Raw genomic sequence first — 144,179 nt, forward strand, 5'->3', positions numbered from 1 at the left:
GTGAGGCTATGAAACTGAAATTTCGGGTATCAGATAGAATCACTAGCAAGGTAGAAGCATATCGACAATGGGTATGGTTTCTAGGTGTTAATAGGGGGACTACAGACTTGGAAATCTTCTCTAGAAGTTTGGAAGGATATCTTTTGTTCAAACATAGGCCGAAGCGAAGGTTACCGAGAATTCCGTGATTTCCCCATCAGGAAACATCATCAGTCTTTGCTGTGTGAAATTGCGACTGTTTGTGGTCTCAAAACGACTTATTATGTAAGTGTTGAAAAATGTCAGTTTTCTTTATTTGCCAGTAATAAAACGTGTCCATGGCCGAGACAAATCATATTTTAGAAGAAACATGAACAATTTGAGTAGATTCTAGATAATTTAGGATAAATATATGAGAAAATCATTGAAATGTAAACGGAAAATCTCATATACTTTCTTTATAGTTTTGTAAATACACCTAATAACTTCATTATTTTGTATTATGGCCATCCTTGGAAAGAATAGCTCCTTGAATACAGTATTTTAGCACACAAGTGACAGTGGGCCAAATTAAAAAATAAGTGTGTAATAGTAATGTGAATGGTGAGTATCCTATCTATCTTGGGGGTTGAAGTATTGTTTTTTTTACAAATTTAAAATAAACTAAAGTAAAAGTCAAACCTAACTACCCTATTTTCTGAAAGCGTGTTACCAGAAACAAAAATTTCTTTAATCTTATTTTGCCCAATCCAAATATAATACTTGTGAATTTTCATTTAAAAGAAGGGGAATGGGATTTGTTCAAAATTATGAAATTCCACAGTCGCACATGTATGCAGGGACACACACACACACACACACACACGCAGACAGACATGCACACATACACTGACAAACACACATAGTACATGCATGCATGGACACACACACACACACACACACACACACACACACACACACACACACACACACTGCCAAGTACAACAATGTTCTGAGCACTAACAGTTGTACAATAAAACAAAAAACACACAAATAGCACTGTAGATTTGACTTTATTGGTGAAAACTGTCAAATTCAAGCATACAGACACAACTCCATTTATTTCAGAATATTAAATAATAAAGCTGATAATCAGTACACTTAGTATTTGTACTGAAAACAATAATTTGGCACAAACTTACTATCAAACATAATTTGTAAACTAATCACAAATTTTACTCAGCAATTAATGAATGGCTATCAAGACTTCTGCTGCTATATACGCTACATACACTGGGAGCCTAAGGCTTTACCAGACAAATGTACGTTGTTTTGTGTACAAAAAGAGGACTTTTACATCTTCATAGTTTACGTTCAAGGTGTATGGACAACCAATTACATCAATCATAACATTGCCCAGTGTCTATACATTTTGCAATACATTTTGGGTGGTAATATGAACAGCATTTTGTATACTAACTCAAGCCAAAAAAATCAGGTCTCAGTTCCAAAATTGTTGGCTAACTTCCGTTTTATCCATATTCTGCACCCATACCTTAAAATATACTGTATTGAAGATTTTATCAAATCCTCCGTAGTACAACTGCACACTATGTATAGCCGTTGATTGGGGTAGGAGTGGGGTTAGAAGGATTTCCACCAATAGGATTGCCAATCCTCTGAAAGAGGAAGTTTTCTGTAAGCCTGCAGATATTCATTAGTGTATTCGTGATAGAAATAGTGTGAATGATACAACCTTAAATAGTACAACTTTGATAATCTGGACGCCATCATTTCTTAATTTTTTCATGATTCTCAACTTCTTAAAAACATGTATGGCCAGCCAAACTCTTTCTCTTTCACAACTTTTTGTTTTCTCTCTCTATTTTTTTCATTATAGAAATAAGTTATCAATTCATTTAATTTAAAGTCAGCTGTCACGCTTTGTAAATTTTTCCCATATGCTTTTCTCAGCTTTGCCCTTTTTTGTTTGTTCACATACCCAAGTGCTGTAATGTCTATAGTGTGTTTGTATTGATGTTGAGGACTGCAGATAAAATAAAGTCTTTGGAGAAATACACCCACCCCCAAAAATAGATGAAATGGATATTTTTGGAAAAGATTTTGATCAATGATGTAGAGACAATCAATGAAAGGATACACCATATTTAATAAACACACAATACTAATTTTTGAAACCATATCTGTACAAAGAAATGGCATATTTTCAAAACATATCTGAGGTGGTGAAATATGTATTTCTACATTTTTTTTTTTAACTTCCAGGTATTTCGATAATACTGGTCACTAGAGGTGTGGTTTTTTGGGATGCTGCAATGCAGTTATTGCACTGTTTTGAAAATTAAATTCTCAAATTTCCATCCTATCAAATAGCTTACACATCAAATCTGGTTTAAAGAAAGTCACAAATTCCCCAACAATTACTGTAACTCTGAGCATCTTATTTGGTATTTGACAATAGTAAACATACACACATAAAAAACACAGCTGTTGAGGGAGTCCTACATTTTACACTAACTACTAGTATACATCTCATTTTGCTTTATGATTTAAAAGAAAGAATTTATACATGCTACCAAAGAGGGCGCTATCACTCGAATACTTATGGCCACTTGTCTGTAATCAACATAGTATTTACACTCAAAATCTCTTCACAGAGTCATTTGCATAGATTCTATTTACACAATTTAAATCTCGTTTATATTATAAAGCTCAAAATAGATGAATTTTACCTCATGCAAAAATTTACAAATACATTGTACATTCAAACAGTGAAAGGATACTTCAGTCAGTTTACACAAAATATCGGTAAAAGAACAATCAAAGTATTCTTGTACAATTTTGGTTGATATGCACATGATGCACAATGTCAAAAACCTATTTCAAATTTACATCTCTTTTGAAAAAAAATGAAAATTTCCCAAGACTTCTATAAATTTCCCAAATCATTACACTTCAATAAAGACCAGCTTCAACTTTTTTTCTCTTCACTAACCCTTTCCTTTTTTAATAAAGATATGCCAACTTGTCACGTAAAATGCCACTCATATTGCTTTCAAGGTGTACACATCCCAATATTCATTTCATTATTTCAACTGCAATATATTAACAACTGTTGAACACCAACGAATTTTGTTCTAGTGTTCTCACAAGACTTTTGCCACCATATTGTAATTCCCAGAATTCCAAGCAATGTCAAAGGTCAAATTGAAAATATCTCCATATTAACTCATGGGATTGGATATCATGATAATGAAATTTCTACATTCCTAACCAAAGTAGTCAAAATATTCATGCTTTCCAATTGTCAAGTATAAGAAATACATTTCCATCAAAACGTTTATGACTAAAAACACCAACACATGAAAACGAAAACATATACATAGGATGAAACTAAGTACTTTTATCACCTGCTATCTGATCAAGTGGTTTCTAAAGTAATATATAACTTGAAGACATAAAATCGTTTAACTGAATTCACTGAAAATAAGTCTTAGTACAATTTCTTAAATTGTTTTCTAAAAAAAAAAAAGATTTTGAAACAACTATACTAAACAGTTCTGGATATTTGCTTAATACCAGAAAAGTGAAAATACTACTGATGTGTTGAGATACAATTACATGACCTTAACATTGAAAACATCGATAGCAAAAGCTTACATAATGCTACATAAATGAAATACATACAGTTGGGTTCTATAGTTGACCAAAGTCAGAAAAAAGACCTTCAGGAAACCAGCCTGGAGGCATAGCTGTGATAACAATGTACAGTCAACAAGACGTGACAGAGTTTTAATATCTATTCATTTGACAGAAAATCTTGCAATATTTGTAAGTGGAAAATCATCCCAACTAATGATACAAGATAAATCTCACACTCATACAGCAAAAGTTCTTCAATAAAACAAAATTCTCATCAGTTTCATACATTGCTGGATGTGTTATATCCAAGAAATGGCTAGTAGTTCTTTTTATCCCAGCTTTTTCGATGCAACAATTGTCACAAAAATCTTACCACAAGAAACACTGATTTTCAAACGAAATACCCTGTTATGTACTTATTCCTATGGACATGATACTAGAATTTTAGATGTTAATTTTGAGATAAATATTCTGAAAAACTTTCATGGCAACCTAATCAATATCGTTATTGTTTGGAGATTCTGGTAGGTACACCTGTCAAGAAAACATTGAATTCCTACAATAAGAAATCCACAAGCACCAACTCTCAAAATAATTTCAAAACAAGAAGGTATACTGAACTAGCTCTCTCTTCATTTCCCCTCGACCCCCCCATCAAATCTTATTACTGTTAGCATCCAATTTCCCATGTGATCATGAGAGTTTGTTTCATGTCTGTATGAAAATATTTGATTGAAAAAGTGATTAGTAACTCATGCAAGTATTGAAGGTAGGGTAGGTACTGCAAGTTAGGTCTACAGCCATATTGTATTTCCCAGAATTCCAAGCTATGTCAAAGGTCAAAATGTTTCATGTCCATGTTGTCTCATACAAATATTGAAGGAATTGGTAATACACGTAAGTACTTTCAATGGCGTTGTACGAAATATTACTGCAAAGTACAATTAGCTTCCACCACCATATTGCATTTCCCAGAATTCCAAGCCATGTCAAAGGTCACAATGTTCAATCTCCACATTATCTTGTGACTTATGATGGCTAGTAATTACAATAATTAATAATTAAAACCGATACAACAACACCTAATTATCCAGTTATATGTAAATGCTCACATCTAATGACTAATACAAATTGTTATTCACAACTACCATGAAAATGTATCATTACACAGCTTGCGTAAGTACTTTTGGCCGGCACATTAATTTCTATTGTATTTCTGATTTTTTTTTTTGAAAAGAATGATGAACTTCAACATCATAATGATTAACTCTTGTGTTTAAAATGTATGATTATTGCCAAAGACTAAATTCAAGGTTTTAAATTCATCTACATTTTATTAAGTACTCTTTCTTTGGTTCTTTTAAGATTGCTTGGAACATATAAATACTTGGTGCTAGTATTTTGGCTTTTCGTGTAAGCTTTGAAGACATAACCCCCCCCCCCCCCCCAAAAAAAAAAAAAAAAAAAAAAAAGAAAGAAAAGAAAAGAAAAACGGGTCCAGGTGATTTGGATTGAAAGTTTGTGTTTAAAGCTAAGTTTGAGATCTTATTTTCTAGTTATGCAACTTTTGTACGATGCTTTGGTCTCTTAATTATGGATTTTGTGTGTCTGTGTTTTAAACTTTTAGACAATATTAATGTGATAAAACAGATGAACAACAGTGGCTCAGCTGGTTCTTATTGAACACATGATGTAATTTGTACATAATATTTATCTCTATTGATTGAACGAAATTACTACATATATTTTCACGCAATGAAAGGAGAAATATGTAGCTTAATTATACCTCTACTTTTATCAACTAAATATTTAAAAAAACATTAAATGTAGGTGGAATTATAAATCCCTGTTTCTTGGCAGAGTGCCAGATGTACATCATGACCTTAGCCAATCATCGATCAGAATTTAATGGCTTGTTTTTTTTTATCCATGCTTATTGGCTGAGAGTCAGATTATATCACAACCTTAGCCAATCATCCATCAGGTTTTTTTTGAGCGGTTTGGAAATACATTGTGCGATGTGATTGGGTGTTATTTATAATCTTTAACTCAAGCCATATAATAAATGGGGTGAATCTATAGTGATATTATAAGGGTAATAATTTCTCCTCCTAATTATTAACATCAAGGATGTTGGGATTACTCTTAGTACTTAAAACACATTCTTAACACCTGTAATAGAGACACTATGGTGAATTATCGAAGATGATTTCAAATACTCTTGTGAGGCAGTTTTATACAATATTGGTAACGCTAATAGATTACCATATTAGCGATGATAGCACAGGTGTATCTGAACTACACCTGGATTGAAAAGCAATTTTTTAAAGAGTAGCCTCTGGCACATCACTCGCTCAGAGAACTATTTATGTTGTAAGATCATAGCACCATAATGGCTTAGTACAGATTAAGGTTTTTGTACCCTTTTTTTGGTAATTTCTTTTACAAAAAGTTTGCTCGTGTTGATCAAATTACTCTATAATATGAAAAAAAAATCTGTGATTAGATAATTTGGTTCTCTGTAAACGTTGCCTTTGATAAGCAATACAAAGAATTTGAAATGTAAGAATACACATGATCGATATCTGGTCAATTAACCAATAATACTCTTTATCACCTTTAAACTTTGACCTTTAACCTTTGCTATCAATAACATAGCAACATAAGGTCTGCCTATGATTTTGACGAAACAGAAACATAAACGACAATAAATTAATCTCCTACATCATTCTGTAAATTCAAATTGATTGAGATTGCTTGCAGTTTTTTTTTTTGGTAATTTCTAAACTTCATATCGTTCTATCATCTTGATATAGTGAATACCACGATCAAATTTGGGAAACGAATATGCGATAATGGAACAGCAAGGAAATTTGACCAGGTGATGATTTCTAAAAAGAGAACAACCTCTTGCTTTCTAAGCTTACTTTTAAACTTTGATTCAATATTGTGAGACTGTATATAGTTTCTATAGAATGCTTCTCTCAAAAAAAGAGGAAAATTTGGTCACCAGTTTCAATATTTCTAAAAACACTCAATCTACAAGTGTTGACGGAAAAACAAACAAAATCTAGAATTCTCACTCACTATTCATTAAAATTCAAGAACTTCTGTTCTTTTATATACTCACGATAATTTCCAACTTTTAAAATGTCAAGAACAATTTTCCATGAGACTGCGTCTTATGTTTCCAAAAAATGCTGATTGACAAATAATTACAATTCTTCTGCAAGCATTTCGTTGAGTTATTTTTTGCACCTCTCTACTTTCATATTAATAATGCTCTGATAAATATTGAACTTATCATTTCAGGTAGCTAACATTAAGTAGTCCGTCTGCGTTTTATGGCTTTCTCTCCTGAAAACCAGCTACTTTTTGCTTGGGATCAAGGTACGTTTTGTGTTAATTAATAAGTATTTGCCATGTATCTCAGCTATTTTAAGCACAGGCCTTCTAACTATTTGGTGATCAAGTTTTCTAATATATTTTTATAATTAGACTTTTTTGTATTTCCACATTTTCCCAAGGTTAGAAGCAATGTAAATCGCAATGTAAATTTCTCTTTTTTTTGACAATCTATTGCTAATCTTACTTCGGCATTTCAGCTCAAGCTTAACAGTCATCACGGCAACTGTTTGAATCAAGCTTAACAGTTGCCAAGGCAGCCATTTGAATCAAGCTTAACAGTCATCATGGCAACTGTTTGAATCAAACTTAACAGTTGCCAAGGCAGCCATTTGAATCAAGCTTAGCAGTTGCCAAGGCAACCAAGCTTAACCGTCATCAAGGTAACTGTGTAAATCAAGCCAGACAATTGTCAAGGCAACTGTTTTGATTAAATCCAATAATCGTAAAGGCAACTGTTTAGATACGTAAAAGCCTACCCAATAATTGTCGAGGCTACAGTCCAGATCAAACACAACAATTGTCTAGATAATGTAAAATATTGCATTGTAAATGTCACAGGTAGGTTTTGACAATGTCCCCTAGCTGACAAGCAGTAGCATTTCTCCAATCCATCATCTGTGGTAAATACCAAAATTCATTCAGGTAGGTCAGCATAGGTTTTGAGGGGCAGTCAAATCCAGGCACTCATATTAAAAGGACTGAATACAGCATATGTCAGTGTTCAACATGTACTTCATGATGTAAACCTTGTTTCTCTGTTTCCATGGTAACATCAGAACCCTCCTCATCTTCTTTCTTTCGATTGGCCGCTTGTTGTTTCAATGTCTCTAATGATGAATGGACCTACAGAAAGAGTCAGAATTGATATAAATCAGTGTCCTCCTTATCTACAAGACTAATAATTATCAGCAATATTTCTGTACTGAAAGTGTGTAGTTTGACTGTTTTGAAAAACAATGCTTTACCATCATACAACCATTCATACACGACCATTACAATTTGATGAATAGTTCAACCATAAATTCTGCTCATCAAAATATCACAATTTCTAACATTAACATGACAACATGGACAAACTCTTTTGAGTCAACAGCAAGTATATTTGAATGAGCTACATGACAAAACTATCACATATCATACTATTAAACCTGCTAATTTGTAACCATGGTTTTTGACAAATTGTCAACAAGATGTGCAGTTAGTTTAGATAATTATAAAGTATGTTGATAATTTCATTTACTCCTGGTAAATCTTTCCTTATTGGTTGTTCAAACAGGTAGTCATGGCTACTGCTGTAAACTAGCCAATGACAACATGGGTAACTACCAACCTGTGAGAGTGCCTGTAGATTAGCAGCAAGCGTTGCATGTATTTTTTCCACCGCCGCTGTGTGTACCCTATGATTTAGGAGGTATGAATCACTGTATGCCTTGTTTCTGTACAAATAAAATACAAATACAGCAAACAACTATTAGTACGTTATTTCTCATTAAATCAGATAGACTAGGGTTTCATTTTTAACTGCCATAATAAACATTTATCCCCTCCCATGCCACTGTCCAACATATCCCATATACACAAAACTCCTCCAGTCTTTGTTGACATCGGTTCACCAAAATAGTTTTTGTTTGGAACATCTACACAGAGCCATGGTTTGTTAGGTATTCGGATACAAATAACATTTTCTGTGATGTTTTTTTCTCCCCCTCCCCTCCCTTTTCTCCCCCCTCTCTCCACAAGCCCCTCCCCTCCCTTCTCTCCATAACCTTCTATTGTCAGATGTAACTCACAAAAAGTAGAATTATGTAACCTACATGTGGTTGCTGTGTTGTTCTTGTGGTGACCAGAAAGAGTCAGCCTCTATCATTGGCTTCAAGTGGAATATACGATATGACAATAATGCTGATGACGCTAGTAGAAATATTGCTCTGTGTGAAAGAATGAAAATGCAATTAGATACTGTCGATATAACACTTACCCATTGCAAGTAAACATGAAATAATAACAATATCAGTGAAACCAGAAGACTGTCAGTTATTAAGTTACAATACTCCAGACATACAGATGAGTGATGCAATCTAAATGAACATTCATTGAAATCGACCACTTTTTTTTCTCTTTAAAATTTTGTTTCTTTTTTTTAGATTTAAATCTGTAAATTGGGAGTAGAAAGAGAAACATTTCTTTGGAGGATGTCAGGATTGAAACCCCTTGTGATGTGTACAGGCTAACTGTAATATCCTGACCTACACTTTTTTTGTGTGTGTTTTTTTTAAATTTTTTTTTTAAATTTTTTAAATCTTGATACAGTTAAATTTGGAATAGAATTGTAAATTGGTACTTTGTCTCTGTGGTTTTGAGTTGAATGTTGGAAAAACTCAAATTTCAATGTTTTTAAAAAAAAAAATTTTAAATCTAAATTTGTTTTGATTTTTTTATACTTTGGTACGGTGATGACTGTGAAATGTTTGAGAAATCTGGTAGATACTTCTGATAAAAGAGTAAAATTAATATCTATAATTATACTGAATATAAAAGTGATATAACATATCCCTGTATGTTGTCTTTTACTTTGCACTCGTGATTGTCAAAATTTTACTTGAAACACTTTAAAAATGTTTCTTTTCTCTCAATCTGTAAGATGATGGTGCAATAATTCTACACTCCGTATTAAAACCACTCTTGGTAAAAGTGCAGGTTAAACAAATCTTTTTATCGGTCTTTCAATACATTCAACACATTGCTTGAACCTAAACTCTGAGATGGCGGTGCAGTAATTCCACAAATTCTGTTAATACTCAGTGAACAAGTTCATAAGATTGGGTCTTCAATAATATAGTAATGTTCTATGATAGCACAACCAAGTTACTTTCGTTTATGTCTATGTTTCAGCAACGTGCCTGTTACCTTTCTCAGGACAAACTGACCATAACACCACTAGATGGAGGTGAACATTTATTCACCACACCGCCATCTAGTGGTGAACAGTAATCATCCTCAAGTTTGTCCTGAGGAAGGCAAAAGTCATGTCACCGAAACAAAGACATGACCAAAAGTAACTTGGCTGTGTATACATTACTATATTTCTGTTAATACTGTCTGCACAAGTGAACGGTTAGAAATGCGAATGTGAATCTGAATACAGCTATATACTTACAAGACGGATGCAAACATGATAAACATGTGAGTGTGTGGTACTTTCTGTAGAAGGTAGACCGGCCTTAGCACTAAATTACACACTTTGCTAAGCTGTGATGCTGCAAACACACACAGAGCAAAACAGGATTAGTACTGTTGGCATGGTAACATGCAAATATATCAGACCATAAATGGCAAACTGCTTGCTGTACGGTATTAGTTCAAACTATTCGACAATCATCTCAGATACTTTATTCGCTATTAAAAGACATTTTGACATTTACAGAAATTTTACAGACATTTACAAAAACTTCACAATCAACAAACTCTTTATTCTTTTCTCATTGTATCATCACATGGTTATAGTACATGGCAACTTAAAAAACAACAACATATTATCATTTTTTTCACAATAATTCCATTTTCTAGTATTTTTCTTCTTCAAAGAGAAGCACAGAATTGTACAGTTACACGACATTGAAAAGAAAGGACTTAGAAAGTTAATCACAGAGGGACAAACAAACAGACCAACAAACAAAATTGAGGATGCAAAGATAGAAGAAGGTACGAATACTAAAAGACGGTTTTACATAACAAGGAGTACAAAAGAGTCCCATTTTGAATTGAATAGTTTGTCATTATAAATCTTTTGCTCTGTTAACATCGGATTATTAGTCTTCTAAGCAGAAAAGACTTTACAGACAGTTTGGCATCAGTCTAACGATTTACATAAACTTGGTTAATTTCCAATAAAAAATGAGATGGTCTAAAATTGCTAATTCGTGATCATTTTTAACTTTAAATGTGTAGAGTTTTGTATGCAAAAGAAGTAAACAGTCTGTGACAAGAGTTTATGATATCACTCCACAATAGCAGAAATTACAAAAGCTAAAGACAATATGAATATATTTAATACATTCTAATAACCGAGAGAGTTTTGTAAATTATATTCCTGACTCATGCATTTCATTTGTTTTTTGAAATATTTATGCAAATATGATGCGGGGAAACAAATCCTATTAAAGTCATTTCCTCAGTATAGTCTGGGATGTACTACACTGTGACTGCTGTTTACATTTGTATAACATATTGATACTTACACATGCTTGATTTGCCCCTAGCAAGGCTACTCATAAGCCTGCTTTTCCTGGATTCTTTGGGGGTTGGTCCGTCATATTCATGACAGGGTATGTCAGAGATTGGTCTGTCTATAAGTGGTAATGAATCTTCCATGTCTTCTCCTGGAATAAGAAGTGAGTAGTAGTAGTTGGGACAACTTAATACATAGACTGCAACAATGCCTACACTTGATGAGAATAGCACAATAAATTTGTACACTGGTATAACAATACCGACGATTTAATGAGAATTATATAACTTGATGAACTGCCACAATAACGCCAACACTAACTGCCATGTCACAGGTTGGATCCCGGGGGAGAGCTACTCCCCTTATTTGAGTATACTGTACATATATGTGCCACCCTTTGCGATGCGTTTTCTAACCCTTTGGTCTAATATGGGGTCTGTGTTTTTTGAGCCGAAGAGTCCACTTTGCATTATTTTCAATTTTGCTTGGTCTAAAATGTGGTCCATTCATCCTGTACCAAATCATAACTGCCATTAATTGCCCCAAAATGTTGCTTCCTAAGGAAAATGTATTTAGGTCTAAACTTTCATCTTTTAAAAACCTGTAATGGTCTAAAATGGGGTATTGATTTTGGGTTAAGGTGGGTCTAAAAATGGGACCTGGGATTTCAAGCACTGGCCACACAGGTACTGCCCCCCGGGGGCCACACACCCCTATCAGAGCTGGATACTGGTACTGCCCCCGGGGGCCACACACCCCTACCAGAGCTGGATACTGGTACTGCCCCCGGGGGCCACACACCCCTACCAGAGCTGGCCACTGGTACTGCCCCCGGGGCTGGATCCTACTACTTTATATTTTATATAATAAATATTATGTCATTAACAACTAAACCTGTTCTGACTACAAAGTCTATGCTGTCTGCTACAACTCATTCTAAACCCATCATACACTTGTTCTTTGAACACATGATGTATGTTTTTTTTTTTTTTTATGAAGCAGCGTCCTTTGATAAGTCAAATCTTACTTTGACGGTACTACTCTTTCAGAATACATACCTTCATTGCTAGAAAACTCTTCAATGGCTGCCTTGGCTGCATTCTGTGCTGCTTCAGCCAATTCTTTCTGTCTCACCTGTAGGGTACACAATATTGAATCCATTCTAACATAACTACTATATATTCAACACTACTTTCCAAAACAATCTGAAATACTGGGAAGACGCTTAATCTGGCTAGAAATACTGGCTGAGACAGTAACACTACGTTACCAAGTGCATCTTCAAGCAGCAAAAGTAAAAGTGGCACAAGCTGAGTTTTAAAAGTTCTTAGACTCGGGTGAAAATATTAACTAATAAAACCTCAATTAAACTCATCTTGTGTATTAATATCAATGCATGCCCTCAACGGCATTAGAAATTGTCTTCTGGTAATGTCAGCACATTATGTTGATGGTATACAAGTGGTTTCCTCAACATTTTACAACATATACTAAATTATGCTATCAAATCATGTATATTATGCCTAAATATCACATTGGAATTCTGTTTGTTAACAGCATGTGACAATTCACTATACCCCCCCCCCCCCAAAAAAAAAAAAAAAAAAAAAAAAAAAAAAAAGAAAAAAAAGCAAAGAAAAAAAGCAAAAAAAAGCACATATCCCGTTAACATTATGGCTCACTATATATCCCTAAACACAAAATAAAATTGGCAACATAAACTCCAGAGAATATTTAGAATTTCAAGACAACATACAAGTATATCAATCTGATTAAATTCTGATAAGGACACACTGTGGTAGACATAACTGGCTTCATTTACTAAATTCCATGTCTATCTGTGTTAGTCCTAAAATGTCATCATCAAAAGTATACAACAAAAGACACAAACAAGAATTCTAAAAGACGTGAAATGAAGTAAATAAAGCCAATATAATTCTTTTCTGAGCCAAATTTCATCACTCTATGCAGTATGTATGTCAGCATGCATGTTAGTGTGTTAGTAGGGTTTAAAATTCCAGAATGAAGTTTGAAAATGGAGACGAGTCTAATTTTGCCAACTAAATTCTTATTTCTTTTTTTTTTCTATGTTTGTACGTCACATGAATACTTTCACTCCTTATGATTTAGATGTAAAATTTCAAATTTTGCTGTCTCCCAACGATTATGTGATTATCTAGGATGTGTACAGGTCAAATAAATGTAAGTACATGTAGTTGAAATGCTTGAAACAAAAACAAAGATGACAGAAAACAAAAACTGTGCTATCTGAGAGGGTGTGTGTTGTGTTATAGACAAACGTTCCAACGTATGCAGGGGTTAATATGTTATGAACAGGATGAAAACTGCAAAACTGTACAAAGAAACAAAATCTACTATGTTAGTCCTTTTATTCAAAAATGAAATCATGTTAGGTGTAAGAAAATAAAAATGGAATAAATATAACTGGAATGTCAGAATGAACAACTTGAATAAATTTACCTAAAATATGACTAAACTGTTGAATGATGTCATTGTGACTATAAATTTCTCTTTCAATAGTGAGGATGAACTAGTGAAATATTTCAAAAACGATTTGAATGAAAATGACTTTTATGTGTGAGAAAATGATAGCACTATTAGTGAAATTACCGGTGATGATGGTTCAACTTGAGTACTATCTGTGTCACTTTCTACCAAATCTTCATCTTCGTCACGAACACTGGAGTCTTGACTTATGGAGATGTCCTGCATATGAATGGCACACATGGACATTGAGTATGATGTGAACAGTGTACAAATGGTGCATCAAATATCAGTTGCTTAATTGAAATGTTGGAGGAAATTAATGGAGAGGGTGAAGGAAGACATATCTGATCAAAGTACGATGGGCAGGTTTACATAGTTCTGAGAATCACTTCTTTTTTGTCTCTTGTGCAAGATGAGATGAAATGAGATGAGATGAAATGAGATGAGATGAGATGAGAGATGAGATGAGATATGAGATGAGATGAGATGAGATGAGATGAGATGAGAGATGAGACGAGACGAGACGAGATGAGATATGAGATGAGATGAGATGAGATAGACACTCTTACATTTATACAACTGTCACTCCATACATGTACGCATGTACATGTAGACAGTTGTATTTTTCTTACGTAAACAACTAGTAAACTGCTAATAACCATTTTAAAGACTGACACCCTGTTTTGAGGGTGTAATTACTCAGACTTACTAAAAATCAAGTCCATAAAGGGTCAAGTATTTAATGTCTGGGGTGAAAATTGAGGCAATCATCGTGTTTGACAGATGATGACTGTTCCTGTAATTGCTAAAATAGAACTACTTTGTCCAAAAACTTGTCATGTTTGCTGAAGAGTTTGGATTCTTTAGTAATTCTAGAGTGATCAATTTTGATTCCATGACAGTCACTGTAGTGTCAGATTTTGATGGTAAGTACGCATTCAAAGCAACTCAACTAAGAAGTGATTTTATGACATCTTGCACAAAACCGAAATTATATTATCCTGGTAGTTGAGCTTTCGGTTTTCTAAGATAGACACAGACTAAAACTATCGCCGCAACATGTTGATACAACAGTGATAAGCTATTGAATAGATGTTGGTTTAATTATAGTCTCAGTAGGGTGGCATCTCTGAAAACTACTAGTTTATTTAGTGAATGTGCAGTGCTGTTTTGGGACTTCCAATATTTACACTATGTTGATCACACAACAGAGGAACTGCTATCACCCACTTGTGTAATCTACCACATTGAAGAACGATAGATTTTGTTTGCGTCTGTCTTAGTAAACCAAAGGCTGGATTACCAGTGCTGTATCATATTTGGCTCAGGAGTACTAACTTCAAACAAGTCCATGAAAAACTCGAACACAAAACTGTCATGATTGAGTGTATATGACATGTAACTACCATGAAGGTATGTGTGAGAGACACTTTGTAATGTTGACATTATACAGTGAATGGGTTGAATGAAAGGAGCCTAATGGCATGTACATGTTGGTGTATATACATCGCTGCTATTTGTTTACCCTAAATAGGAGAAAAGCAAGCTCTGATAACATAAAAGGAAAGTGGCTGAAAACGAACAAATGGAAAAAATACTTCCTTCATGAAATTTAGGTTATGCGTCCATGATGAACAACACTGAGAATCCACAGGAAGTTGAAACATTGACAAACAACAACACACTGTGATTTTCAACTCATTGACACAAATGATGATAAAATTTATGGTTTTCATTATGATCAGACACACATATAATGTAATTTGTGTTTGGACATTACAAATATAAGATGATCCTACATGAGAATTTCTGTCTCAGGTGTGGACAAATTTTGATTTTATTTTGCAGAAATTATGTTTTTAAAAAAAATTTGTGTTGAAGTGAACGATCCTGATTTTGATAGTTTTGTCAAGGGGTCGACAGAAATATAATTATATATTTCAATTTTACTCACCTCTTCTGCATAATCTCTCAGCACACTTTGCCAAATTGTAACTAGGGTTTTGTAAGTCATCGGCCGTGACAACAGAGACCCGAACACATGCTGTAGAAGGAGACATTAGTCATTCAAAACTTGCATGTGAAAATGTAACATGGTGATACTCACTGATTCCAATCAATGTTGGAATTTACATCATATAACATGAAAATCAAAACAGCTGTAACTTTGGGAAATTCATCCAATGCTATGGTCATGTGAAAACAGCTGTAATTTGGGCAATTCATCAAATGTTATGGTCATGTGAAAACAGGTGTACTTTTGGATAATTCATCAAATGCTATGGTCATGTGAAAACAGCTGTAATTTTTGGGCAATTCATCAAATGCTATGGTCACATGAAAACAGCTGTAATTTTGGGTCTATATGTCCTTACACTGTATAACTTAAGACCTTCAGCCTGTCATAACCTCCCCATAGGAGTTTCTGAAGTTTTTTTTCACAAATAAAAACCACCTGTTTGATAGTTCGAGAGGATTACCTTTTTGTCATCCATAGTTCTAATACCGATTGCATTGGGTACCACTAAAGCTGTTCTTTCTCTTGTAATAGATTTGATTGTTAGTACTGGGATTTTGACCTGCAATGTAAGAAACAATTCCGTTAAAAACCTGTCAAAATCTACTATCATAAAATTCTAAATCCAGCCCATTACTCTGATGTTTGAGATATACTATGAAGATATCATATCTATATAATATAGTGTAATATATTTCTGAAGTTCACAGTAATCTTATCACTTCAACACATAGGTTGATTCATGTTGTGTCTGCATGGCAATACAATTCCCTTTCCCAGGTTATATTTTTAATATGAAAGCAGAAAAAACTGGATCAGAAAAATATACATGCAAGGCATTACTTTTTACTGGGGGATGCTTTAGAGTATACTGACTATATTGTTAGGGATGCTTCATATGATATTAACTATAAAGCTAGGGCTGCTTTATATTATATTGACTGCACTGTTTGTGGAGCTTTTACTATATTGACTACATTGCTAGGGGTGCTTTATATTATATTGATTACATTGCTAGGGGTGCTTTAAATTATATTGACTACATTGCTAGGGGTGCTTTATATTATATTGACAACACTGTTAGGGGTGCTTTATATTATATTGACTACACTGCTAGGGGTGCTCTATATTATATTGACTACACTGCTAGGGGTGCTTTATATTATATTGACTACACTGTTTGGGGTGATTTCATCAACTTCATTGCCAGGAGAATGATAAATTCTTAATATAAATGCAACAGGAGTAATATCCTCAGTCTTAGAGATGAACAAGTATGAGTACAATATTGTCTCATCACATCACATCCCCCTGGAGATAGCAATATACTTTCATGATTGGTCTGTCTCCTATTTGACAACAATAATGACCAATTTTGATTTCTAAATAACAAAATCTCATAACAGAGATGACCAATTTTGATTTCGAAATAATAAAATTTTTATCATCGAGGTAGGTCTGCAGGCATAGATGGGCTTTGATTACCTTGATATTAATGTATGCGATTACATATGTCAATGTTGCCATGGTTACAATTATAATGCTACTATATAATGCACCCACATCTAACTATTACAAAATATGTCTGCTGGAAACATTGCTAGTATATTTCACATTGCATGTTCCCATGGATACACTGAGTGACAAAATTTTTATCAACATTTGACCTCTTTGGTAGACAACACAATCGTAACATATTTTAAATTATTTCGAATAATTCTAAACTTTAACTATCATCTCCTCAACATAAGGGTGTATTATTACAATATACTGTCAATAAAATTTTGGATAAATACTGTGAATCGTAACATTTCATGTTTAACATGCAAATAAGACGACAGGTGCATGAGCGAAGTTTGACCTGTGTATACTGGTAGTTCTAAAATTGCTAGTTCTGTCTCCCCTTTATGAAATTCATTTCACAGTCCATTAAACTGTGTAAGATATCTTGAATTTGTAAACTAGCAAGTTAAATAACATACAGCATGTTTGCTAAACATGTGAACAAAATTATTGCAGTTTCTATCAACAGAATAACAGAAAAGATAATAAAACCTGAGAGTTGGCCATTAAATATACACAGAGAGTGCACCCTGGGGATAAATGTATAATTTTTGCAGCCTTTAAGATATAACCTATAAACAATGCACATACACTTCCATCACGCTGATTAAAACACAAATGGTATACTGTAAAAGGTTTTATATTGTGCTGTGACGTACAACCATGCAGGTAGAGTCTAGATCAATATTCATTTTGAAGAACCGTAAATTGATCATAATCGTACAGAGTACTTGCATGACAGTCACCTTTGTAGTGAACAGCGCCCTCTATCATTAATGACTTACAAACCTCAGAATTAGAACCTGAAACACTTTATTTCTTAAAGAACCAGATTTCACACAATACAACATTTAGCAAAGATCTATTCCTTGTCAGCCATATGCCATCTTTGCTATTGTTACATGTTGCCACTAGAGGGCACCATTCATCAGAAATGTCTATGATTGACCACAAAAACTTGAATAGATTATTAAAGCTTACCTGAGTTTCTTTACCAAATATGTTGGAATGAAAACAGAACCAATTTCTAGCCACATACAGTCTACCTTGGAGTAATATAGTACCTTTCAGTAAAGCACATGTATAACCTGCAAGAGAAAAATTCTTTGTGAGAAAAGTCTAAAAAGATGGCTGACTTCTAAACTCATGTTCAATGAAAGAAAATCAACGTCACAGTCTTTCTTTGTCACTATCTTTATGAATGAATTTTCATGGAAGCAATTTACACTTCTTCATAGAACTGTAATTTTATCATCTTGTGTAGAAACACCCCTCCCCCCCATTTTTTTTAACATTCGATCCTTACCACTCTGTTGTCAGACTTTTCAATACAAAAATAATTCACCCTAAATCTTGCACTAGTGGCCAACTTTATTTAAACCAAGAAGTAAATGAGATGTAAATGAGATGCTTGTATATGAAGATTTTGGTACAGATATTATGAGATTACTACAGTATTCTTTAAGAGGTCAAAGGTTACAACCTACAGCATGGGGTCAAAGGTCACACGCATGTGTATAAGATCCAAAGTTCAAAGTCATGATGTTGTTGTGAATGCTAATGTAAAACTTGAAATTTTTCGATCCACATCCATTCTACCTATCCTCAATCAAATATCGATATTGACCTGACAAAAAGTAATGAAGTTAATTAATTCCACGGTGGTGTAAAATAATTCTTTTTTTTGCGATAGACTCCTTTGAAGTATATCAAGATACAAGGGGTTGTTGTCTGAAAGTAATGAGACACCTTTAAGGGTAAACATTGTCATGATTAAATGCTACACATGGTTTAATATTACCATATACACCCTTGTTATGAAACCTAGACATGTATGCAAGCAGACTGATGCAAGTTTTATGTACTGGATAAATGTAATTACCACGGCAACTACTTTAACGATATTACATGATTGAAAGTGGGGAGAAATGAAAAAAAATCTCACACAGCGGCAAGATTGGTCAATCTAATCTGTCGGCAGTGAAAATTGATTGTGGAAGATTCAAACATGTTCGATTTACAGTTAAAGAGACTTTTTAAAATTAAGATTTAGAAAAATATAGATTTTGTTTTGGATGTAACCTTTGTATTGAATTCATATAGGATTAAATATTCTACAGCTGGTTATAAATTGGAAGAGGTGAATACAGTCATAATTTTTTATTGAGTGGATAACACTTTTTTATACTACCGTACCAGCATCTATAAACTGTAAAGTGTAAGTAAAGGCTGAAAACACAAACACAATCCATAAAAAAAATAAAAAAAAATAAAAAAATAACAACATGGCATATTACAAGTTTGATAGTAGTGTTAAAATACGAGTGTAACAGCCAGCGGGTAAACTTTTTATAAAATACACGTACAGGACAATGAAATGTGACTATTTACTGTCTGTGATCATTCAAGACCTATGGCACACCTGTGCACTCTAGATATATCTACAAAATGGATTTTGATGCATTGAGATAGAGAGAGATAAAATATGAATTATCAGGACCGAAATCTGGAAGTCATCAAAACAAACTAAAAGCAGAGATGTCGGTGATTGCATGAGTATAAGGGAAGAAATTAAATCTCCGGGGAATAACTTAAAAGACAGGAATATATGAACACAGGGTATAAGGCTCATGAAAGTTCTGATGTCGAATTAAACAGTGTTTTTTTCTGATTATTTTTGTATTAAATACTAATATGAATGTACTCTCATTGAAAAATTTTGATTCTGGGTTTATTAACCCATTGCGATACTTTTATCCTACGAAAGAAACTGAAAGAAGAAACTTGTATGACTTGAGTGAAAGTTAATTATTTCTCTGACCCCTGTGGTCTTTATTTCTCTGACCCCTGTGGTCTTTATTTCTCTGACCCCTGTGGTCTTTATTCTCCTTCAGCCATAATTTTCACTGGCAATTAGTATTAATACATACAAACTGATTTCACAAGTGAAAGAAGGTGCACAACTACTGGTACTTACTACTAGCTTGTGAAATAAGCCATAGAGGCAATACTGCCTAGAAGGATATCTTGTAATAGCATTAAAACGTAACTTGTAAATAAATGTGGCTGATATGAACATTGACGTACGTGACACACACCTTGCAATTACGACTACAGCTGTCAGAAATCTACAAAATTGAACGAAATCGAGTTTGCTTTGAGCAATAACATGATGGAGGTAAACATCAATGTTATTATCTATTCTGCGTCATATACAGATTGCGTTTAATTTGTAACGGTGCCAACGATATTGTCTGGGGGGGGGGGGCTACTGTAAGATTAATTTAGAAAATTGCGGCAGTATGTTTAGTGAGATTAGATAAGAAGATGAACGTAATGAATAGATTAAGAATGATTAAACCAAATACTTGTGATAATAAGTCTTTTCCTGCCAGTTTTTCATCTGTGTTAATATTCAAAACATGTATGTAGTATAAAAAAGGAGTAAGGATAATATAATGGCGAGGTACATTTAAACATTCAATGATTTTTCACTTTCAATTTTCCTGTCCATGAACCTAGAGGGGAACTTCTTTGTCAATACAACCTTTGAATACATGTTTGCAGCTATTGAGTGCTTGAATTTCATACAAACTTCGCACTCGGTGGGCTTTCATTACGAGATCCATTCAAATTTGCATACAGGTACATTGTAATTTGTACATGTATCGATTAGTCAGCACACACTAAGAGTTCAATTCAGGTCACTGGTTCCAAAGTTTTTCAAAAAGGTGACTTCTACACTTTCTCCTTGTCAAATGTTTCAAGTACCTTAGTATTTTACAACACTGTACAATGTTATTATTATCATTATTACAAATGGCAAGTTGAAACTTGTGTAAAAGGAATTTCACATTGTATGACTTTGATGTCATTCACTTGTAATATATATTTTTCCAATATTTGAATTCTATTAAAGTTAAATGGGACCAATTGTTTTAGACTCGGATATTCACTAAATAATGTAAAGTGTCAAGCCTAGAGATAAATCATATGTTGGCATTTGAGAGGTGTAACCATTATTTTACACTCGCCGACAGATATTTCACTAAAATATGGCACTTGAAGGGCTGATAAATCATATGACGGCATTTGAAGGATAAACATTATTTTCCAGATATTTCAATAAAGTAACAAGTTCGTATATAAATCACTTGTTGGCATTGAGAACTTGCCATAATAGATATTTCACGTAAGTAACTTGCAGGGCTGGTAAATCACGTGATGGCATTTGAGAAAGAAAAAACCCATTACTTTACAATTACCACTGACAGACATTTCACAAAAGGATAAATTAATCTAGTAGGTAACTCCTAAAAGTTGTCACTTGATGGTTAACCATTTACAGTTTCAGATATTGCACTATTATTTAAGCTAGCAGATAAATGAAACATTTTGCATTTGAGGGGTAAAATTGTTACTTTATACTCCGATATTTCACCTCGTCTACATACATCAGCAGTACATTTATGGCGTCAAGCAACCATGGAGACAAACACACAACATAATCATCTGTGCTCTACAGCTGTCTCCGAAGGATATCATTTGAAACGAGTGAAGACTCAAGACACCAGCCGTGCCCTCAGGCTCCAAGACTATGATAAAACATTTTCAATAGGGATGAGTTTATCTTTGACAAAAGGCAAAAGGAGATAAGCTTGTGAAGGTATTTCGATATCGTTATCTAGTACTCAAGACCCGCAAAGCTGTTCGACAAATGAAATCATTTTCATTGCACAGAGTCAGACAATATGTTGCTATATATGTATTATACTGTACAATTCCATTATAAGGTCTACGAAAGATTTCTGTATGGTGCCACTCACGGCATTTGACATCATAATATCTTCCCCGAGTATCGAAATCCTCTATTGGGAATATTTCATGTGTAATCAACATGATGGATTCTGTCATTTGGAGAGTTTGTTTCATATTTCATTTTGATATTTTCTAGTGAAATAATCTGTTTTGCAGTAGTTAATTACCACAGTTCATCTTGTCCTATTTAATGAATGGAGTTATCATTAATACTGAGTACTTCTATACTTTTTTCAGTTGAATATATTACGACAAAAGTGGCGTTATTTGTTATGAGCACGTACTACATTAAAGATATGAGTCTTGCATTTCATGTTAAATGTCATCTTGTGGAGTCATGATGGGTGAATTGGTTAGATAGGTTGGCTTCCAGTGAAATCTGAAAGTTGCACAGAGGTAGGCTTCCAGTGAAATCTGCAAGTTGCACTGAAGACAACCATGATTCAAATCTTGCCTAAGGAGAGTCCTTGGGCAGGATTTGCACCACGGCTGTGCCCACATCAACCCAGCTGTATATTAAGGGGGATGTGGTAGGACAGAGTCTTCTACGTGAATGTTTTAATCCTGTGTGCTTATAGGGGCTGTGATGGATTGGAAACAGAACACTAATCTAAGTCATGCGTGGTCTGTAATGTGCAAGAAATAACTTCTAGTTTGACATTTGACCTTGGGGTTAAGGTCAAGTTGAATTGCTATATTCAAAATTCAAAGTTCACCCACTATGATATGGATACAGGAATACAACTTGAGTCTTGAGATATAGAAGTTTCAACAAATTAAAATTATGGATACTGTGAAAATTAAAACCCCCTGATTTTACAGCAATTTATGATAGCATTCCTAAACTGTAAAGTACATTGTATTCATCTTTGTGCTAGGTTTTAAATGCAACATTGGCTGATGTATTGCTGGGAAAAAATATGCAAATGTGCTGATAGACACATTCTAAGATAAAGTACACCGAGTCCTTCCTGGCAGTGCCTCTTGTGATGACTACATGGTGAAAGGAAATGAAATGAAATACAGCATATTTTCACATACTTTAATGAGAAAATTGGATTCTTCTTAAACAGGAATGGGTCATTGAAATGTGACTGGGTGTCAATTTCCACACGGTTTTTAACAGGAAACTGATTACCCCTTCAGAAAATGTGATTGATGATTGAAGTCATTATTTTTCTACACATGCAAAAAAGTCATGGACACCTTGCAGGTCAGAAAGGAACTTCAGCTAACTTGCTTCCATGGTAACCTTTCCTGAATAAGGAAAAAAATGCCCATGGAGGAGTGGCAACTTACTTGTTATTGCGTATTCTTCCTGTGGAATTTGTTTGAAGAGCTTGTGAAAATGCCTATTACGGCTATCCTGTGGGATTGAAGTAGAGACATAAGGATGAGAGAAATGTCACACAACTTCTCTTAACAGTTATTTTTATTTTATTTCACAGGGAGGCATAGACATGGAACTAAAACCAATTTTAAGTCTTTCTATACCTCAAATATTATAGTCACTTCAAAAAAAAAATCATTGTTTCATTGAAACTGGGCAGACGACACAAAAAAAACCTACAAAATCATTTACATAATTACAAATGAAAATAACATCACACTATCTCCCAAAAGTTTAAAAATTCTGGTAAGAAAGGGAAAAATATAGCTAAAATTGACGTTTTAAAGTCGTTGCAAAAAAAGTGGCGGCAAACATCTAATAATGAAGATTTTTGGAAAAACATTTTGTGGTTTAAATTTTTGTTTCCAAAGGCTGGTTATTTCTGGTTAGCACTTTTTGAACAAAATATAAGTCTTAGCGTGTAAAAATACAAGACATGGTTTTGAGAGATAATACAAAAATTGTGGATTTAATAAAAAATGTCAAAGTGTTTCCAATTTATATTATGAAGTATTTTAGAAGTTACAAGAGCAGAGTGTTTGTGTGACTATGTCAGTTGTTGGTATCAAACTGAAGGCCATGATCTCTGCATGGTGAACAACATATATTGGCAAAAGTACACAATAAATTATTCATGAATTTAGATATGATTATGGTTTATATAAACGACATGTTCCAAAGTTTTGAAAATGACATTGGTGAAAATGTTCTGAAGCTTGTCAAATTTCATAACAACTGTGTCATATTATTCACAAAACTATCAAGAGTTTCTTACCGTATTTCCAACACTACACGATAAAACAGTCTCACATAGTTTTATGCAAAAATCCATGGTCGTTTTTTTGATTAAAATCTAAACAAGTAGATTTGGCCTCTAAAATGAGTCCTTGAAATGTACACATAAAATTTATGCCTCATGACTTTGAACAACACAAACCGTGTGACTCACACATTCTAAAAATATCAAATTATCCACACACACACACACACACACACAAACACACACACACACACACACACACAGAAAGTGTTTTGTGAGAGCTTTTTCATTTAAAATGAATACAGAAATCCAAACGACTTACATCAATTTTTGATATTGCACCATTTAACATCTCTGTAACACCAGCAAAAGATTTGCTTCTGCTTTTGGAGGAAGGAAAAATAAAATAAAATAAAATATAAATACACAGGTTATTAAGGAAGACTTTTAGTCATCAAAAAGATATGTATCTAAAAAATTTAGACTCATATGAAATTCATTATATTTCTTACAATTTTTTCAATTGGTTATATTTGACAATTTATTTTCAATGGTACTAAAAATCATTACCTGCGAAAAAATATATATTCAAGAAACATCAATTTTAGTCTACTTACAATTTTGAATTCCCTAAAAGGATGACACAGGTTAAGAAGCAAGTGATATAAATATGTGCTAAACAAACAAAGGAAGATTCAGTTCGAGCAATACATCGTTTCCCCCAGAAATTTTCATCTAAAATTATGTTGGTCTATAGCTATACGGTGTCTTGTTTCTAGGTTATTGTAAGACAACACACTCGGGTGTATATTGTGTGTCGTTCTACTCATGCATACATCATGATATTGCATCAATATCTGAGAAGTGTAACAAATCTTACCTGCTGATTTTTTTCCGCCTCTCGGTTTTCTTCATAAGAGTCCGTTTGTCTGGCTCATTGTTATTCTCTTGATTATCATTATTGGCACCTTCAATAGTATCAGTGAAGACATCACCAGCTTTTTCTGATTTGGGGGACTCAACAGCATCGTTACTGTAATGAAATGGATGTCAACCAGTTATGGTTACTCAGCATGAGCAGTCTATGTGTGTGGTTATATTTATCTAAGCAACACCGGATAGACACCTTATCAATTAAATTCTTTGTTTGCTTACCACATGCAGGTAGGTTTGTCGATAGATTTTGAAAAAACACATTTCGTTTTCCTCAAAATTTCCACGCAAGGTCGTATTTCATACTATTGTAAATGAAAAGACTATTCAAATATCTTCAGAAAAAATACACATATATCTATTTTAAGACAATCAAATTTTGAACTTTGACATTTAAAGTTCACCAGGTTTAGTAGTAGATGTAGATACAAACAGAAAATTAATCAACAGAAAAGTGAATTTTACATGACATGCTAACATCATTGTTTTTTTTCTGTATTTTTTTTTTTGCCATATCTGCCTGGTAGATTTTGGGATAATTCAAGGATGGGAAACAAACTATTTAATTGATGAAGCCTAACCTTGTAAGGTCCAGGAACAAAAATAGCATTCAGAATGTCACATCAAATCATTGACATTTTATTTGAAGATATAAAGCTTCTTACACTTCTAATTGTCAATTTTTTATTTTTTTAAAATAAGTATTCTCTTTGTTTCATTTATTTTTGTGTGATACCATTGAGTGAAGTGTGATTCAATGGAAAGACTAGAATGACCTTTACCATTTTGGATTTGCAGATGGCCTTTTCTTTTTAATTATTAAATGGCTTCAGGGGCAGTTTTATTTTGAATTTAACTCAGCATGACCAAGATAATGAAAAGCAGAATGGTTTCAATAATTTTGGATTCTCTGATCAAATGTATAATCTTCAAAATACATGTTACAAATTTGGTGGCCATAAAAAAGTAAATAAAAAAAGGAATACAGGCTAACATAGCTTTGATAATCTTAGGTGTTATGCTCAAAATTTAAAATTTCTGAATAACTGAACATAAAATTAAAAGGGCTATACTTTTTTTCGGTGGTTTTGATATTATGGGTGTAGAGACTACATTGCGCAAATGTAGAATGGCTGTTACGGTCAGATGCACATTACAGTTTCATTGAGAAGTTGTGCATATATATATATGTATAGGAGCAGGAGTGGAACTACTTTGTGATGGCATAAACCTAACATTGCCCAATATGTCACAGTTCAGTCCTTGATATCTACAGATGTGAAATTCATAGCCCACAGACTGAATTGCAATCTGACTCAACATGCTAGCTTGATGAATGACATTTTCGAACCAGATAGCCAAGTCTCTGGGCTATACAATAAAAGACATGACTTTCTCGAAAACATTCCAGAAAACTCTCGATATTGAAACTTCTGTAGTTTACGTAATGTTTGAGTTATAGAAAAAGAGTATCATTTCGTAGCATTCAGTCCTCGTTATAATCAACTGAGAAGGAAATTCTTCCAGATGGTTTTATCAAAACCCTTCATATGATCAATTTATATCACTGGTAAGCTCACAAAATGTCACTAAGATAAATGAACTTGCACGTTTCATTTATTGTGTTTTCAAAATGAAAAACTACGCTTCATACAGTATTTCCATGATCTGTATTGAGTTGTATAAGCTCTTTCGGCCTGCGGCCTTCATTGCAAATATACTATCTATCTTTTACATATATATATTATACTTAACTATATTAAAAAAAAAAATTCTTTATCTACTTCATTCAATCAAAATATCACGAGTAAAATTAATATTTCAAAACTCAAATCTTTCTTCTGCTATCAATTATTCAAAGTGTACATGATTCATAAACAGAAACTGTTATATTTCCTACAGGCTAACGATAATTCATGATTATCATGTCTGGGGATGAGGTGTGACCTATAGAAAAATTTCATTTCAGGTTGGCATGAATCCCAAGTGATGTTGTCTCCAGGGAAACCATGTCACTGTTTAGGCTGACTGTGTGCCGAGATGTTATATCTGATGGCTATGATGAAGTGTCACTTCTGACAGATTTATCTCACTAATGAATAATTTAAAAGTCTGAAAGGTCACATGTATATTAGAATTGCGAAGTCAGTGCTTTTCCTGCAACAAAGTTTGTTTTATCATAATTTTATAATTTTTTAGTTCATTAGATTACAAAAATGTATGTGTCCTACCCCAATGTGTTCTGTGGTACATGTACGCATACTAACGTACATCTAGACCTTTCTACCTATGGATCTCACAATGCTGCAAGGATCTTATACCATATCATTGTTATTTCTGACAATAGGATTGAGTACTACACAAACAGCCATGTTATGATGTCATTTGGTCTTTTTTGTATTATACTGACTATAAGCTAACTTGATAGGCAAGCATTCAACAGACAATCCACAGGTTGAGTTTTTATGGTCAGTCTTAAGTTAACAGCTATAAAGCACATTACTCTGTTTATTGGATTACTCTAAATCATTATTTCAAGTATAATGGTTGCGGCGAACTTCACAGTCATTGTTCAAAATGATGTACAACTGGTTCTAAATGTTATATTATAAAGAAAGATATAACATAACATTGTGATAAAGTTACCTTTTTGGAATCAAGTTTTGAAGAGACTATTTAGCTTTTGTCTGAATCATGCTGACTCGAGGTCACTTGATTCTTGCTGTAAATTTTTAATATACTGTCTAATTTTCTTCATTGAGAGAGGTCAAACTTGATTAGTTGTTTTGTCAACTATTTTTGAACTCATTTCCACGTATGCGCAAGGGTATTTTGTTGTTCACTCATTGTTTTTATAGTTTCAGTTGTACAATTTTGTAGTAGAAATAAAGTATTATTGAGTCAGAAGAAAGCTTCAAAATTAGATTCCAACAAGTCTTCATAGAAGACTTAGATTCTATATCATATACTTAGATTCTATTTGACTGAATGGTGACATAGTGGTTTAAAGGAAATTGTGGCAACACTTAAATACTACAAAGTGTCTGTGATATGCAGGAAATGGCTGGATTTTTCCTAGCTCTGGATGTATATGCTGTGGGGTTTCGACTCGTCTCGTCCACTAGATCTGGATTGTAATAACATCAGCCATCATGCTCCAAACCTTGAGGGTGCCATTTTTTGGTTTTTGAAGAGTATACCTGGTTTATTAGGAGAACTGTTGTGTATGAGGAGGTACATGTACATGTATCTGCCTTAATGGGTGCTATTTTTTGATGATCAGTTTAATTCAATGCTTACATACATAGGTACTTGAATCAATCTATGATTTAAAAAAAAAATATGTATAGTAAATAAGACTTATTTACTATACATATTTTTTTTTAAATCATACAGATTGATTCGAGTACCTGTGCTTACATACATACTGGTTGTATATGAAATGATGTCATTTTAACACTGTAATAATAGTGCGCAAACAATTTGATTACAATGGTTAATTAGTATGTAGACATACTGTGGGTGTGTGAAAGTGTACCAATACCAACAGTTGGAAACACAGACTGAACAATGGGGGGGATCAATGAAAAAGTAATATTCTGTCAGAATCACCAAGAACTAATTAAGTCAAACTGAATGACAGTCCCCTTACATGTACATGAATATGCCAAATTTAATGAAACCCAGACAGGGCTTGAACTGTGTTACGGTACCCTGGCCACAGTGGTAAGCAGAACATCATGCTTTAAACCATTTGACCATGGACATCACATCTGTATTCATGTAAAAGCTGAGTTGTAAATATATAGTGAATATACAGTCAAAATTATGTGAATGTACAATATGTCTGCCTACGAGTAAAAGATAACAATTATTTACCTTGATCCACTTCTCTCTGATGATGACACAGACGCTCGTTTACTTTTATTACTGAAGGCCCCCGTAACCCTGTGTGTAAAAAAAAAGAGAATAAAATAAAATTAAATATACATGATTACAGTAGTCAAGGACTCATCATACTAGCTTGGTGAGAGAAGTCAAACTTGTCCTCTTTGTAGTAAATATGACATTTATGATTTCAAAAAAATATAAAAATTCATAAAATCAACTCAGAGACGCCATACCAGATCATTATTATAGTAACCGTGCTGCAATAGCAAAAAGAGATACATACATGTATTCTCCTGGGTAGTAATATTAATAATCATCTTGCTGCCAACAACAAAATGATGGTAAAATTTCTCATGTACATTTGCATACGATAATTTTACCCAGGTAAGCTTTCCAAATACCATCTGTTTACATCTATACCTATTTTGTCGCCATGTTCCCCATGATACATTCATTATACAGGTTATTATGCAACAGACAGGGAACGCCAACATGTGATGGCAATTAATGCAATGCAGTACATTGCCTATCATTTGCTAGTTGAATGACTGCCAAGCCGAGGGTCGATGTGGGCGACATGATGTCTTGATGTATTTACCACATCCAACCTGAGGCACACTACACACATGTAATAACTAAATAATATCTTTTATTGCCAGAATTTATAGGCTTACAAAATACTCTAAACTTATTTACAAATGTATAAAATATCAAAATTAACAAGTCAAATGACAAAACTAATTTCTGGCTAGGGCCACAAAATAGTTCTTAGGAACTAGTCGAGCTTGTGGCCCCAAAGAAGAACTCAGTGTGATTATGTGATGAGTTGTGTCAGACTGACAGCTTGGAAATTAATAAGAATTCATTTGACAAAAGGAAAATAAAGTGAGAACTGAAATAATAAACAAATCAATTTGAAAAAAGGTGTCTTTCAAATGCAGTTTAAAGTGGGCTCTTTTACTAGTTTTTTCAAAGAGTCAGGCAGAGAGTTTCGATAATATAGCTCTATATCTCAGCAAATATTACACACTCAGGTATTTGAGTACATTTTCTGCTGAGTGTAATATTTTACATGATTGATACAAAAATATAGTACATGTTTACCATGCAGTGTCTGTTAAATATAATATTTATAAATTTCTACAAATGCTAATCAGTGAAAGGGGAGGGGAGGGGTAATAGAGATACAGTCACCAGGGGCAGGTGTAAATTGCATGTATGTATGTATGTATGTATGTATGTATGTATGTATGTATGTATGTATGTATGTATGTATGTACATATGTTATGTATCTATGTATGTATGTATGTATATATGTATGTATGTATGTATGTATGTGTGTGCGTGCGTGCATGCATGCATGTATGTGTGTGTGTGCGTGTGTGTGTGTGTGTGTGTGTGTGTGTGTGTGTGCATGCATGCATGTATGTATGTATTCATACAAAAAATAAGATGAAAGTGGGATTTAACTGTAACTTAAAAGTATCCCATTTATATATTTACATACATATACATGTTGACACACAAGATATATTAATAAAAATAGAGATCGTTTATCCTCATAGTATTAAACACAAAGTGTGGACAATCATGTAATAATTATGCAGAATAGTAAAAGATAAAGCTTAGTGTAAGGGTCCAGATGTTACAACAATATTAACTTATATATTAAGATTCAGACAACACCAAGTAACAAAAAGGACACACAGCAACACCACTCTCATTAATTCAACCCTTTTGAAATGCTTAAATATGAATATATAAAACAGGCCTTTAGGGCAAACAAATACGTCTGCCTTCATTTGTATATATTGCAATGAATCAAGGTAACAGCTGCATTGCGTTTCTGAAATATTCTAATGGGTAAAACATCATCACGCTGACATTAACTCACAGTGGATGACTAGACTATATACAGTATACATCATTTTTTTAACAAAGGTGGAGCAATTATTCATGTACAGCTGATCAATAAACTCTGAATGGATTACGCTTCTGTACACGCAATACTGATTGCGCACATCAAAACATACATATATATATTAATAAATATGGTGCCTAGACAGACAACACTTTCAATATAGCCATTTGCCTTTTGTTGTTAAATTTTTTTTTTAAGTACACAGAATGAAACATCATTCAAATATAGCATAATAGAATGATATTTATATCTGTGTTATGTCACTATTAGTAACCATTGCATAACACAATAATTTAGGCCTAAATTACTGTGACAATGTAACACAATAAGTCTAATGCTATTATCTAAGAAATATATGTAGTAACATATGTCAGAAAATATACACGCCAAAACAACAATATGGAAATTTTCACTATTATTTTCCCTGGAACTGAAAATTACCAAAACATGTCTAGGGATATTATCAGTTGTGCAACATATACAAAACACTAGTACACACATATAAGTGTTGACGGGTTTATGGGGTACAAGCTTCAAGTATAGTATTTATTGCATAATAGAATCTTTATAGCCTCCGTCAAGAAAACTACATTTCTACATAGGATTTTCTGCAATAAGTGTTTGGTGCTAAAACAAACTAGTAAATATATTGACTAGAGTAATTTAGTTAACAAAAAATAAAAAAATAAGGTTGATATGAAAGTATAAACTGCAGGTTAGATAAATGTATAATTTTGAACTCTGTAGAATGTCTTTCCTTTTGATAAGCGCTGATTTTATGAAAGTTGTCAGTGCCATAAGTATGTGTCTTTGATTAGAGTTAAACAAAGTAATTAATTTTGTTTCATTATCTAGTTCTTTGAAATTGCCTAGAACCACTGATTGCACTTAGTCTGGTATACATTTGTTGTCTCTCAATGTTATAGTTGTTGCATGTAGTGATGAAATATATTTCGTCTTCTGTCATATAGCAGGTGTTGCATAGCCTCACATTTCAAAGGTACATTTGTATACTCACAGTATTGTACTTACTGCAGCATACCACTTGCAATTGACTGAACTCAAACCTGGTATTACAGATATAACTCATAAATGATCCGATGACGTAATTTATCGTATGTGTCAAAAAAATATTCAGGAAGTACCTACTTAGCAATCAACAGTTCTAACAATGCCAGAAGACAATAGTAATGTTATAGAAGACGTGCATCGACATGAACATTATACTGGGATGTTGTTCTATTTAATTATGTCACTGAGTAAAAAGCTCATAAACTCAGTTTGTGCCATTTTAAAATTGTTCTCATTCATCAACAAGACTTATGTGACACTTTACGAGGTATTATTAACTGTCATTTGACTCACTACAATTTTTCTGCTTTCGGAAGGGCATCATGACAAAAAAGACTTTGTTGCCATGGTTACCAAACTCATAGTGAACATATTTTTTTCTCAGCAACAGCAGCAGCTGATACAGAAGAAGTATATTCAAAACATGAAAATCTCCAACAGGTATACGTGGCAATATCAAAGAAATAACATATAACTATTTCATATCTAGCATTTTGAAGATACACAATACATTTTACAGTTATTTATCTGATCTTTCCATCAGCTAGGAGCTGTAACGACATACTAGCTGACCCAGTAAATGGCAAGAAGAAGTGCATTGATGTATAATGGTCGTACATACTTGATGTAGCGTTGATGGGACACGTGGGTACAATATAGCATAGCTGATTTACTACCAAAACAATACATTAACAAAACTACTGCCATGCAAAAGAGGTATAACTAATTTATTAAAGCGGAAAGTATATGTCTCATGGTAGTTGGCCTTTGCTGTGTCCTGACTTAAAAATTGCGGCCTGACTGTAAAAATTTGTACGAATACAGAGCCTGAATTTACCATCAAAACATGACATAACCTTACAACACTACTGTCACACTAATTAAACAGCCAATTTATCTTAATTTATTAAAAACAGAAAGTACATGAGAGTTGGATTTGCTGTGTCCTGACTTACGAATTGCAATGACTGTAACCTTACAAACAGACTTTGAATTTACATCAAAACAAAATGTCAACTTTAACAAAACTGCATGCGCAGCAGCACCCGGGCAGCAGCTGCAGTATGAAGGTGACATTTGTCGCAAAGTAGAGGGCATATAGTTGTCCTGGTGTTAGTTTTAACATCATGTGGTGTTAACTTTAACACAATAGTCTGACTGTAATACTGAACAAACACACAGTTTGTCAGTTTTTATTGAAAAATAACAAGTTATGTATGACAATGCTCTGTAAATTTACACAGAATGTTTAGACAATCGATAAGTCCTTTATCAAAGTCTGAAAGTCCCTGCAGCATTTCAACAAACTCTGTGATAGTCATGTATTGATCACAGTGTATTCAACTACAGGCACTGAAGAAAACAACACTGCAGAATAATCTCTCCTCATAAATCTGTTTTTGTAATAATTTACATGGACAATACATAAGTTGTAATCCATAAAGTTGGAACAGCAAAGTAAACATGCATGTGTCTGGCATTATTACATTCATATTGACTCAAATCTTGCCATTACTAACATAGGTAAGTCCTAATTTTGTAGTTATACAAGTTGGCATATGTACCACACGCAAGCCAAGTTGAACATATTCGCACAAAATATTTGGGATTTATATTCTGGTTGACATTATGCATGTCTATGTCATTTTCATTGTGGAGCTCGAAATATGAGTCAAAATGTTGCCATTTCTATTCCAAATTTTTTATAAACCATGTTTTCGCAGATATATATAATGCTATTATTCCTCAATATTTTTCTTCATTCAGCTAGAAAATACTTTGTAATGTAAGGGATTTGTCACTTCCTAAAAAATGGGTAATAGCCCACTCTGTCACTTGACAATGTATTTTCCTATGGTGAACGAAGAGAGATATTGGAGAATAATAACATTACTTTTGAAATCCTATAAATATAACATAGCTAAAATTTTCAAGTGATGGTATTTTGGAAATTTCACTGAAAATAATGGTAACTTACGACTGTAAGAAATGATAAATTTAGTGCTATTTTTTTCTTTTGTAAATTTTTGGTAAATTGATTCTCGGAATTCATAAAACGTACTGGATGGATTAGATTGCTGATGACAATCATCAAGTCGTGAGAGAATCACAGACTTTTTAACGATACAAATGATGTACACAAATAATGAACAAAACTAACACTTCAAGTGTAATCAGAATGAACGGTGTCTGGGGCATGAGAAGACATCTAAATCATAACATGGCGCCACAAAGTACACCATTTACTCGTAATTGAAAGTCTTGTCTTCAAATGACTGCAAAGCCGTACTTTCTTTTTTTATACACTTCATTCACAACACATCAGAATAATCTCTTTTAACTTCACTACTATTGATAAAATAATCAAGTCTTTTTTGACATAGATTAAACTAATGATGACTGGGGCATCATTTAGACACAGAATAAAACTCCCTGGCCCACCCAAGTAGCAGACGACAACACCAACAGTCACTGCTATTTATGAGAATCATCTTCCAGTATGTTTTTGACACTGAGTAGAAATGTGCAGTCATACTGATGAGCCCATATGTGTCCACGAACATTTATTTTCGTAAATTGCAACACCAACAGTCACTGCTATTTATGAGAATCATCTTCCAGTATGTTTTTGACACTGAGTAGAAACGTTCAGTCATACTGATGAGCCTATATGTGGCCATGAACATTTATTTTTGTAAATTGCACTTCTATGTTTTTATTCAGTGGCATACCATCAATGATTTGTAACCACATAATTCAGCTAATATTATAAGAATAGATTGCTATTTAAGGAAACAAACATTTACAAACAAAGTTGGAAAGGTTACAGCTACTGGAACCTGCAAGAGAAAAAGCATACCATAAAGTAGTTCTGTAGTAAAAACACGACAGATGCGGGACCAGTTGTGATGATTTAGGAAAATAAGGAACATCATTTCTAAATTCTAAATGTGTCCTGAGAAACATACAAATCATCTCACTGTATCTTACTTAGAGATTAATGTCAACGTTCTTCACTATTTCACCTGTACACATTATTCATTAATGACATGATGATACAACAAATATTAGACACAGCTGCATCATTTTTCACTATCATAATGAAAAAAATACCAGGTCTGTCAGAATACAAAACACCAGGTCTGTCAGAATACAAACTACCAGGCCTGTCAGAATACAAAACACCATGCCTGTCAGAATACAAAACACCATGCCTGTCAGAATACAAAACACCAGGTCTGTCAGAATACAAAACACCAGGCCTGTCAGAATACAAAATACCTGAGGCCTGTCAGAATACAAAACACCGGGCCTGTCAGAATACAAAACACCAGGCCTGTCAGAATACAAAATACCTGAGACCTGTCAGAATACAAAATACCTGAGGCCTGTCAGAATACAAAACACCATGCCTGTCAGAATACAAAACACCGGGCCTGTCAGAATACAAATTTGGGATGAGTGAATTTTCTAGACTTTCATTGATCAAGTAAGATGAAATCATTGCTTGTACGTCACAACTATGATCCTGGAGTCTCTCCTTAAATTAAATCTGAGTCCATTAACTGATCCTATCATGGATTAACCTTTAAGACTACTTCATTGGTCAACACAGTCACTAATTTTTATAACACTCTCATCTTGCCATGACAACTGATTCAAGTAATACTTGAGAGATAGCGGATTGTGTTTATTGCCATGGACTTTTAATAGAAAACCACTCTGGGGCCACAGTAATCAGTTTGCAGCAATGACTTGCTGTCTTATCAAAGTATTTTTAAATGAAATTCTTGAAAGTACACTTGTTATGAATGTGTGTTACAGCCTGTCTGCTCAACACACTAAAAATACATGTCTTATATCATATACAAGCAGAGTTATTGTCTTTGAACAGAAAATATGCATTATATACCATGGTTGTTCTACGTCAACCCTTGTCTATGTCACTGGATTTGTGGTGCTCAAAATATGAATCAAAATGTTCCAAATCACTTATTTTTCCTGATTTTTTCATAAATTATGCTTGAGGAGATACTCTTGGAACACAAAGGAGATGAGAATCAGAGAAAGAGTAGAGTTGTCTTTGTGGATCAGTGTCAGTATATCGATGAAGAAGGTCAGAGAAATATTGTGGTCCAGCACCCACAACTGAATTGAAGCAGACAGATGAAACCATTCTTACTATATTCCTTGTTTCCAGAGTACTAGCTTGTGTTATAATCCCCCAGGGGTCAGCTTACAATATATACCTGTGGATATCATGTTGCTATGAAGATACAGTTATTAATGTATTTGAGAAGTGAAGATGTAAACAGCTCTAGTCCTGAATTAGAGACTCTGTCACAGTCCTCGGAGCATCGCATTGCTAAAAGGGCTGTTTTGTATGTACCGATATCTACTGCATAATTGTACTGTGGGCCCTCATCGACTACATAGGGCTAATCATTTGTTGATGTGTTACTGTGTCGCAATAACACAGAGTCGCAATAACATGTCAACAAATGATTAGCCCAGGATGTAGTCAATGCATAGGGATCACAGAACTAGGATATTCTAGTACAATTATACGGTAGATATTGCTACATACAAAACAGCTAGTAGCGATGCTTCCAAGGACTGGTGAGAGAGTCTAATACTGAATTACAACCTGCAGTAGATGACTGGTATCTTTGCTTACTATGGTAACCAGTAATGTAGTCTGGATGCCAACGTGGTTTCTAACTGAACCATGGATGTGTAAATCATAACGATACGGTAAAAGGAACTAGACTACCAGGAATGAGACTAGTCTAGTCCCTTTATGATATCTTTGCGATTTACACCTCCACCTATATAGTTACAGACCATGTTGGCATCCAGACTAGAATAAGACAGGCGTCATTTCACACAAAGATATTTGTAATTGGGGACATGGATTTTGTTCAGATTCAATTTGGTTAACCATACATAGAAATAAAGTGACAATCTGTCAGATGCATGAGGTACAACAGAACTTGTATTAAACAATGAAAACTTTAGGAGAAATGATGCATGTTCAGATGACTGAACAATTCGGATAACAGGAGTTCGGATAATCAAAGTTTCACTTTGTAGTACTTTTTTTCATAAAATACTACGAAGCTCCCCTTGTCCACCATTGATATAACCTGAAGCTAACAATTTTTATTGTTGGTAATCCTTGTAGAAAAATCTACAGACATATTGTTCAATCTTTTCTTCTTTATTCTATTCTATTCTACTCATACACCATAGATTTCCTACACATTCAGTAGTAAGATGATTAAGCTCATAGAGGAGTTATTTCTGAAATGTCAACTATTTTCAACTTTATCAATGTAAGTCTAAATTTTTCAATTTCCAACACAAAACAGTTTTAGAAAGCTGTGTCTATTAGGCTTTCATCCTTTCACTATAAGTACTTCATCTTGCAGACTTTAACTTTTGTTGGACCGAGAACATTTTATCTTTAACGAGTAGGAAACTCTAAAGTTGACATGAAAAGGTTTGATATAAAAAAAAACGATGCAGCTATACAGAGTGTCTCCATATTGGTTGATGACGAGATTGTATATTGATGGTTTTAATATTTTTACAACAATGACCACTGACAGGCTCATGAATCTTATCGTAATTAACTCCTACCGGAATAAATAAAACATAAAACAGGATAGATAACATATCTGGCAGCTCTTGGGACAGGATAGTTTATACCGAATGTACTCCCACATGTTGGCATGAAAATAACACAAACACGGAAGTGCCGTGGGTGGCATATATTTTATGTTCGATATGTTATTCGTAATGACTTTCAAACAGATGAAAAGTGAGAGTAGACTTTTTTAATGACATATGGTGAACATCCTGAGGGTTGATTATTCTTTCTCAAATTTCTCTCTCTGAAAACCTTCCATAAAAGCTTTCACCTGGTAGATTTGAAGTAATATGAGCTATGCTGACAACTTTCAAATTATCAGCCTTAGAGCTATACATGTACATTGTACAGTAGTTTGCTTTTTCTAATAGAAAATCCCCTGGAGTCAAACCTTTTACATTCATTGCATCTACTTTCAGTATACAGGTAATATTATGACATCATTTCAGAGAGGGTCAAATTCTACTTTTTAAAACAAATTATGAATATTGAATGCCGTGTATATTTTAATATTGTTATTTTATGTGATAATGTGATCAACAGGTGGTTGTGTCTTTGTCAATGTTGGACAATTTGACACAAAAAATTATTGCACCATCACAGACTAATGTACTTTCCATTATACCATTCAGGAGTCAGGTTCAACAATAAATACAGAATATGTACTTCGTTCGTTCTACGTCATGATAACGAGCGTGTATGTCATGACAACGTGTTGACGTAACTGGTTCTGCTATGTTCGAAATATGAGTCAAAACGTTCAAAATTGTCATTACTTCCCCAGATTTTACAGGCAGAGGTGCTGGTACTATATTAAATTCTCCAATATTTTTCTTCATTCAGCCAGAAAATACTCATAACCTAAAGGGTTTTGTCACTACTTGTCTAGCAAACTCAGAGTGACAAAGCCCCCTTAGGTCACTCGTATTTTCCTTGGTTGAACGAAGAAAAAATATTGGGGGATAACATCTAATTATATGCACAGCTTATTTTTAGTTTCCAAGACCTAAATCTTGATTTACATGTACAGTAAATTCAAAATATACTAACACTGCTGTTCACTAAAAATTTATGACTCTGACAGCCTCGTCATGTGAAGGTCAATCTATAAACAATATATTAATACCATCATAATTTGATATTCAATGACATTATTATATTGATATATTAATATTTCAATGAAAGTTCATTTGGTGTCATGAACTTGTGTCTTTATACCAGTCTCAAGAGGGCGCTCTTCATTGGAAGTGTCTATTGAACCATTGCACTCACTTTAATCATTAATTGAAATTTACGTTGTCTATCCTTCACTGAGGACAGTTTTTAGAATAATTGAAACTATAAAAATAAATGATGGTGTAATGAAAATATCAATAACAGACATTCATTTGCATATAACAATTAGTGGATCCATGTACAGGTGTTAATACACTTACATGTAAAATTTACAGAAATGTGTACATTCTTAGACCTTTCTGAACATGCCCTTATGCTACAGACACCTATCTCTCAGCGCTGCGTCCACACAAACATTCGTAACTTAGGAACCACGTTCATCATGACTTTATACTCAGTGAGGATGCCAAGACATTATGGGACGGTTGTCTGAAACCATTATCACAATCCAACACCATTTCACAAAATCACCTGAAACCATCTGCATCCAAAAAAACACATCTCAGATACTCCATCTAAGTGTGTATTAAAGTATACACAACCTGTCGTGTGAGTATGAAAAGATACTCATCGGCAGTATATTACGACAGGAACTCCTATGTCCTGTCTATGAAGAAAACGGCATCATATTGTAATGGCTACAGAATACACTACCTTTTCTCATCTGTATGAAATTTCACCTTCACTTTAAAAAAGAGAATTTGGGGACATATTACTACATTTGGCCAATACATTGATGCATTTTGAAATATCACTGGTATAGTAAGTTTTTAGTCAAACACAAAATATATGTGAACACAGCAGAGTACTGTCACTTGAAAAGAGACTTTGGTGAATATCGTTACAGCAGACATTTTGAAATTTACATGGTTACAATGAACTTACATGTATGGCCAACACAATTTATTAGTTAACACAGCCAAGCACTAGACAGTCAAGCAGTCTCGGAGAAATTGACTAAATTCAGTTCTGTTTCAAATTTCTCTCCTGGTTATCTTTACATTTTGCAGAAGATATCACAGTATTTTGAAATTATACTTACAATGAACGTATAGCCAACACAGAATGCTAACACAAGCATAATACGTGTACGTCCATGCATATTACAGCTGATGAGTTACTGAATAAACCACATATTATATATATATATATATATATATATATATATATATATATATATATATATATATATATATATATATATATATATATATATATATATATAATATATATATATATAATACACACACACACACACACACACACACACACAAACACACACATAGTTGAAGACATTACTAGTACCCATCTGTGCACAGGTCTTGTAGAACTATGACATGACAAGCTCTGTCATGAAACCCATTACAAACACAATAGCATAGACTGTTAAAAATCCATACATCTATCATGCTATCTTTTTGTCTAAAAATGACTAACAGAGTTCATGTAAGTCTAAAATCTAGTCAGGAATATTTGAAGATGAATATTAAAATCTGTTATCATTAAATTAAAATGAATACAGATGGTGAATTCGTATCGTCTATGTCACTGCTGGCGAGTGTCTCCGTAATACAGGCATTTCAATTTTGTGTGTAAAATATCCATGGAGACAGAAACAAAAGGAACATGGATGTCTGCATGTACACTGAAATACACTGCCTGTAGGGACGTCTATATATTCACCTGTTGAAAACAGACATGCGAAACAAAATGGACAATTACAAGAAAACTTTGATATAAAAACAGATACCATACTCACAGAACTCTTGATTTCTTGCTTGCGAAAAACAATACCTTAGCGCGATATTTTTTAACCATTTTAGTCACAAACCTAATCCTTAGTGGATTTATATCTTAAAATGAGCTATGACCAGTTGAAAATAAGCTTGCGAATAAAACCAGTCCTTGGTGAATACAATTGACAAATGTCCTTTGTATAAAGTAATAAATTCTATCTAGATCTGTGTATAGTAGCTTCTACGTCATCACTTAGACTTAAGTGAAAAATGAATTTTTAATGAATTTTACGGTGAAATATTAATATCTATCAAACAACGATATTGTGTATGGACAAATATCATCATAAGCATTCATTATCCTTAGCACATATTTTATGCATGACCTGCACACACATTCTATGGCTAGATTTCTTCAGTTCAATTCGACGTAATTAAAAAACCAAGAATATAAAATATGCTTGCTGCAGTACTAAGCAGGCTTTTAAACTAATTACTTTGTAATTGCTTTAGAGGTCTCAGGGAGGAACGGAACGGAACAAAAGTATTGTTGATTATTACCATGGAGAAAGATGCACAGAGCATCGGTGGTTGTCTATCAGGAGGCGGTGGCCATGTCAACAGGAGTATACTCAGACTTGATTATTACATCTCGTATATCATTACATTTATCCTAACATGTCACCATCAAAAGAAGAGAGAAAACAACGACAAACATGCACATTTTTGCCTTGAATGGTTGAAAAACCATTTTCCTTACACACACACGTACCGCAGTGTCAATATAGAGATCCGGTATAGTTTAGCATCAGTGAGCCATTTTCAATGGAATGGCTTCAAATGTAACTGGCTGAGCATTGAGCTTTACACAGTGTATGAAACCATGATGAATATTTATCAGCTGTGTGCAGTGACATTGATTTGCATGATACTCATTTGCATCTAGTATGACCCACATTGCAAGTGACAAAACTGTCATTCTCTCTGTACTTTTACCTGTGGAATCCGTGCCTTTTTCTCGGATATCAAGTGATGAAAAGATGAAGAAGTATGTATCTTTCAGTCTCTGTACTTGAACTGACAGAAGGTTTAAGTTGCAGTAAATGAAATGATATATTTATCTTAGATGCTGTCAAAGTGTGGATATCTTTCTTGATTATTTTAGGTTTGCACATCCCAAGCTAATAATCTCACAGGCTGTTTTATTTTTTATTATTTACTTTGTTCATGTGACTAAATAATTGGATTGTTGTTTTGTCAACCTAAGTTAATTTTGGATTCACATTAAGATATACACATTTTACAATTTTCACTTCATTTTTCACTTATAATTTCCAGTACAGAGTATATGTATTTTTAGAAAGGATTTTATGACCGCCCAGGCTTTTTTTTTTTCAATACTGTGCAGATGTCATATATGTACTCATCTAAGATATGTCACTGTGGTACATCTATATACTTGTTTGTGATCATGTTTGTTTGTTTGTTTGTTTGTGTGTGTGTGTGTTTGTGTTGTACATGAATGCATACAATAGTGCACAACACATACATGTACATCCATCCATCTATCTATCCATCCATCCATACATACATTGTACACACACACACACACACACACACACACACACACATACATACATACATACATACACAGATGTACGTACATACATACATGTACATACATACATGTACAAACATACATACATATGTACATACATACATACATACATACATACATACATACATACATACATACATACAGACAGACTGAGAGAATGACAAAAGTATTTTTCACGTAAATAACGAAAATGAAGTGACTGTTATCAGTGAAATCTAATTAAAATTAAGAATGTAAAAATGGGACGCATACAATATTTGGAAATTCTATTTCAGGATATATAAGGTGATACAATTTTCCATCCATATTCGTGATATTACCCAATTCTGAATAAAATAATGAATATTAGATTGAATGATCCTGTTTTACCACAGCATGTAGTTGTTACCATGGCAACTGTTGCTGTCGGTACCAAGGTACTCAGATATAGCCATTATATTTGCAGTAATCTGATTATAGTCATTTCTGGTCCAATGGAATCAATGATTTCAGCATTCAGGATTTTTTGTGACATGATTTCTCAGAATTTTTATGAAATTTTGTTGTCTCAGTTTGGGAGTTCGAAATGTTATTTAATAGCTAACTACAATGGTATACTTATATTTGACTATGAATATGACGAAACTAAAAAATTCCAGTTTTCAAGTATAGTAAATTATTTGCTTTATGATAGCGAATATTTTTCCAGATTCTCCACTCTGTTGAAAATATAATCATGCAACAATTACATGACTACATATTTGTACTGCAGGGGGAATATAGGTAATGGACTATTTTATCCCCAAACAAAAAACGATATGAAAGCAAATTACATGATGGCTGGAACTCAGTGATTATTAAATCAGTTGTTCCGCTATGTATGAAAATTGTGCCAATAATTTCCAATAAAGTATAATATGAAGGCATGGAATTCAATTTTAAACCACTGTCTGATTAACTTTTTCCCCATTACATGTAGCTTTGGCTGTTTAGGTAATAAACAATAAGTATACCCCTGATGATGCTAGCAAGATGTCGGCAAACATTTGAGTTTCGCTTCCAAGTTCCTATTTGATCGTTGTGGATCCATTGATAAGATAATAGTAATTCAAGACCATAGGATTCAAACGTTGGGGTTTAAACTCATCACAGTTCTGGATAATGGTTTAAATTCTCAATGACAACTTCTGACCTGTGGTGTAATTTATCATAAAGATTTTAAACCAGTTTATATGTATGTATGTATGTATGTATGTATGTATGTGTGTGTGTGTGTGTGTGTGTGTGTGTGTGTGTGTGTGTGTGTGTGTGTATGTATGTATGTGTGTGTGTATATATATATATATGTATATATGTATACACACACACACACACACACACACACACACACACACACACACACACATACATACATACACATAACTGACTTAGGATGGGGATGGGTTTTCAAAAAATGACACAACATTGATATGATCATGATAATCGTAAAGCAAATTTAGAGAGGGTATCCTTGCAAATATTCAATAGATTCTACATTGACATGCATACATTTGTATGTGCATGATATGCCAAATCGGTCACTGTTGATATGTAGGTCTCTGAGATACATCAGGTGAACTTTGACTACTTTTCATGGCTTACACTGCTAACGACCTTTTTCAAGATCATAGTTACCCAACTATGCAATCCTATCAGTACTGCAGCAGTGTCATATCAAGATAACACATCCGAATAAAAACAGATATGTTAGCCCACTAGAGTGAACATACCATAGACTATATGCGGTTAGCCTATTGATGAATGACTGACAAGCTACATGCTAATTTTACAGGTGTGATCTACTAGTAAAATACTACCAGGTGAACACCTATGTCATGATGTAGTAAGATCGCAGACCTGTACTTGAAAGGTTGAACAAAAGCCAAGGATAATAGTACCGCTGGTGTGCAGTCCCAGCACTGTGCGACAGGTGGTTGCTTTGAAAGTTAGCAGAATTTTCCAAGGGTCTGGCAGCTAGACTAGTAAACACCTTATTGATGCATACATAATACATGAGTTGGAGGGGGTGGGGATGGGGGGTGGGGGTGAGAAGTGCTATATTAATTGGCTGAAATGCTATAATTATATATTTAATATATGCATGTATTAGTTACTGGTAGTACTATATATATCAAAACTGATCGATACATAATACATAATAGCTCTTTGTGTTTGCCTTTGTGAAATATATGGAGTGGTGTGTTTTTTTGTGATTATCTTGGCAGGAAGAGTTTTATGTCAAATTGTAGGAATGATTCTGTGTGTTTTGTTGAAGACTGCAGTGAGTCTTGCTGTAACCCGTCTGTCCTAGAGACTTATCTTGTCTTAATTCTACTGTACTAAATGCCAAATGTGGCTATGAACGTACAGTCCATTATGCATCAAGACTAAAAAATCTTCTTATTTTAATTTCAAAGTTTAGCAATGATTTAAAATTATATTTTGCCACTTTTGTACTTGGTGGTCACGAGTTTCTGAGTGGTATAGCAGTGGATAGAGTGACTTAAGCGATAACAGTCTTTGTTGGAGAGGATACTATGATAGTTGTTGTACTTTAGCTTCTGTCCCTTGAACAGTGGGCGGCTTGGTTACAATTCTCAAAGGACACGGATAAACTGAGATAGACTGAATTAATTGCTTTTCTCCATGAGCTGATAACAGTGCTGCTCTTTCTTTTGCAAAAAGGGGAACCACTTACAAAAATTTTTCTATCAAACATCAATAACGTTTTACTTATACATTTTAATCACTTCATCTGCACGAGCTTTATGTCTGTTTAGAAGAAATATTGATTTCATTTGTGGCAACATATTTTTAAAGTATGTATCTGACTGATCACGACTTAGCCCACAGACTTGGCTTATCTGGTTTGAAATGGTGTTCACCACAAATGACTAGCCAGTATGTCCAGTCAGATCTAATTATATTTCTCAAGGTGATATCTAAATATTAAAGATGGCAGAGTTGCAAAGCAAAAAGGGAACCTTGATTGTGTTGTTACATAGATTGTTACAATGTACTATATTTGTTTTACTGTAACCAAACAACTACATAACTTCTATAACAGACAGGACATGACCTTGTACAGATTACACATCAGACTTGTGTGTCAATTCACACCCGTCTGGAAGATCAATGGATGTTTGGCAATACAAAGTTATATAAATAACACACCAGGGTGCTATAGTATCTAAATAGGTCTTTCCAAAATTTGCCATGGTGGTATTCTACTTCCTGTCTGTGTGTACTTTTTGGGGATATACATGGTAATATAGGTAAACTCGGTTCATCAAAGAGCACTGCTGCTTTCGCCGATATCTGAACAATACGAAAAACATCCCTGATGTACACTTCTACAGAATACCAATGGACATAGCTTGAACGTACTATGAGGTAATGATACCCCCAATTTGAGCGAGGGCACTGTATTCTCAATTTCCTGTTTGCAGGAATGGCCTATTCTCTGATTTGTACAGTTCATTGTACATTTGTATAACGTTACTTGAATGACTTTGATGATGGTATCTCGTGAAAATAAATACACACGTATATTTATTGGTATTACAAATAAATACAACTTTTGGAGTGCACCCAATATGTTAAAATAATTCCCAGCTTTCAATCAAAATCACCAGGTCTTCTTCTATGCAATCGTTTTAGTGCAATGTAAATTTTGATTATTAATAACTACACCACTGATAAAAAAAAGTTCCTGATCACAGGAATATCTAATCAATGGCTATAATTAGATAGTACTCCCCAATATTTTTCTTTACTCAGCCGAGGAAATTACAAGTAACTTAAGGGCCCTTGTTAATACGAGTCACTAATCTGAGTATATTAACAACTCCTTAGGACACAGTTAATTTTTATTCTACTAATGTGAAGACAACATTTTGTGGTCAGTGATTGGAAATTATGCAATGAATACAACAGCTGATTCAAAATGATAACAGCATATCACACTAAAAACATGTTGCATGTATAATAGATATTTTCACTACTACAAAATTGTAGTGGGTTCAACATAACACAAAGTTTCTTCCACCTAACTACAGATGATGGGTTTGTTCATCATGAAAATATTATTTTTCAATCATACATTATACATACATACATACCTACATACGTACATACGTACATACGTACATACGTACATACGTACATACATACATACATACATATGTATGTACATACATACATTTGTACATACATACATACATACATACATACATAAATACATACATACATACATACATACATACATACATACATACATGTACATACATACATACATACATACATACATACATATAGAAATTTATGGGCATACCTGTACCATTCAAAAATTAAAACATGTCACATACATGAGTCATGGTCTGAGACATTTCCCAACTGAATCTCAACATCCTGAAATGTTTGCTAATTTACTCTGTTCTGGAGTGGAAATTATCGCAGACAAAGAACAACATAGTGACAGTACTATAAAACAACAAAGTGACAGAACTATAGAGCGACAGACTTTTAATAGATGGCATGTATATCATTACTGTATTCTGGGTACCAATGCGGTTTCTTGTGAATGAAGGTGTAAATCGTAATAATACCGTATAGCAACTGGACTAATCATAGATCTAGATAAACTATTGCGTTATAAACTCACCTGGTGATACTAAAGCCACGAGAAGGCATACTGGATAGTCGTCAGTTCGTAGGTTAGAGAGATCCACGGCATGTGACTAATATAAAGTGATCACTCATCTAGCTCACCCTGGTGATATTAAAGCCATAGGCAGGCATACTTTGTACGCGACTGTTTCCATGCAGTTTTGTAGGTTAGAGAGGTCCTAGGCATGTGACTTACAATGTTCACTCAGTGTCAACATTCACAGTTATACAGTGTATGTGTTACATCACAGACCACAAAGTCAATAAAACTATTTACACTTGTAGAGTGGACTGCTTTAACACTCTAGAATGACATTTAGGGCACAGTATACATGTACATGGTATTGGTACATGTAGTGTCAACAGACATAATAAACAGCTCAGTATCTGTCATTTTTTGATTGATATTCTTATTTAGGTTCAGTTCATACTCATAGTACATTCACATTATAGTAGAACACTAAATATGCATGACGTGCAGTTCTTTTAGTGACTGGAAATGTAGGAGGGCCCCCCTCCTCCAGGGAAACCCTTACCCCTTACCCCATACCACCCCCCTCCAACCCCTCCCCAAATCTGTTTATATAATAATTCATACAAATCTGACTAGTTTTGATTTTTTTTTCAATATTTTTTTAAGCACACGCTAAGAATCCAATTTCCAATATTACAATTATAATAACATAATATTTTGTACATATTATTAATATCTCTATAAACATTATGTACTTGTAAAAAAAGTAATTATTTCCCCAAGTACATACAGACAGCCCACAGAAGTCATGATGCATCCCTTTTTTTTCCTTTATTCTAGTAGAAAATTACATATTGATGGAGGCCAATCAAGAAGTTAAATCCCTGATATGCTACACCATTGTTGTGCAACTGATGAGATAAGCTGCCTCTGGGTCTTTGATAAAGATATAAACCGAAATCTTTGGCGATATATAATCAAACAAACTTCAAGGGGCTTTCCACATTTTGATAACATTTCCTAATTTCTTAACATTAACACAATGATAATAATCTGCATAGTGTTAAGCATACAAATATATATTTACTTATTAATATTGATTTAGATGTTTAGAGCTGTTTGCCGGGCTAATCAATTCTATACAGGATCCTTGAAGCATCTTTTACTCAAAATTTCCTTACAAAATTATACTTCAGATGTACATGTAAAGCTGGCAAAGTTTTCCCCTTCTTGATTATAAAGGTTTGGATGTCATTAGTAGAAAAACAGAAAACACATACACATATGTATTTCTTGATTCATGATCACCCCTACTCATAAAAACAGAATCACTACTAAAAACCTTTTCAAAACTCAAAACTTGTTTGTACCAACAACTCTACACATACAAGGGCATGCACACATACAAAATGTACACACACACACATTCGTTGTCTGTCTGTCTATCTGTCTGTCTGTCTGTCTGTCTGTCTGTCTGTCTCTGTCTGTCTCTGTCTGTCCTCTCTCTCTTTCTCTCTCTTTCTCTCTCTCTCTCTCTCTCTCTCTCTCTCTCTCTCTCTCTCTCTCTCATCCTTCTCAAAGTCTAATCTGACTGTGCACTCTTTTCAATCCAATTTCACAAACTAAATATTGGTAATGGTAGTTGTCAGCAGTAAGTCAACATGGACTAAAATTAATTTCCTAATGGCAAAATTTAGCCATTATCATTAAGTTGTTTCTGTTTGCTTGTGTTTACATTGTGTACTTTATACCAATGACATTTGTATGTGGTTATAAGATTGTATATTTGCTGTATTAAGTTATGTAATTGAGCTGAACCTGCAAAACAGGTAAATTTAGCATGAACTATGGTCCTCAATATATTGTTCAATATGTAATAATAATCTTTATTTATACTGGATAGTTCTTTAAGTATATAAACACTTGTCTCCCAAGAAGTCCAGTGAGGGCCATCCCTCATGGGGTTCAGTGTTAATGCAAGAGGAACCCGTTGTTTGGTAGAGTCAAACTGAATGACACTCTTTTACTTACACTAATACAGCATGGTAAATTTCATCATACCCTGAATGGGTTCGAACCCCAACTGCAGTGGTAAGAGACAAGTGGTTTAACCACGCGGCGACCGACAAGTTCACTCTAATGTACATGTAAATAAGTTAGTAAAAGTATAGAAAATTGCCTGGAACATAATTTCTTTCCAAGAAATACAATGTCATTAAATGACATTTCAATTATTATTTCAATTATTGTAACACAATACTAAAAATGGCTGATTGATAACTGTGTGGGCAGCAATATGTGCTGAGTAAGCCCGATTGGTAATTATGGGAGAGCATACAATTTGTTACATGCATGTGTAGAGAAGCTAATTAACCGAACATCTTCATCTGTACTCGTGCAACTTTGAGCAGCCATTTGACCATAGGCCAAAAAAAAGAAGAATTATTTCTGGTCAGCGTGCGCATCACTGAAAAACCACTTATATCCAGTCTGAATTGCAGCAACATTAAGCTCTAGCATAGTCACCGATACAGAAAACATAGACAGGTTATTTGGCAGTAAAGGTCTCATGACAATAATGCATAAACTGATTAGTACATGTAACTGTAATATGAATTCAGCAGCTATTTTCAAGATTTTTATAACCTCGTAAAAAAGGTGATTTCTGCACACATGACTACAGAGTAGTCTAGATCTTGTGACATTATAATACAAACTGACAAGTAATCATATACTACAAGATCAACTATTTAAACTTTAGTCATGATATATATATATAACAGCTACTTCTAATGTTTGGGTTGCCCAGTACCAACATAATCTACCCTCTCAATTCTGACATCACACTTGTGGTGCTTGGTGTGTGTACGTGCCATATGTTTCAAATCTCTGACAGGTTGCATTCTCATGAGGTCATACAATAACTTGTGCTCTAGTAACCCTGCCAAAATACTTGGGAATATGCCGATAAAATTTTATAATGTTTTATTTTGGTTCTACTTATTTCCTGAACAGAACTGCTAGCTTTGATTGTAAGTGTGATTGGCCATACAAATTTTGCTATGTAATACTGCACACATTTAGTGACATTTTTCAGAACATTGTCACAGTTACATAGCCCTTTGTTGATAAAGTTTACTATCTGAGGTGCTCTGAACTCCTACATGTACCCTTAGTATATGACAGGTTTGAGTTTAAACTTGAACGTCTGCCAGGATGGGATATACTTGGGGTACGTGTCACATGCAAAACAAATGCAGGACAGCCTTGGACACCTGGGTTTCAGGTAACTTTTTAATATATTGCAAATTCTATGTGAAGGTGTCCTACTAGTTCAGGTTTAATATTAAAGAATGCTTTGGCACGTCCAGTGTGTCCTCACTAGGCTCGGTGGGTATCAGGAGAACTGTAACAGATTGGACCGGATGTCCATAAGTAAAGATTCCTGTGTCCACAGTCAGTAACGATTCAACAATGCCTCAAATTTTGTGTTTACACCTGTATGGCCTCTTATAAAAGACAATTGTTATGTTTAAATTATAAAATAAGTTTTCTTGTGAATCACCCATAGGAAGGAGGGAGCATCCAATTTTTCCTGCGTCATGTTGAAATCACTGTGCGTCACACGTGGTGTGGCACGTACGTCAGACATAGCTTATTAGACTAGAGGTTTACATTGTCAGCAAAACATCTAATATATCTTAAAGGTGGGAGTTTGCAGACTAGACACGTTTATTCCTGTGTAAACAGGATTTGAATGTTGTTTGCATGACAGATGTAATGTTTGATAAATGTGAGTTTGAATATATTATACCCGTAATAGTAATACATGCAAATTCTTACTGAAGATAGAAAGAAGCCTAGTGAACAAAGCATGCACTGTGTTAGCAAAATATCATTTGTTTAATCACGACACCTGCCATCTGTAGTTTGAAATTCTCATTTTGAAATAATTTTTGATGTCAAAATTCGATAATGGGATGTACTTTGCCTACACATATCAAAATTAAAACATACCTTAGCAAAATAACAAAAATATGATATTTTATTCTACAAAATATTTGTAATCCAAAATTGTTAATTTCACTTCTCAATGTTCATAGATAAAGTAACCAACAGCTATATCTGACAGAACAAAGTCCAAATGACCTTTCACCTTTCATTTCATTGGTTACCTCATTTCAATGGATTGTAAGATCATCTGTCAAATAATGTCATATTATATCTTCAAATTTAACCTTTAACCTTTTCCTTTGAATACATGTATATCATAACATACATTCTACAATTTTTTCACTTTTTTTTTTTTTTTTAGGGGGGGGGGGGGGGTTAATTTGGCTTACAGATAAAAACAGCGTCAGTCCAACTGTAGCTAGCATAGCCTAGCGACTTGGCTATCTGATTTGACATACATGGGCTTGTTCTTACATATGTATAAATTGTCATCAGGCCAGATTTTTAAATTTTAAATGGTGCCAGTGAAGCAACCACACATCAAATCTACAAGTTAATCTCCTGGAAGTGAATAGTTAAGTTTCTTAGAGAATGATGGTTTGATTGATCTGGACCAATTATTTTTCTACAATAGCTCTATCAGACAACTGTTTTTGACACTCTAATTTTATTGCTAATCCTAATCCTCCACTAGTCTTTAACTACAATTTTCTCTTTGAGAGAGAACAAATTTTTTAAAAAATATCTAGCCAAGAGTCAAGTTGTGTTAGGATTTTGGCTATATCGTCACGGCATACTTTGGCAATAGTCAAAATCGCCACATGACTTGAATCTAGGCTAGGAAGTATCCTAAGAACTGAATTCACAGACAGTGATGAGAAATGTAGTCTAGTGCTATCCTAGTCTGTGTAAGGTACACCTTGATGGGGTGCCGTCACGCATCGATGATGGAGTGCCCTCAGGCATCGGTTAACCCTTTCCGCGGTGAAGGTGTAGTGACACGGCATATCTTACAGTCTAGTGCTATCCATGCATCGAATCTCAAAGAGATGATTCGATACCATGGATCGCATCTAGACTATAAGAAATGGTATTCTCTTGTACAATTTATTACAACATTAGCAGATCAAGAAAGGTGCAGAAAACTGGATACTGAAGTGTAATTTTAATAATGCATGGTTTATACATTATTAGAGATACAATTACCATGTCAAGTAAACACAGGATTGTATAATTCATATATATACAAACATCCATTAGGCTCCTGATGTGACAGGGTGTCACTTGGACATGTACCAATACTACAAGTTCATGATGATAATGTCAAATACATGTGTTAATACTTTCAAAGCCTTTGATGCAGACATGATCTTGTGAGTATAGTTACATGTCTAATAGTAATGATTCAACAGGTGGTTGACAATAAATGATACTTTCTTAACACTGGGAACTTTGAAAACAGGTATCTTTATTCCTAAAAGTATACATACAATAGACATTGTTGGAAAGATAAACAATGAGGCGTAAACAACTCGGCTGTGCCTCATTTGTTTATCTTTCCAGTGGTGTCTATTGTACTTATGCTGATTGAGGGTCCCTTCCAAGATCTACATGTATGCTGCATCCTATGCAAACGTTTAGTAGGGTCTATGGTTTCACTCCAACTACAAAGGTAAAACCGATTCACACCTTCTAAATCTGTGCTTGTCTAAATGACCTTATCCATAAGCGATATAACTCAGAAGCAAGTAGCACACAACCTTTCAAGATCAAAAGGAGAGGATGGCTAATCCCATACATGTCAAACACTGTGTCAACAGTTTGACAGTTAAAGGGTATAATTTCTACTACAAGATGTTGGCTAAAGTTTAGTTCAGAAATACAAACATGCATGAGCCATGATATTTTATACAAACATTTATCACAGACTAATCTAAATATAACTGTAAATGGAGACAGGAGACAGGTAAATAAATACACTGTGTAAACTTAGTAGAGGTTTAATTTTTACTAAAAAGTGTAGGTAATTATCCTAAAAAGTTAATAATAACAGAACACATATTTTATCCACTTTGCATTGTCAGAATACCAAGGGTATTTTTGTATATTAAAGATTCATAACTTGCACAGCGGTCTAGTGCTATCCTGCATTGAATCTCTAGATCTCTCTTTAAGGTTAGAGATATGATTCGATACTGAATTAGCATCACGACTACTTGCATAGTGATCATCAAAATTTAATAACTTTATGTTATGACAAAAATCATGACAATTTTACTAAGTAAGGCGGCTTTCACAAAAATGGTTGGGGGGGGGGGGAGACTTTAGAGGGGGGGGGGGGATACTTGACCAAATCAACAGCCTTAAACCCCATCGTTTAAATCCTATGGTCTTGGATTATAACTACATGTATAGTGCAGCCATAAGATAAAATAGGACGATTTTTTTAATTCATCACAAACTTTTTCATTAAAGCTCTGCCAGACACCTGTTTTATATATACATTGAAATTCTCATCCTAGTCAGACATTGGTCATTAAAGTTTCCTTTGAGTAGAATACTAGATTAAAGTGGCATCAATGAAAACATACACTGGTATATGTCTAACATGTACCCCACTATATAAAACAAAACATACACTTCTCTAGTGTGAATTTTGGAGGGAAAAATTGGTTGAATTACTATGTGTTGCCTGGTAATTAACACATCAATTATTTGAAAAACAGAACACCATCACATTTTGATGAATCACTGTTATGTTACTAAGGCTATCAGTCATCAGGTGACACTGATCATGTGACACATTCATTTTACAATGTAAACAATTTCCATGACAATGCTAACAACTTATACTTACTCTAACAATGACAAGAGTATATTTGAGATCTATTGTCTAGTTTCTGTGTTATAACTGTTAGAATGTTGTTATTTTGATAACCGTTACACTGTCCATTGTCTGGTGTCAAAGGTCACATGGCACAAAAGACTCAAATTTGTACATCAAATGACAAGAACTGACACCGCTGAAGACAGTGACGTGAATACTATGTCATTTCTGTTTTGTCTTTGGTTTCACTGTATATGTAGTCCTACTTTTCTGAAAACAAAATTGTCTTAATTTCACAATCTCTTATATATGTGCTTATCAACATCCAATATGTACATTTCTAAACCCCCCCCCCCCCCCCATCCTATCCTTTCTCCCCTTGTCGGTATGATTAAGATTTGCTAGCAAAAAAAAAGAAATATACGGACTCAAAAATCCTACCTGTTGAATTGATAAACCATTCTTTTCATAAATAACAGACCATTCGATGAGTAGTAGAAAGATCTGGACCAAATATGTACAGACACGTGGATGTCATTTTTATGTGGCAGGTGCAATGCCCTCTTTTCGTTTCGTTACGATTGCCATTACAGATGAAAGTACATCAGTGCCAGTGAGGAATGACGTAAGCAACGTTCCTTCTATATCCTAGCAAAGTCTAAAATTAGAACAATGGCATGATGTATTGTTTCTTAGCGCCCTAATGGTAAACAGAAACAAGCCTAAGTTCACAATCAATATGTCACAATACACAACAATGTCATATTTGCATATCAAAGGAACAGTTTGACATGAACTTAAACAGATGACGTCAACGTCTTCTAAGACACAGAGACCATGCTGCCTGAACGTGATACTTCCAATTTGAATACAGTAAAATTCTTCCAGCAAAATAATGTACACAAACTCTGTTTAAAAGTGGCCATATGGATGAGGATTGGGTATTTATTTGGGATTTTTATTTTATAAAAACGATTCTTATCATGGCTTCCTTCTTGAAAAATCAATGTGATACAACATTGACCAAGTCCATGTTTGTAACTCAATACATTGCAAAAAAGCTAAAAAATAGTGTAAAAAGTTTGTTATTGATTTTACACATTGATGTGTATAGCTAAGGCATTCATTATGCTTTTTTCAATTTATTGAGTTATGAAAAAAGGACTTGGAATATGTTCTTTCAAACTGATTTTTCAAGTAGGAAGCCATGATAAAATTGTTTCATAAATCCAAAATCCAAAATAAATATACAATGCTCATCCATATGGCCACTTTAAGTCTATGAAACAAAATCTCGTCCAACATACACAAAAATAAAAGTACAAATTTAGAACAAAAATGACATAGTGCTTGCACTATGTAAAACATGTATTGTAAGTAAATACCCATGGTTATTGTTGGGCGAATTTTTCTTCTCCCCTCTGTCACTCTTCAGGGTGGAATGTTCCACAATCAACTGGAGGCTATAGCCATTGTTTATGATTACCAAGTCTCCAAGAGAAAACATTAGTATGTATATTTTGTAACTTTGATAAACTACGGTGTCATGGCAACACATTTGTTGTTTGAGCTACTGTATATAGTGTCATGGTAACAGGTTTGCTGATGTTTTTGTTTATCCCTGTCTAGTTACCTATAATACCTGAAGAATCTACACTGTGCATGTACTTCCCATTTGAAAAAAATAAACTAAAAACCAAATGTTTGAATCCCATTCTGATGTTTGTGATATCTTAAAGTGGGGCCCATAAAATATCAGATGGGGTATAATTCTTTCAGGACCAACTTTCCAAGCGCTCTGCCAAACAACCCAAGCTTTACTTTCATTCTAACATGGATCTGTAACTTCACTGAAAAGTGTACTCGAACCTTTAATCTTTCAACAAAGTCACCAAACTATTGGAAATTTAATGCAAAGTTGAGGCACCTCCAAAAGTGCAAGCATCCAATTTTTTTTAGCTCAATACAGAGTGCATATACATGCAGTCTCTAAACTGATTTGTAGCTACAGTGGAAAACTAAACTTGTATTAAAATCCATATATACATGTACATATACATGCACATGTACAAGGTATTCAAAAACTGACAATACACGTACATTCACAATATTCATTCACTGGGAACATTCTCCTCATCATCAAAGACATGAAATTTGAAACTTTCTGTAGCACAGTCACCTTCAGCTACATATTATCTCCTGCAACTATTTAAAGCTTGCCAATTATCCATGGCATACACATGATGTGCATAGCTAAGGCAATTATAGACTCTTGCTTTCACTTGTCATCACTTGCAATACCCAGAAGAGGAAATGAAACCTGTAAGTCTCAGGTGATCAGGTCATGGAGGTCACTCAGATGAGAACATTCCATTGTGATGATAGGGGTGCATGGGGGAGGGGTTTCTTGGCGATATTGTGGCCCTAGCATGATCAGGCACTTATGTGCATCATTTTAGCTTTTCTAAACTGTTCCGACAATAAACAAAACTGGATTTTATTTTGGTTGATGTGTGAAGGAAGAGCATTCAGTTTAGAGTTTTAAAAGAACAAATTTATACTTTTTATAGGAATTTTTTAAGAAGTGAAAAAGGAGGCCTGAACAGAAATTTGACAAGGCTTGAATAAGATTTTAATCAACATAAGGTTTGCTCCAAACGAGTGCTTTGGGATAGCCCTCTCTTCAAAGTTTATGTATATTCACTTTAATAACAGTCATAATGTATCACATGTGTATCTGTCTCTTTTCTGATCAAAGAAAAAAAAGAAATACTTATTCAATACACTGTCAACTATTACATTTATTACTTGTTATTTGAATTTGTAAGAAAAAAAATGGATACAGACTACTTTGACCAAAAAAAAAATGCATTTGATGGAAAGATTTGTTACATTCTCACCACTCATCATACAGGCTTTAATCAGTTTTGTCATTTTTTTTTATAGAGCAACGAAATTACATCATGACAGTTATTGGATCCTCAATCAATCAATTATTGATGAAGTGATACATACATATCGTAATGAAATGAGTTACACAGGATGTACACATAAGCCTGTGAATGATAGAGTTATGAGTTGAATGAACACAAAATGAACTGACTACGACATGTCGACAGAGATATGAAAGACAAACAATAAAATCAAGAAACAGTTGATAAATTGAAAGAAAAGAATATATGATTATGAATATATTATCCATCCATCCATCAATCCATCCATCCATCCGTCCACCCACCCATCCACCCACCCAGGCCTCATCTTATAAAAATATCACTATTATAAGTTTCATTGCTGTAAAAAAAAATAGCCAAAGATGAAACATCAGAACCAATATCAAATGATAATTTCCTTCTGACTATACATTTGTACCTGTATATAAATATTTAATCCACCTAGTAAATCTCTTGGAAGAAGAAAACATACCATCCATTTTCCGAAGCAATTCTTACCCCCCCCCCCCCCACACACACACATACAAACACACACATTTTTGATAGGTGGTGAAACTGAAAGATTAGTTAAATTAATTCAAAGTTTCTTTCATCTACAAACATAGACAAATTACTAAAAGGTCAGATGTCTGCTTCGTGTACAAATTTGCACTGCAATAACAGTTGATGCAGAGACCATTACAAGTATGTTGTCTTAGCAACAGATAAACAAAATGACATCAATTTTTTCGATTATGCAATCACATTGTATAACAAACTGGTAGCCATTAAACTATTTGAATTTTATTAGTTTTTGGTAACCATAGAAACAGACTATTCATTCACAAATGGAAATCTGAATGTGATACCTGTTCAGCTCTCACTGACTTTGTTGATGAAGATGATGAAGGACATTGTCTGGGAAGAGATCCTGGAGGGGAATCAACTGTTCAAAACAGACCATTAATGATGAATAAAAAACACATTTACACTGTGATTCAATTTTTATTTACATTTACTAATAGACGCAAAGTTGTAAGAGCAATAAAGGCTGAAACCGGACATACTGTCAAAACCTATAACTGGCTTCTGCAAGTATCGAAACCATTCATGTATTAAAACCATCACAGCAATATAAAGCAAGCTATCAAATGTATATTTAGAGAAGTGAACTTAGTCATGATGGAAAGAGTAGGTTTCTTTGACAGCTTTATACAGTGTAAACACAAGTGAAATTCCCTGAGGTCATCAAAGCTAAACAGCAGATGTGTGCTGTTAGCGAGATATATGTTTCCATTTTTTTTTCTCATTTCTTTGAGTCGACAACTTTCAAAGCAAGCTGAAAGTTTAACAACAGCAAACTGACATGATTTAAGTATTCTCAAGGACTTTGCCTTGCAGGATGAAATTATAAATTTATATCTTATCATCTAGGATTTCATAGTTGGAAATTAGGTAATATCATTTCTAAAACATATTATCTTCAAATTAGAATCTGTAGTCATGGTAACAGTTCATACTCAGATGGAGTGTTTTTGTTAAATGTGGTAAGTAGCTAAAGGTAAAATCTACTAATAAGATTTCTCCTATCATTTTACCAGGATTCCCAACCATTTTTGCAGTGTCCATCACATCCAAAAATATAATGTGGATATACAGAAATCCCATCTTTAGTTTGTATTTCATGTAGCCAGTTTTTATGATTTTCTTTTTGAGGTACTCTGATTGTATCATTAATATGAATTATGCAAATATAGAATGAATATTAATTAGTGACCAGGACTACTCTCAAGCTTGGCAGAACCCTGGATGGGGGAATTAATTCAAATTTTGTCACCAGAGTTTCAGTAGTTATAAACTAAATTTGCACAAGTACATGTATAGCAGTTGATAATTATTTGCACTCTACACATGATGTGTGGTGATACTTGTATATTCTGAATGGAGAAGTGTAGAGCCACGGTCTATTAGCTTCCTGTACTGTTTATGCAAAGACAGTGTTCATACGGTGAAAACAAACCATACTACGATGAATGTAAACAGAACCCAATATCTATACATTTAAAAAAAAAAAAAAAAAAAAAACTTTTCGCAAGAATCTTCAAAGAGCACTGTTTTGACAGTTCCCAATACTGACATTTGATACATATATATAGTTAATTTTCAAATTTCTATCATAGAGATGTTTTGAGGACGAACATGTTTTTCACAAAATTCAAACCATCCTGTGATGTCCTGTGGTCACCTTGAAATCTTTACACAATCATTTTCAAGTGAGAGTTTTGTCACAAATACAATAGTCAAATAGATAACGGAACTGAACTTGTAAATATACATTGCTTTATGATAGCAATGACAGCCATCTGATATGATACTACCAGTAACACTTTTTCTATATTGTTTCCATTTTTTTACTGGTCATATAAAACAGTTTTGAAAATAACAGTTATTGTTAATAATATTTTCAGTTATTTTTTTACTGGCAAAATAAAATAGTTTTGAAAATAACAGTAATCTATAACATTGGCATTTACATAATACAGGTCAGGGCAGACCCAAAACAACCAGGATGTAAATCATACAGAAAGATCTAAATGACATCAGCATAGGCATAAAACTAAACCTATCAAAAGCTAATGCAAACACTCACACGCAACTACAGTGCACTTGACACACATGAAAAAGACAGCTGGTGTTACATGGTGAAACACATTGAGCAGGACTAACTGCGTGTGACATCATAGAAGAATAAAGCAAAGAGCAAATGAAATGTTTTATAAATTATACTTTCAATGTTTTGTCTTTGTAGCAAAGAAGAAGAAATTTAGAACTTACTTTCACTTCCTATAAAATACATGTACATTGTATACTACAAATTCATTACAGGTAAATCATATAATGGCGACTACGCTTTCTGTATGTTTGTTTTTTTTCAAATTTTTTATCCAAAATGATGACAATAATGAGACCATGGACAAGAAATACATGTCTGTATATTTCCAAATTTGTGACTACGTGAATCCTATTTTAAAATCTGATTTTAACAAATTTGGTCTGCTTTGTTTACCACATTTGGAGTCTTCTGTGTTTGTCCTTTGCGGATGTTATTAATGTTACCCTTTCCACGGAAATGACCTCGAGTCGTCATCCAGAGGAAACAACAAAAGATTATGAAAAGTCATAAATTCTTCAAAGCAGTCCCTTCTTTCATCAGATTTGAATCAGCTTGAAAGAAGATAACGAGTTAATCCAATGATATAGACTAATTAATGGATTCATCCAGTCAAAATTTATCAAGATTATCATCTGTATGTATGTTTCGACACAAAATACCACATGTACCTGACTGATAACAATAAACAAGTCAGTTATAAATATATCATGATCATAACTTAAGGCCTTGGTGATATGACGCAAACAGTAGGTATGTTTCCACTGAAGAGTTCCGACTCATACAAATTCCTTGATAATACCTCATGTATCACTTACATAAAGGAATTAAAGGTTTGGTGGCCTGCACAGTTAGTATTAAAATGGATGTGTTGTCATTTTACCTTGTCAACCATTTGTCCTGAGATTGTAGGGGTTCATACACTCAAAGTCAAATAAAATTTCAGGACTTTCCTGGAGTTTGTCATTAGTTTTCCCCGGAATATTCTAATCAACTTTGGTTAATTCCCAGGAATGGTTAATGACATATTTCTCACCTACTTTATAACAGTATCAAACTTCAATCATTGAAATGATCGCATTTTTTAAAGAGTTTCCAGAAGTTCTTTGAAATTCCAGGACTTACCAGGTCTTTTCAGGAACATACAAACCCTGTTAGCAGTTAGCTATATATATATATGTTACTTATATATGGTTGTAGTTGAAATGTGTACTCTCATTGCTTTCAACTATCCATTGTAACCCCCACCCCCACCCCCACCCCCCACACATTTACTTCTACTATTGATGGTTTCCAATGCCTCTTGTAACCGACCCGTAAACCCTCTCCCTTTACATTAAATTGCCAAAAGCCATATAATGAATGGAAGTTAGGAGTTTTTAGTATGCACATGCTACTGTACTTGTATTGTGATTAATATTGCAACCACCTGTTGGATCTAAGCATGTCTTTGAACAGAAAATATGGATGTATACCATTCATTACATCACTGGTTGTGCGATGCTCAAAATATGAGTCCAAACATTCCAAATCGCCATGTTTTTTTTATCTGATCTTTCAGGTATTTTGCTTGAGGAGAGACATGTATAATTATATAATTATCATCCCTCAAATATTTTCTTCATTTGAATAATACTCATGACCTAAGGGGTTTGCCACTACTCATCTACTAGCGACTCGTAGTGACAAGGCACCTTAGGTCACTCATATTTTCTTTGGGCGAACGAAGAAAACTATTGGGAAATAATATCTAAATTTATTATATTCCTACAGGAAATACATAATTCTGCAAGCACATAGGATTGAATCCTTGATGTAGCAATCTCTATCCTACTGGGTTCCCATTAATGCAGCTGGGTTGACTGGAGCAAAAACGGTATTCAAACCTTTCCCCAGAAGAATGTAGCTATTGATAATGAAATGGAGATGGCAAGGTTTTAGACTGACAAAGTGCATTATTGGAACAACGCAACCTCTCTGACCATGACTTCACATTAGGAGAATTATGGGTTTTTTTATATAATAAAAGGTTACTGGTATGAATAATCTCATTTTATGGCTATTTTCATCTACTCTAGTGCATTTCACCATTATCGCTTTCCTGTTATTTTCATCAAATATAAATGATGGATAAAAACTCATGAATAAAACACCCTTAGCAGTCTTCCTATCGGATTTTGCTGTAGTGATAAACATATTGGATTTTAAAATGTTGTGAAAAACATGCATTAATAAAATTTCCATTAGGAATCAAATTAACCTTAATGTGCAGGTGGGCAGTTTTCTTTTCTGTTAGGCCCAATAAAGAAAATTGTGTGGCTCCGATTACGCTCAATTTTAGAACAGGTGGGGTAGCACAGTGTAGATTTTTAATTTTATTTTAGGCCTGTTCAAAAAAATTGTGTGGTTCTGATTATGCTCAATGAGGTAGGTAGATTTTTTATTTTTTTTTATTTTTATTTTTTTTTCATGTGTGATTGTGTCTACTTCAGGTAGTTATGTTTTCTGTTGTTTTCCAAATGGTCTCTGTGTGATTGGTTTCTTCCCATCAGATGTACAGTCATTACCTGAGATTGGGAAAACAGTTTTATATTGTCTTTTTAAGTTGAACACAGTTTTCGCATCCACACTTTCTGGCTAGACTTCACAAGTTTCACAATTTTTATTATATTTTTCTCAAATATGTAAAAAAAGTTTAGGGTCAGCAGTGAAAACTAGGTGGGGTCCAGAAACCGGAACCAAACTATTTTTTTTAGGCTTTACAATAAAATCCCGGGAAAAACATTTATCAAATTTGGGTTCAGACAAAACTAAACATTTCTATTTAGGGTGAAAAAGAAACCCCTGAAAAACATATATGATATTCCACAGTATTGCGATAGATGGTATACAATCTGGCCACCATTTTTTGTATGTGCATAATTTTTCATTTTGATGAAAATCAAATTGGAAATTTTCAGATAACTGAACAGTTAAGTGTATCGCTGTCCCTATGTCTATACATGTATATGTTACCAAGCACATAAAATCTGCTTACTGTGTGACAAAAATTGTTCAGATATACCCCACAATTGGAATACACAATATCAACATACGGTGTCGTTATTCGATCACTTGATAGATGGTACACTAACAATTGATGATCAGCTGTAGGCACAGTACATATTACAGAAAAGTAAACACCGTTTAATCAAACTTAACTGCATACACAAAGTTCCTATGGTGATTAATCACAGCAATAAATAACCAAGCGTATACACTTAAAGAGTTTGTATATTGTTAGCAATATAATACTATACTTTTTATTAATAGACCACTACTTCAAGAAAAAATGCAGTCTCCATAGAGACAAATTATATCCTTTTTTGTTACTTGATCACAAGTTATAATAATAATAATAATGATATAATAATACTAATGATAATAATAATCTTTATTATTATTATTACAAAGTATGATTGGAAATGCATTTTGACGTCCATAGGAATACATAAAAATACAAGCAGTACAGGAACCACGGAATGACATACAAATACAGCTAATGACATAACATTAAAACGAATATTATACAATGCTGTTCATTATACCATGCATGACCACGAGCCATGCCGAAAGAAAAAATATAATCTGGCCGTTCTACGTCATACGCGTCTATGTCGCTGTGTTTGAAATATGAGTCAAAAAGTTCAAAATTAATATTACTTTCCCTGATTTTTCTTTGCTGTTACTGGCGCTGGTATAATTATGTTATTCTCCAATATTTTTCTTCACTCACCTGGAAAATACTTGTGACCTAAGGGGCTTTATCACTATGAGTCACTAGCGCTAGAGGAGTAGAAACAAAGCCCCTTAGGTCACTCGTATTTTCCTTGACTGAACAAAGAAAAATATTGGGGAATAACATCTAAATGTATGTGATATTTGATACCACTATTTATCTTTATATGGTGTAATATTCTTGTAGAATAACAATATCAATTTATACCCCAGTGATATAAGACGGCAATGCAGAGTTCTTTCTCCTAACATATGATTTTTTTGTTCAGCGGTTAAATTCTTGTAACTAACGTACATATTTATCAGTACAAACACGTGATAATTTACAATCAAACTATGATATATAATTCATCTAAAATCCTTACACAGATAAAAGGATTAAACTCATCAATATTATTTACTATTTATGATTGACATATATTATTCTAATATAATCTATTTTATGAGGAAAGATAACATTTTATTAAATATGAGGCATCATTAATTAATATCAAATTCGGTCGAAATATCAGTCGATTATACTAAATTCAGTACAATATTAGGATTGTTCAATTAATACTAAATTCGGTACAAATATTAGGACTTCAATTAATACTAAATTCATTACAAATATTAGGATGTTTAATTAATACTACATTCAGTACAATATTAGGATTGTTCAATTAATACTAAATTCATTTAAAACTAAGGCTTGATCAATTACAGCGATATACAACTGGTCAATTAATACTAAATTCAATACACATGAGGACTGCTTACTACTAAATTCAGTAACAAATATTAGGACATCAATTAATATTAAATTCTGTGCAAACATTAGGACTGACCAATTAATACTAAATTAAGTACAACTATGAGGACTGATCAATTAATATCAAATTCAGTAACAAATATTTGGACAGATCAATTAATACTAAATTAAGTACAAATATTACTAGGACAGATCGATTAATACTAAATTCAGTACAAATGGAAGAGATCCTGAAATAACTCTATTTTTACTTCCATAATTAATACAAGCTGTTAGACATGGAGATAATCATAAGAATTGGGTTAACATACCAATTTATTTTGTTTAGATTTCATCTAAGTACAAAATGTACATATGGTGCCCCACTATAATACAATGTGCACATATTGGACATTTTGTTAATAATGCTCTGATGCAGGATCTTTGACAACAAGTTTTATAATATCAAAATATCATTTTCTGTTCTGAAGAAAGTGCATTTGTCTGTCAACGGTACAACTAAGGCTGTGTTTACACATTTTCAAATAAAAAACCTAACATTATTTTTCATTTTAACGCATTTTCATGATGTGTTTTAATACACAATAGACGACAAATGTTTCTGTGGTACAACTAAGTATCAGTCCAACTCACAGTGATATGGTACGATAAACTTTTCAACACTTTTCAATTGTTTCTGACCATTTACATGGCAACACTGAAGACAACGAATTGCAAACAATGCTGTTGCACATGTGCAAACATAACAAGATGTCTGTATTATGTCTGTGAGTACATGTATGTCATCGATGGGTCATTCACAAGGTCAAATACGCGCATTTTCGAATTGGTTATTTTAAATACACGACTGTTTTTGAGTCTTTCGCTTTTCACGCATTTACACGGACTGCTTTGAAAACGATCCACTATTGGCAGAATTTTCAAATCATTGCGTTTTTATGCCCATTTTTAGCTTTCCACTTAAACGGTAGTTGCAAACACAACTTACAAAATAGTCGCACATTTTCATAAAACACAGAATTGTGTACAATTGGGGATTAACATTTGAAAAAATATTAAAATGTGCCCAAATTATTGATATTTAAACAACAACTTTCACATGATTCTGAAGTTAGTAGGGGAGAAAATTTGACTTCTCTATTCCTTTCTGGAGAATACATCAGTGTGAAATTAGTAATAATTATCTTCACAAATTTGTCAAATATCAAAGTTTACATTTCTATATTATATATGTCAGTAGAGTGAAGGATTGGTTACACTGTGGCAACAGGTTGAAGCTTTTAATCCTACACATTCTAGGCAGTCCCTGGTAAGTGTAAAGTGATTAAAGGCAGCTTTAAAATGACACAGTGTGTGTAATAGCATCTGACACTATTAGTAAGGGACAATACACTGCATGTGCACAGCAGTTCGCTGTAAAAATCTCCTCAAAAAACCACAAAGTAGTGCAATGTGAAGCTGAAAAATCCAACCTCCATGATATGGTTCTATTAGAGAATAAGTAACCAACTAAAAAAAGGCACAATTTAAAAGATTTGTAACTTAATTAAAACAATTTGACAGAAAACATGATAGATCCATACTCTGCACAGACTTCAATGATTCATTCACATATCTCACTTTATAATAACATAACATTTCTGAATCGTATTTTCATTTTACAAACATTGTGAATTAATTGCTAACTTGGAAGAAAACTCAGACCGGCCTAATCCAGTGCTAAATCTGTGAGACTGCTACACTCAGGAATAGTGAACAAGTTAAAGAAGAATCACAGATTCAGTCAGTGAATGAGTGTACGCAGTGGAGTCACAGATTCAGTCAGTAGACAGGCTATGATGAATGAGTGTAGCGGAGTCACAGGTACAGTCAGTAGACAGGCTATAGTGAATGAGTGTAGTGGAGTCACAGATTCAGTCAGTAGACAGGCTATAGTGAGTGAGTGAGTGTAGTGGAGTCACAGATTCAGTCAGTGGACAGGCTGTAGTGAATGAGTGTAGTGGAGTCACAGATTCAGTCAGTAGACAGGCTATAGTGAGTGAGTGAGTGTAGCGGAGTCACAGGTACAGTCAGTAGACAGGCTATAGTGAATGAGTGTAGTGGAGTCACAGATTCAGTCAGTAGACAGGCTATAGTGAGTGAGTGAGTGAGTGTAGTGGAGTCACAGATTCAGTCAGTAGACAGACTATAGTGAATGAGTGTAGTGGAGTCACAGATTCAGTCAGTAGACAGGCTATAGTGAATGAGTGTAGTGGAGTCACAGATTCAATCAGTAGACAGGCTATAGTGAATGAGTGTAGTAGATAATAGAGTCACAGATTCAGTCAGTAGACAGGCTATAGTGAATGAGTGTAATAGTGGAGTCACAGATTCAGTCAGTAGACAGGCTATAGTGAATGAGTGTAGTGGAGTCACAGATTCAATCAGTAGACAGGCTATAGTGAATGAGTGTAGTGGAGTCACAGATTCAGTCAGTAGACAGGCTATAGTGAATGAGTGTAGTGGAGTCACAGATTCAGTCAGTAGACAGACTATAGTGAATGAGTGTAGTGGAGTCACAGATTCAGTCAGTAGACAGGCTATAGTGAATGAGTGTAGTGGAGTCACAGATTCAGTCAGTAGACAGGTTATAGTGAATGAGTGTAGTGGAGTCAAAGATTCAGTCAGTAGACAGGCTATAGTGAATGAGTGTAGTGGAGTCACAGATTCAGTCAGTAGACAGGCTATAGTGGATGAGTGTAGCGGAGTCACAGATTCAGTCAGTAGACAGGCTATAGTGAATGAGTGTAGTAGAGTCACAGATTCAGTCAGTAGACAGGCTATAGTGAATGAGTGTAGTGGAGTCACAGATTCAGTCAGTAGCCAGGCTATAGTGAATGAGTGTAGTGGAGTCACAGATTCAGTCAGTAGACAGGCTATAGTGAATGAGTGTAGCGGAGTCACAGATTCAGTCAGTAGCCAGGCTATAGAATTTACTATGGGTACATGCTGTACATGTATGTTTTTATAAAAGGTTGCATGCCCTTCACCTAAACCAAAACTTGACCTCATATAGCTCCTAAATCTACAAATTTTCCACTACAACCCTTAATCATTACAATGTGATGAAGAGTACAAGAAACAATTTGATGATCAAACAACAATAACAACAACAACAACAACTTCTCATATATAACCTATCAACTTTACAATCAGTCTGTAACAGATTGTTTTTACAGTAGCTACTGATCTGAGTCCACTGTTATTCACTGTATTGCAACAGTCATGTGGGAAATTCCAATCATTGATGAAAGAATTCTAAGGTCAAACGATTCATTGTATTTGGTCATGACCTAGAGTGGATTTCACTGATATACTAGTGTCATAACAGGGAGTGTTCATGAATGTTTGAATAGGTAGGGTACATGTATAAACCACACAGTCCTGCCCTTGTGTGTAAACAGTGGAATTTACAATAGACAACTATAACATTAGAAGATGTACAGCAGTACAGTGTCCATTACAGACAAATCATTTATGGGTCAAAATGATGTTACCGTGGCAATCGAACTCTCTGTTTTACTAAAAACAGTTAAACTATAACTTAGTAATTGTTGTTCGATGTGGTACATGTAGATTACACAAGTGGGTGATAGTGGCGCCTCTGTTGTGTGATTCTAATCACCCTGTGGTCAAGATAGTGTAAAACACAGTGGAAGCCCCAAAAATGTACTGTAACACTGCAAGATAATGGAATTAAGTCATCAGAAATATGCCACCCTACAATGTGTACATGATTGTGTATCAGAGTAATAGCCTAGAATCCTGGCGAATGGGGATTTCATATTTTGATTTTTTGATGAGGGGAAATAATGAATTCAAAATCCCAACATCCATATATCTGCACTGAATTCGAGGCTAGGAGATTGATGATTTTTTTAAATAATTCAATAGCTGAAGTATTATATTAGCATGGAATCCATGCGGATTGCATATTTTACATTCGTTTTTCCAATCAGACGAATGTAATATATCCAGTCCACATGGACTCCAGGCTAAGTATTACATAAACATGTTGCAACTATAGTTTTAGTTTGTGCCTGTAAACCGAGACCTCAATTGCCAGAGTAATGATTAACGGTACTGGGGTTTCTTGTCGGGACATCATGTACACATGTACATGTATAGCAAGAGATTGGGGCCAGCATCAGATTTCGGTTTACCACAAGAAATTACTGATTGGATCAAAAGGGAACTTGCAAACCCGCCATCTTGAATGGTGCATCATGGGAAATGTGATAATAAATACTAATCAATTAGCATTGTAAACAATATTGTTACATTGTTTATAACCAGGAATGATCAATTCATAGTCACCCTGATCTTTGTGGGAGGTTAATTTTATCAGTAGCTCCAGATTAGGTATTACGATAACCACATATAATCCCATAGTCCTTTGCATCTGAGCATGCTCAGTTTGGATTGCAAGTTCTCTATCTGGCTATAGATGGCATACCGATGTATATACATTTGTACATATACAGTGTTCATTTTCTGTACATATTTTTTTTTGTATGTGCATGGGGTGTTATTTTTTCAATCAGGCAACCAACAAAATTTTCACTAAAAATTGTTAAAATACTAAAACTAGACATTGTAAATGTTAATTAGAGGTCTATTTTATCTATAAGTAGTTATAATAAGTAATAAGTTGAAATTATGATTCATTGGGGTGCTGGTTTTTGGGTGTAAAGCCAAACATCAAATTGATTAGATAATATTACACCATACTTCGTGTCCTGATACACAAATTTGTTTAAGTTTCAAGTTTCCAGTAAGTTTCGAAATATGTTCCAGTAGCTGCTAGTGTAGCTGTAATCATGGCAAAATTGTAAAGAGATATATTTCAGAATCTAATATTTTTTATAATTTTTTTGTGTGTGCAAGAATGTATAGTTTCTTAGTAAATATGTTTTTGATTACTCCCATCAAATATTATGAATGCAGGTGTTTTAAAAGGAAGTGATTTTGGAGATATTTCCACATATATAGAATCCTAGGTAATAATACATAACTGTACTGTGTACATCAATCTTCAAATTCACCAGACAAAGAACACCTGGTCCCCAACACCATTACAGTATTGTATTGATGTAAATTTTTAATTCATTAGGGTGCAATTTTAATACGGTTATAAATATTACAAGATTATTTGTCAAACACACTTTAATAAAATATGGAATTACTACATGAAAATTTATAATTCAATACAAATTTCAAACCTGTCACAGCTAATGGTCTTTACTTTTAATACATAAATTACACTGCCAATTCAGGATGGGGGGTACCAGATAATCATGAGTTTCTACATTTAAATCATTCTCTGGTAGTAGTCTGGTTACCTTTGAAATATAGGTTTATGTCAATATCTATGGATCGGACATACAGCTTGTATAAGTAAATAGTTGTACAAAGGTGATGATGTCCAAAAACCATGACTAAAGTAAACACGAGAAGGTAAAATTCAGTCATGCCTAAACTATCCAATTCAGTACACATGTACATGTACTACTCCCATGCTACTAAGATTCCATACTAAGTATACAACTGTGTACCTGTCAAGTAATCTCAATGGAAAGAAATATAGCTATGATAGTGTACTTGACCTGAACTATTGCTATTGGCTATATGGTATCAATGGTCCGATGTTGGCATATCTACGACATTTATACTTCAATAAAGGAAATGATGTATGAGGTTGTCATTGTTGGTCTGTCATAGGCGGAATGCTGTCGCGCTGGCTTGTACCGTTCAATAGTGCATGAGCATGGTAATATTAAAGATACCTGCTGAGGTACTTGGGGACAGCCTTAGTCACGAATAAGAGAGTCACCAGTGTATATTATACATCACTCAATAGCCATGCATGCACATACATGTAACTGGTTCTTTAGGCAATGCTATAGAGCAGAGCAGAGCACTAATATATATCAGATACTTGGGGACGGTTACATGTACATGTACTTTTTTTTGTTATTATTATTTGTTATTGTTACCATTTACACCTCCAATTCCAGATGCCATGTTGGCATCCAGACTAGAGTGAGACAGTCTCCAGTGTGTAATCTATACCACTACCAATGAATAGCCATGCAAGCACCAAACACAAGGTGGTTCTAAGGCAAAGGTCATAAATACTGTAACAGCAGAACAGTAATACCAGATACTAGGGGACAGTTACATGTACTTTTTTGTATAGTCAAAAGTGAGAAAGTCTCCAGTGGCAGTGTGTATGCAAATCAATAACCATGCATGCACAGTAACGCAGCTAGGGTGACTATAGTTCTTTGGCACAGCTATACAGCAAAACATTATATGCAGTGAATAATGTATTTGAGTGTTTGTATAATAACGGAAATACTCTCAATTTCCCTGTAAAGAATTCATCATTGCACTACTTTATGATTCTAAGAATTTAATTCACCAGAAACAGAATGGAGCAATTGAAAGGGCTTTTTATTTTGTAGCATACATGCAGACAGTTACTTCACAATGGTCTCTGCAGTTTTATAGAAATGAGAACGTATGATGTGAATGCCAGTTTTTGTACAACATGATATTTACATGAACATTTCAGTTCAATTTTTCATTTTCACCACAGGATGACACATCAAAAATAAAATATTATTTTAATGTCACATATGATATATATATACTCTAGTGTATTCTAGCTTATGTTTACAAGCAGTCTGGATGCAATGTGGTATAGAATCACTTCAAATGTAAAAAAAAGATCTTGATATTCGATGTAGGATATTAGAGCACTAGGATAGATAACTGTTACAGCCTAGAGACTTGGACAACTAGCTTTTAATTTTTTAATTAAGCCAGATATAGCCAAGTCTCTGAGCTAGCTGATGATTGAAATTTGTTTTCTATGAGCTATCTATCAATATCATTTTAGCCAAGTCTCTGCGCTAGCTGATGATTGAAATTACCATATTGCAAGGTATCATTTCCGATTTTTCATCAGTTTGTATTTTCAAACTTATTAGTAAAGCGTTATTAAGTGTTTCTAAAGACCAATTTAGTAAATGAGTCTAATTACTGTACATTCATTTCCTGTACACAGTAGCAAATTGAAATTACAATGTAGTTCTATGATACAGGTTGATTATGGCATTAGCGTTTGGTTAGATTTAGCAAAATTCCCTTTCCTAATTCCCCAAATACATGTACACATGTACCGGTAATATGTATAATATATCACTCCTCCAAAATTACAATTCTATGATGTGAACATATGCAATTACGAAATCGTCAAAATTTCATTTTTATTATGAAATGTCACATTAATGTAATATCGATTGTGATGATTAATTAAGCTTCTTGGATGGTGTTTACATATAATTCAACATCCTCACACAATTTCAAATTAAAAACTAATTACCATCACCACAGCTATGATAATTTTGCACAAAAATGGAAAATTAAGTCAAGCAATAATACTCCAAGTCAGTTTTTATTATAATTAATCAGTTGTCTAATCCTCATTTCTTTATTAAAATCATTGAAAAAAATGTGTTATTTAGGATCCAAATGATCTGTTCATTTCATCAATATCATAAGCAATTTGGAAACATACATGCACAACCAATAAATATGATATGTACGAGATGCTATAAATGAATATGTATCTATTATACCATGCTTTCAATATAGCATGTTGGTAAGAGTAATATTATATTATTATTATCAAAATCTATTAATATCGAGTGACCATTTCTAAATACTTACCGCTATGTCTTACATGTCATCATTTATGGTCTTAGCTAACATGTCATCATTTATTCATATCTGGTGACCATTTTTAAACACTTACCCCTATGTCTCCCATGTCATCATTTTAATATACCAGGTATAACACAGAATGAGATACTAGTACCGGTAGGGTTTTTTTGTTTTCTTCAATGTTTGTTTCATACTTTTACCGTAAAAGTTAAACTGATATACATATTTCTTCTCGGTATCATCTCCATAAAAGATATTAATTCAGTTAGTTTTATACGACTTGTCTCACAGTAACCCTTGCTAGCTATACACATAGTAATATGATGATAAAATTCACGCTTGAAGGCCATCAATTTTTGCATAGATGGAAAAAAAGGCGACACAAAAAGGAGATTTCCAGTTCACTCTAATTCGTGATTGAATCAGCCTTCACGTATCTGAAAACAAAACTTTTCATGGGAAGGCAATACATGTGTTACCAAACGTTAAAGACTCAGTTTGAAAAAGGATTAAAATTTAGGTGTGAAAAACAAGTTGTCGGATCTACTGGAGATTTAGATAAAGTTGGACTAGAAAAAATGAAATATCCTATGTTCCTGTAATCCTAAATGGCAACATTAATGTGAGAATCTGGGATTGAGACCTTGGCCTTTAAGCTCTACCACTGGTACTTCACTACATTTCAAACATAAATAAATAAATAGAGTAAAAGGTTATTGCCCATAATTGTAGTATTAGTTCAAAACTAGTATTTGTTTTATTACTGGTGATTTCCTCTTTTTTAAGTAGCTTTAGGTCTTGTGGTTGTGAGTCACGATTTTGCCTTTCACACGTAATCTAGGCTACGGTACCCTCTAGACCCAGGATGGACTGTTGCCGCCAATAGTCATTCTGCAGTCTATGATAACCCTTACCTGCGATCACATGAAAGGCCATAAATATGCCTTGGAATGTTACATGCACGGGTTTTAGTCTGCCAGACTGAGCCTTTAGCACCATAAAATTATGATCTTCCCAAGTACCCATAAAATGTGGTTAAATCCTTGTTGAAATGCCGAGTAGACGAATTCTGATCCCATACTGTATGGATCATTGACAGGCTTATTTTGTAGCTACTTTCTGTGATATGTTGCAACAACCGTACGGTACTCAAGGAGACCATTTAAATGACCATTTTCTATATGTGTGAAGGTTTTGTGAATTTACGAATGTACATGTAAAGCCCATGATTTTACGAATGTTTTGTGAGACTGATCATAAATAACAGTTTTACTACAAGTTTTATGGTTTAGAAAGCTCTCAAATAAAGGCATATACTTCAATTGATATGTTTCTTTTAATAGTAGAATGTGTGTAGGTAACTAACTATAAATCTACATATTACTACCTGTGGTACTAAAAGACACTGAAAATGTCAAAAAATATTTGACGTAAATTTCCAGCATTGTGGAACTTTCAGTAAATTGTATTCAAAAAGAAGCTTTTGGGGCTCATTCCAAATTGTTTTCAATACTACCTGTGGCAAATTCCATGCTAAAAAAGATAAATTTTTATTTTATTTATTTATTGAGGGGGACAAAAATATTCGAAATACATTTCTATTACTGCCGAGTTTTAAAATGTAGTCCTGAATATATCTTTCAGAAAATTTAATACATGCAAAATAATTTGTTTCTGGGCTCATTTCAAATTATTTTGAAACACTACTTTTGTTACTAACATTGCCAAATGTCATGCATATTCAAAAAGTATTTTGGCAGTACAAATTTGAAACATTTGAGTACGGCTGTAATATGTCGTGTGTAGAACTTAAATGTACAAACAAAATACCCCCTTGGGAGATAAGGATGAATCCTCTTTCCCCCTAGGGGGTATTTGTTGGTAAACAACTAAGTACAAGTTGGGAGAAAAAGGAAGTGCCAGCGTTCTCTTCTTTTTCAATAATGATTCATGGTGTGGTTTTTTTTTTACATTTTGTTAAATCTCACTTCACTCAGACCCTTTCATCTCATTATATATGTCTTATAATTTAATATAAATGCTGTTATCAATTTACAAAGAGTAACAATTCAAACTGAAAATCAATAATTCGTTTTTATAACATGACATGTTAATAAAAGTAGCCATATATGGATGAGTATTTATTTTGGATTTTTAATTTATAAAACAACTTTACCATGTTTTTCCTACTTTAAACTAAACATGCATCGATAAAGTCCATGTTTGTCATTCGATAAATTGCAAAAAGCTAAAAAAAAAGTGTTGGAAAATGTTGTTATTGTATGTACAATAACAGCATTTGACAGACATTAAATTTCATTTCCTATTATTGAGTTCCAAACAAGAGCTTGGTATATGTTCCTTCTCATTTTTTTTTCAAGTAGAAAAACTTAGTCAAGTTTGTTTTATAAATTAAAATTCCAAAATAAATATCTAATTCTCATCCATACGGCCATTTTAATAAAGCAATGGTAAATTTTGATTCAGCTGAAGCAAATTTTTAATATTTTCATTGTTTTAGGTTACTAAATAAATTGAATCTGCAGTAATAATTACATAAATTATGATTATAAGTTATGTTATAAATACATGCTAATTTTTTTCAGTATTCACCTCTGATTACATAATAATGATCCCCTCACTAAGACATTACCGGTCCCTTGCATCCTTGAAGTTGGGTCTACTGTATTTGCATGATTGATGAACTTCCATAAATAATTAATATTTTAATATTCTCTTTCTTCAGGATGTTTTCGTTTTCGTTTTCATTTTTTAATACACCTGTCTGAATAATTCTTAGCTGACTACATCAACATGTCTACTTCTTTCACAAAAAAAAAAAGTTTAAAAAAATTCTGCATATAAAAGTGATTATCTCTTTGAAATAAATATATTTTCTGCAAATGACAAGTACAAAATATTGCTGACTCACATTCCATATTGACCAGTGACCTGCTAGTCTTGCATCATAATCCCTTGCCATCATCTCAGTTACATAACAACTCCTTCTTCTAACCACTAATCTATTATGCATTGTAGTGGTTCTCCTATCATTTGTCAAGGAGATCTTTGCATAGATTACAGACCCCAAGTCCATGAATGAAACGAGAAAGATGGACAAACTGAGAGAAAGCCTACCATTTTTACAGTCACAGCGCTAATGCAAGAGCGTGAGGGGTAGTCTAGCTAGAGCTCAGGCTTTCTCCTGAAAGGTGCAATTGAGGATGCACACCATTTGGGCTATCACCCTCACTAGCATTGTAGCAACCTTTGGTAGCCTTCACAGTGAGCAGAATAGCCCGAGGGCCGGGTCTTAGCATCATGACTAGGGGAGGGGTTGAGGGGTTGGGAGGGGGAATGGTTTGAGGAAACAAATTCCCTGTTAGTGCATTGCCCACGACAGTGCAGAATGTACCAGAAAAAGTTACAGTTACAACGTATTATCAATCCTTTTATTTGACAGTTAATTTCAAATATAATACTTCTGGGTTAATTCTAATCCTATTTTCAAGACCTTTTTACTAGCAACTTACTCTTCTAATCTCGTTACTATTCCTACTTTGTATTAAAGTAAAAATTCCTTTCTTCTGCCACCAACTTGGAGACGTTTCCAGAACGGCAAAACAAAATGTTATAGCATAAGTCGTTACAATCTCATGGTAAGTATATACTTCCAGTACACAAATACAGTACAAAAAGGTGGCAAGATTTATGGCTTGTACCACTCAGCTTGAAGTTGGATGGATGCTAACTTAAAGTACTAGTACATATCTCTCAGTATATATTATGTACATTCCCCTGCAGGTACAGTTGTTATCAGTATATACTAAGTATACTTTCAGGAGGCCGTCAACAAGCATATTGCTTACAACTTTGCAAGACAAGTATTGCCCCAGAGGACATCACCTGATACACACTATATAAAAACAAGGTACACTCAAGTGAAATAAATATTCTCAATCGTAAAAGTGAAACTGAAGATCTGCACAGAGTCTCGTCAATTCTTCTACTAACTATACAAACAAAATTATCATCCTGCAGCATCTTTTGTCAGATACCTGTGTTCTAATACATCATACACAGTTTTCCTTATAAATAGAACTAAAGCTAGGACGACTAACACATTAGCGGAGATCCCAATTTTGCATGATTTCACAATCTACGCAGCCATGCATGTTGGTTTTTATCTTGACTTGATGGATAGTGAAATGTTGAAGACAGCATTTGTAATTAATGTACTACACAGCTGCAATCTATATTCTTTAAAAGCATACCTGTGTAATACCTACAGACATATGATGTACTACAGAATGATAACTACATCCATCTCTATGCACTGCAGTGATAAAATTTGACATTTAGAATTCTAGAAATGTCTCTATATATAGAGAGATGGTAAAACTGAGCAAACAGGACAATGTCTCCATACACTTCAAAGTGAAAAAAAAAGAGCTTGCGGACCTCCAGTAATGGATCAATAATACTGCAAAGCAAATAAAATGAGCTAAGCTTGCAGAACTCTGGACAGATACCATATACTGCAGTCTGCAGAGCAAAAATAATGAGCTTGCAAAACTCTAGTAATGTCTTGATCATATACATGTACTACCGCGTGATAAAACCTACGCTTGTAAAAATGCCACTAAAATTGTCTCCTACTAATCTAATCTGATCTCATTTTCTCACTATATTTTTGCACTTAAAATCTCTATTCAAATACAGTTTATTGCCACTCTACTTTACAACATTGGTGACAACTTTCCATCCATGTAATAAACATTGATGTGCTGATATTAATCAGAAAATGTGTTTTTTTGTCAGTATGAATGTTTCAGTTTGTAATCTCCAACTCACTATAAATCATATTTGGATGTTTAGTAATTAATGTACATTGTAATTCACATCAAATTTCCACCCAATAATGTCACTCCTTATCGTCATTATGATTCAGACAGTGGGACATCCGGGTATTTATAAATTTTTGTCTCAAAAACACTTCTCAGATGTTTGGAAACTAACCGCATCACCAGTCACTGACTCAGCCTAAGAGCAATTTTCTATGATGACAGTCTGGATACCAAGGTGGTATGGAAGCATCTCTAGCCACTCTAGAGATTTGATGAAGGAGATAGCACAAGATTATGATGATCTACTGATGCAAAAAACTTCACTGCAAAATGCAGATATCAGTGTTTTGTTGAGTTGCACTGCACTAGGGTTTGTTTTCACCACACTTGATTTGCCTTGTACACACTGCAAGTGTATGGAGAGCTACCTAAAGATGGCATCACTCCATGGTACATTGTAGTGTTGATCATGCCGAGCTTTTGCACCTTTGCTTGGTTAATTTCAATTATGTTGAGGTCCTACGTATTAAAGCTTCTTTGTATTCCATTTCAGTAGACAGTTCATGAGATTCAGTTTGATCAGATAGTTTTAGAGATGATTTGATACCATGTTTGCATTCAGACTAGTACATGTAGTGGACAGAGGGAGAGGGGAGAAAACCAACCCAGAGACTTGTCTTGGTATTACTATCTCCAGAAGATCGAGAAACTATGCGTTCTTGAGATACGCAGTATACTTTATAAGACAGTTAATTCTCTGGCCTAGGAGAATGCTAAGATAGATTCTGTTCACTTTGAACAAAGGTTAATGAGTGATATGTTTATTTTTTTGCCATGGAGCTTATCAATATCATGATGGCCGTATCATGATTATTTTGGACAACATGCATGCAACTGGTATGGCGTCACAAATGGCTATTAAAACTTGGCAGATAGTACACAGGATATGACATTTGTTACCTGGCCCTGTGTACGTGTGTGCTATAGTAAGACAGACATCAACAGTTGACCATAATTTACAATATACTGGACATTCCTTAGACATTCCAAAATGTTCATTCATGTGACAATTCTTGTGCAGTAAAATTGGCTCACTTAGGGTTCAAAGTACAATGTACAAAATGAGGTGACAGTCAGATTCATGACTTTTCACAAAAGAAGTTGACATTTTCACTACAGGTGTACTCAGTAAAACTTAAAAATGAGGACACTGGAATCACCTGACATAAGTAACTCATAAACCAGATGTAGTGATAAATCTCTATTGTCCCTAGTATGACAGGTACAATGTCATAGCCTTATACTAGTGTAACGGGTATTACAACATCATCATGTGTGTTATTAGCTAGTTTGTGTTATAATCTGGTGTGACAGAGGTATACCAAACTGTGTATAACCAATGTCACCTCAGTTGGGGGAAGGGGTAACTGTCCCTTAGGCCTAATAAAAAAAGTTGTTTGGTTCCAGTTACCCGACACCCCTACCTAGTTTTTCACACCGACCCTACATTTTTTTACGTATTCGAGAAAGAAGAAAAAAGAAAACTGTGTAAATTGTTAAGTCTCGCAAGAAATAGCGGATGCGGAAACTGGCATCAACTTAAAAAGACAATATAAAACTGTTCTTCCAATCTGTAATGGCTGTACATAACACAGATACCATATGGAAAACAACAGAAAACATAACTACCTGAACTAGACACTCACATATGAAACATTTTTTTTTTTAAATCTACCTACCCCACCTATTCTAAAATTGAATGTATTCGGAACCACACAACTTTTTTTTTTTACACCTTATGATGTGATGTTATAACTTTATACAGGGGAAGTCTAGATGCTATTTGTGGCATCAAATCTCAAGATCTCTCTTTACAGGTGGTAAAAGAGATGATTGGGCAGTATCTAGACTAAGACAGAGCTGACATTAGCTATTATACCATAGTAGTGGACATTTAGCTAATAAAAATACACGATTCCAAGTCACCCACTTTTTCTCATTACACATGAACAAATAATCCTATATACTATCCTATTATCTACAAATACTTCTGCAACCTTTTCACCGACAGAAAAAAGGAACTGTTTTCAGACTTTCTGATCAATTGATCTTTCAAAAACCTTTCAGTGAATGGATTGAGGAAGTCATGTAGATATCATATTCTTACTGCCATTATAGCAACTTTTTCTTCTAAAACACCATCATCTTTACCAGATAATAACGACCATTGACAATAATTTGTGTGGGTTTTTGTACACACATTCATGGCTCCAAGCAGTTTTATTTGATATAAGGGAATTATTTGGACTATGACAACCAGTTCAAAGTTGACTACTTCAAATCTAACGGCCAAAATTTTCAAGATTTCGAAATCATTCTACGAAAGTAAACCATTATAAATTATAAGTTGTAAAACTGTCTATATATTATTTCTCTATAGCTTTGATACTAAAATTACACTACCAGTGACATATCCCATCATACATCATTTATACGTGAATGACTATGTTCAGCCAAGTTGCCCCCTTTGCAAAGCATGCATGTATGTGTATTCTTTCATATATTAACAGAACAGTTAATGGTACTAGTCTAGTCATCATCGTAAGGTTATCGTACACATGCTGTCACATTTTGCCAAACCATTGTTCGACATGCACAACACAAAATATATAAACATATATATACATCACCTTATTTTACGTGTATTTTCAAAAAATCCTGGACACCTTACCCACCTTTCAAATTCTGCTAATTTCGTCGGATCAATATCAATATTATTTTCCAGTAATATTTCCTTTTTCTTTTGAGATTTCTCAGATTTGCCTTTTGTTGACAACCAGTGTGGCATGATGATTCTCCTTGGAATGGCCGATCTACTAGCCCTTGTTAATACTTCAGTAACTTATCAAAAACTGTAACTCGTTAACTCCACATACAAGTATTGTTCATTGCATACGCAGTGAAACGACATTGCCTGCAGTCGTTTCACCTACCTGCCTAGCAATGACAAGATACGTGTAACATCTCAACAGATACCCTGTATCAGATAGGAACTCTGGTTATACATTGACAGAGTTTCCAGCTGTACCTCTGTTAGTAATTGTTCAACTACATAATTAATACAAGGGCCACACAAAGGTCAGAGTTTACAACGATTAGATCCACTATAGGTTAAAATACGATGAGTTGTTATACTAAACCCAGTATCACTGACCGGCAGTGTGTGTGTTAAAATTTCTGACTGCCACTGTAGACTGAGGGTAAAATAGGAACATACCTGCGTTGACTTGGCACTGTAAACAAACTCCGGCTCATGTCAATTCATACAGTTGTTTCATATCCTCATTAGAACTTTGCAATACAGTGTACCTATATAGTCTTATTCCCAGAAATGCACAGTCGTGGCTAAATGCGACATACCGAGGCTCATCTCAACTTTCTTTTTCAATAACCTAACAGAGTCCAGTCGTGTCTGACAGCTGTAGAGCATTCCTCACGCCACCTATGCCTTTTTTTTTATTATGCAGAACAGCTAGCCTCTATTGATTCACCTAAGCAATACCTCAATACATACAAATACATGTACACTCAGTGACAGGTAAATGCAAATTTTGGCACACACTATTATGTTATGGGGGTGGCGCTACATCACACAGCTAAGCATCAGTGAAAGGGCACTACAGACATTATATCCCCAGTGACAATGTATATTTTGATTTGTGACATGTCAGTTCACTATGTAGGCTTCAGACTTATTGTCAAAGTTATTTTACTACAAGTACATTCCATCCAGAAGCCTGTAAACTTGTTTTTCTTCCTTTTCCAAAAAAAAAATGTTTCATTTCCTTCATTACTGTATTCTGATTATCAAATTTTGTGTCATCTTTATTTATCCCTTCTCAACAATTTTACACCTTTCTCTTAATTGACTTATGCATTGTCAATATACTATAAAAAAATACCCCTAGGTACAAAAATATGATTGACAACAACAAATGAACGACAAACAAAACTAGACCTGACACCCCTGCTACACAATGGTTGCATCTAACATCAACATCAATGAGTAATGTTCAAACGTTAGCTTTGGTTACCATAGTATCCTTTTCACCAGGTTTTCATGGTTGTGAATTTGAAATGGCGAAAAAAGATGTTCTCTCCACATTTAGTCACTTGCATTAAAAGCATAATGTAGCATTATTACAATTATTCCAAGGTTAGACTGCACTCTGTACCGACTGACCTGTGACTGACCTCTAACAAATATGTATGTTTTTTTCCCTTTATAATATACACAATGGTGCTCATTGATACCTCCCCTAAATAAACAAAGATAACATCCTAAACCACAAACAATACCCTTGTTTCTTTGTTTCTATCTGACAGCATAATTACAGACATGCTTTTAAAAAAACTGATGTGTCCTGGACACTTCGGAATGGTTGCAAAATTTAAACCTGGCCATGTCTGCAAATTATTCCCTCCCCGCACATTGTATTGTAGAAATCTGTTATGGCCATGTCCTGTTTTCAGGGACAATTTCAATACATGTACTTTATTGCATGCAATTAAGTATTGTCACAATAGTTTATCACAAAAAAGGCGCAAACAACAGCATATTTCTGCATAATAGAGCCTCAGACCCTCCAGGGTCTATGATTTCTGATACTCCATGGGGGGCAATTTGTGTATTCTTTGATGGTTTGTCAATGAGATGAGAGATATGCATTGTTCATACATGATTTACATAACAATAGTTAAGTTCACTCTCTATTGTCTAACTTCAAGATTACACAATACTGTACTCTGCCTAAAATTCTAGATCATTCTGCTATTGTATACTACATAAACAATTGTTAAGTTCACTCTTCACTTCTAAGATTACACAATACTGTACTCTGTCTTTCTAGATCACTCTACTGTTGTATACTACGTAACAATTTATCACTGTTACCTTCATGCACCGACAGTCAATGTTTATTCAAGAGTGGACACAGTATAGTTTTTATTGCACTTCATTGTGTCAAGGCTTCTTTGATCTAGTTTATTTATCTCATGTTTTTATGTTGTTATGTACACTATACTGAAATGATAGGATGACTGTGGATTGAGGGTAGACTGTCGACAGTCGCTCGCGCCTTTTTTCCATACGTTTTATCTAAACTCCGGTCCGGCGCAACACTAGTAATAGTATAATCGCAAACTGATTTCGAGGGCCGTATTGCAAAGGCCCAAGCTCGGGCCTTCGGCCCTCGACCTCGGGCCTTCGGCCCTCAATTTGCGATTAGACTAGTGTTGCGCGGGATCGGAGTTTAGATAAAACTTTGGGCAAAAAAGGCGCGAGCGACTGTCGACAGTCTAGATTGAGGGCAGTAATAGGCAGAATCAATTCAGCTAGTTCTCAAAAAGACTAACTTTTACCATAGACCCTGCACTGGTGTAGGGTCTATGCTTTTACTAATTACTAGACTGGTACCATTGTGTCCATGTACAATTTAGTCACTGCTTAATTTTGTGTTTTTGTTTCCCAACAGCCCCCCAAAAAATGTGAAAATAAGTCTTTAGCGAAAATTTCCAGGTTTCAAGCATTAGGCCACAATAGATTTACTTTATCTCTCATTTATTGACCTGATGATGCTCTGTTAACAGCTAGTCAGTACTTTTGGAAACCCTTTGAATTGAGTTGAGTTGGTGGAGCCCATCTAGTTTTCATTCGTATTACTCCATAATATATACCTCCAGTATACTGCTATGGTAAAATCTACCTGGGTTCTCCATTGATCGAAAACTAGTCGTCTGCCTACTAATCTAGTTCAACCCCATCAATATGGGGGTCCAAATGGTACACAAAAGGAAAATCTATGCAAATTTTACTTAACTCCCCCTCCTTTCCTCTGATACCAGGGTTCCCAAAGCTTAGCAAAAACACTCACCATCTATGCTGTTATATATATACATGTACATCGTACTAAGTCACATTAACACAAATTGTATTTTCCCATTGTAACTTCACACAAAGGTGGAACACTGACTATGGGTAGATGAGTTGTCATTGACACATTTTTGTAATCACCTTTGTTATATGCACTTCAAGCCCCAGAGTATTATAAATCACCTGAATTATTCACAATATGAAAAGTACAGCCACTTCAATTAATGTGTTCATGTTTATAATGAGGAAAGTACAGCAATTACAATTAATGTGTTCATGTTTATAATGAGAAAAGTACAGGGATTACAATTAATGTCCGGTTTATAATGGGGAAAGTATAGGGATTGTGTTGATGTTTATAAGTGGGAAGAGTACCGTGATTGCAATTAATGTGTTGTCATTTCATAATAGGAAAGTAAAGAAATTTCAATTACAGTATTGTATTGCTAAGATTAAGAGACATGTTGTTTGAAAACTCAGTTGTATGTAAATTTATTTTTAGTATCATGGTTTACCAAATGGACTAAACAGAGAATATTAATAATCCCTGTACTGCAAAAACTTAAGAAAGGCATCATCACCTGATACTAGTGATCGGATTCATTCTCTCAGAAATTTTTGTTGTTGTTGTGATTTTAATTTGTAGGGTGTTAACGGTATACTTGTCTTTGTAGCATTCACCTTATTTATGTTTTTGTATTTTATGTGCAGCGCTTTTGAATATTTTAAATAGAAAAGGCGCTTTAGAAAATAAATAAACTTAAACTTAAACTTATCACAAGAATGAGTATTATACCTTTTCAATGAAGTATGCAAAATTGCGTAATTTCAATTATCACTCAAATAAGCAATGCACTTTAAAATGTTGGGAAAATACAGAATAGTACAAATCAGTTTATTGCCATACCAACTCCTCAAACGTGAAATTTCAACAGTATGAACACAGAGGGCGCTATACGCAGCAAACTATCAAGACATAATGAACATTGATTGTGTTGATCGGTAGGGAATTTTCATGCTTGGATATAACACAGACTGGCAGTCACTAAATTCCTTTCCCTCTGCACATCAGGACAATGAACAAAGTATTCCAGTATTCTTTACCCCATCCATTCAATGGAGACATAGTCAACATTTCAATAAACTTGCGAACAAATGCATAAAAAAAGTCACAAGCATACCTGTCTGAACTTCAAATGACAACAAATACGACAATACATTAAAGTGGCCATATGGATGAGAATTTGGTATTCATTTTGGATTTTTATTTGATAAAACAGCTTCACTATGTTTTTCTACTTGAAAAAATAAAGAGAAAGAACATATACCAAGTTCATGTTCGCAAATCAATACATTGCAAAAAGATGCAAATATTGTAAAATGTTTGTTATTGTACGTACAATAACAAACATTTTACACGTTGTTTAATGTTTTGCCGTTTATTGAGATGTGGACATGAACTTGGTATATGTTATTTCACATTATTTTTTCAAGTAGAAAAACATAGCGAAGCTGTTTTATCAAATAAAAATCCAAAATAAATACCATATGGCCACTTTAACACAGTACAAGAATCAAGTACAAAATATGTGTCACATCAAAAATGCACATAGTCATGTGTTTAAGTATATGGCATCAATCGCTACCAATGTTCCGATAATCTAGTTTTATTTTGTTTTACTTCTAAAACTCTTGTTTTATCTCCTTGCCGTATTGGTTTTGACATATTTTATTCAAATACATTTGCATGCAATGAATTTATGAAATAAATAAATAAATAAATAAATAAATAAACAAATAAATATACAAATAAAAAATAAAAATAAATGAATAAATAAGTAAAATTTCCAAATGTCACTCCTGAGTGTAACAAATGAATTGCTGTATGGTAATTCATGTCGTCGGTTTTTGTATCACCCCTTTGTTAATTGAGGTATTTCACAAACAACCTACACACATGCACACACACACAAACACACACACACACACACAAATGAATAGCAACATATACAAACACACTTGACAACACATTTCATGAAAACACACACAAATACAAACTTAAACCAATAAATGATCACACCATGCACAAATACCCACACGAGCACCCCCAGATCTCTACAAATCAACATCTAACCAATTCACACACCCCAACCTCCCAATGAACAGATGCACACAGAGTCACAATGATCATCCATATATAACCTTCAAACATAGCACTGGTATAACACCGCCATTGAAATTTCCCAAGAAATGGAATTCATGAAAACTACTTACATTTTGTGGTCAATAGTAAGCAGCAGTGCACATGTATTGTTAGCTAGCACTCTGGCCACATGTGTCAAATCGTAAGTGCAGTCTCCTCCAAATGAGCCACCACTGACCGTGAAGTTGTCGTTGTCTGATGAAAACTCGTCCTGGTAAAAGAGAGCTGCAGAGTCTGATCTATGATGAACTGAGAAATTATGGCTATGTGGAAGATGAAACGTACTGTTATTGTCTGTTGGTGACCACATTTCATCATCAAGGTCAAGGTCCTCTTCTAAATCTTGCCTCTGGTCTACAACTTCAACCGTTTTCATATTACCGGTACATGTATTAAATGTTACGTATAGCTCCTCTGTTGTGGTTTGGTCAAGAACAAATTTTTCAGTCTCAATTAAAGTGTACAGATGAAATAAGAGTAACAACAACACACAACACTTTCTTGAAAATTACGGCGATTCCACTAACGAGTTATCCTGTTGTTTTGTTTTCTTTCTTTCAAAATGTTGTCAAATGTGTGCAGATATTTCTGACTGCCTGTTGGTCCGTTAACCTCAATATAGAAATTGTTTGCTTAATGTTCAATCCATAATTATGATGGCTGTGGGATCACTGCAATCATTACACAGTTATAAAGACTGCTCATTAGATTAATAAACGTGTCTGATTAGTTTTCCCACACCTTTAAATTACTCTTTTCACAATCAAGTGGCCATAATGTCTCATTCATTGACTATACACCATGTAAATGTTACTTGCTTTTATGAATATGTAACTTCACTGATATCTGGTAGGGGTAAACCTGCCATTGGCGAGATTCGTGGCAACTAATTTCAAGGCCCAGGAGAGGATGAACTATCTGTAATTTCAAAATAATTTCGGACAGTAACTGTTACAACATAGTGCATCTGTAGTTGTTGCGAAAGTATAGCACTAGAAGTTGAGATCAAGTTTGCATGAGAACAGCTAATTGCAGTACTAATAGTTGCGATCCAAGATCATGTTACAGATTGCAGTTACTTTAATAGTAGCTAACATGAAAGTTCACTCAGCACATTGCAGCACTAGCAATTATCCAAGTTCAAAAACAGCCAATTGTAGCACTAACAATTGGGATCTAAGTTCAAACACATCTGATTGCAGCACTAGTTCACTCAGTAGTTTGCAGCTGTGACAGTTGACATCCAAATTCAAGAACAGCAGGTTGCACCGCTAATAAGCGAGATCCAAGTTCAAGTAGTGAGTTGCAGCACTAGTAGCTGAGATGATCAAAGTTCAAGAGCATTTGGTTGTACACCAGCAATGGACATTCAAGTTCAAGAACAGCCAATTAAAGCAGCACTACGCATTGAAATCCAAGTTCACTGTACATGTACATGTATTACTTTTCACGTAGTACGAAAAGTTGTGATCCAAGTTCAAGAACAGCCAATTGCAGCAGCACTAAGCATTGAGATCCAAGTTCACTGTTACATACTTTAGTAGGTAGGTGAAAAAGCTCAGTTTTTTTCCATAGAATTCACCAATTAATAAAGTGTACCCAACTTCACTGACCTAAAGGGCATCTGACTCCTTAACCTGTTTTAAAAAATTAAAAAATAAATCAACAAATTATAAAATTAGATTTGAACAAATCATTCTTCAAAGAAAACATTGGTGTTCATCTTGCACTGATTTACACTGTATATTCCTAACTATGTGATATGAATACTGCCCTCAACTGTAGGTCTTTGAATCATTGCATTTGAAAATGAAAACATTCAAAGTAATTTTATCGTGGTGGTTTATCAAGGCATCAGAGCCTGCTTTGAACACTTAGTTTATTACACATTGACTTGTATATACAATGCAGTCTTGCAACAAAACATTCCACACATTCCATCACTCAGCTTAGAGGAGGAGGAGAGTGGGGGAAGAGTGGGACACTGGGAAGATTGGAATAAGCATAGCACACACACTTTTAAAAATTTATTTAGTTTAGTTATTTCATTAATTACAGAATACCAGTCATAGACTTTAGAACATAAAGGGAAGACAATTAGATATCATTCCCCTAATATTTTTCTTTGTTCAGCCAGGTAAAATGCTCTTGTCACTGTGAGTTGCTAGAAATCGGGGAAAGTAATGGCAATTTTGAGAATTTTGACTCAAATTTCGAACACAGTAGAAAAACGCAATGATGTAAGCATTGTCATGACAGAGATACATGTTATTGTGATGTACAATGACCAGAGTATATATTCCATATTTTTTGTTGAACCTGGCTCGTGCATGGTATAACATCTTCCATTCATTACATGAATCAAATGTTAAACATAAAGCATCTATACTCTCACTGTAGAGGCAACTACTAAATTATGACATAGATGAATAAATAACAAATTTTTCTTATTCCAGTCCAACTTTAAAGTGGCACATGCTGTGTCTATAAGCTCTTTATTCAAGTATAATGATAATGTTGATGCATGTCTTCCATAACATTACCATTGTCTTTTAGTGTCTTTTAGTGTTTTTAGAACAGTTGATTACATGGTATAATAGAGGTTTACTGAACATTTTTTGATATGTATGATAAATTACATAATCGGATTACTTATGGGTTATAACCTAACACAAGGTTTGAGTTCAGTGAATTGCAAGTGATGGTTAAGTATGCTTCAGTGGGTACAATAAATGTGAGTACCTTTTAAATAAGCAGCAAAACGTTCGTCCAAACTCAGCTTGTGCCCTTTCGTTGAAATAGTGCTGCTCCTAACAATCTTAGTGAGCCCCTGATACAAAAGGGATGCAATAAATAAATGAATAGGAAAAATATTTAAAAAAAAAAAAAAAAAAATTTCATCACATTTTGGCGGGAAAAGAGAATACGACAAGTTATGATAACTTCTGATTTGCAAAAATGATTCAGGTACACATAATTAGACTTTGAGGAAAAGATTAGCACTGATTTATTTCATTAGCTTGACAGCGATGCTGGAAAAAGCCTTCTAAGTGGTTTAGATTTGTGTGCCCGCATGTTTTTCCACTTTCTAAAGTAATCATTTATATGTATTGACCCATGAGGAAATCACTTTCACCTGATTACTTGTATTCACGTCAGTATTACGTCTTTGTTCACTGATTGGTTCAAATCAATCATGTGACCAAGCCAATAATGATGACATTGACACAGCTTGGTTTCTCGGAGTCAATAAGTCATGTTGCAAATATCAGATACAAACTTGTGCAATGTAGTCAAAATTTAGTTTGAAAGTATTAGATACGTCTAAAATGACCTGAATTAGTGATCTTGATATTGTCTTGTTAATTAAAAGCTGCACTAGCTGAAACTGGAACATTTTTTGTAACTGTTGTGTTCGATATACTGACTTACTCATAATATCGTACACCCTGAATAGTATTGAAGCACCTATGGGTAAATGTATTTGTGTAGTTGTACACATGCAATCAAATTGATTTTTGGGTCCGCACCCAATAATCAGTACCCCGATGAACCATGATTTGAACTTATTACTATACTGCTTATAGATAAAGTAGACCTCTAATTGACATGTACAATGTCTAATTATTGGTATTTTACCAGTTTTCAGTGAATATATTTAGATATCATTACCCAATATTTTTCTTTGTTCAGTCAAAGAAAATACGAGTTAACTAAGCGGGATTTGGCAATACATGTATGAGTCAATAACTAGATGAATAGTGACAAAGCCCATTTAGGGTTATGAGTATTTTCCAGCTGAATGAAAAATATCTTGGAGAATAACATAATTATACCAGCGCTAGTAAGAAAGAAAAATCAGTAAAAGTAATGTAAATTTTGAATATTTTGACTCCTATTTCAATCACAGCAGAACCAGTGACATAGACATGCATAGTCGTGACTTAGAACGACCAGGGTATAAATTCCATATTTTTTTTTTTTCAACTTGGCTTGTGCATGGTAAATTGTCTAAAACTGGTATTTTACCAGTTTTTAGTGAACATTATATTAATCGTTGTCTGATCGAAAAAATAATATGTCAGTTACAGCTAGCGCAGATTTAAATAAGGGTCTATTAAAGCCAACAAGATGATGTTCTACTCTTGCATAAAGACAGTTCCACAGATATCAAATTTATAATCTCAATAAATGTCCTATAAAACATGTCTAGTGTCAAAACCTTTTCAATTTCCTTCAAGTATTAATTATTACGGTAATTAGCAGCAACTCTTGTCTGAAAAATTCCCACATTCAAACACTAAACAGGAAGCGAACCTTACATTGAATGACAGTGAACGTGTTTAATATGTGACATTACCAGTACAATTACTTGATACTAAACACTACAGTAGGAGCCGATTGATAACAGTAACTGCAAGTTGATCTATATCACCATGGTAACGACCTGAGGCAGACTGAACCAATGACCTGAACTAAATAGCTATGGAGATATTGCAATATGGGCTCCACATGTTCATTCTCTCATGATCATGCATTCGAAGTGATAATACTTTTATATTATATGAACATGTATCAACTATTTACAATTAATAGCTGACATTTTACAAAGAAAAACTTCAACAAAAACTGTTTTTTTTATTGTAAAATCATGAAAGAAGTCTTCTCTTTAAACTCTTTATAACAAAGGATACACATATTACTTTCATTTTCCTTCTGTTTGCACAATTTCATTGAAATCATGATGAGACAATGCCAATGTTCTAAAACACAAATCGGTATGAACACCTTTACCTGTTCTGTATTTTCCTCTATTTTCAAATTTTCCTTTCCAGTCAAATGTCTCAAAATTTACAGTTTCATTCAAATTCTAATGTTTGCACAATTTTATTGGAATACAATGAAATATCGCTACCGTTAATATTTAATATCAAACACAAATTGGTGTCACTGAACATTCTCACCTGTTTTTTTTTTCTATTTGCCAATTTTCTTTTAGTCAAGCACTTGTTTATTTTCTGTCACAAATAATTTAAGCATTTTATTAAAATAAATTTTATTTGTTTTGTGTCTAAAAACTACCTAATTATCTTTTGTGTGTTTCCATCCTTCATCATAACTAGAACTAAAATATGTTGCATAAATCTAAAATTAAAAATCTCCCATAAAAGAATTTGTACATTTACCCAACATGTCCAATGAAAGCAATATCATATATTCATATTATTTGTTTTCATATAAAAAATATTACTTCTACAATCTATTTAATTTTACTATTCTATTCATCCCACATACATGGCCTAATCACCATGGCGATAATATCTGTCCGTAGTGGAATCCAATTCATTTAAGTATTCTATCACAGTATCTCCCAAGAGATGAATGTCATGTATTCCAGAGATGATTTTAGGTAATAGAAAATATCGCCAATGGCAATGAAGCACAACTACATACTACACACTGCCTTAGCTGGTGGATTTGATAATAAAATGGGGCAATATTTAGCTGAGGTGTGTTGATGACTTCACAGCATTCTTGATACAAACTCAAGTAACTTAAAGCTGCACTAAGCTACAACTGGACAATTTGTTAAAAACAGTGACTTACTTCTCAATTCTTGATACAAAGGCAAGTAACTTAAAGCTTAGCTTCACTAGTTACAACTGAACCATTTAAAAAAAAAAAAACCAGTTTTGTTAAATATACTGACTTAGTATACTCAATTTTGTACACCATGAAATATATTATATCATCCAATGGTAACCTTGTGTGTGTGTAGCTGTACACATCAAAAAGTAAGAAAACACAATGCATTACGTCAGTGCTTCCACTTTGCACACAAAATGTAATAATATGACAGACCCCCCCCCCCCCCCCCCCCCCCCCCCCCCCAATACAAATGTGTATCATTTGCATGCAGGTATGCAATGTTTTCGGTATAGCACTGCAGTGAAAATACCAGAAGTAAGCGTGCACCAGTGCAAGTAATCTCTCAGCTGGTACATATATAATAAATTCATGAGACTCATGAAATGTGAAATATTGAGTTTTGATATGTAAATATTAATAGCTTAATTGAATTACAACATACACATATATGCATGTGACTGTATACAACATACTCATCATAATAAAACTCTCAGAATAAAAGCTACAACGAGAGCCGGTCTACATACCCTGTGATTTTGTCATTTTCCCATTCTCACTATGTATGCCAAATGAATAGTACATACATTGTAGTATCATGGTGACTGCAGCAATAGATAACATATCATTTGATTTGAATGCATACTAGCACTAAATTGAAATTCTACCAATATAAAAACAGACTATTCATATTTTTATTACATGTTTGTTCGACAAATTTATATGTCACAATAGCAACTTCCGTACTAACACAGGGTTTCACAAGTCTTTTCATATCACCATGGCGCTTACAGTCTCCGTAATATAATTTGTAAATGGCAACAAATACACAAAAACAGATTTGTATGAATATTATATACAAAAAGATGTTGAGATTGTACCAATTTTTAATAACGTAAATATCATATTTATCAATCTAAAAATAACATGTACTTGTAAGTATTATTTTTTTCCTACTTCGATGTACAATGTACTTGACAACTGCCGATTGGCAAACATCCCTTGAGGCAATTTCAGTTTTCATTATTTCTGTATACTTCAAGGCTATTTCATGATAATTTCGCACTCATCAAATCTCACAAAGGAAGTCTATTAATTATCTTAAAATCAAATCATAGGAAATGTTATTAGAGAAAATTGTGCAGACTTGAGCAAGTCTAAACATAATGGGTAGTTTGTAAAACAACATACCTTATTATTTGTTATCAAATTATTATAAAAATCATAAAGTTGGGGGATTGGGACTATCAGAAATGAAATTATTTTGAAGGGTTTAGGACTATTTACCATGTTTTGCTCGATTTTCATTTTTTGACATGATTTCATATTGTTGTACTGTGTAATAATTTTCTAGGACACATCTGGAGTATAATGGAAACATACTTCACAATAAGTGTTTACGCTAGCATGATTCTTTTATTTATGTCAAAAATATACTATATTAAAATCAAAATTAACCTACAGCAATATAATGTATTGTACAACAATTGTATTTTTTTCAATCTGACAAATTTGAAGAACAAATTATTGACATCTGATTGAGTGAGATACTCTGCTTCCACTCAATTATTTAACACTGCTACAAGCATGAAACAAAGGTCAAGACATCAATCATCTAAATAAAACATTTTGACATAGGGAACGGACTACTGACATATTGGTTGCAATTTCCTGTAAAAGGGAGGTCATACAAAAGACATTATGCCTTATCTGATAAGCATTCCAGAATGACAGATAGCCAAGAGGAAGTGGGAATGTTTCCAAATCCAATTTTTCAGTCATGAGATTCATATCTAATGAGTTAGATGAGTTGATATGTTGTTTACGAACAGAACAATTTGTTAAACTTATGGTACAGTATGTGTCTATTCAGTGGGGTAGATGAGTTGATGTATAGTTTAGGAATAGAACGATTTGTTATGGTATATGTCTATCTAGTGGGTTAGATGTGTTGATGTGTAGTTTACAAATAGAACAATTTGTTACACTTATGGTATGTGTCTATCCAGTGGGGTAATGAGTTGATATATAGTTCATGAATAGAACAATTTGTCACACTTATGGTATGTGTCTACCTAGTGGGTTAGATGAGTTGATATGTAGTTTACGAATAGAACAATTTGTTATACTTATGGTATGTGTCTATCTCGTGGATTAGATGTGTTGATGTGTAGTTTACAAATAGAACAATTTGTTACACTTATGGTATGTGTTGATGGGTTAGATGAGTTGATGCGTAGTTTACTAGAATAATTTTTTACTTTTACACTTATGGTATATGTCAGTAGCAAGGGAATGAAACACAATGTGGGTTACATCTGTAGGTGCACTTTTACTACAGAACACTATTATTTCATGTCCTTGATTAATGGTATCAGCTGGTCATTAACAATTATAACATATTGCATCTGTGTACCAACCTAATTCTTTCCTTTATAGTTAATTTAAAATTTACATGTACATGCAACTACATGTAAATAGTAAAGCTGATGATATAAAATTGTGATAAGTTTATTGATGTTATGGGGGTTGCATTTGTAAGTATGTCTTTTGTGTCAGTTCATGGAGAGAATTTTAACGCTGAATAATCTGTTAGATGGTTCAAAACTTCACATACATTTCTAATTTACCATTCCAAACTAACTATGTTTTACTGACTTATGTCTTGTCTGCAATACAAATATAGTATACCAAATCACAGTAGCACTGTAAGGATTGAATAAAACATGCTGCCTCAGTAACTTCCACAAGGTTTGAACACTTTCTTTACTACATGAACTGTAAATAATGACTGGGATAATAAAAGTCATGGTAATTGATAAATTCAGAGGTGAAGAACCGATAAGATACACTGATATACTTGTACAGGTCATTGACATGGGCAAGAACATAAAGTAGTAATTATATAGTTATTGCGGCCCATTATGGATGACGGTGTATTAGATGGTAATCTGTCCGACGTGAGGAGGATGAGCAAATTCTTAACCAGCACAAATGCCAATCTTGGGATGTTATATTTGCATTAATTACTTTTTATTACATATTGAATGAGGATTTTTATGGCAGGAATGTATATGTATTTGTGTAGTTATATCATTCACCTGGTTAGATTGCTAAAATTTGATAGCATCTTGTTAAAAATTGCTTCTTGGTAAACGTTAAAAATTGTTTCAGATAGCACAATCAGCCAGTATGTAGTGGGAAAAACAGCCCTTTAATTGACACCTTGCTGTACTTTATCAATGTAATAGTGTCATGCATTTACTATAGCAACAATTCTTCCATTTCTCAATGATGACATTTTAAAGAAATACTTGCATTTAGGGGTACAAATCAGATAAGTAAAATATTTTTTGAGGGTGAGAATTAAAATGGTTTAAAAACTCAACTATCAAACTTAGAATTAAGTTATTTTATCCTACATTGAACTATTGATCTAGCCCCTAGTATTATACACTTGGACACTGTGTGAAGAATTTTAACATTGTATGAATTAAATAAACAATTTGTGATACGCGTATGAGATTCTGATATCATCATTTAGGTATACTATAAAGTGAACATTATAAACACAATAATTCTTTCTAGTCTTAAGTTCAAATGATTGAAAAGAGAAAAACACATTTTTCAAATCATAGTACTTTTTAAAGAAGAGAATTGTAGTTACATTAATAGAATTAATAGTATATATGTATATTTGAATTCATGTAATTTTTACTTACTTCTTTTTAAGAGAGCCCATGGAAAACCAATTCCCAATGCATTTTATGCCGATGGCAATAAAATATATACAAATGTATTATGGCATTAATTACAAATGGCTATAGTATTAGGCAAATCGCTTTCATGTCCTTCATAATTTATATTCAGGATGAAGATCTCATGCTAGGACATACTAATGTTTTTATGCAAGAGCACTGTCTGCTAAAGTGTGCAATTTAGTATTTGTATCACTACAGAACCAATTCATCACATGTAGGTCCTCTTTCTTAAACTTTTAATAAAAATACAAAAAAAAAATGTAAAATTACAAATGCATTATTTTGTAAATTTGTATAAATGTAGATTTAAATTTACATTTAAGATCTGAGTGAACTAAGTGATAAAAATACAAATTTCAAATTGGCATTACATACAAAATTTTAAACTACTTTACCACAAGTAGTTTCCTAATAGAAAATAAATAATTCAGTTCACAATGTACATGTATGGTACAATTGTATTTTATATGTATACAGATGGTTTGACACAGTGACAATATACAGAACACATATAAAGGCATACAAAATCATTCACCCATTTTTCTTGGATCACAAAACTTCTATGAGTGATTTAAACTATACACCTTCCAAAGTACATTGTGAAGCAGGTCGCTAAAGTGGCATAAAACAGAGTTTACACATTTTGAGAGATGATTTTTGCTACACATACTGTAATTCTTACTGAAGCATAGCACTGAATTATCACTTTCTATTGGTGAAAATCAAACCTGGTATTCAGGCATAATGTTTAAATGTTTCAATTATATAATCCAGTATACAAGGATAACATATCAATCAACTGTGCTAACAATGCTAGAAGATAATTTTTAATGCCATCATAGACATCAATCATCATTACACCAGACTAGTTTAATCATGGTTTATGTGTTAGAAAAGCTTGTAAACATGTGTGTGTGCCACTAAAAGATTTGCATGATTTTTATCTTTTAATTCCCAAATATAGCAGTAACCAGGCTTCCTACAGTAGGCAATCAACTAACAGATTCTTATAGACATAGAATTCCTTGACAATTTACGAATTATTTCCATCTCTCATATTTCATTTAGAAATCATTTTTAAGTCTCTGTTGACTGATTAGGTATAAATGAATGACATTAAAATTTCTGAATCATATATGTATACCTTTTTTTTTTATTGTTCCTAATAAAGGGAAAGAAACACAAACACATGAAGGTTGAAACATTACAGATCAAATTTGGATTTGTTTGTGATAAATGTCTCATTTGTACAATCTCAGTGTAGGTCAAAATACCTCCTTTCCCTTTATTACAAGATATATGATTTCAAACCTATCAGTTACGTATGCATGACTGCTTTGTTGTGTATTGGGTTACTCAGTTGTTTAGGTCACCTTTCTCCATCAATATCATAAGTTTAGTTCACGCATAATTACGTATATAAGTGACAGCGCTTTCAAAATTCATATTTACATGTACTCCGTAAGTTTTAAACTGGCCATATGGATGGCAAATGGGTATTTTTTTGGGATTTTTAATTCTTTAAAACAATTCTACTATGTTTTTGTACTTTTTTTGTACAATGTCAAACAACAAGTACTAAATCCTTCTTTGTAACTCAAAAAAAATTGCTAATCATTAAAAAATGTTTAAAATATTTGTTATCGTACATACAGTAACAATCTTTGTACATACTTCTTAGCTTTTTGTAATTTATTGCAGTTTAATACAAACACTGATTTGATCGCTGGTTTTCCGAATTGCTTTTTTAAGTAGGAAAACATAATAAAAACCCTTTGTTATCCATATGGCTCCTTAACAAATTTGTTCATATTACTATCATTTTTTTTTGACATTCTCCCAAAATAGCAAATAAGAAACATTTACATTATTTTCTTTATTGTTGTCATTATTACATTATCTTCATTAATAATAATTGCATTATCATTACTAATACACATCATGCATCACTACATTGTCATAATCACTGGAACCAAAAGCATAGATTCTAGTTTATGTTTTTACAAATGGCAAAAAAAAAATGTAGTCTAATCTGCTTATTTTAACTCTGTGAAAATGGGACCTGCCTGATTATAAATTCAATTGGCACATATGAATTCATAAAACTGCAACTCAATGTATTTGTTATATTGTATATCGAATTTCCACACTTCCTTTCAGGCAAAAATAACACCACATCCGATGCAGTGCCTCTTCATTATTTATTTACATTTTTACTACTCCATCACTAGTTTCATTAGTTTATGAAAGCTGCACAAAATATGGTTCATTTATACAATTACATGTACAGGATACATCAAAATATGTTTTTTGAAAATTCAAAGAAAATAAAAAAATATTCAGTAAAATGAATAATAAATGACCTACCTCAGTGTAGCTAAGGTGAATAAAGCAGACTCGTATCACAGTTCAATGATGACAAATCAATGCTATAATTTTACGTATCATAGCTGAGGCTTTGCTCCGGTCGACTGTATACAAATCACACACCGTATGGCCTCAGCTGCCTACTTATACCTGAGTTGTTAGTGTTAAGTTTGTGGATTCTCCTCTCCACTTCAAAAGATAAACACAGCGCTCACTTTTCACTATGAAGTACACTTGTGACAACGAGGGCTCCCTCTACACTGCATTTGTAAACATTACATTGATTAAGGTTAAGTGCATCAAAATATACGTTTCAAATTCAATTTGACATCAAGATATGATTTAGTTTGTGACCTAAAACGCAATTTTGATTTGACATTCTTCCATGTTGTCTCATCGTCCTAAAACCACATGTCTCTTTACAGTTTGCATAGCATATACAATTTTTTGGAAGAATATACACTGCCTTGAGAGAATTAATGTGTTGTATGGACAAGTACCAATATATGATAACATTTAGAGATAATACATAATGATTACTTGTACAAATTTTTATCATTAGGAACAAAATAATAAAAAACACAAAAAAATCATTGAGGTGGGGGTTGAAATTTTGGCATCTTTAAGATTGACCTTAATTCCTACATCAATTTCGTTTTTCACTTTTATACCATCAAATTATTGCTCATTTTATGGTTACATCATAATCATAGAGATCACCTCAGGTGATATAATTTTTTTTTAGAGTATGTTATATACTGCAGTATATAAATCAAATTAGATTTCAAACAGGCGCAAAAAATTTTCAGTAAAAGTTGTAAAACATGTATTTTTAATGCTTATAATGATATAAAATCAATTTAAAACTTCCACTTCAACACTTGAACTTCTAGTCCATCATACATAATGGATATTTATTTGTTTATTTTTGTAATATTTTCATATTACATGTGTATTTTTAAAATTTGTCTTTGAAAGGAAATCCTGTCTTTTGAATTGGAAAAATATACCATATGGTCAAACGGAAACCTGCAAGTTTTGTTTTCAATGTACCATAATTTTTTTTTCAGACAAAGGACTCAAACATTATTCTCTAACAATATGTTGTCTATTAAGTTATTTTTGGCATAACCAAAATATGACTGAAACTCTCTGGACGATTCTCTAAATTAGGGATGTTTGTTTGTTTGAAACTCTCTGGGTGATTGGTTCTTTAAATTTTTAAAATTACACATGCTTAATTGCACAATTGTATGTGTACAAACGTGATGAAACTGTAAGTGTAAGCTTAAATTTACCATGGGTTATACTTCCATGAATTTACCAACAAAAAAATAAAATATGAAATTTTATATTTAAAAATCCAGATTAATTCACGCGTAATATTTATGTATGGATGCACGAGTGACGTCGCTCATAAAATGTCACCATTCCTCTTGCGGACGATGCAGGTGGAAGGGGCCAAAATACATTACGTGTATGGAAGTATCAATCTATGTACATGTATTACATTAGTCGATGAGTCACTGATAACATTATAGTAACGTAATATAGTGTGTTTACACTGTGCAGTTACATTGTAAATACACTTTGATACATGCATTTCTACACTTACGTATTATGTGAAGACACTGGGCCGCGTTTCATGTAAGCAATACGTCTCTTCCATTACAACCATGCTTGAATTCCATAGCAAACGACGTTTAATATAGCGACTATGCATGTAGTGATTCAATCAGTGTGTCTCGCAGGTATCGAGTTCATGAACCCTTTCACTTTCGCAAGTCCGAAGGGCGCCCCGTCAGGTGATATCCTCACTCGGAGCATTTTTATTATTGCCTTATAAAAACTTAAATATTTCTTTTATACTTTGATTCTTTATATTATGACTAGATATAAAATATGATTTAGGATAGATTGAATTAGAAACTTCAATCATTATGAATGCGTTGAGAGGTACATTTAGTAATGTTAACTTCAGCTTGAACGAGGTGTCATTTGCCTGGTCAGAAAACTTTTAATAACAATAGTGCACAGTGCAGTGGCTAGTGGGTGACCTCGCGTTTCGACAGGCTTTGACCCAAAGTCACCCCGGTTAGTGAAGCTATGATCACATGCTCACTCAGCTGACCTGGTCTCGGTCTTGTGATTTTAATAAAGGAACACAGTCGCCCATTGCCCAAAGTACACCCACTTTTTAATACCAAATCATGAACAAGTATCGGGGTTTGTCGTTTGTGTTTCCGATTTTAGTAACTTTCCTATGGAGCTGTGGTTGTGCAAATGCAGATTCAGGTAACGTTACCGTTACGTATAGATACAATCTGATTAAAATCCGATGTAGATGTCGGCTAATCGTTCATTGCTATTTTACCTTCGTTATTTTGCCTGAATTGATCTCTGGAGGAGGCGACAGGATAAAAACGTAAACATGTACCACGAAGGTCGATTCAGGCAAAATAACGAAGGTAAAATAGCAATGAACGCCGGATTAGCCGACATCTACATCGGATTTTAATCAGATAATGTACAGATAATGTATATAGATTTCCATTACATTATGTCACTTTTATTTCTGTTGATTTTATTTAATTTTACTTTCGATTTGATTTGATTTAATTTTAGCTTTGATTTTCTTCGTATTTGAAAGATTAAAATGGTTTTGAAAAATAAACAAATTCATTTGTAAAAAAAATAAATAAACCAAAACAAATTCATTTGTTCGTTTTGCAAGTTTCGCCAGAAAATGTTAACGATTACTATGATTTTCATCATTGGCAGCCTTAGGTCTCCATACACTAGTACACTAGCTGCAATAAATAGTAACATTATTTTTTTTTTTTTAAATTTCAAACTTTTCATTGTTCCGGGTTTGGAGCGCAGAGACAAAAAATAACATATTACTCTTTTAAAGTGTAATCCTTGGAATGATAAAAAGTACACACACACACACACACACACACACACACACACACACACACACACACACACACACACACACACCACACACACACACACACATACACAGACACGCTCGCACACACTTATTAATGAGTCAATTGAGAACTATTTCCTAAAAACCATTCAAAACTAATTCAGGAATTTTATTTCTGCAGCTAAACTGGAGTTTGATCAATGGATGCAGAAGGTAGATATATATGCATGTATTTGTGTCAAATAGACTGAGATAAAAGTGATATTTCTCATGTCACCCTATTTTATCTACAAATGTTAGACAAAATAACACATGATCTACAGAAAACCCCAACAATTTCATAAAGAATTGTATTAAACTGCAACAGAGACTCATTTCTGTTTACGTACTTTCAACATTTCTGAATTATTTTTTGTGGCAATTGTTTTTTTCGAAATTTTACTTAGTATTCTTTTTTCTTTTCTCATTTTGCAGCATGATAAAGTGTATGCAACTGAAGAGGAATATGGCTCTAGGTTGAGTGTGTGGAAGAAGAACGCACAACTAATAAAAAACCACAATGCAGGCAATCACACCTATACAAGTAAGTAAATTTCTCGAACCAGATTTGTGCAACAATAGACTATCACTTGCATAAATACATGCAAACACACACACACACACACACACACACACACACACACACACACACACACACACACACGCGCGCGCGCGCACGCACATGCATGCACATACATACATACATACATACATACATACATACATACATACATACATACATACATACATACATACAATAAACAAACTAGTAATTTAAAAGCAGGATGGAATTGAAAGCAAATCTCACACTCAATACATTCGTTCCTTCTTTGCAGTGGCTATCAATAAGTTTGCTGACTTAGAGGCAGAAGAATTCAGAAAACAGTATCTCTTCACTTTACCACAGGTAAATATTGTTATCATGTAAGAACAATTCTACCAGACAGACAGACAGACAGACAGACAGACTGACTGACTGACTGACTGACTGACTGACTGACTGACGGATTGATTGATTGATTGATTGATTGTATGTATGAGTGAGTGAGTGAGTGAGTGAATGAATGCAACTAGTCATTGAAACTAGTAGCAATGTCAGTTTCAACAATTTAGTATATTATGTTTAACATTTTAAACTTATATTTTAACTAAAATGTAAAATGTTAAAATATCTTTTCAGAACTGTTCAGCAACAAAGGGAAACCATGTTTATCGTGGTGGAGATATACCTAAAGCATTTGACTGGAATAAATGGGTCAGAAAAGTTATCACTGATGTCAAAAATCAGGTAAAGGAATGAATATATTTCAGTGTAATCATAAGCTCTAAATTGACTCCTGAATGTTTATTTCCTTCCGTTTTTGCTGACTCCCATGATGCAATGTTCCACAGCAAAGATACCTTATAATGGCACAAGATCAACTTGATGCTAATGTCTAAAATTGCAATCAATTGTATGAGATGTAAAATCATTGAAATGAGTCCAGAAACCATAATGTAATTGTCATTCTGTGGTCTTCTTTCCTTTTGTTTTCAGGGAGCATGTGGTAGTTGCTGGACATTCTCTACGACTGGTTGTTTGGAAGCAGTCACAGCAATAGCATACTCTACTTTGATCTCCTTGTCAGAACAACAACTTGTAGACTGTGCTCAGGCTTTTGACAACCATGGCTGTGAAGGGTAACTCAACATTATTCTATTCATACTCAAGAAATATATTTGGATGAAATACAGTCCCAACCTGCTTATCCTTGCTTTTGATGATAAAAATAATTAAAAATTTACAAACCTTCAATATTTCAAGTAATACCGCGGTATTGCTCAGAGGCACTGTACAATACTAAAAACAAAAACAAAAAGGGGGGTGGGGGGGGGGGGGGTGGATGGGGGTTAAACATGCAAACATACATATTGATGAAAAGTGATAACATCAAACTGTGGGAAAGGACTATTATAAAAACTGTTTACTGGATGGATGAATTTTTGAAATAACATAACTGCTTGAAATATTTGATGTAAAATTTATTTCATCCACTTTCATTTTACATGTCAACAGTGGTCTACCGTCCCAAGCATTTGAGTATATCAGATATAACCAAGGAATTGAATCTGAATCAGACTATCCATACACACAAAAGGTAAAGTAATTGATATGCACATTGAATATTCATGAGCTAATTGATTGGTTTTCATTGGTTCATTTTTGATCTTATGAAACACTTCATGTTACACTCGGCTTAAGACTTAGAAACAGCATTATTTCTTCTTTGTACTTACATTTCAGACATTAACCTTCTCCATTTGTTCAACATATTTTACATAAACCTCCCACTGGTGTCTTTTATTGGTAATGTTTGTAAGGTACGCCATGACGGGGCACCCTCACACATCGGTAAACCCTTCTCGTGACTGGTGAGGGCAGAACAAGGCCGGCAATGTATCTTACAGTGTATAAGCCATAATACTGCAAGCTACTAATGGATTTTAAACTCTTTCTTCACAGGATGGTAAATGTCACTTCGATCCATCTAAGACAGTAGCCTATGTTGCTGATGTGGTCAACATAACCAAGGTAACATTACAAATATATGTAAACCAAAAGTATTAATGAGCTTGAAGTTGTCACACACACGCACACACACGCACACACACACACACACAAACACACACACGCACACACACACACACACACACACATTATGTACATGTTCATATTTGCAACAAGTGTATTAGATAAGATAAGATAAGATAAGATAAGATAACACTTTATTTTAGCCGTTTAGAAAATTTTACATTTCTAATTTGGTATTTAAACAAAATAAAGTTAATAATGATCTATGAAATATAAATATTAAAGTATACAGTAGTTCTAGTGTGTGTCTATTGACTACATGTATCATCCAGGTATATGTAGAGAGCGGTTATAATATCCTTATGTTTTGATTGTAGTATATATCTAAATTGCTCTCCTCTATCTAAGTTTATAAAGTTTGAGTTGAGGGTAGTGATAATACTAAACATTTTTTCTCTTTGTTTTGTATATAATTTACAATGAATTAGATGATGTCTTTCATCTTCTATTTCTTTACAATGTGTACATAGTCTGTCTTCTACTGGTGTTTTTGGTTTTGTATATCTACCCTTCTCAATGGCAAGTTGATGGCAACTTAATCTAAATTTGGCTATTGTTTTGATGTGTTGTTTATTGTTCATTACTTTAATGTATTCTTCTTGTTCCAGGGAATTTTTGAAGTTGTTGTATGTACGTAACTTAGAGTTTTCCCTTTTGTTATTTTCATTCCATTGATTGATATAATATTGTCTAATTGAGTTGTATAGTTCTTGTTTTGTTAAATTGTTGATATTCTTGCTGTTATATAATTGTATATTGTGTTCAAAGGTAGTTAGCCATGAACCTGTGTAATCATTGTTCTCCATGTCATTCATTGCATAATAGGCTAAGTTGTTATTGTCTAATGTCTTGAGGTATTTGTAATAGTTTATTGCTGAGTAGTATATTCTACTAATCAGTGGTTCTCTCCCAAGTTCCATTCTGCATCCTATTTTGCTCACTCTGTTGCTGACATTTAATATTTGGCGACAAAAACGTAGATGGAATTTTTCTGTCTCTGTTTTGTCCCAAGTTGTTTGATTTTGGAGAACACCCCATATTTCGCCAGCATATGTCAGGATAGGTAGCTGTGTTGTATTCATGAGTTTTTCCTTTATCTTAGTACTGTTTATCTTTGTCGAATATATCTGTGACTGGATTCTTGCAGCTTTGCTGGCTTTGTCTGACAATCTGGTTGCTGTGGAGCTCATAGAGCCATTTGTCTTGAATGTTACACCGAGATATGTGTATTGTTCTGTAGTTTTTATTTCTTCCAAGCCACATTTGAATTGTCTTGTATCTTGTTTGCATCCTGATTTTCTAAATACCATTATTTGTGTTTTGTTTGTGTTTACTTGCAATCGCCAGTCTGTTGTGTATCGATGAAGGTAGTCCAGTGCATTCTGTATTCCTTCATAGGATATGTGAAACAAATGTTTATGATGAAAATTACAATTTTATTACACATGAAAGTGAATGTCATTACTGAAGTAAGCAGCATGTACCTCTGGCTACCTAATTAACATCTATGTAATGTTACGTCACCATGCATGCCTTTGTGCTTTGAGATACATCATTTCAGATCCTGCATGGATGTAAAATATACAAACCATAATACTCCATATTCTGGTCAGTTTGCTTTACAGTCATTTTGAAAGGTTGCCCCATGTTAGAGAACAAGAGGCCAATCAGATGGCAATACCATATTTAAAATGGCCAATATATGTGGATATGAAGGTTTGCCAGAGCAGCTTGGAAACAGCGCCACCTACCGGTCGAACTTTAAAATATTTTGTCTTTTTATTATTTCTTTGAGATAAATAAAATAAGACATATATAGTTACTTTGCTACACAGATGTGTGAGTGAAAATTATATATATATATGTATGTGTGTGTGTGTGTGTGTATTCATTGTAATTTTTATATATTGTCAAATTAATTATGCATTTCACTGTTGCCAGATTTTCACCCAATTTGATTTCCTAAATTATTCAGGAAGATGAAGATAGTCTGTTGGATGCTGTGTACAATTACAATCCTGTTAGTATAGCATTTGATGTTGCCTCAGATTTTCAGTTCTACAAGGATGGTGTGTATAGCAGGTAAAATTAATGCCATGCAGTTTTTTCAAAGATAATGTGCAGGGGGGAGGGGGTTCCACTCATCGGTTCTATTATGGTGTGTGTGTGTGTGTGGCAATGTTTGAATATGTGATATAGTGTTTTGTTCATTTGAGTTGTTGCTATCATAGTTTGGGATTGCTATGGTGAGATATTGTTGGTTGTGGGTATTATGATATTTATCATAAAATGGGCAATTTTATGATAATTGTGAAATCTGAGTTCAGATTCCTTCATCAGTAGCTTTTTAGCACAACTGAACTGATAAGGTTCAGTAGATCTATAAGCATGGAGAAGTGTCTGTGTGTGTGTGTGTGTGTGTGTGTGTGTGTGTGTGTGTGTGTGTGTCCGACTGTCTGTCTGTGTGTGTGTGAGATGCTTCTAGAAGTAGGAATGTTATTCTGCAGATTTTCTTCAAAACATTTTGACACAATTGGATCTAGCAACCATGACCAAGCCCTTAGCAACAACCAAATGCAGTATATTTTGGTTAAATTACAAAATCATCTGCTAGGCAAGTGAGTAAACATTCAAAAAATGTATGCAAATATCCCTAGCAACCATGACCATGCCCATACAAACAGTGGTGTATTTCACAAAGATAACAACAGGGATTCTTAGGCAAGTGAACAAACATTCAAAAAGTGAATGCAAATATGCCTAGCAACAAGACCACGCCCATAGCAACTGCCAAATGATCACATATATTGCAAAAATAACAGGGATTAATAGAAAAATGACTAAACTTAAAAAAAATATGTAAATGTGCCTAGCAACAAGACCACGCCCATAGCAACAGCCAAATGATCACGTATATTGCAAAGATAACAACATGGATTAATAGACAAATGAATAGTATTCAAAAAATGTATGTATATGTGCCTAGCAACAGGACCACACCCATAGCAACAGCCAAACGATCATGTATATTGCAACAATAACATCAGGGATTCATAGACAAGTGAACGAACATTCAAAAACTGTATGCAAATATGTCTAACAACATGACTATGCCCATAACAACAGCCAAATGACCACGTCTATTTTAAAGATAACAGCAGGGTTGGATAGGCAACTGGATAAATCATTCAGCAAATGAACACCTATACCTAGCATGTAGGTGAACAATTTTTAAAAACTACAGTTGTGCTACAACGCCATTGGCGCTATTTTTTAATTCGTGCAAGCATTTCAATGACTAGATCTGTTAGTTTTGTTCCTTCCATAGATCCCGTTAAAGTGGCACAAGCTGAGTTTATAAACTTTTTACTCGAGTGAAAATACTTATTAAAAAAAACACTTTCCAGTATAATGTTCATGTCGATGCATGTCTTCTATAACATTACAATTGTCTTTTAGCATTGTGAGAACATTTCATTGCATAGTAGGATTTTCCTGATCATTTTTTGATATGTGTTACAATTACAAATGGTGGTTTAAGTATGCTTCAGTAAGTACAATACTGTGAGTATCTTTTAAGATAAACTACACCCAAAGATGTATAAACTCAACTTGTGCCCCTTTTTTGTTTATTTTTATAGCCATCTCTGATGTTTCTTTTAGTTGTTTTTTTTAGGTTTCCGCTGTACACTATTTTATTGTTTGCTTGCAAACAATTGAGTGAACATTCTTTCACTTTTGTATTATGTCCTAATTTGTTGATAGTCTACTAGTTCTGATATGTAGTGTGTTAAGTGGACTGGGGCAACCATTAGTTATTGAGCTGTCAACAAATTGTGTTGCAGTGAATTTTGAATTTGTGTGATTTTTTTTGCTAACAGGTATACCGTTTTGGTGTCTGCAATGCTTTATTTGACTGGTCTAGATTTTGCCATGTTATAGTTGCTATTCATCATAGTTGGTATTCATTATGGTTATTTCTATAGATTTCTTTGATAATTCTGTTGAAGTTTTAGTTCCCCAAAGTGCAGTACATAAAACATTTCTTGCATAGCTGCATGCAAATTATATGCAAATTAGAGCACAGTCATTCCATGTATGTGATGTGACATCGCACAATTGCATTGCTTGATTTTTATGAAAATTTCCTGATTCAGATAAACATATGTAATACCTGTACTAACAACACCATACTGCACAAGTGCCAGCCGGTTTGAGGACACTTGGGCATTTGCGCTCGTGAGTGTGTTGTTTTCTGCTGCTACCATATTGAATACTGCAAGCACTTGTGCAAATACCCCCTGAGTACACCACACTTGCACTCACATGTCATAAGGTTCCTTCATAGTATTGAATGTGAATCTGTTAATATATGAATGTTCAACTTCCTAGAATTAAAGAAAAATCTCTCCCAGCGATAATAGACTTGTCATCAATTATTTGCTTTGCAGTAAATTATGTAAAAGTGACCCCCAACATGTCAACCATGCTGTACTAGTCACAGGCTACAATGTTACTGAAGATGGAATGCCATATTGGATGGTTAAGAATTCCTGGGGTCCAGATTGGGGCCTAAAAGGGTGAGTGTGTCAGGGAAGCCGAGTTTTTCTAAAGTACAGGACAGGGGAAGGGAGCACAATTACTGGAGAAAATAAGAAAGAATGTACACACACAGATGTCACAGGTTTAACTTGAACTGGTCTAGTTGCTATCTAAATAAAAAAACTACATCACTTTGTACAGCAAAATTGCTTGTACAAGGAGAATATGTTTATCAAAAACATCTATCAACTTAGAATACTCTTGAAAGTTATTGATGGCTGGTTGTGGCAAATAAAGTGCAGACTTAGGGGGACACACTGTGGATACAGCAATACACACAGATTGTAGATGGAAGTGATGATTGTCCACTGAAAAACTTGCATTGGTTCCATACAGTGTAGTATTCACAGTCCTGGCAAACATTGAGTTTCCAAGCAATGATTCAGTTCAGAACTTCCCCATACAGGAATCAAACAGCATACTACCGCATTGTTGTAGGTTTCATCTCAGATCCCCCAAATCTGATGTTCATCTCCCAGAACTGTCAAACATTGTCCCTCTTAAACTAGTATTATAACAACTCTCTTGCCACACAGGATTGGATGGTCATAATTGCCACCAGGTGTCCATTATAGTATGTGCAAATTTAAAAAAAAAAAGTTGTGTATCTACTTTCCAGCCATCTGTCAAAATACATTATGCTAATTTACTACCTAACTGATACTATATGCGAGTAAACATGCTTTTGATATCCATATCTTGTCAACAACCCATGCCAGTCAACCAAATATCGTTGTTCCTGTCAAGCCAATGAACTTTTACGTCACCACATTTTGACATAGTGATGCCATAGCTTATTGTCTTTTGTAATGCAAAAATTGCGCTATTGAATTGATTTAAATCAAATTGAATTGAATTAAATTGAATTGAATTGCAATTTATTGCACCAGAAAATTAAAACAAAATATAGATTCTTTGAATGTAATACAAAACAGAATTCTGGTCAGGGCCATAGAAATAGTTCCCGGGGAACTAATTAAAGTGAATGGACCAGGTATACATGGAAATCGCAGTGGTCCTCTAGTTCTCATAGGCAAATGTGCATATTTGAGCTTTGATATCCCATGGACATATATTGTCTGTGGCAAGGACAAGTAAGAAACTTGTCTGTGTCTGGATATATTGTCTGTTGCAGACTGGTAATGGTGAATATTATTTTCTTTTGTGCTGTTCTTTTGTGCTTTACTTTTGTTTCCAAATTAGCATATTATGTTAATTTGTAGTATCTTTCCTAAATCACTATGACTTCTCAAAGAGAAATCTTACAGTCTACTTTTTTATATCTACAGGTATTTTTGGATTGAACGAGGACAGAACATGTGTGGTTTGTCAGACTGTGCATCCTATCCCATCGTCCATGACAACAACGTATAATTATCGAAATCCATCAGTAATTAAATAACAATTTATTTACCCCCAATAAATATAACAGTGGGTAAATGGGGAGTCAGGAAATAGCTTGCAAATAGTCTGGGTCTGTCCCTCAGATATCCAGTTTATATTCATTGTACAGAAATTCACAGCAATGATTCAAAATATATAATGTATTATGTACATGCAGTTAAAATTACAAATATATAGTTGATCTACTGCACCAGTAGATGTTGCTTGGAGATCTGTTTCAAATGGTATATAGGGTTAATACCTTATATGTTGGCAGGGGGGTGTCATTTGGAATTTGTGCACCAGAAAAATGAAAATTGAAATTACATATACAGGAAGTTTACTGAGATACATATGATTTTATTCTGTATACACAGTACTGTAATTTTTTGGTAACTGCATGATGTCTTTACCAATGCTTCAAAAGAATGTATTGACCCAATCCAGCCTGTCTTATGTTATAATTACACCAAATAAAACAATTTACAGTGGATTTCCAAGAAGCGTGTGGTAGTCATCTAATGAGATATGCAGTTTAATGAGGCTGACTACAAGGTTTTGTGTTAAGATAAACACAATACAGATAGCAGAGATTGACCCCTTACTGTGAATGAGAGAGAGAGAGAGAGAGAGAGAGAGAGAGAGAGAGAGAGAGAGAGAGAGAGAGCGAGAGAGAGAGAGACTGTTTACATCATTAACAGAGAGAGAGACTGTTTACATCATTAAGAAAAAAAAACAGACAGTGTAGGTATGTTATAGATTGGCACACAATATCACAGTGACTCTATCACAGTACAACGTGATATCTTCGACTAATCGATCACCCCCCCCCCCCCCGCAAAACTTTTGCAAGCCAATTATGCATTTCTCGTACTGTATGATACTATAAAGCAAATTGAACTGAAGGCGACCTGGAAAATATTTTAAGAGTTCAGAGCTTGTAAGGTAGCGGTAAAAGCTATTTTCCCCCCATTTCTTTGTTGTATTAAAAATCATGAAAAATATCAGAATAAAGATATTGCAACCAAACTTGCAGCAAACATCCTTTTTGATTATTATTTTGCTTTCCTTTATGATTAATGAAATATGACACCAGTAAATATGAAAAATAAATATTTTTTAAAAATATTTTCATTTCGATCTTGGAAACTACTGGTCCTGCTTGCATACAGAGTAATCCGGGACTCGATTCTGACAATTGCCCCTCCTATTTAGAGTCAAGTCAGTAATATAGACTCGTGCACCGTCTGTAAGCAGGACTAGGAAACTACATGTTCTTTTAAAATCGGACTAGATTTGACTCTGGTCCCGTAAATATGTGCATACTGATTCCGATTCCCTTGTTTATGTCAGAAGCAACCGTATTTTCAGTTTAACAATGGCTTTAGAGTGCCAAACCCAGTACATAATTTGACGTAACAAATACGGGTCATTGAGTAAAAACATTCATGGCATGTGTTCATTTTGAATTGTAAATAAAGCACTTGTGGACGAGAGTGTTGTTAAGTGATTCAATGAGATTGTACGTAGAGAAATAGCCAGCAAGGTGCAAAAGCTACTTGGATCAAGAACCTATGGGAACTTGCTAAGATCCATAGAGCTGTTAACCTTTAAATCCGAGGCATTATTTGCGTTGATCGCTCACTGCAGTGCTATGGTAACGCGATTACCGGAAGTCAAAATAAGAAGAAGAAAAAAGAATTCCAAAAATAATTTCAAATTGATTTTTTTATGGAAACGTTTCCTTAGGAACTCCTCTTCAGGAAGAAAGAAAACACCCCTCTTAAAAAATAAATAACAAAAATAAATTATATAATTTTGAATAATTGTACATTTTACAATGCGAATTTATAAGAGTTATCATGAAATAGCACTCTGGATTCAAACGAAATAAAGTCAATGAATGGATTGGAAAATGTAAAAGATATGGTTAGAAAAAGAATAGCATGAAGAATTTCTCAATTGATAAATTCTTTAGTTACAACATAGACCCTACACCCTGGTGTAGGGTCTATGGTTACAAGTGACTGCCTCATCTCAATGCCCCATCCATTTAAGTCGGATCTAAGCTACTAAAGAACATATGATAAATTGAACTGAAGGCGACCTGGAATTGAGAGTTGAGAGCTCTTAAAATCGGACCAGAGTCGACTCTGGTCCCGTAAATATGTGCATACTGATTTTGATTCCATTGTAAACTTCTGTCAAAAGCAACTGCATGTTCAGTTTAACAATGGCTTTAGAGTGCCAAACACAGTACATAATTTGACGTAACAAATACGGGTCATTGAACCGCATGAGTAAAACATTCATGGCATGTGTTTATTTTTATTGAAAAATAGACAAACAAATATGAAAAAATGTAAGCCATTGTTTTTAAGGCTTTACAATAATTTACGAAAAAATGTAACATTATTCAAAAATGCATATCATGCATTACCGCGGGTAATCCTATAGAAAGGTGTACGGTTACACGGGTACTTTTCATCTGAAAATTCCCTAATCATGAGTTGATAACTTGGGAAATGCCCCAATGTTTTAGAAAAAATCTTCACAGCAACAGAATAAAGGTAAATAACTGGAAGATTTTCCACAAGATTTTCTTTTCACGACAATTCGTGATATGTATGATGCGATGCAACCTGCCATACTTTTGCATGAATTTTGTAGTGGGCCACTGACTTTGTGAGTGGCAATCCTTAACAATGAGTCTATTTTTGGATTGTATACAGGTAGATGTTTTCAACTTGAGCATCCCCGGGGTCCTATATATGCTACTATCATTACAGGTTGTCATAAAAGGCCATATATATAACAAGTAGCCGCATTCGTTCCATCACAGTGCTACGTACGTACGTGACGTGGTGTTCTCGGAGATCTTCGGCCAAAAGTCGCCCTGGCAAAACTTTTGATATTACCATTCGTCACTGTACACGACTATTCTAGAACTTTGCAGTATGGTGAGTAACTCTTTTTTTTTTTCACTGAAATGACATTTATCAAATATGTTTACCCCAGTTAAGCAGTGTGCACTAGAATTATATCACAAAAGAAAAAAAAATATGGTTGCATGAAAAAAAGAGAAAATAACAAAGTGGAGAGAGGTGGGGGGGGGAGCGACAAACAGACAGACACAGACAGAGACAAGAAAGAGAGATACAGACATACAGGCAGACAGACAGAGGAAGGCATACACAAATATATCGCAAGTTCTGAAGTATCAAATGACTATGCAAAGTATTTTCGCCAGATTTTGTCTATTTGGGAACTTATATCTATGCAAATTAGTCGCTTACCTATCACATTACCTATGCCTATCAGTTAGGTACATTCACTGCAAACAACACTTCAACTACTTTCCGTATGTAACCATAATCGTTCTTGATGTTTACTAATGTAATGTATCGAAGGTATCTGGCATTTTAAACGTTCCCACTGGATAGGTATACACTTCTATGAAGCATTTAAAAAGTAAATTCGTTCGTGTACGTCATTTTAAACTGATATCCGACCAGCAAAAGGAAGATTCGTCAACTGACAACGGCAGCTTACAGTGCCACATATTTGTGTCAGCTGCCTTCGAACCGGACACAAACGCCACCGCTATTGATATTGGTTAAAAAATAAAGGATACAATAATGAAACTATTAGTGCTACTAAACAACTAAGAAGTGTACCTTCCAGTTGGTTTTCAGAGGATTTGGCGTGTTAATTCAGATCTATGCACGTTAGGCTGGGGTCAGAATTTACGGCGGGGTGGGGTTGGGTGGGGGAGAAATGGGGTGGGGGGGCATGAAAAAATGAGAGTTCAAAGGGGGGGGGGGCTGCGAAGATTCTGATGGTTTAAAAATTCTATGTTTAACATACAAGGTTTTAAGTAATATGTCCCCTGTTTATCTCAGAGAACTGCTAGAAATCCGTTCTTCTGGTCGCACCCTTCGTTCCTCTACCGAAGGTGCTCATACACTTCGCCAGCCAATTGCCAACACGGTTTTTTATGGAGACAGGGCTTTTTCGGTGTGTGCTCCGCGTCTCTGGAATCGGCTACCAGTTTCACTCCGTCCTAGCGTAAATATTGATGTTTTTAAATCAAATCTTAAGACACACCTTTTTATTGAATGAAAGTATTTTATTGATGGTTTTTTAATTCTTTTTACAAAGTTGTGTGAAGCGCTTTGAGATGTTTTGTTTTACATGTAAAGCGTTTTTAAAGAAATAAATATTATTATTATTATTATTATTGAAAGGGGGCATGACATATTTTTCTCATGATTTGAACCAAATTAAACCTCAGGAGCCAAATATAGGTTACAGCCCAATGTGAAGCTTTTTCCGCAAAGCCCACGTCTATTTGTATAGAAATCTCTCATTGTTGTGTATGGAAGCTGAAGTTGATTTCCACCTTTGAAGTGGAAGGGGGGGGGGGGGGGTTGTACTGTACAATTATACATTAAAATATAAGTGGCCTGGAAGGGGGGGGGCTACGACAATTCTTGGGTTCATTTCGTGGGGGGGGGGGGGTGTGCATGAAATATTTTGAGAGCGCGAAGGGGGGGGGGGGGGCTGCGAAATGTTTTTTTTTTACCAACATAATCCCCCCCCCGCCTTAAATTCTGATCCCAGCCTTATTCTCTGACAATCATCGACGAACTTACTTTTTGGGTAACCTAAATCATTAAGCAATGATGTTCATCCTTTTCTGAATTATTACGTTATCGCTCGCTATCGCTCGTGAAAATACGGCGGCACAATAAACCGACTCACTCGTGAAAATATCTTCTGTATGTCCATTGTGAGGCCGTGGGGATCTGTCATAATACCGCTAAAATGACGGGAAATGCCAACTTCATATCACTTTCTGCAAATCTAACGTTGATATGACAACCGCCTCCAAACCAGTTTCGGCATTACATTCATCTGATCTTTATGACACTATGGATGCATCCATGATGACACCAACATTTTAATGATAATGTATGCATTTTATAATTTGTTAACATTTCTTTCCTATCCCCTCTCCCACAACTAGGCATCGACAGATCCCAAGCGTGATGCCGAAAGTAAGTATACTGTTTCTATTATATCAAATTTGAATGCTTTTATTTTTTTGATGACATGCACCAGTTGTCTTCGCTATGTTTAAACACACGTACACTTGATATAGAATGAAAGATAATTTTTGGATAGGAATGACGTTTGCATACAGTCCTAAACATCGCAACAAACGGACGAGGGTGCGGATAGAACACCAAAATCTTTGTAAGAGCGCACGGGTATATATACATTGTTCTAAGGTAAAAACGTTAACGCAGTTTCTCACACAAAGTGTTCAAGGTGAAGACTCCAGATCTTCAAGGCGAACTGTCAAAACATTTCACTAAAAGAGCCAAAGTTAATTTATCATTTTGCTTTTACAAAATTTAGATTTGTTTCCATTTTTACAGTATGTAACCCCCATACAGAAACCTTCTATATATAGATGTCACATATCTGACATTTCACCAATATTTATTGTATATGTGAGAAATCAGTTTACTTTCTCGCATAACAAGAGTTGAACTTAGTCTTGGTTCCACTGAATATAATCTAAGAAATATCAAATAAGAACGTGTCATGATTGTGATTTAGCCATTTAGTACAATTAAAAAGTGATCAAGTACAATAGAAAAATAGTTAATGAAGAGAAATACTTTCAAAAGAGCCATTCGGTGACTTGTAAAAGCAAAAGAGAACTTGGGTGGGGTTTGAATATCGGTTATTCATAACTGCAAAAAAATCGCCTTTGTGTTGATACTAGTACATCATTGTTCGTACTGAATATAAGCAAGATAGCATTTGTATTGGAACAATAATGCATGCATATTGCAATAGGGTCGATTCCGTTGACGTGGCCAGGGACCTGCAATGTACATTGTCATCTTTATTTATGATATATGTAAATTTATAACGTCATCCAGAACTTCCATCCAATCAAATGTCTTTCAGAGCAATGGTGAATAAGAGAGTCTCATTTAGTTAACAATATATATAAGTATTTTACATATGCCTGTCACGCTATCAGATGACAGTACAAGTTGTTAGGATAAGCAAAAGGAGCAGAGCGCGTGTAACTCATTCATTATTTGATTGATTGATTGATTGATTGATTGATTGATTGATTGATTGATTGATTGATTTTTGTTGTGAAATAAAATTTATTTTATGTGTGATATTGATCCATTGACAGATTGATTTTTGTGATGATATAAAACTTCTTAAACTTCATTCACTTGCTATGGTTCTCTCTTTATTGAAGAAATAAAGACATATTGCGTCTCCATTCTTCTCTTCTTATCTAATTTAAAACACCCCTAATCTTATAATTCACAGGTTACAACGACGATGTTTTATCTGTTATTTACTGGGTGATTATCAAAACTAACAAACACTCAGTCATGCACAAACAAGTATAAAAGAGAGCTCTCTTTTATACTGAAATTTGCATATGTTTTGTACCCAGACTCTAGTTAATCAATGTCTGTCCATGATGGCACTGTACGATATCTATTAGTCCAATTTCAATGGAATTTAGTATATGTGTGACATGATACCAGTCAATCACTGAAATGATTATGAAAAATAATCATCAAGCACGGTGCCCCAGTTTACAATCATTTAGCCTTTAATAATGGTCTATGGGGGAAAATGAGAGTGAGTTATTGACACTATCTAAATTATGTCTACAGGACTGAGAATGGTACACGTATTCAAAATGGTCGACAAAGATGGGAATGGACAAGTCGACTCAAAGGAAATTGGGAATGTGTTGAAGTTACTTGGCCAAAATCCCACTAAGGGTGCTGTGGAGGGAATACTGAAGAAGTTTGATGCTGATGGTGAGAATTTGTATTTTGTTATTATTACTATAGACTTGTCAATTACTTATCTATGGCTTTCTTTCCTGACTATCTCTATATTGCGAATTGGAATGTTTTTATTACAATCATTAAAGGTATACACCCACTACTATATATGTTAACTCTAGTCCGAAATGATGTGAACATTTGTAGAATGAGAACAAGGTCGTGTTCTGAGATTTTATTAGAAAAATCTTTTAGCACTTTCATTTCCGTTAGTTATCATTTCGTTGGAACAGAAAGTGGAACAGTTGACGTGGAAGAATTTATAAAGTTCATGGAACCTTTGTTGAAAATACCCACCTCAGAAGAAGATATCCGTGCAGCTTTTAATGTGATTGATATTGATGGCAGCGGCTATATCACGGCTAACGAGTTACGTAATTCGTATAAGATCCTTGGTACACCATGGTCAGATGAAAAAGTTGAAAGTTTTATAGCGACTGCAGATAAAAATGGCGATGGGAAAATCCAGTACGAAGGTAAGTTATACCCCAATCTGATTAAAATCCGATGTAGTGAAAACTTCGAGATTTGTTTTCTGATGTTATGTTCACTGTTGTTTGTTCTTTTGTGAGCGATCGTATGTAACTAAATCACAAATCACGAAGTGTTTACTAAATTGGATTTTAATTAGATTGGTTATACCCTAGCGGTGTGTGATTTACAAGTGACCTGTGTTGGTGAAACTATATCTGTGTACATGTACATATACATGTGTGTGTTTGTGTTTGTGTTTGTCGATGACGAATAGGATATTAAAATAATTACGGCATCAACTCTTATGAAAGTTGATACACATCTGGTTTATGAGAACCGGAAAAAATAAATAGATTTTGGTAAGCATCCTAATATTAGCCTAAGGTTTAATTTGCATAAGTGTGTATGGCCTACAAAGCTTTGTAATTTATTTTCCAAATTTTGATGACCAATTTATAGGCTTAACGAATTTTCTTGGCAATTAGGCAATACCCCAAAGAATGCAATCTTCAAATTTCATTAAATTTGAGAAATACTTCGATGATAAGATAGCACACATGTTGTACACCACCCCCTTATTGTATCAACAATTTGAATAATTCATTTGCCTAATTGATGTTTTATTATATTGATAACAAAGCGTATGTGTCCAATGTAGTTTGATTGATGCAGCTTTTCTTTATACTTACGTCCTCTACATAATTAATGAAATTTATTAATCAAAGGATATGTATATAGGCTTACATGGAATAATAAATCTACTTTTCTGTACATATTTTCACAGAGTTCGTAAGGTTGATGAGTGCTACCCAAAGTAAGTATTGCTACTATAATTGTAAATGTGCATAAATTGTAATGACATAGAAGAAATGCATTCAGTATATTAACAGTACGTGAAACATTCTTATTTCTCCTTATATATATATATATATATATATATATATATATATATATATATATATATAAAGTGTTTGTATTTGTAATATATAATATTATATTTTACATAAACTCTAGTTAATCGTTGGCTGTTAATGAGCGCACACTGTTAATCGAAGGGTAATTGAACATTGTGTACCAAGGATAATTGTACATGACAGTTTCAGTCTATGGACAATATTGTTGACATTGTTGACAATATCGACATTATGTCCACAGGATTGAGAAAGGTATTCGAAATGGTGGATAAAGATGGAAATGGACAGGTCAACTCAAAGGAATTAAGGAAGGCTTTGAAGATACTTGGCCAAAATCCCACTACGGGTGCTGTGGAGGGAATACTGAAGAAGTTTGATACTGATGGTGAGAACGTTTTTTGCATGTATTTTGTTATTTACTATAGACTTGTCAATCACTTATCTCTGGCTTTCTTTTCTGAATATCTGTATATTGTAAATTGGACTTTTTTAATACCAACATTAAAGCTATACACCGACTACTGTACATGTTGACTCAAGTCCAAAATGATGTGAACATTTGTAGAATGAGAACAAGGTCGTGTTCTGAGATTTTTAAAGGAAAATCTTTTTAGCACTTTCATTTCCGTTAGTTATCATTTCGTTGGAACAGGAAGTGGAACAGTTGACGTGGAAGAATTTATAAAGTTCATGGAACCTTTGTTGAAAATACCCACCTCAGAAGAAGATATCCGTGCAGCTTTTAATGTGATTGACATTGATGGCAGCGGCTATATCACGACTAATGAGTTACGTAATTCGTATAAAATCCTTGGTACACCATGGTCAGATGAAAAAGTTGAAAGTTTTATAGCAACTGCAGATAAAAATGGCGATGGGAAAATCCAGTACGAAGGTACGTTATACCACAATGTGATTAAAATCCGATGTAGTGAAAACTTCGAGATTTGTTTTTGGTGTTATGTTTACTGTTGTTTGTTCTTTTGTGAGCGATCGTATATAACGAGCGCTCACAAAAGAACAAATGACAGTAAACACAACTGTCAAAAACAAACCAGGAAGTGTTCACTAGATCGGATTTTAATTAGATTGGTTATACCCTAGCGGTGTGTGATTTACAAGTGACCTGTGTTGGTGAAACTATATCTGTGTACATGTACATATACATGTGTGTGTTTGTGTTTGTGTTTGTATTTGTCGATGACGAATAGGATATTAAAATAATTACGGCATCAACTCTTATGAAAGTTGATACACATCTGGTTTATGAGAACCGGAAAAAATAAATAGATTTTGGTAAGCATCCTAATATTAGCCTAAGGTTTAATTTGCATAAGTGCGTATGGCCTACAAAGCTTTGTAATTTATTTTCCAAATTTTGATGACCAATTTATAGGCTTAACGAATTTTCTTGGCAATTAGGCAATACCCCAAAGAATGCAATCTTCACATTTTTTTAAATTTGAGAAATACTTCGATGATAAGATAGCACACATGTTGTACACCACCCCCTTATTGTATCAACAATTTGAATAATTCATTTGCCTAATTGATGTTTTATTATATTGATAACAAAGCGTATGTGTCCAATGTAGTTTGATTGATGCAGCTTTTCTTTATACTTACGTCCTCTACATAATTAATGAAATTTATTAATTAAAGGATATGTATATAGGCTTACATGGAATAATAAATCTACTTTTCTGTACATATTTTCACAGAGTTCGTAAGGTTGATGAGTGCTACCCAAAGTAAGTATTGCTACTATAATTGTAAATGTGCATAAATTGTAATGACATAGAAGAAATGCATTCAGTATATTAACAGTACGTGAAACATTCTTATTTCTTCTTATATATATATATATATATATATATATATATATATATATATATATATATATATATATATATATATATATATATATATATATATATATATATATATATATATCTATTCATTAAGTGTTTGTATTTGTAATATATAATATTATATTTTACATAAACTCTAGTTAATCGTTGGCTGTTAATGATCGCACACTGTTAATCGAAGGGTAATTGATCATTTGTACATGACAGTTTCAGTCTATGGACAATATTGTTGACATTGTTGACAATATCGACATTATGTCCACAGGATTGAGAAAGGTATTCGAAATGGTGGATAAAGATGGAAATGGACAGGTCGACTCAAAGGAATTAAGGAAGGCTTTGAAGATACTTGGCCAAAATCCCACTAAGGGTGCTGTGGAGGGAATACTGAAGAAGTTTGATACTGATGGTGAGAATTTTTTTTGCATGTATTTAGTTATTTACTATAGACTTGTCAATCACTTATCTCTGGCTTTCTTTTCTGAATATCTGTATATTGTAAATTGGACTTTTTTAATACCAGACTTTTTTAAAGGTATACACCGACTACTGTATATGTTGACTCAAGTCCGAAATGATGTGAACATTTGTAGAATTAGAACGAGGTCGTGTTCTGAGATTTTTAAAGGAAAATCTTTTTAGCACTTTCATTTCCGTTAGTTATCATTTCGTTGGAACAGGAAGTGGAACAGTTGACGTGGAAGAATTTATAAAGTTCATGGAACCTTTGTTGAAAATACCCACCTCAGAAGAAGATATCCGTGCAGCTTTTAATGTGATTGACATTGATGGCAGCGGCTATATCACGGCTAATGAGTTACGTAATTCGTATAAAATCCTTGGTACACCATGGTCAGATGAAAAAGTTGAAAGTTTTATAGCAACTGCAGATGTTAATGGCGATGGGAAAATCCAGTACGAAGGTACGTTATACCCCAATCTGATTAAAATCCGATGTAGTGAAAACTTCGAGATTTGTTTTTGATGTTATGTTCACTGTTGTTTGTTCTTTTGTGAGCGCGATCGTATGTAACGAGCGCTCACAAAAGAACAAACGATAGTAAACATACATAACTGTCAAAAACAAATCACGAAGTGTTTACTAAATTGGATTTTAATTAGATTGGTTATACACTAGCGGTGTGTGATTCACAAGTGACCTGTGTTGGTGAAACTATATATGTGTACATGTATATATACATGTGTGTGTTTGTGTTTGTCGATGACGAATATGATATTAAAATAACTACGGCATCAACTCTTATGAAACTTGACACACATCTGGTTTATGGGAACCGGAAGAAATGATTTTGGTAAGCATGCTAATATTAACCTAAGGTTTAATTTGCATAAGTGTGTATGGCCTACAAAGCTTTGTAATTTATTTTCCAAATTTTGATGACCAATTTATCGGCTTAACGAATTTTCCTGGTAATTAGGCAATACCCCAAAGAATGCAAGCTTCAAATTTCATTAAATTTGAGAAATACTTCGATGATAAGATAGCACACATGTTGTACACCACCCCCTTATTGTATCAACAATTTGAATAATTCATTTGCCTAATTGATGTTTTATTATATTGATAACAAAGCGTATGTGTCCAATGTAGTTTGATTGATGCAGCTTTTATTAATTCTTACGTCCTCTACATAATTAATGAAATTTATTAATTAAAGGATATGTATGGTGGCAGATGTGAATTCTGCATTCAATGTAGAAGCAGCAATCTAAGATCTAGACTTTGCACATTTTATGCGGAAATCATTTAGTTGACAATATTGATTATAAACTAAACTAAACTAAACTAACGAAAGCCCATTTTGTCTGTAAACTGTACAATTTGTGTATTATATGGTATCTATAAATCATTAGTGAAAGTCGTATATGTACATTTCTACGTATAGGCTTACATGGAATAATAAATCTACTTTTATGTACATATTTTCACAGAGTTCGTAAGGTTGATGAGTGCTACCCAAAGTAAGTATTGCTACTATAATTGTAAATGTGCATAAATTGTAATGACATAGAAGAAATGCATTCAGTTTGTTAACAGTACGTAAAAATCCTATATATATATATATTTATTCATAAAGTGTTTGTATTTATAATAATACATAATGTTATATTTTACATAAACACTAGTTATTCATTGGCTTGTAATGAGCGCACTATGATAGTCGAAGGGTAATAGAACATTTGTACATGACAGTTTCAGTCTATGGACAATATTACGGTACATTGTTGACAATATCGAAATTATGTCCACAGGATTGAGAAAGGTATTCGAAATGGTGGATAAAGATGGAAATGGACAAGTCGACTCAAAGGAAGTTAGGAATGTGTTAAAGTTACTTGGCCAAAATCCCACTAAGGGTGCTGTGGAGGGAATACTGAAGAAGATTGATGCTGATGGTGAGAACTTTTTTTGCATGTATTTTCTCATTCATCATGAACTTGTCATTTATTTATCTATGGGCCTCTTTCCTGAATATCTCCATATTGTGAATTGGAATGCTTTTATTACCAGCATTAAAACTGTCCACCCACTGCTTCATAAGTTGGCGCTAGTCCGAAATGACGTACACATTTGTAGAGGTGAGAACGAGGTTGTGTTCCGTGAATTCCTAAAGTAAAATCTTTAGCACTTTCATTTTTATTAGTTGGTTATCATTTCGTTGCAACAGGAAGTGGAACAGTTGACGTCGAAGAATTTATAAACTTTATGGAACCATTGTTGAAAAAGCCTAGCTCAGTAAAAGATATTCGTGCAGCCTTCAGCGTGATTGACATTGATGGCAGCGGTGCAATCACACCAAAAGAGTTACATAACACGAACAAAATCCTTGGTATGCCATTGTCACATGAAGAGGTTGAGAGTTTTTTGACAAATGCGGACACTGACGGCGACGGGAAAATCCAGTACGAAGGTATGATATAAGTCAGTGTGGTATATGGCATGATTTGGCGGCAATGTACTTAGCTGTCATTATGTTTACCTTCCATTGATTAAATGCTACAACCTTGTTTCTGTGTGCTAATAGACATGTGTATGTGTGCCTGTGTGTATGTGCAAGATATCTAAACCAACTATTGCGTGCATTTCTAAGGACGCTTGATATATTCCGACATGACAAAATGATAATCTCACTCTTGTTTGTCAAGAATTTGACAAATTTCTCAAGAAGTGATTAAGTTCTGTTAAACACCTTATGAAGAGTTTGAGATTTGCATATATAATGATGAACGAGTTTTTTTTGCATATATTATATTGTTCTGTAATTAGGATATTTTAAATAAAGAATTCAAGATTCAAACCAAAATATCATTTGGTATATGCATTTGTGCTAAATATCCTGCAAAGACTGTTAGTTCAACTACAAACTGTTTACAGCCATTTGCATAATAAGTGTTTTTCTATTGTAATTAGGCAATATCTTGAGAACGCTAGCTTGAAATATCATATAATTTGGTACTTGCAATATCTATGATTTCATCTGTAAAACTTCATTTCATTTGGTACTCTCATTGATGAAAACAAAACGCGCATGTCTCATATAAATTGTTGATGTTCGTGTTAGCTTCTATATGTCATCTGCATAATTAATGAAATTTAGAAAATGGAGAGGTATGGTAGCTGGCTGAGAAATTTGCATTCCTACATAAATGGTTTGCTTGACTCTTAAAAAGGATCATATCTATAGAATTTTTCACAATTGTATTAACAAGCATATGTTCTAAAATAACGAAAGCTATCCTCAATCTGTACGCTATTTATTGCATTGTATCAATAAGTAATCAGTCCAATATGTAATCTTATATCAACCCCTCAGTCTATTTGTAATATCGAAAAAATGCACTTGTTAGTCGAAAGTCAAGTCAGAACAGCGACTGGAAAAATACATCCACTTTTCTTGACACGTTTTCACAGAATTCCAAAAGATGATGATGAAATCTCTCGGACGATTTGAGAAGGATATTTCCAGTACCGAGAGTAAGTATATTTAGTATACATGTTATATTATATCAATGTTATAAATTTTCAATGACATGCGTCAGTATATCAGTAACCTTACAGCCTTTGATGTTGTTGCAACAGCTAAAGTGTGTGGAACAACCGGTAGAACTTTCGCCAGGTTTTCATATATTATAATGATATAATAAACTTTATTCAAACTCGATGGTTTCACAAGTAAAAACCATTTTCGTGAGGATCGAGAACATACGATATAAACATATCAATTGTCGCATTAGCAACTGTTTGATACCAAAGTAGATCACTCTCCAGTTTGCAAACTTATTTACTCTTGGCCAATTACTTACTAGACTTTCACACTGTATGAATTCTTATCTGCTCCTAAATAAAGTGTGTAAAAATGCATAATTATAAATTAGTAAACACACTCTAGTGAATTTATGCTTGGCAGTGTGATTACTATTTTCTATAATGATGTCTTTTAGTCAGATTGCAATTCAATTTCCAATTAGTATATTCCACGTGGAAAGGCCTAAACCAAGTATATATTAACTGGAGTCTCAGTGTAAAATCAGTCTACGACTCTCACACTTTCACGGTCTATGGGCACCATGAGTGTAAATGAATGACCATATCTAAATGATGTCTACAGGATTGAGAATGGTATTCCAAAGGTTCGATAAAGATGGAAATGGAGAGATCGATAGAAAAGAAGTGGCAGATGCTTTGAAGTTACTTGGTCAGAATCCGATCGAAGCCACTGTACAGGGAATACTGAAAAAGTTTGACGCTGATGGTTAGAATTTCAACTTTATTTCATATTAATTCTGACTTTCAAATGGATCTAGCCTCATAAACTATTTATTTACTATAGTTTTCATGTGCACCTGCGTTTCGTGAAATGTTTGTCTTTTCTTACAAACACTAAAACCATAAGAGTTCACACCTACTAAGTTGACCCTAGTCCAAAATGAACTACACATTTTTAAAGTGAGAAGAAGGAACTTTTCTATACTTTCCTATGAAGTTTAAAACAAAATCCACTGTACATCGTACTTTCGTTTGTGGCAGTTATTGTTGGTTATCATGTTTAACAGGAAGCGGAACAATTGACATCGCAGAATTTATCAAATTCATGGAACCATTGTTGAAAACTCCCAGCTCAGAAGAAGATATCCGTGCAGCCTTCAAGGTGATTGATATTGATGGCAGCGGCTATATTACGGCTAATGAGTTACGTAATTCGTATAAGATCCTTGGTACACCATGGTCAGATGAAAAGGTTGAAAGTTTTATTGCAAAGGCGGACACTAATGACGACGGGAAAATCCAGTACGAAGGTACGTTATAGCTCAGATTTTTATACTGTGTTTGTATTCGGATAATACATAATTGTATATTGTACACCAACCCTAGTTAATCGAGCGCAGTATGTTAGTCCAAGGATAATTGAAACTTTTTACCTATCAGTATTACGGTACATTGTTGAGGTAATGAGTTACGAAATTCGTATGAGATCCTTGGTACACTATGGTCAGATGAAAATGTTGAAAGTTTTATTGCAAATGCGGATGTTAATAGCGATGGAAAAATCCAGTATGAAGGTACGATATACCACAATGTGATTAAAATCCGATGTGGTTTACCCTTTGCGATTTCTTATTGGCTGTTTTCTTTGCTGTTGTGTGTTCCTTTGTGAGCGATCGTATGTAAGTTTCAAATGTCATAAACATTTGAGAAATGCACATTTTATGCGGAAAACATTCAGTTGACAACATTGGTTATAAACTAAACTAATGAAAGCCCATTTTGTCAGTACACTGGGCACTGTATTGTACCTATAAATCATTAGTGAAAAGTCATGCATGTATATTTGTACGTAAAGGCTTACATGGAATAATAAATATACTTTTCTGTACATATTTTCACAGAGTTCGTAAGGTTGATGAGTGCTACCCAAAGTAAGTATTGTTACTGTAATTGTAAATGTGCATAAATTGTAAGGACATAGAAGAAATGCATTCAGTATGTTAACAGTACGGGAATCATTGTTATTCCTTCGATTATATATATATATATATATATATATATATATATATATATATATATATATATATATATATATATATATATATATATGAATATATACATACAAACAGTAACTGTATGTATCGACCTTGACAATCCCAATGTAGTTGTTTGAAGATCGCTCGAAGTTTTAAACTCCGAGTAACGACTTATTACATCCATATTCTTTCGAATTAAGTCTACACACACACACACACACATATATATATATATATATATATATATATATATATATATTCATACTGTGTTTGTATTTAGATAATGCATGGTTTTATATACACGCAAGTTATTCTTTGCCTGGTAATGAGGGCACTTTGTTACGCCAAGGGTAATTGAACATTTGTACCTAAACGTTTAAGTCTATGGACAAAATTAGGGTAAATTGTTGACAATATCCACATGATGTCCACAGGATTGAGAATGGTATTCGAAATGGTCGACGAAGATGGAAATGGACAAGTCGAAAGAAAGGAATTAAGGAAGGTTTTAAAGTTACTTGGCCGAAATCCCACTAAGGGTTCTGTGCAGGAAATACTGGAGAAGATTGATGCTGATGGTGAGAAGTGTTTTTTGAATGTATTTTTACCTCCCGTAAGGGTACGGGAGGTATTAAAAGGGGAAGGTGTGTCTGTGTGTCTGTCCGTCTGTCTGTCTGTCTGTCTGTCTGTCTGTCTGTCTGTCTGTCTGTCTGTCTGTCTGTCTGTCTGTCTGTCTTTCTGTCTGTGTGTCTGTGTCATCATTTTCTAAAAATCGGCTGGCTCAATTGTAATGAAATTTGGGATATATAATCTTTAGCGTAATAGCTAGACCTGATTAGGTTTTGAGCCAGATCTGTTAATGTTTAATTAGAGAAATTTGCATATTAATGAAATCAACTAATTACGCAATATCTTAAGACTGCATACTTCAATTTCAATATAATTCGTTGATGTATCTTACGGCGTTAATGAATAATTTGCATAATTAATTATTTTTGGTAATTAGGCTATATCTTAAGAATACATACTTCAAATTCAACATAATTTAGTACATACGTTAACCATAAGAAAACACATATGTCCTATCAAGTTTGTTGATGCACCGTTCAGTGTTAATGAATAATTTGCATAATTAATGATTTTCGGTAATTAGGCTATATCTTAAGAATACATACTTCAATTCCAATATAATTCAGTACATACATTAACCATAACAAATTGTGTATGTCATATAAAGTTAGTTGATGTACCTTACAGTGTTAATGAATAATTTGCATAACTAATGATTTTCGGTAATTAGGCTATATCTTAAGACTGCATACTTCAATTTCAATACAATTTAGTACATACGTTAACCATAACAAAGCGGATATGTCCTATAAAATATTTTATATAGCTTAGTTTTAATGAAAAATTTGCATAATCAATGATTTTAGGTAACTAGGTTGTATCTTAAAAATGCAAGCTTCAAATTTCGCATAATGTGATACGTACATCATAATAATACGCACCTGTCCTATGAAGTTTGTTGCTACAACTTTTTCCTTTAATGAGTATTTTGAATAATGAATGATATTTAGTAATTAAGCAGTATCATAGACTCTTACATACATTAACCTAAGAAAGCACGCTTGTCCAAAAAACAAAGCCTGTTACCATAGTTCTTTAGTTTAATTTATTTACATAATTAGTGATTCCCTTACGGGAGGCATTCAGTTTAAATCTGGTCTTATTTACTATAGACTTGTCAATTGTTTATCTATGGCGCTCTTTCGTGAATATCTCTATATTGTGAATTGGAATGTTTGTATTACCAGTATTAAAACTATACACCCACTACTGTACAAATTAATCCTATTGCGAAATGACGTACACATTTATTTGTAGGGTGAGAACGAGGTCGTGTTCTGTGAATTCTTAAAGGAACACATTGAGCACTTCCAGTTCTGTGAGTTAGTTATCATTTCGTTTGAACAGGAAGTGGAACAGTTGACGTCGAAGAATTTATAAACTTCATGGAACCATTGTTGAAAACACCCAGCTCAGAAGAAGATATCCGTGCAGCCTTCAAGGTGATTGATATTGATGGCAGCGGCTATATTACGGCTAATGAGTTACGTAATTCGTATAAGATACTTGGTACACCATGGTCAGATGAAAAGGTTGAAAGTTTTATTGCAAAGGCGGACACTAATGACGACGGGAAAATCCAGTACGAAGGTACGTTATAGCTCAGATTTTTATACTGTGTTTGTATTCGGATAATACATAATTGTATATTGTACACCAACCCTAGTTAATCGAGCGCAGTATGTTAGTCCAAGGATAATTGAAACTTTTTACCTATCAGTATTACGGTACATTGTTGAGGTAATGAGTTACGAAATTCGTATGAGATCCTTGGTACACTATGGTCAGATGAAAATGTTGAAAGTTTTATTGCAAATGCGGATGTTAATAGCGATGGAAAAATCCAGTATGAAGGTACGATATACCACAATGTGATTAAAATCCGATGTGGTTTACCCTTTGCGATTTCTTATTGGCTGTTTTCTTTGCTGTTGTGTGTTCCTTTGTGAGCGATCGTATGTAAGTTTCAAATGTCATAAACATTTGAGAAATGCACATTTTATGCGGAAAACATTCAGTTGACAACATTGGTTATAAACTAAACTAATGAAAGCCCATTTTGTCAGTACACTGGGCACTGTATTGTACCTATAAATCATTAGTGAAAAGTCATGCATGTATATTTGTACGTAAAGGCTTACATGGAATAATAAATCTACTTTTCTGTACATATTTTCACAGAGTTCGTAAGGTTGATGAGTGCTACCCAAAGTAAGTATTGCTACTATAATTGTAAATGTGCATAAATTGTAATGACATAGAAGAAATGCATTCAGTTTGTTAACAGTACGTAAAAATCCTATATATATATATTTATTCATAAAGTGTTTGTATTTATAATAATACATAATGTTATATTTTACATAAACACTAGTTATTCATTGGCTTGTAATGAGCGCACTATGATAGTCGAAGGGTAATAGAACATTTGTACATGACAGTTTCAGTCTATGGACAATATTACGGTACATTGTTGACAATATCGAAATTATGTCCACAGGATTGAGAAAGGTATTCGAAATGGTGGATAAAGATGGAAATGGACAAGTCGACTCAAAGGAAGTTAGGAATGTGTTAAAGTTACTTGGCCAAAATCCCACTAAGGGTGCTGTGGAGGGAATACTGAAGAAGATTGATGCTGATGGTGAGAACTTTTTTTGCATGTATTTTCTCATTCATCATGAACTTGTCATTTATTTATCTATGGGCCTCTTTCCTGAATATCTCCATATTGTGAATTGGAATGCTTTTATTACCAGCATTAAAACTGTCCACCCACTGCTTCATAAGTTGGCGCTAGTCCGAAATGACGTACACATTTGTAGAGGTGAGAACGAGGTTGTGTTCCGTGAATTCCTAAAGTAAAATCTTTAGCACTTTCATTTTTATTAGTTGGTTATCATTTCGTTGCAACAGGAAGTGGAACAGTTGACGTCGAAGAATTTATAAACTTTATGGAACCATTGTTGAAAAAGCCTAGCTCAGTAAAAGATATTCGTGCAGCCTTCAGCGTGATTGACATTGATGGCAGCGGTGCAATCACACCAAAAGAGTTACATAACACGAACAAAATCCTTGGTATGCCATTGTCACATGAAGAGGTTGAGAGTTTTTTGACAAATGCGGACACTGACGGCGACGGGAAAATCCAGTACGAAGGTATGATATAAGTCAGTGTGGTATATGGCATGATTTGGCGGCAATGTACTTAGCTGTCATTATGTTTACCTTCCATTGATTAAATGCTACAACCTTGTTTCTGTGTGCTAATAGACATGTGTATGTGTGCCTGTGTGTATGTGCAAGATATCTAAACCAACTATTGCGTGCATTTCTAAGGACGCTTGATATATTCCGACATGACAAAATGATAATCTCACTCTTGTTTGTCAAGAATTTGACAAATTTCTCAAGAAGTGATTAAGTTCTGTTAAACACCTTATGAAGAGTTTGAGATTTGCATATATAATGATGAACGAGTTTTTTTTGCATATATTATATTGTTCTGTAATTAGGATATTTTAAATAAAGAATTCAAGATTCAAACCAAAATATCATTTGGTATATGCATTTGTGCTAAATATCCTGCAAAGACTGTTAGTTCAACTACAAACTGTTTACAGCCATTTGCATAATAAGTGTTTTTCTATTGTAATTAGGCAATATCTTGAGAACGCTAGCTTGAAATATCATATAATTTGGTACTTGCAATATCTATGATTTCATCTGTAAAACTTCATTTCATTTGGTACTCTCATTGATGAAAACAAAACGCGCATGTCTCATATAAATTGTTGATGTTCGTGTTAGCTTCTATATGTCATCTGCATAATTAATGAAATTTAGAAAATGGAGAGGTATGGTAGCTGGCTGAGAAATTTGCATTCCTACATAAATGGTTTGCTTGACTCTTAAAAAGGATCATATCTATAGAATTTTTCACAATTGTATTAACAAGCATATGTTCTAAAATAACGAAAGCTATCCTCAATCTGTACGCTATTTATTGCATTGTATCAATAAGTAATCAGTCCAATATGTAATCTTATATCAACCCCTCAGTCTATTTGTAATATCGAAAAAATGCACTTGTTAGTCGAAAGTCAAGTCAGAACAGCGACTGGAAAAATACATCCACTTTTCTTGACACGTTTTCACAGAATTCCAAAAGATGATGATGAAATCTCTCGGACGATTTGAGAAGGATATTTCCAGTACCGAGAGTAAGTATATTTAGTATACATGTTATATTATATCAATGTTATAAATTTTCAATGACATGCGTCAGTATATCAGTAACCTTACAGCCTTTGATGTTGTTGCAACAGCTAAAGTGTGTGGAACAACCGGTAGAACTTTCGCCAGGTTTTCATATATTATAATGATATAATAAACTTTATTCAAACTCGATGGTTTCACAAGTAAAAACCATTTTCGTGAGGATCGAGAACATACGATATAAACATATCAATTGTCGCATTAGCAACTGTTTGATACCAAAGTAGATCACTCTCCAGTTTGCAAACTTATTTACTCTTGGCCAATTACTTACTAGACTTTCACACTGTATGAATTCTTATCTGCTCCTAAATAAAGTGTGTAAAAATGCATAATTATAAATTTAGTAAACACACTCTAGTGAATTTATGCTTGGCAGTGTGATTACTATTTTCTATAAAGATGTCTTTTAGTCAGATTGCAATTCAATTTCCAATTAGTATATTCCACGTGGAAAGGCCTAAACCAAGTATATATTAACTGGAGTCTCAGTGTAAAATCAGTCTACGACTCTCACACTTTCACGGTCTATGGGCACCATGAGTGTAAATGAATGACCATATCTAAATGATGTCTACAGGATTGAGAATGGTATTCCAAAGGTTCGATAAAGATGGAAATGGAGAAATCGATAGAAAAGAAATGGCAGATGCTTTGAAGTTACTTGGTCAGAATCCGACCGAAGCCACTGTACAGGGAATACTGAAAAAGTTTGACGCTGATGGTTAGAATTTCAACTTTATTTCATATTAATTCTGACTTCCAAATGGATCTAGCCTCATAAACTATTTATTTACTATAGTTTTCATGTGCACCTGCGTTTCGTGAAATGTTTGTCTTTTCTTACAAACACTAAAACCATAAGAGTTCACACCTACTAAGTTGACCCTAGTCCAAAATGAACTACACATTTTTAAAGTGAGAAGGAGGAACTTTTCTATACTTTCCTATGAAGTTTAAAACAAAATCCACTGTACATCGTACTTTCGTTTGTGGCAGTTATTGTTGGTTATCATGTTTAACAGGAAGCGGAACAATTGACATCGCAGAATTTATCAAATTCATGGAACCATTGTTGAAAACTCCCAGCTCAGAAGAAGATATCCGTGCAGCCTTCAAGGTGATTGATATTGATGGCAGCGGCTATATTACGGCTAATGAGTTACGTAATTCGTATAAGATCCTTGGTACACCATGGTCAGATGAAAAGGTTGAAAGTTTTATTGCAAAGGCGGACACTAATGACGACGGGAAAATCCAGTACGAAGGTACGTTATAGATCAGATTTTTATACTGTGTTTGTATTCGGATAATACATAATTGTATATTGTACACCAACCCTAGTTAATCGAGCGCAGTATGTTAGTCCAAGGATAATTGAAACTTTTTACCTATCAGTATTACGGTACATTGTTGAGGTAATGAGTTACGAAATTCGTATGAGATCCTTGGTACACTATGGTCAGATGAAAATGTTGAAAGTTTTATTGCAAATGCGGATGTTAATAGCGATGGAAAAATCCAGTATGAAGGTACGATATACCACAATGTGATTAAAATCCGATGTGGTTTACCCTTTGCGATTTCTTATTGGCTGTTTTCTTTGCTGTTGTGTGTTCCTTTGTGAGCGATCGTATGTAAGTTTCAAATGTCATAAACATTTGAGAAATGCACATTTTATGCGGAAAACATTCAGTTGACAACATTGGTTATAAACTAAACTAATGAAAGCCCATTTTGTCAGTACACTGGGCACTGTATTGTACCTATAAATCATTAGTGAAAAGTCATGCATGTATATTTGTACGTAAAGGCTTACATGGAATAATAAATCTACTTTTCTGTACATATTTTCACAGAGTTCGTAAGGTTGATGAGTGCTACCCAAAGTAAGTATTGTTACTGTAATTGTAAATGTGCATAAATTGTAAGGACATAGAAGAAATGCATTCAGTATGTTAACAGTACGGGAATCATTGTTATTCCTTCGATTATATATATATATTGTAAATGTGCATAAATTGTAAGGACATAGAAGAAATGCATTATATATATATATATATATATATATATATATATATATATATATATATATATATATATATATATATATATATATATATATATTATATATATATATGAATATATACATACAAACAGTAACTGTATGTATCGACCTTGACAATCCCAATGTAGTTGTTTGAAGATCGCTCGAAGTTTTAAACTCCGAGTAACGACTTATTACATCCTTATTCTTTCGAATTAAGTCCACACACACACACACACACACACACACACACACACACACACACACACACACACACACACACACACACATATATATATATATATATATATATATATATATATATATATATATATATATATATATATATATATATATATATTCATACTGTGTTTGTATTTAGATAATGCATGGTTTTATATACACACAAGTTATTCTTTGCCTGGTAATGAGGGCACTTTGTTACGCCAAGGGTAATTGAACATTTGTACCTAAACGTTTAAGTCTATGGACAAAATTAGGGTAAATTGTTGACAATATCCACATGATGTCCACAGGATTGAGAATGGTATTCGAAATGGTCGACGAAGATGGAAATGGACAAGTCGAAAGAAAGGAATTAAGGAAGGTTTTAAAGTTACTTGGCCGAAATCCCACTAAGGGTTCTGTGCAGGAAATACTGGAGAAGATTGATGCTGATGGTGAGAAGTGTTTTTTGAATGTATTTTTACCTCCCGTAAGGGTACGGGAGGTATTAAAAGGGGAAGGTGTGTCTGTGTGTCTGTCCGTCTGTCTGTCTGTCTGTCTGTCTGTCTGTCTTTCTGTCTGTGTGTCTGTGTCATCATTTTCTAAAAATCGGCTGGCTCAATTGTAATGAAATTTGGGATATATAATCTTTAGCGTAATAGCTAGACCTGATTAGGTTTTGAGCCAGATCTGTTAATGTTTAATTAGAGAAATTTGCATATTAATGAAATCAACTAATTACGCAATATCTTAAGACTGCATACTTCAATTTCAATATAATTTAGTAGATTCGTTCAACATTACTATATACATTTGTCCTATAAAATTCGTTGATGTATCTTACGGCGTTAATGAAGAATTTGCATAATTAATTATTTTTGGTAATTAGGCTATATCTTAAGAATACATACTTCAAATTCAACATAATTTAGTACATACGTTAACCATAAGAAAACACATATGTCCTATCAAGTTTGTTGATGCACCGTTCAGTGTTAATGAATAATTTGCATAATTAATGATTTTCGGTAATTAGGCTATATCTTAAGAATACATACTTCAATTCCAATATAATTCAGTACATACATTAACCATAACAAATTGTGTATGTCATATAAAGTTAGTTGATGTACCTTACAGTGTTAATGAATAATTTGCATAATTAATGATTTTCGGTAATTAGGCTATATCTTAAGACTGCATACTTCAATTTCAATACAATTTAGTACATACGTTAACCATAACAAAGCGGATATGTCCTATAAAATATTTTATATAGCTTAGTTTTAATGAAAAATTTGCATAATCAATGATTTTAGGTAACTAGGTTGTATCTTAAAAATGCAAGCTTCAAATTTCGCATAATGTGATACGTACATCATAATAATACGCACCTGTCCTATGAAGTTTGTTGCTACAACTTTTTCCTTTAATGAGTATTTTGAATAATGAATGATATTTAGTAATTAAGCAGTATCATAGACTCTTACATACATTAACCTAAGAAAGCACGCTTGTCCAAAAAACAAAGCCTGTTACCATAGTTCTTTAGTTTAATTTATTTACATAATTAGTGATTCCGTTACGGGAGGCATTCAGTTTAAATCTGGTCTTATTTACTATAGACTTGTCAATTGTTTATCTATGGCGCTCTTTCGTGAATATCTCTATATTGTGAATTGGAATGTTTGTATTACCAGTATTAAAACTATACACCCACTACTGTACAAATTTATCCTATTGCGAAATGACGTACACATTTATTTGTAGGGTGAGAACGAGGTCGTGTTCTGTGAATTCTTAAAGGAACACATTGAGCACTTCCAGTTCTGTGAGTTAGTTATCATTTCGTTTGAACAGGAAGTGGAACAGTTGACGTCGAAGAATTTATAAACTTCATGGAACCATTGTTGAAAACACCCAGCTCAGAAGAAGATATCCGTGCAGCCTTCAACGTGATTGATATTGATGGCAGCGGCTATATTACGGCTAATGAGTTACGTAATTCGTATAAGATCCTTGGTACACCATGGTCAGATGCAAAAGTTGAAAGTTTTATATCAAATGCGGATGTTAATGGCGACGGGAAAATCCAGTACGAAGGTACGTTATACCCAATCTGATTAAAATCCCATGTAGTGAACACTGCGATTACCTTTTGGCTGTTATGTTTACTGTATTTTGTTCTTTTGTGGGCGATCGTATGTAGGCTTCAAATTTCATAAAATTTGAGACATACTCCGATGTTAAGAACGCACACATGTCGCACAACACCCCTTAATGTGTCCTGCATTTTGAATAAGTTGTTTGCATAATTGATATTTATGATATTGGTAACAAAGCGTATGGGTTCAATGTAGTTTGCTTGATTTAGCTGTTATTAATTCTTACATGTCCTCTACATAATTAATGAAATTTATTAATTAAAGGATATGTATGGTGGCAATTATGAATTCTGCATTCAATGTAGAAGCAGCAATCTAAGGGCTAAACATTGAGCATGTTATACGGAAAGCATTCAGTGTACAACATCGGTTATAAACTAAACTAACGAATTTAAAGCCCATTTTGTCTGTACACTGTGTACTGTATTGTATCTATACTCCAAAGTAATCTAATGTCAATCTCTCTATCAGTAAATTCATCCAAGTGGAAATTTAGTGCAAAGTCATGTATGTATATTAAATATGTACGTATTGGCTTACATGGAATAATAAATCTACTTTTCTTGATATATTTTCACAGAGTTCGTAAGGTTGATGAGTGCCACTCAAAGTAAGTATCCCTCTTATTATAAATGTACACAACTGGTAATGACATACAAGCGATGCATTTGGTATGGTAAAAGCACGTGAAACATCCTTATTCCTTGGGTTAATTGTGTGTGTGTGTGTGTGTGTGTGTGTGTGTGTGTGTGTGTGTGTGTGTGTGTGTGTGTGTCTTTCGCATTTTAAATACCTGTAGATATTCATACTCACTTTGCACTTGGATCGCTTTTAAATGAAATTTAGTGTGTATAATGCATAATTATATATTGTACACCAATATCGTTGCCTGGTAATGAGCGCACTTTATCAGTCCATTGACAATTTGTACATAACAGTTTCAGTCTGTGGTCAATATCATAGTAAACTGTTGACAACATGTTCACAGGATTGAGAATGGTATTCAAAATGGTGGATAAAGATGGAAATGGACAGGTCGACTCAAGTGAAGTGGGAAATGTTTTGAAGTTACTTGGCCAGAATCCGACCGAAGCTGATGTGCAGGATTTACTGAGGAAGATTGACGCTGATGGTGAGAACTTTAATTTTATTGCAGATTGTTGCTTACTTTCATTGACTTTAGTCTTCTGAGTCAATTGTTTATTTCTCTTTCATGAATATCTCCATATTGTGCATTGTGAGTCTTTTATTACCAATACAAAAAGTAAAGATTTCACATACCCATGTATTCCGAATTGACGTACAAATTTGAGGAGACCTTTATGGGGAAAAAAATTACAACTATTGTATTTTGTTTTTGGCAGTTATTAATTATATATCTTTTTAACAGGCAATGGGGTCGTTGACGTCGAAGAATTTATCAAATTCATGGAACCATTATTGAAAAAGCCTAGCTCAGAAGAAGATATTCGTGCAGCCTTCAGCGTGATTGACAATGATGGCAGCGGTGCAATCACACCAAAAGAGTTACATAACACGAATAAAATCCTTGGTATGCCAGTGTCTGATGAAAAACTTCAGAAGTTTTTGGCAAATGCGGACACTGATGGCGATGGGAAAATCCAGTACGAAGGTATGATATAAGTCAGTTTGTTATATGGCATGATTTGGTGGCAATGTATATAGCTTTCATTATGTCTATTTTCCATTGATGTAATGTAAGAACTTTGAATGTTCAAATGTATTGAACATTTCATAATTGTTAAAAAAACCAACTTGTTCCAAAATAATGAAAGTTACGTTTATCTGTACACTATTTATTGCATTGTATCAATAAGTCACCAGTCTAATGTGTAATCTTATATCAACCCCTCAATCTACTCATAATGTCGCCAAAATGCATTTGATAGTCAAATATCATGTGAGAACAGCTGTATGCGCGACTGGAAAAATATATCAACTTTTCTTCACACGTTTTCACAGAATTCCAAAAGATGATGATGAAATCTCTCGGATCTTTCGGGAAGTGTACTCCCAGTGCCGAGAGTAAGTATATTTTACATGTTATATTGATGTTCTAATTCTTCAATGACATGCATCGGTATATCAGTAGCTTTATAGCCTTTGATGTTTAATTTCATATATATGTTTATGTTGTTGTTCGACAGCTAAAATGTCAGGAACGACCGGCCGAACTTTCGCCAGGTTTTTGTATACTATAATGATATAATAAACTTTATTTAGACTCGATAGCCTAATAGGCGAAAGCCTGTTTTCGTGAGGGTCGAGAACATAACATATAAAGATAAATTGTCACAATAACATAACTATTTGATAAATTGTATCACCTTCCCAGTTTCCAAACTTCTTTACTCTTAGTCAACTACTTGGGAGACTTTCACACTGTATGAATTCTTATCTGCTCCTAAATAAAGTGTGTAAAATGTATAATTATAAATTTAGTAAACACACTCTAGTTCATTTATGCCTAAAGATGTCTATTAGTCTGATTGCAATTCAATTTCCAATTAGTATATTCCACGTGGAAAGGCCTAACCAAGTACTGAAGTATCAGAGTAAAATCAGTCTACGACTCTCACACTTTCACGGTCTATGGGCACCATGAGTGTAAATGAATGACCATATCTAAATGATGTCTACAGGATTGGGAATGGCATTCGAAAGGTTCGATAAAGATGGAAATGGAGAAATCGATAGAAAAGAAGTGGCAGATGCTTTGAAGTTACTTGGTCAGAATCCGACCAAAGCCGTTGTGCAGAGAATACTGGAAAAGTTTGACGCTGATGGTTAGAATTTCAACTTTATTTCATATTACGTCTCACTTCTTATTGACTCTAGAATTATAAACTATTTAGTTAGATTTTTTACATTTGTACCGGCGTTTCAAGAAATGTTTGTCTTTTCCTAAGAACACTGAAACCATAAGAGTTCACACCTACTAAGTTAACCCTAGTCCGAAATGAAGTACACATTTGTAAAGTGAGAACGAGGACCATTTCAGTCTGTGAAGTTTAAAGAAAATCCACAGTACAGTACCTCATACTTTCGTTAATTGTTGATTATCATGTCTTATCAGGAAGTGGAACAATTAACCTCGCAGAATTTACAAAATTCATGGAACCATTGTTGAAAACACCCAGCTCAGAAGAAGATATCCGTGCAGCCTTCAACGTGATTGACATTGATGGCAGCGGATATATCACGGCTAATGAGTTACGTAATTCGTATAAGATCCTTGGTACACCATGGTCAGATGAAAAGGTTGAAAGTTTTATTGCAAAGGCGGACACTAATGACGACGGGAAAATCCAGTACGAAGGTAACCGGCAACGGTATTTTTTTGAAATATTGTATATACCTACTGACGTTATTATTTTGTATTATGGTCATCCATCGTAGACTAAAATATTACCATTCTGGAATAAACCATTAGGTCATAGGGGACTGTGAATAAAGACAAAAGTACTAATGAAACTTGATACACAGGTTCCTAATTGGAATCGCAAACAACTCAATGCGTTTTGGTAAATATCGTCTGAATATTAACAATGTATTTGCATGAATAAATAATTTCGTTATTATGCTTTGTGAAAAAATAACATAATTTGGTGAAGGCAGTTATGATAACAAAATGAACCTACCCTACTGAGAATTTACGTTATAACTATTTTTGGTAATTAGGAGATATATTAAGAATATAATCTTAAGAAATTCCATAAGTTTAACAAGGCTTCTAAGGGTAGCTTTTAATTGTACAGTAATGAGTCATTTGCATAATTAATGATTTTTTTGTAATGAGGCAATATCTTAAGAATACACTTTTTGAAATGTAACAGCATTTGACATACGTTGATGGCAAAAAAGCACCGATACAGTTTGATGTAACTTTTTATTTTTATACTTGCCACCTACGCAATTCATGAAATGTACTATTCACATGTTTTCACAGAATTCCTAAAGAGGATGAGTGCTACCCAAAGTAAGTATGTTATTCGTAATGTGTTATTTTGAATGTTATCATTTCTGGATGATATACAGTAGTTGTGTTTGGTATGTTAACAACATAATATACATTCGATAACATGGGACTGACAATATGATACAGTCATTACGCATAGGAAAAACGGATAATGATTCGGATAGAACACCAACAATCTCCATGCTTGCGTTTCTTCGTGTATATTATATCTCCCAAATCGATATATATATATATATATATATATATATATATATATATATATATATATATATATATATATATATATATATATATATAGTCACGATATTTTTGATTATTAATTGATAACTTCTATCACCCAATACGTTTCCAAAAGTCTTTTCGCATATGCTTACCTCTGGACTTCCTCATACTGTGTTTGGAATTGGATCTGCTTCTACGTGAAATGTAGTGTGTGTAATGTATAATTATATAATTATTGTACATAGTCTATGGCTATCAATACATAACACCTGGTCACGGGGGCACTATAGGACGTCGAGTAGTCCGAAAACAGTACAACATGCCAAAGATCTAAGGCAACTACTGCATAGTGTAAGAAAATGATAACAGGTTTATGATAAGACACTTTACTCTAACAGTCTATGGTCAATATGAGGGTAAATTACTGACAATATTCAAATGATGTCCACAGGGTTGAGAACAGTCTTCGAAATGTTCGACGAAGATAGAAATGGAGAGATAGATGCAAATGAAGTGGGAAGTGTTTTGAGGTTACTTGGTCAGAATCCGACCGAAGCCGCTGTGCAGAGAATACTGCAGAAGTTTGATGTGGATGGTGAGAACTCATTTAAGAAGTTATTGCTTACTTCCAACTGACTCTGGCCTTGTCGAAATTTCATTACCTCATTTTCGTGATTACCTGCATTTTGTATATTATAAGTTTTAAAAACCAGAATACTGAGAAAGAGGACCTTTATTTGTGTTTATAATTATGTGAATTTATGTTTATAATCCATATTGCTTTATTCCTGTCAGTTCTTTATGATGATTTTTAATAGGGAATGGAACAGTTGATGTCGAAGAATTTATAGATTACATGGAGCCATTGCTGAAAAAACCCAACACAGAAGAAGATGTCCGCGCAGCCTTCAACGTGCTTGATAATGATGGTAGTGGCTATATCACTGCTAATGAGTTACGTAATTCGTACAAAATCCTTGGTACACCATGGTCAGATGCAGATGTTGACATCTTCATTGCAAATGCTGACACTAATGGCGACGGGAAAATACATTACGAAGGTACGTTATGTATAAGTTGTATGTGACCTGATGATTTGGTGACACTGAATACACATGGATTTTGTTATCAATTCCCCAGGGGAAATTGCTGGAATATTTATAGTTAGAAATCAATATATACTGCATAACTCAAACTGTTACATCTATTCCATCGAAGTGTCAACCTCTATATTATCAGGTGCATGTTTTCTTTTAAATGATTGACCTTTAAACTTGAACCTCAGCGTCAATTATCAAGATCAAATAAACAAATATTCATCCAAATTTCTAACGAGCTCCGACTCTGAATGAAATACTAGTGTGGAAGAAAAAAGTTGAAAGCTTGACACCCTTCGCACCAGCAGCCATCATGGTAAAGTTGTCTCTCCCCCACCCCAAAAACAATGAAGATTGAGAACAAAAGCTGTACTGGCCAAGTACATCCAAGTATAGGTTAGAGATGCATGTGAGATTTCTCCTTGCAAAGGCAACATCTGACCAAATCTCTTATGTACTCTGATGTCAATGGTACTTTATAATATAGTGTATCATGTGTATTACTGTACCATACAATTGTACATCTGCAGCATGCAGCTTCAGGTGGGGTAGGGTGTGATAGCATACAATTGTACATATAGAAATATCTGTGTAGCATTCGGCGGGGATAGGCGTGTACAAACATATTTTCTGCTCATTTTGCCACGAGTTATGAGAGTGCTGTTTTGTAATCAAGCTTAAAATAGCCTATGCTGTACTTTGGTTCATATGTCGATATGTCGATGATACGAAATCGCACAGAAGCTTTTATTTTTGATCATCATTAGCATAATCAATATATTTTGATAATGAGGCAATATCTTATATGTATGTACATTTTAAATTTAATGTCATTGTTGTCATGCATTTCTAGGTTTAATATAATTAACGAGATTTATCTATTCAGGGATACTTTTTGTCCATACACTATGTACTGTATTGTATCTATAAGTCATAGTTCAACGTAATCTTGTATCAATCCCCTGAATTAATCTACCTGTAAATTCGTCAAAATGCAATTGTAATGTGAGACCTGTTGTACACTCAATTGAAATGATATACAACTTCTTTTCTGGATATGTTTTTACAGAATTCCTAAAGATGATGATGGAAACTCTGAAACCGTCCGAAAGGGCTATAGGAAGTAAGTTCATCACTCCTACTATATTTTTTTGAATGTTCTAATTTTACAATGCCATGCATCAGTTGTGTTATAAATATGTATGTATAAAACACATACAGGTCCACATTTGTTAATTGTCTGTGGTCAATATGAAGGTATTAAAGTGATTGACAATATCAAAATTATGTCTACGTCTACAGGATTGAGAATGGTATTCGAAAGGTTCGACAAAGATGGAAATGGACAGATCGATTCAGATGAAGTGGGGGATGTTTTAAGGTTACTTGGTCAGAGTCCGACCGAAACCGCTGTGAAGGGAATACTGGAGAAGCTTGACAGTGATGGTTAGGACTCCAAAGTTTAATTCAAATTAAATAATTCCCTATTTGGAATCGACTCTAGACTTCGCAATTATTTAATCATGACACTTTTTCATAAATGTCTGCAGTTTGTGTATTTGTGATTCTTATATAACCAGCTGAACCTAGTCAAATTTGTGTATAGTACGTTTATTTCTGGCTGATATCATTTATTGTTATTTTTTAAAAAGGAAGTGGAACAGTTGACGTCGAAGAATTTATAAAATATATGGAACCATTGCTGAAAACACCCAGCTCAGTAGAGGATATCCGGGCAGCATTTAAAGTGTTTGACGGTGATAGTAATGGATATATCACATCGGATGAGTTAGCTAATGCTTTTAAAATACTTGGTACACCATGGTCACACGCAAAAATTCGTTGGATGGTTACAAAAATGGACACTAATGGCGACGGGAAAATCCATTACGAAGGTACGTCAAAGCTCAGCTGTATTTCTCTTATTTGGCGAAGTCATATTTACCTTCGAATTCTTTAGTGAGCTTGTGTTAGTTTTATATGTTTGTATGTAAATGAGTGTGTCTGTGTTTGACCGTGGATTCGGTCTCTTAAAATTACACCATAGTTTTTTGATTTAAAAAAACATCATGAATGTTAATGACAGATGTTAATGGTCCAAAAATAATATATCTACTTGAAGTAGTTACATGCAAATTATTTATATAATTATAATAAGGTGCAAAACCTAACAAGGCTTGTTATTACTTGTTATTCCGTAATTTTAGCGTATAATTTCAATGAACCATTTGCATAATAATTGTTTTTTATATTTAGGCAATATAATCTGGTGCATACATAGATAATTGCAAAGTGCGCATGCCCTATACAGATCATAAGACATTTAATCTATAGGCTTTTAGGACACAGTATTCGCAATATAACTTATACAGAAAGCTACTTTTTTCTTACGCTTTGTAGTGTATTGTGTATGCCCGACATCAGTTCAAAGTAATCTTGTCTCTACCCGTAAGTTTATCAAAATGCAATGGTCAAGGCAAAAGTCACGTGGGTACATTTATGTATGCATGGAATAACAGATATATTTTTCTTTACATATTTTCACAGAATTCCTAAAGTTTATGATGGACACTCTTAGAGGGTAGATGAAGACTGGTCGAAGAATACTCGCTATGATTATATATCTTCAATATTACATCGACCATTAGTCTGTAGTCAGAAGTGGATCATATTTTGTCGTTTTCCTAAAAAAAACATTCTGAAATATTTATGCATTGATGTATTACTAATTCTGTACACATATATAACCCATAACTTGCGATATAATAATCAGCATGTACAGTGCACATTCTCTGTTCTATACATAATATACAGAGCGCGCTACTCACTGGGGATTCGAACACATACATATCATATAATACGACGTTAATTGACTTCATCGAACGTCCAACGCAAATCATGTTTTAATTCTATTAATTTCGGCCGCAAAAAAAGTATCATAAGATAAATTACAAAAAAAGTCAAGACGACTGTTGACAGTCTAATCGACCATATACGATACACGTTAACTTTGACAGGGTTAATATTTACAAGGGTGACATGGAGGGGGATAAGCTGATGCAGCTCGTATTGCAACCGCCCATTTTATGACTTTTATCGCACTATCGTTTTTTATATTCATGTTAACTTTTAATAGTGAACGTATTTGAATAAATCCAACTGCATGCCACTTTAATTCTTTGTGTTTTCTTGGTTTTTTTTTTAACAACCTTAGAAACTGTATATGACGATGGCGCCAGTTTCAGAAATTCTGTAACTTCGGCAATAAATAAACAATGAATAACATACATCAAATACAAAATCGTCTTGAACTCCGCTTCACACTTACTCGACGTAATTTCTTCATACTGGAGAATATAACAATTTAGATTTAACTTCTTTAATAAACTATCTCTGAAGATTACCACAAGTTCACTATTTTTTCTACCATCACAATCCAAACCAAAATGATCCTTATCCAAAATTTCAAAACAGGATGATTCTAGTACTGTCAATTTCAAAAACAGATTGAAACATCCCCCATCAATCAACCCCTCCCCCTGGGGGGGGGGGGGCAACTCCCATAGACGGCTGTACGGGGAGGGTCCGCGCGAAAGGGGTCGTTTTTTATGCAGGTTGGTATCAGAAAGGGTATACTTTTCATGAAGTATTGGTATCAGAAAGGGTCTGTAAATTAGACTATGCAATCTGGAAGCGTTTCAACCCGTTTTTCTTCCTTGAAAACTTCTCTCGGCGCTCATGCCACTTCAGATCTAGGACCACCTCCCCCTGGGAAACATCCAAAGATCAAAGAACCGGACCATAATGATAATTATCAACATATAGATGATGATAGGGTTATCAGATTTGTAGTGCCACTATCAACACAAGACAACAGACTGAATGAGACGGTCACAGCGAACAAGGACAGTTCGATTGTACTTAGCCTAATTAAAATGGTATCAGAATGGGTATCCTTTTTTTCATAAAAGTGGTATCACAACAGTTTGGGTTTTAATGCTTGTGAGGAGCCCCCCCCCCCCCCCCCCGTAATGTTACCCATGGAGTTGCCCCCCCCCCCCCGGCACCCACCCCATCCCCGCCGAAGAAACTGACCAATCCCTTACTTTCTTTTCTCTCTAAGGAATGATGTAGTTGGACAATGTGTTTGAGTGTGACAGAAACTTTTTAAGAGACATGTTGGTTATTGGAGTGTGTATGTACATCTTGTACGTCTTTCCCTTGTAGCCTCTTTTAGTGACATTAGTAAATCTTAAAGTGTTGCTACACTGTGTGCAATGTGGCTCTACTCTATAGATTGCAAAGAAGAAGAAGCTTGAACTTCAACACAGAAATCAAAGCCAAATGGTTAGAAATGTCGCAGTTTTAAATACAATAGAACAACTTGTTCAAACTATTGATGTACTGTAAATTGTTCGACTGATACTCTCCGAAATTATTTGTGTATACCTAAAACTTGGACTCTATCCTAAATAGAATGTACCGCGTTTCAATACTAGATAAACAGTCAGATGTTAGATCTGGAAAGGAATGTGTGTATGTACACTTGATAACAAGCCACAATAATAAGCCGAAATTGGTCAAAAGGGGGACATATAATTTGGTAAGGGTAGTTCTGTGCAATAATGAATGACTTCATTTTTATCGGGCATTTACCATGAATTTACGTGGAGAATGAAGCTTTCAAAGACACCTTACTGTTCTGAGTTATCAATACATGCCTTAAAATGATATGATTTATAGTCGCAATAGCCCTTTCTGGTGAACTGTCCCAAATATCTACGACACATTGACTGAAAAAATATTTACATCTATCCAATCTGGATCTGTCCTTGAATAATTCCAATTTGTGTCCTCTTGTCGAAATAAATACTTTTAACTGGATCAACGAGAATATGTCCAAGGAAAACAGTATATGTACTTCCAGCAAATCAGCTCTGATCCGTCTGGTTTCTGAAGTTGTCAGTTTCAATACTAGTGAACCGACGATGCACTTGTAAATACAATGTCCCTACTCACATATGGGGGGGGGGGGGCACACTGGGGACGAAATATTGATTTCAAACATAAACCAACCAGGGTATTCATAGTAACTAAAATAATTAATGGTTGGTATACATTTAGAATCATGATAATATAGCGATTAGCAACATCAAATCAATACAGTTCTAAACTCAAATACACCGGAATATGCAAAAGACATGCAAATAAGGAAGCCAGAATTTATACAACAGTCTACGATACCCAGAAATACATTTACACAGATATAAAGAAATCGTACAGCTCACATATTTCAATTTGCAATC

The 144,179-nt window shown here is 34.0% G+C and overlaps 2 protein-coding genes across 2 annotated transcripts; one reads left to right on the forward strand and one right to left on the reverse strand.

Moving 5' to 3' along the window:
• Positions 1-6,675: 6,675 nt before the first annotated feature.
• On the reverse strand, positions 6,676-79,986 carry LOC144443736 (uncharacterized). The gene is made up of 15 exons (XM_078133279.1): positions 79,781-79,986; positions 29,126-29,194; positions 25,194-25,346; positions 24,636-24,693; positions 23,463-23,529; positions 18,327-18,433; positions 16,246-16,344; positions 15,720-15,809; positions 13,889-13,984; positions 12,316-12,391; positions 11,268-11,408; positions 10,187-10,286; positions 8,844-8,957; positions 8,360-8,465; positions 6,676-7,872 (listed from the first exon to the last, which is right to left on the reverse strand). Exons 1-15 carry the CDS (start codon positions 79,816-79,818, stop codon positions 7,744-7,746), a joined length of 1,443 nt encoding a protein of 480 aa, XP_077989405.1. The 5' UTR covers positions 79,819-79,986; the 3' UTR covers positions 6,676-7,743.
• An 18,446-nt stretch (positions 79,987-98,432) lies between these two features.
• Positions 98,433-108,467, forward strand: LOC144443404 (pro-cathepsin H-like). Its single transcript, XM_078132871.1, has 11 exons — positions 98,433-98,707; positions 99,529-99,560; positions 99,822-99,930; positions 100,223-100,293; positions 100,567-100,674; positions 100,924-101,066; positions 101,443-101,524; positions 101,890-101,958; positions 103,994-104,100; positions 106,470-106,598; positions 107,910-108,467. The coding sequence occupies exons 1-11, from the start codon at positions 98,623-98,625 to the stop codon at positions 107,992-107,994; spliced, it is 1,020 nt and encodes a 339-aa protein (XP_077988997.1). The 5' UTR covers positions 98,433-98,622; the 3' UTR covers positions 107,995-108,467.
• The last annotated feature ends 35,712 nt before the right edge of the window (positions 108,468-144,179 follow it).

This window comes from Glandiceps talaboti, chromosome 12, assembly GCF_964340395.1.
Source record: "Glandiceps talaboti chromosome 12, keGlaTala1.1, whole genome shotgun sequence".
Classification (NCBI taxonomy): domain Eukaryota; kingdom Metazoa; phylum Hemichordata; class Enteropneusta; family Spengelidae; genus Glandiceps; species Glandiceps talaboti.

What these genes read in the sequence shown, in the direction of transcription:
- LOC144443404 (XM_078132871.1), top strand. Translation starts at nt 98,623, where the DNA reads ATGAACAAGTATCGGGGTTTGTCGTTTGTGTTTCCGATTTTAGTAACT. An exon ending in AGGCAATCACACCTATACAA is followed by an intron (nt 99,931 to 100,222) that starts GTAAGTAAATTT and finishes CCTTCTTTGCAG; the next exon opens with TGGCTATCAATAAGTTTGCT. An exon ending in ATCTCTTCACTTTACCACAG is followed by an intron (nt 100,294 to 100,566) that starts GTAAATATTGTT and finishes ATATCTTTTCAG; the next exon opens with AACTGTTCAGCAACAAAGGG.
- LOC144443736 (XM_078133279.1), bottom strand. Translation starts at nt 79,818, where the DNA reads ATGAGCCGGAGTTTGTTTACAGTGCCAAGTCAACGCAG. An exon ending in TCAGAGAGAAGTGGATCAAG is followed by an intron (nt 25,347 to 29,125) that starts GTAAATAATTGT and finishes ATTTCATTACAG; the next exon opens with TAACGATGCTGTTGAGTCCC. An exon ending in ATCTACAGGCACTCTCACAG is followed by an intron (nt 7,873 to 8,359) that starts GTTGGTAGTTAC and finishes CTCTTTCTGTAG; the next exon opens with GTCCATTCATCATTAGAGAC.